Source organism: Balaenoptera ricei, chromosome 3 (genome assembly GCF_028023285.1).
Source record: "Balaenoptera ricei isolate mBalRic1 chromosome 3, mBalRic1.hap2, whole genome shotgun sequence".
NCBI lineage: Eukaryota > Metazoa > Chordata > Mammalia > Artiodactyla > Balaenopteridae > Balaenoptera > Balaenoptera ricei.
Window position 1 is genome coordinate 168,052,642 of NC_082641.1, and position 131,350 is coordinate 168,183,991.

General features: G+C 47.3%; 5 protein-coding genes, 12 non-coding genes and 1 pseudogene across 21 annotated transcripts; 13 read left to right on the forward strand and 5 right to left on the reverse strand.

The window, feature by feature from the left end:
• Positions 1-22,475: 22,475 nt before the first annotated feature.
• LOC132363458 (H-2 class I histocompatibility antigen, Q10 alpha chain-like) lies at positions 22,476-43,369 on the forward strand. The gene is made up of 10 exons (XM_059919147.1): positions 22,476-22,500; positions 24,450-24,540; positions 26,918-27,186; positions 31,047-31,154; positions 36,605-36,865; positions 38,095-38,370; positions 40,909-41,178; positions 41,300-41,395; positions 41,721-41,753; positions 41,993-43,369. The coding sequence occupies exons 1-10, from the start codon at positions 22,476-22,478 to the stop codon at positions 42,055-42,057; spliced, it is 1,494 nt and encodes a 497-aa protein (XP_059775130.1). The 3' UTR covers positions 42,058-43,369.
• A 6,247-nt stretch (positions 43,370-49,616) lies between these two features.
• On the forward strand, positions 49,617-49,689 carry TRNAR-UCU (transfer RNA arginine (anticodon UCU)). Its single transcript has one exon. It is a non-coding gene; the product is annotated as a tRNA-Arg (tRNA).
• A 2,533-nt stretch (positions 49,690-52,222) lies between these two features.
• On the forward strand, positions 52,223-53,113 carry TRIM52 (tripartite motif containing 52). Its single transcript, XM_059919148.1, has one exon. The coding sequence runs from the start codon at positions 52,223-52,225 to the stop codon at positions 53,111-53,113; it is 891 nt and encodes a 296-aa protein (XP_059775131.1).
• A 12,741-nt stretch (positions 53,114-65,854) lies between these two features.
• RACK1 (receptor for activated C kinase 1) lies at positions 65,855-70,639 on the forward strand. Its single transcript, XM_059918010.1, has 9 exons — positions 65,855-65,934; positions 66,171-66,371; positions 67,385-67,556; positions 68,092-68,239; positions 68,488-68,583; positions 69,000-69,110; positions 69,547-69,687; positions 70,057-70,167; positions 70,529-70,639. Exons 2-9 carry the CDS (start codon positions 66,263-66,265, stop codon positions 70,592-70,594), a joined length of 954 nt encoding a protein of 317 aa, XP_059773993.1. The 5' UTR covers positions 65,855-65,934; positions 66,171-66,262; the 3' UTR covers positions 70,595-70,639.
• LOC132364204 (small nucleolar RNA SNORD95) lies at positions 66,635-66,702 on the forward strand. Its single transcript, XR_009502751.1, has one exon. It is a non-coding gene; the product is annotated as a small nucleolar RNA SNORD95 (small nucleolar RNA).
• Positions 67,849-67,927, forward strand: LOC132364192 (small nucleolar RNA SNORD96 family). The gene has a single exon (XR_009502742.1). It is a non-coding gene; the product is annotated as a small nucleolar RNA SNORD96 family (small nucleolar RNA).
• Positions 70,640-71,475: 836 nt separating the features above from the next.
• Positions 71,476-81,370, reverse strand: TRIM41 (tripartite motif containing 41). Of its 5 annotated transcripts, none has more exons than XM_059917984.1 (6): positions 80,244-81,369; positions 76,396-76,491; positions 74,425-74,655; positions 73,849-73,871; positions 73,524-73,753; positions 71,476-73,096 (listed from the first exon to the last, which is right to left on the reverse strand). In XM_059917984.1, exons 1-6 carry the CDS (start codon positions 81,051-81,053, stop codon positions 72,492-72,494), a joined length of 1,995 nt encoding a protein of 664 aa, XP_059773967.1. In that variant the 5' UTR covers positions 81,054-81,369; the 3' UTR covers positions 71,476-72,491. The 5 variants fall into 5 exon arrangements, with proteins under 5 accessions (XP_059773967.1, XP_059773968.1, XP_059773965.1 ...); XM_059917985.1 differs by having other exon boundaries at positions 73,524-73,651; positions 74,425-74,688; XM_059917982.1 differs by having other exon boundaries at positions 74,425-74,688.
• A 1,841-nt stretch (positions 81,371-83,211) lies between these two features.
• Positions 83,212-83,284, forward strand: TRNAV-CAC (transfer RNA valine (anticodon CAC)). The gene has a single exon. It is a non-coding gene; the product is annotated as a tRNA-Val (tRNA).
• A 391-nt stretch (positions 83,285-83,675) lies between these two features.
• On the forward strand, positions 83,676-83,748 carry TRNAK-CUU (transfer RNA lysine (anticodon CUU)). The gene has a single exon. It is a non-coding gene; the product is annotated as a tRNA-Lys (tRNA).
• A 3,262-nt stretch (positions 83,749-87,010) lies between these two features.
• TRNAV-AAC (transfer RNA valine (anticodon AAC)) lies at positions 87,011-87,083 on the forward strand. Its single transcript has one exon. It is a non-coding gene; the product is annotated as a tRNA-Val (tRNA).
• A 6,575-nt stretch (positions 87,084-93,658) lies between these two features.
• On the reverse strand, positions 93,659-93,731 carry TRNAK-CUU (transfer RNA lysine (anticodon CUU)). Its single transcript has one exon. It is a non-coding gene; the product is annotated as a tRNA-Lys (tRNA).
• A 467-nt stretch (positions 93,732-94,198) lies between these two features.
• On the reverse strand, positions 94,199-94,270 carry TRNAA-UGC (transfer RNA alanine (anticodon UGC)). The gene has a single exon. It is a non-coding gene; the product is annotated as a tRNA-Ala (tRNA).
• Positions 94,271-96,437: 2,167 nt separating this feature from the next.
• Positions 96,438-107,885, forward strand: TRIM7 (tripartite motif containing 7). The gene is made up of 7 exons (XM_059917996.1): positions 96,438-97,350; positions 98,239-98,334; positions 102,335-102,565; positions 103,377-103,399; positions 103,686-103,801; positions 104,321-104,356; positions 106,258-107,885. Exons 1-7 carry the CDS (start codon positions 96,844-96,846, stop codon positions 106,767-106,769), a joined length of 1,521 nt encoding a protein of 506 aa, XP_059773979.1. The 5' UTR covers positions 96,438-96,843; the 3' UTR covers positions 106,770-107,885.
• A 2,174-nt stretch (positions 107,886-110,059) lies between these two features.
• TRNAT-UGU (transfer RNA threonine (anticodon UGU)) lies at positions 110,060-110,132 on the forward strand. The gene has a single exon. It is a non-coding gene; the product is annotated as a tRNA-Thr (tRNA).
• Positions 110,133-112,612: 2,480 nt separating this feature from the next.
• Positions 112,613-112,684, forward strand: TRNAP-UGG (transfer RNA proline (anticodon UGG)). Its single transcript has one exon. It is a non-coding gene; the product is annotated as a tRNA-Pro (tRNA).
• A 305-nt stretch (positions 112,685-112,989) lies between these two features.
• TRNAV-AAC (transfer RNA valine (anticodon AAC)) lies at positions 112,990-113,062 on the forward strand. The gene has a single exon. It is a non-coding gene; the product is annotated as a tRNA-Val (tRNA).
• Positions 113,063-113,416: 354 nt separating this feature from the next.
• TRNAL-AAG (transfer RNA leucine (anticodon AAG)) lies at positions 113,417-113,498 on the reverse strand. The gene has a single exon. It is a non-coding gene; the product is annotated as a tRNA-Leu (tRNA).
• A 2,009-nt stretch (positions 113,499-115,507) lies between these two features.
• Positions 115,508-116,111, reverse strand: LOC132363460 (EP300-interacting inhibitor of differentiation 1-like; annotated as a pseudogene).
• Between the last annotated feature and the right edge of the window lie 15,239 nt (positions 116,112-131,350).

Here is a 131,350-nt window from a genome sequence, read left to right on the forward strand (position 1 = left end):
TATCACATTTTTTTTCTACGTATGGTAATGCCAAAATATGTAATACATTTTCTCACATATTATTTTTTTTAATTTTTAAAAATTTTTATTGGAGTATAGTTGATTTACAATGTTGTGCTAGTTTCAGGTATACAGCAAAATGATATCATGATATTTGTCTGTCTCTGACTTACATCACTTAGTATGAAAATCTCTAGGTCCATCCATGTTGCTGCAAATGGCATTATTTCTTTTTTTTCTGGCTGACTAATATTCCATTGTATACATGCGTATATTCTTTATCCATTCCTATGTTGATGGACATTTAGACTGCTTCCATGTCTTGACTATTGTAAATAGTGCTGTAATGAATATTGGGGTGTATATATCTTTTCGAATTTTGGTTTTCTCCAGATATATGCCCAGGAGTCAGATTGCTGGATCATATGGTACTTCTATTTTTAGTTTTTTAAGGAACCTCCATACTGTTCTCCATAATGGGTGTACCAACTTACATTCCCACCAACAGTGTAGGAGGGTTCCCTTTTCTCCTCACCCACTCCAGCATTTAATGTTTGTAGATTTTTTTATGATGGCCATTCTGACGAGTGTGAGGTGTTACCTCATTGTAGTCTGGATTTGCATTTCTCTAATGATTAGTGATGTTGAGCATCTTTTCATGAGCTTTTGCCCATCTATATGTCTTCTTTGAAGAAATGTCTACTTAGATCTCAGACCATTTTTTGATTGTGTTGTTTGTTTTTTTTATATTGAGCTGCATGACCTGTTTGTATATTTTGGAGATTAATCCCTTGCTGGTCACTTCATTTGCAAATATTTTCCCCCTTTTTGTGGGCTGTCTTTTTGTTTTGTTTGTGGTTTCCTTTGCTGTGCCAAAGCTCTTAAGTTTCATTAGGTTACATTTTTTATTTTTGATTTTACTTTCATTACTCTAGAAGGGGGTCAAATAAGATCTTGCTGCAATTTATGTCAAAGAGTGTCCTGCCTATGTTTTCCTCTAAGTGTTTATAGTATCTGGTCTTACATTTAGGTCTTTAATCCATTTGAGTTTATTTTTGTGTATGGTGATAGAGAATTTTCTAATTGCATTCATTTACATGTAGCTGTCCAGTTTTCCCAGCACCACTTATTGAAGAGACTGTCTTTTCTCCATTGTATATTCTTGCTTCCTTTGTTATAGATTAGTTGACCATAGGTGAGTGGGTTTATCTCTGGACTTTCTAGCATGTTTCATTGATCTATATTAATGTTTTCGTGCCAGTACCATACTGTTTTTGATTACTGTAGCTGTGTTGTATAGTCTGAAGTCAGGGAGCCTGATTCCTCCGGCTCCATTCTTCTTTCTCAAGATTGCTTTGATATTCGGGGTCTTTTATGTCTCCATACAAATTTTAATATTTTTGTTCTAGTTCTGTAAAAAATTCCCTTGGTAATTTGATAGGGATTGCATTGAATCCATAGATTGCTTTGGGTAGTATAATCATTTTGACAATATTGATTCTTCCAATCCAGGAACATGGTATATCTCTCAATCTGTTTGTGTCAACTTTGATTACTTTCATCAGCATTTTGTAGTTTTCTGAGTACAGGTCTTTTGCCTCCTTAAGTAGGTTTATTCCTAGGTATTTTTTTTTCTTTTTGATGTGATGGTAAATGGGATTGTTTCCTTAGTTTCTCTTTCTGATCTTTCATTTTTACTGTATAGGAATGCAAGAGATTTCTGTGTATTAATTTTGTATTCTGCAACTTTACCAAATTCATTGATGAGCTCTAACAGTTTTCTGGTAGCATCTTTAGGATTTTCTGCATATCCTGTCATGTCATCTGCAAACAGTGACAGTTTTACTTCTTCTTTTCCAATTCATATTCTTTTATTTCTTTTTCTTTTCTGATTACTGTGGCTAGAACTTCCAAACTATGTTGAATAAAAGTGGCGAGAATGGACATCATTCTCTCGTTCCTGATCTTAGAGGAAATGCTTTCAGTTCTTCACCATTGTGAATGTTTGCTGTGGGTTTGTCATATATGGCCTTTATTACGGTGGAGGTAGGTTCCCTCTATGTCCACTTACTGGAGAGTTTTTATCATAAATGGGTGTTGGATTTTGTCAAAATCTTTTTCTGCATCTACTGAGATGATCATATGGTTTTTATATTGCAATTTGTTAATGTGATGTATCACATTCATTGATTTGCCTATATTGAAGAATCCTTGCATCCCTGAGATAAAATTCCACTTGATCATGGTGCATGATGCTTTTAATGTGTTGCTGGATTCAGTTTGCTAGCATTTTGTTGAGGATTTTTGCATCTATGTTTATCAGGGGTATTGGCCTGTACTTTTCTTTTTTTGTGATATCTTTGACTGGTTTTGGTATCAGGGTGATTATGGCCTCGTAGAATGCACTTAGGAGTGTTCCTTCCTCTGCAATTTTTTGGAAATTTTCAGAAAGATAAGTTTTAACTCTTCTCTAAATGTTTGATGGAATTCATCTGTGAAGCCATCTGGTCCTGGACTTTTCTTTGTTGGATGTTTTCTAATCACAGTTTCTATTTCAGTACTTTTGATTGGTCTGTTCACATTTTGTATTTCTTCCTGGTTCAGTCTTGGAAGGTTGTACCGTTCTAAGAACTTGATTTCTTCTAGGTTGTCCATTTTATTGGCATATACTTGCTGTAGTTGTCTCTTCTGCTCCTTTGTATTTCTGTGGTGTTTGTTGTAACTTCTCCTGTTTCATTTCTAATTTTATTGTTAGTCTATTTCATTTATTTCTGTTGTGATCTTTATGATTTGTTTCCTTTTACTAACTTTGGGTTTTGTTTGTTCTTCTTTCTCTAGTTGCTTTAGGTGTAAGGTTAGGTTGTTTGAGACTTCTCTTGTTTCCTGAGGTAAGATTGTATCACTATATATTACCCTCTTAGAATAGCTTTTGCTCTGTCCCATAGGTTTTGGATCATCGTGTTTTCATTGTCTTTTGTCTCTAGGTATTTTTTTATTTCCTCTTTGATTTCTTCACTTATCCATTGGTTGTTTATTAGCATATTGTTTAGCCTCCATATGATTGTGTTTTTGTAGTTTTTTTCTTACAGTAGGTTTCTAATTTCACAGTGTTGTGGTCAGAAAAGATGCTTGATATGATTTCAGTTTTCTTAAATTTACTGAGGTTTGCTTTTTGGCCCAGCATGTGACCTATCCTGGAGAAAGTACCACATGTACTTGAAAAGAATGTATATTCCGATGTTTTTGGATGGAATGCTCTATAACTATCAAGTAAAATTCCAACTGGTTTAATGTGTCATTTAAGACCTGTGTTTCCTTATTGATTTTCCATGTGGATGATCTGTCCATTGATGTAAGTTGGGTGTTAAAGTTTCCCAGTATTATTGTCTTACTCTCAGTTTCTCCTTTTATGTCTGTTAGTATTTGCCTTATATATTGAGGTGCTCTGATGTTGGGTGTATATATATTACAATTGTAAGATCTTCTCCTGGATTGATCATTTTGTTGTGTCCTTCTTTGTCTCTTGTAACAGTCTTTATTTTAACATCTATTTTTTCTGATATGAGTACTGCTACTTCAGCTTTCTTTTGATTTCCATTTGCATGGAATAACATTTTCCACCCGCTCATTTTCAATCTGTATGTTTCTCTAGATCTGAATTGGGTCTCTTTAGACAACATATATGTTTTTGTTTGTTTGTTTGTTTTTTGTTTTTGTATCCATTCAGCCAGTCTGTGTCTTTTTGTTGGAGCATTTCATCTGTTTATATTATGGGCAGAGTTGTGTGGGCCCTGTTGGTTGTTTGGCCTGAGGTGACCAGGCACTGGAGCCTACTGGCTTTTGGGGGAGCTCAAGCCGATGACTACTCCCTGATACCTCCACCACCAGTGTCCTCGTCCTTAGAGTGAGCTGCAGCCGCCTCCCACCTCCCCAGTAAACCCTGCAAGAATAGCAGGTAGATTTGGTCCAGGCTCCTGTGAAGTTACTGGTGTTTCCCTGGGTCCCAGTATGCATGAGACCTTGTGTCTACCCTCCAAGAGCAGAGTCTCTGTTTTCCGCAGTTCTATGGAGCTGCTGCAATCAAGCCCCGCTGACCTTTTAAGCCAAATGCTCTGGTGGCTCCTCTTCACCATGTCAGACCCCCAGCTTGGGAGCCTGACATAGGGCTCAGAACTCTCACACTTGTGGGAGAACTTCTGCAATGTAATTATTCTCCAGTTTGTGGGTCACCCACCCAGGGGTATAGGATTTCATTATATCGTGAGTGCTCCCTTCCTACCATCTCATTGTTGTGTCTTCTTTATGTCTTTGGATGTAAAATATATTTTTGGTAGGTTATGGTCTTTTTCATCAATGGTTGTTCAGCAGTTATTTGTGATTTTGGTGTTCTCATGAGAGGAGGTGAGCTCAAGCTGCCTCTACTCTGCCATCTTGTCCCTTCTCTCCACATGGGCTTTCTTTGATCTTTTAAAATTATATTTCTTTCTTCTCTTCTAACTGTGTATTTCAAAATTCCCATCCTCCAAGTTACTTACTCTTTCTTTTTTTTTTTTTAATTAATTAATTTATTTATTTATTTATGGCTGTGTTGGGTCTTCGTTTCTGTGCGAAGGCTTTCTCTCGTTGCGGCAAGCGGGGGCCACTCTTCATTGTGGTGCGCGGGCCTTTCACTGTCGCAGCCTCTCTTGTTGCGTGGCACAGGCTCCAGATGCGCAGGCTCAGTAGTTGTGGCTCACGGGCCTAGTTGCTCCACGGCATGTGGGATCTTCCCAGACCAGGGCTCGAACCCGTGTCCCCTGCATTGGCAGGCAGATTCTCAACCACTGCGCCACCAGGGAAGCCCTACTTACTCTTTCTTCCACCTTGTCTGCCCTGCTTCAGATACTCCCTATTGCATTCTTCTTATCATTCATCGAATTTTTCAGCTGCAGGCTATCTGTTTGGTTCTTTTTTTTAATTTCCATCTCTTTGGCAAATAACCCACTTAGTTCATATATTTTATTCCTGAATTCATTGAGTTGTCTTTCTGAGTTTTCATGTGACTCACTGAGTTTCTCACAACTGCTATTTTGAATTCTTTATCACTTAGATCACAACATTCTATGCCTTTGAGTTTGTACGCTTGAGAATTATCAGTTTCTTTTTTGATGTTATTATTTCCCTGCGTGGTTATTTTCATTTTAGTTATGCAATGCTGCTTTCACATTTGAAGTAGCAGACATCACCTTCACTCTTTGCTCTTTGCCTTCAGCAGATGTGGTGTTGTTATGTTCTATGGTGTTGACATTATCTCAGTTTTTCTTCTGTGTTTGTGAAGGATTATTTGCTCCTCTCTTCTTGCTTCCCTTTGTAGACAAAATTTTAAGCTTTTATATTTTCTCTGGTCCTTACAATATACCATGCTGGCTTTTGAAACCCCTCTTTTGTTTTCCACTAGGTGGCACTATAGACAAGTTTGTGATGTCCCTCTTGCCAACCATCATATCCTGTCTTCAGACTCCACTCCCTGTCTACCAGAACTTGTTCTCCCAGATGCACTTGGGAGCACACAGGAGCCAGTAGCAGAGTGCAGACATGTGGGTTTGGCATTCGTGCCCATCCGGGTTGCCAGTGGACCTGGTAGGGAGATCCCTGGGGATGGTACTTCCAGAGGCTCATGGGATGACTTCTTGCTCAGCACAATCCCTTTAACATCCCTTAAATTCTGATCTGCCTCTTTCCCAATATCCTCCCTCCCACCAGTTGTAGAACTCCCACCTTAGTACTAGAGGTGCTGGTGCAAAGAAATGGATTTCTCCGACCCTGACTGACCAGATGAAGTAGATGGGTACTCACTCACTGCTTTTCTTTTCCCCTACAGGAGTGGTCACCTCCACCAGATAAATCATTCCCATTCAGTGTTTTCTTGGGGGAGGTCAGCACAGGAAAACTTCCTCTTACCATCTCTGCTGCAACCAGACTTGTATTTTTCTTTTACTTTTCCTTCCAGTGATGTACTGGATTCTCCCCTCAGGAATGCCAGACTTCTGCAAGTTCTTCCATGGGTGAGTGCCTGCCCAGCTCATCATCACCTCATTTTTTGCTTGCTAGCAAACTGAGGAGTCTAAGCAGTTTCTCTGGCTCTGCTAATTCTGCAGCCATATAGAGGTTTTTCTGTTGCTACCAGCTTTGCTCATGAGTGAATTTCCTCCCAAGTCCTTGGGAGTAAGGTGCTAGGTCCCAAGGTCCTGGATCCCAGGAACCTGGAGCCCAGAATGGAGTAGGGGAGGCAGTACTCTGGTCCATACAAGACCCCTTATTTCCACTGGGACTTCCTGGACCCTCTGTCGTGTCTTCCAGGTGGTGGTGTAAATGAGGCAAAGCAGGAAAAGCAGCATCCTCCTTGCTTGTGTTAAGAGTCTGCAGCCTGCTGGTTTCTGCTTTGATTTGTAGGTGCAATAGAGGTAGCAGCTGTTGTAGGGATTGCAGCAAGTGTGTAAGCAAGTGCTTTCTAAGAGTTAGAGCAGGCAGATAGCTAGATATGAGCAGAGAAAACGGGGGTCATGGACAGAGTGGCAGGAAACCATACATCTTGTGAATGATGGGTGTTCTTGGGCAGACAAAGAAAAGCAGAAACCTCCGGACTGACAGGAAACCATACATCTGTCGTGACAGGGGTCCTAGAGGCAGACAAAGAATGGTGACAAAAGGTGAGACTCTCTGGTGTTGGAATGTAACTTTTTGCTCATTACAATAAAATTAACCTTGCAGATAAGAAGTTCCCATCATGCACCAAGGCCGTGACACTTCTAATCAAGACCAAATAAGAACAAAAATCCCTCCTCCACTCAGGAAGGTGTAGCTGGGATAAATAATCAGGAAATACTCACCTCCCCCCGCAGTGAATATTCCACCCAAACATTTTTAACCAGTTTGCTAAAGGAACTCAGGGCAGCTACTCACATGAGCCTGCTTGCTCTCCTTTCTGAGAGTGTATTATCGCTTAATAAATCCTCACTTTGCTTTCTTGGCCTCCGTGTCCTGTCTCTGAATTCTTTCTTCGACTAGACAAGAACCTACTTTCTGGTAATATAAGTGGCACAATGTTACATACACAAACACAAGGTTGGTTTTACCATCCTCTAGTTCAGAAGTCGTTCTTTACTGATAGCAGGGATGCTGTGGAATGTGGGTGACGTGCAGACCTGATCCTACTACACCACTATCGCTCACCCACAGGTTCTGCTGTGGTTATGGACAAGATGATAGGTCATCTCAGAGGAAACCAGGCCACCACAGTTCTCAACCTTGTGCCGAGGCCAGGCCCAGAGCCTGCTCTATTGGCTGCAGGACCCCTGGGGACTGAGGGTTAAATATAAGACTGGTGGGGGAGGGAATGCGGACCACACCTCCTGAAGAGGGTTAAGTGCATCCTTTGTGCAGCTGGAAGCACTGGAGGCAGAAAAATAACAACCTATTACCACTTGAAATAAAAGTCACTTGTGTATTTGCCCTAGGCCTGCCTTCCTAAAAGCTACATTTGCTTGTCAAAAGCATTTGTATTTAGAAACATTTCAAACAAACATTAATGTAGAAAGAAAAATATATGGACCTCTCCTTATATCCACTGCCCAGTTGCATAACTACCACATTTGCTTCATCTCTGTCCATTTCTTTGCTGAACTCAATCCCAAAGCAAATCCTATATAACTTGTCATTCCACACCTACATAACTCAGGAAGGAGTTTCTAAAAAACATGGGCATTTTCTTACAGAATTTCAGGACCTTGTCATATCCAACAATATTAACAGTAATCCTTGGTAGTGCTTAATGCCCGGTGCATAATTAAATTTCCATGATGGACGTAAATATATCTTTTTAGTGCTAGTTTTTGGATTTGGAATCTAAATAAGGCCCACTCAGTCCCCTTTCTGTCTGTACTTCTCCCCATGCCAGGGATGCATTCTCGTGGTATTTCCTTCTTGTAGAAATGAGCTCTAGAGTCCACTTTTGCTTTCTGTTTTCTAATAATCATTGTAGTTGAAGGATACTGCATTTGCTTGTTATTTACTCAGATGCTGTTTATAACTTACAGGACAACATTCTTGTCCCTGGAAATGCCACACATAGAATTTGGGATGTTTCCCTTGTTGACTGAACAAAAATTGCACAACCTAAAAGTAAAGAATTATGTTTTATTTGGTGGTCTTACTGAGGACTAATAGCCAAGAAACAGCCTCTCTGATTGCTCTGAGGAACAGTTCTAAAGGGGTAAGGGAGGAGCCAGGATATATAGGAGATTTTGTGGAAAAAAAACAACATGTAGTCAAACATCAAAAGATTACCGCTAATCACACAAAAAAATGCAGACAACTCAAGTTAATAATTTTAGTGCTTTTCTATGTAAGGTCACATGCAAGAGTCTGGGCTTATTGAAATCATTCTTTTGATATGCATCTTAACTATCTAGGGACATTATCCCATTTTTCCCATTTTTCTCCATCCTGAATTCCCCTTAAGGTGCAGCTGCAGTGGCTGATGGCTTTAAGGCCCCAACATCCTTTGTTTACTGAAATCGCAGGTGACATTCTTTGTCTACACCCTCATGTGAGAAAAACAGAAAATGGATTCAGACCAGGTCTCCTGGGTTCTGTGGCTTCAGCAGATTTAGGAACCCTCTATGACTGTGTGTGAAATACTGAGTGTGGCCTTTTTTTGGGTGGTGGTGGGGGTGGGTGGGGGATGTTGCTTAAAGATTTAATAAAATTCTCAAAGTCCCGGGACTTCCCTGGTGGCTCAGTGGTTAAGAATCCGCCTGCCAATGCAGGGGACACGGGTTCGAGCCCTGGGCGGGGAAGATCCCACATGCCGCGGAGTAACTAAGTCTGTGTGCCACAACTACTGAGCCTGTGCTCTAGAGCCTGTGAGCCACAACTACTGAGCCCAAGCACCTAGAACCTGTGCTCCACAACAAGAGAAGCCACTGCAATGAGAAGCCCGCGCACCGCAACGAAGAGGAGCCCCTGCTCGCCGCAACTAGAGAAAGCCCACGCGCAGCAATTAAGACCCAATGTAGCCATAAATAAATAAATAAAAATTTAAAAAAAAAATTCTCAAAGTCCCTTTGTTCAAGGAAAGGTAAGTGACAACTGGCTTAGAAGGGCACTCCCCTAAATCTTTTGAATGAAACAATTCTGGGATCTTACTGCCAAAGCAGAGAAGAAAAATGAGAAGACAGAAGTGGGAGAAGAAGGCAGGTAAGGACAGAGACAAAGACTGAGCAGAGAGAGAGAGTTATGGGAAAGGCAGGTTCTGTGACAGAGCCCCTCAAAATGGGTAGAGGTACAAACCTGCTCTTAATATCAAGCCCCTTGCACCTGGCCTATATTTTCAGTCCAAACTCAAAAGGAGACTTCAGTGGGTAAAAACAAGCCCCAGGACCAAGGTCTGGGCAGGATCATTCAGGATTGGCCCATTTGGAACCACAGTGTCCAATGAAAGTCAAGGCCAAACTGATCATGCATCATCAGTTATCAGGCAGATTACTCCTATTCACTTTGCATTAGTGAGGTGTAAACACCTCACCAGTTTTCATGTCGGATTGGTCTTAACAGTTTAGAAAAAAAGAGAGTGTCATTCAAGTTTGTTAGTTTACTCATTTACGTGAATACTCGTTAGGTCAGCTGGCCACTTAGTCTGCCAAGTAAGAGAGCAAGAAATGAACCATTACACATTTTGAGTCATTATACATTTTGGCTCTGATACAGCAGTCTGACACTTCAACTCTCATAGAATTCAACTTTTTCTCCTGACATACACTTGGCTCTGGAGTATTTGTTTTTATCCTTTATGTGACAAAAAATATCTATAATACTGGAAACGGAATGGGAATGGAGAAGTGGGGGCAGGTATCGAGCCATACAGGGAAGCATGGGGAAGCATGAGCACCTCCTTCCCAATCCATCTTCAACTCGTCACTCCTTCTTTCATTTCTTCCTCCACCCACAGCTCTGATCACTTCTGGGTTGAGAAGGACAGCAGTGCATTGCCAGGAACAGCCTAGACAGAAGGGTGGGTGGCAGTTCTGGAGAGGGGAGAGACAGTGAGCCTGGTCTTCCCAGGTACTTACCTGCCCTGTGCTGCAATCCCAGATACCTCTCTCTTCTCCTTTCTTCTCTTGCCCTTCCTCTCACTCTCCACCTCAGGTTTCAGAGACGTTCCCACAGGCCTGTTGTGTCACCATGCAGGTATATCTCTGCTCCTCCCCAAGGATGGTCTCTACTGACGTTCACTTCTGTGAGTCTCATGTCTGGAAGTTCCTCCCAGGCCATGTCATCAGTGTGCTTTGTGTCTTAGGTCAGCTCTTCCCTGTCCAGTAGCCATCTAAGCATTGATTTCTTGAGGGAAATCTAGACAAAATGTCACCTGCCATTTCAGTAATCAGTGAATGTTGCAGCTACCAAGTCATCAGCCTCCACAGCCAATCAGGATGGTGCAACCTGAGAGGAACTAAGGATGGAGATAAACAGGATACTGGTCCTAGATGGTTAAGGTGCATATCAAAGGAATAATTCAATAAGCCCAGATTCTTGCATCTTCCCATTCAGAGAAAAGCACTAAATTCATTAACTAGAGATGTCAGACTGTCTTTAACAGTAATCTTTTCATGTTCAGACTACCTGTTTTTTGGGGTTTTTTTGTTTTGTTTCGTTTTGTTTGCAAAAACTCTTATATATCCTGGCTCCGCCCTCACCTCTTCAGAACAGTCCCTCAGAGCTATCTGAGAGGCTGTATCCCAGGCTAAAATCCTCAGTAATGCCCTAAATAAAATATAATTCTCAGCTTTTACATTGTACATTCTTTTTTTAGTTGACAGAAATAGCTAAGAGCTCAGCACTTGAAAATGGTTTCTTTTGCACCTCAGTGAGTGTGTGAGTGTGTGTGTGTGTCTGTGTGTGTGTGCATGTGGTCACCTGTGCTGATGGGGACCTGGAACTGGGCCAGTGGAAACGGGGTTAGGGTGAGACAGAGACTGAAGGGGATATACCCTGGAGCCCTCTCCCCACTCCCATGAGCTGGAAAATGGGGGGTTTGTTTGGGAGAAAACTCTTCCAGAGACAGACTCTGTTTTGAGTTTCTGGGCTATATTAAGTTGGGGCCATACACCCCAGGTTAAAGGAAGAGTGGGGAGTCAGAGCTGGCTGCTCAAATATACCCGTGAATTTGCTAAGTGGTGTACATCCAACATCATTCATTACAGCTTCACCGTAGATGGAGTTCCATCTGCTAGTTATGTGATGATACAACCATATACGTAGAATATTATGCAGCATGAAAGAGTGAGAATGATCTCTATGTACTGACATGGAAAGATCTCTACAAGAGATTGCTTAGTGAAAATTGCTGTCTATTATGCTACTTTTCCAGAGAAAAATAAGAATCCATATTATTTCCTTATATATGCATAAGGAAACTATAGAAAATATATCTACAAGAAATTAAGCTGTCATATAAAGAAGACTTATGTAAAATATAAATAAATAAATATAAAAATTTTTAAAAGAAAACATGTAAAAGACTTATGTAAAGAAGACTTATTCACAGGTCAGAACTTCACTATAGTAGTGGTCGGTTCTTCTCAATTATCCTATGGATTCAATTCAATCTCAGTCTAAACCCCAGAAGGATGGATGGATAGATGGATGAATGGATGGATGGATGGATTTATTTACTTATTTATTTATTATTTAAAATTTTAAAATAGAGGTAAATTCACATAGCATAAAAATTGCCATTTTAAATGACCATTTTAGTGGCATTCAGTACATTCACAATGTTGTGCACTCTCTGTGTACTTCCAAATATTTTTATTGGCAATGAAAATTTGGAAAAATTTCCAAACATTTTCAGCACCTGAAAAGGAAACCCTGTACCCATCAAGCAGTTGCTCCTAATATCCCCCTCCCCATAATGCTGGTAACCACCACTATTAGTTTCCTATGACTGCTATAACAGAGTACCGCAACCTAGTCAGCATATAAAAAAGAAAAGCAGAAATTGATCCTCTCATGGTCCTGAAGGCCCAGAGTCTGAATTCAGTGTGTTGGCAGGGCCATGATCCTTCCAAGGCTCTAGGGGAGACTCTTTTGTTGACTGAAAAAAGATGGTCAACCTAAAAATTGACAGTTATGTTTTACTCAGCAGACAAAACTGAGGACTTAAGCCTGGGACGCAGCCTGTCAAATATCTCTAAGGGACTCCTCCGAAGAGGTAAGGGAGGACACAGGATATATAGCAGTTTTTGCAACAAAGAGCAGGTAGTCGGAACATCAAGAGATTACTGTTAATTAAAGAAAACCATACATCTCAAGTTAATGAATTTAGCACATATCTATGTATGAGAAGATGCAAGAGTCTGCTCATTGAAATCATTCTTTTGATATGTACCTCAGCTACCTGAGGCCAGTATCCTGTGTTTTCTCATCCTGAGTCTCCTCAGGGTGCATCACTGGGGGTAGCTGCAGTGTGACGGCTTGATGGTTCAGTATCCTTTGTTTATTGATATGGCAGGCAGCATTCTTTCACTGACATTTTCTTGCCTCTTTGAGCTCCTGTTAGCCACAGGCATTGCTTGATTTGCGACAGCCTCACTCCCATGTCTGCATACATCCTTCCTCACATGGCTGCCTTCCATTTGTGTCTCTTCTTTTCTTCTTAGGGACACATGGTTGGATTATGGCCTACCCAAATTCAGTGCATCTGCAAAGACCGTATCTCCAAATAAAGTCACATTCATGGCCACTGGAGGTTAGAACTTCAGTATATCTTTTGGGGGATGCAATTCAACCCATAATGCCACCAATCTGCATTCTGTCTCTATGGATTTACCTTTTCTGGACATGGAATTTGGATTTTTATTGTAGATTGCCATGCTGATTCTAAAGTTCGCATGGATGAGCAAGGGGCCCAGAATAGATGGGACAATTCTTGGGTTCTCAAGCCTGGGTTCTCTGTCTTCCTCCTAGGAACCAAGAACCCACTCCCTTTTGCCAGCTCCATGTGGGTGAGGAAGAGGGCCTGGGAGAGGAGAAGTGCAAGGAAGTCAGAGCCTGGGAACCTCTCGAGGGCCAGGGAGGGTGACACTGCCTGCCTTCTTGTGAAGGTGAGCTGCAGACCTGGAGGACAGCATGGGAACTGAGATTACGGGAAGAGCTGCAGAGGTGTGGCTGGAAGCAGATTCCAGGGCTATGGAATGAGAGGAGACACAGCCAGTTTTGTTGTTATTCACTGTGCTGTTTGTCATCCTGGGGTGCCTGTTTCCAGAGCTGGGAGGCCCTTACTATTTGGCAGAATGATTCTGCCAGGTCTGCCTCTTCCCTCTCCCTCCTGCCTCTCCTCCTTCTACAAAGGGATTACAGGGGATTGGAGGTCGGCCGGGGGAGGCTGGTACAGAGAGATTTGGAGCAATCGCTTGTTGACTTCCTTACTGAACAAATTCACAGTCGGGGTGCCAGCACCCCACTCTGGAGGAGCCCAACTCTTGCTCCTCATGATGCAGTTTTCGGCAGAGCTGAGAGACTGTCCAAAGTCCTGTGAATTGGGTACCTACATCATATCAGACCAAATCGTTGGGCAGGCCTGTAGTAACCATGTTTCCTTTTTATTGTTCACATACTTATAATCCATGTTACCTCATGTTTTGCCTTAAATAAGTTTTCAAAGTAGAAGCGTAAATATATGATAAACACTAAGTGCTTTTAAAAAATTCAGCTGTGTTTACGGGATTTTCCACCCTGAGGGTAGACATGGGCAAACACCTGTCATAGACAGTTCCTTCACTTTCACCTGGCATCGGCATGTTGGAGTTGTGTCTTAGTCCAGTTTCCAAAGAAAACAGAACCTGAGGCAAACATGTGCTGACACTTTAGCATATCCCTTCAGTGAGGGCTTCTACATTTTTGTCTTCTATCAAAAGATGATTAGAAACACCCCTCAAGTGTACCACCACTACAAGGGTGGTCTCAAACTTGGGCTTATATGTGAATTCCACAGAGGACGAGAGCTCCTAAAAACTGGTTGTTGGGCCCACCCCTGCATCTCTGATTCAGTGGGGCCTAGAATTTGCATTTCTAACACATCCTCAGGGCATGCTGATACTGAAAGTATGGGACCATGCTCTGAGAACCACAAACCATCCTCCTGCCAATCCTAAATTCGACCTCAGCAAGTGTCACCTCCTCTGCAAAGCTTCTGGGCCCTTCAGCTTCAAGGTCCTAGCACCCTAAAAGAGCCTTATCTGTGGGTCCCTCCTTCCAGCATTGTGGGTAAATGCAGTGTTTCCTTTCTGTTTTTGATAGTTTTACTTTAAAAACTAAGGTGTGGAGAGTCAAAGTTGAACCATTATTTACTGATTGGGCCTGTGGGCAGCTGGTCATCACAGCACAGAGCTGATTATGAGGAAGTTCAAAGGTTTCTTCTGTGTTTCTTTCAGAAGCCAGTGGAAAACTGTGAGCAGTCGGTCTGAAATTTCCTGGGACGGGGAGAGGGGATGGAGAGGTTGGTGGTGGAGCGGGAAATAATCCACACCTCTCACAGCCCCTGTCTCCTCCTGTCCTGCTAACTCCCAGCACTCAGGGGACCCGGGTGAGTTGGTGATTATGGAGGAAGGAGAACTGACCCTGCCCGAAACCTCTTCTTCTGGGTCCTGGGCCACAGGCGCCAAGCCAGCCACAGCTGGTCTCCTGTGTGATCCTCCTTCCCTTCCTCTTCCCCTTGGTCCCATGGGCCCCATGGTCTCCACGTTCCCAACCTCCCAGGTAGCCAGATCACAGACTTTTGCAGGGGGTTCTCATTGCTCCAAAAAGGACATTTATGCTCCAAGGCTGTAAAGGCCACAAGCATTAGTGTCTGGGTGGGGACCAGAACTGGAGTTCCTGTCTCTTTGTCACATTCCTGACCCTTTGGTTCCCTCCACAGGGCCTCCTCCCTCAACACCCACTAGCCGCATGTATGTAGGACTAACATTTCAGAAGATCCCGTGTTAACCCTGGGGAAGTTCCAGGGGGGAAGCTGTGAGTAAGAGATAAAGGAGGAATCTGGGAGAGGAAGACCTGAGGACGTAGGACACCAGATGTGAGATCAGAGGAGCGTTTTATAGCCCAAACCCACCCTTGCCTTGGAAGGGGCCTGGGGTAACAGAGGGGTGGTCAGTGGGAATGGCCCCTCTGAGAATGCTGAAGGAAAGCCCATGTGCCCAGGCTCTTGGTTTCATGTCTGGTTGGCGTGGCAGTTGACAATCCCACTGGCCACCTCACAGAGAAATCCTCCCAGCTCATAACAAGGGTTTGGATGCGGCCACCACTGGGCTTCACAGCCCCAGATAATCCTCTCCCTCCTTAACTTTTAAGCTTATTTTTTTTCTTTCTTTTAAAACTGTTACCAAATTAGGACATATGGACCCCCCACTCAGGCCATAGACTGGCCAAGGCCCCCTGTCTCTCAGTGGAGAACGTACTTTTTCCATGTGAGTTTGCACAGCCAAAAACGAAACCAAAGCTTAGATTGGAGTGGCGCAAGCTTTATTCAATGGCCAGAGAATGGAGAATTGGGAACTTAGTTCACAAATCGACTTCTCACCTTAGTGGCAAAGAGGATTTGCTCTTAAGGGGTGAGAACAATGAGGGGTGAGACTAACGTTGGGAAGGCATAGGCAGTAGTTTTCTGAGAAAGAGGCAGGACTTTCCTGGAACTGGGATGCCACTCCTTTTCTGTCCTTTTTTGGTCTGTGACTTCCGTTCATGGCCGCCTGTAGGTGTGTCACTTAGTGGCTAATGCAGTAAAATCAGCGTATAATGAGACTCAGGGTCTGTTGGAGGTCAGATTTGGCACCATCTTGGTTTCAGCTGGTTCTATCTGGTTTTTGTCTTTCTCTCGCTATGGCTTCCTTTCTCTGCGTTCTGACCTTATGACTTAAAGATATGTTAGTTCTTGTTCAACGGAGGTGTTGGTGGGTTTTTAGCAAGGGTCTGTGGCGACTCTGATAACAAAATCAATCAACTTTTTTGGGCCTGCTGTCCAGATTAAATTGGCCCTGCTGTCCAGATCATGGCAAAGCACTGTCTTTGTTTTGTGCACAGCACACCTGTTGTTTTTAATATTAGCTCATTAGTGAATCAGGTCCCTTTCCTGCCCCATGCCCTCATTCTGCTCCTCTCCCACACAATGGCAATCGTTTCCTTTGATAAAAATTGTTGAATTCAATTTCATCTTTAAAAATTCTGTGCTGTATTTTTATTTTAAATTTACACAACTAGTGCTATCCTCTGGAACAGATTCTTTCTTACTTTTTCCTCACAGCATTGTGTCCACCTTGCCGTGTGGACAGACAACTACATGATAATCTGCAGCGAGTCCTTGCTGCATCCTACTCATATCACATCCCTCTCCCGTCCCCCAGGCTGGCTCCCAATCTCTGCTACCAACTCTGCTGCAATGCACATTTGGGCCATGTTCCCGCCTATGCCTGTGTGAGAAATTCTGGCACTGACGACTTTGCCTGACTGCTCTCCAGAAAGACTGCGCTACCTGCCCTGGGGCCAGCAGAACAAAGATCTTGCTTCCCTCCATCTCCCCCCACCAGTGACCCTCCTCTGATTTCTCATATTTGATAGGCATGGAGGGGTGTCCCTCTTTTGTCTTCATTTCCATTTTTACTCATGACACTTGATTTTGAGCAACCTTTCACCTATCTGTTGGCCGTTCTTTTTTCAATTTCTATAAATTGCCTCTTCACAATTTTATTTTTCCATAGTGATTCCTGTCCATTTCTTCTCAGGTTGTAGAAGTTGCTGGTATATTCTGGCCATTGACAGCTGCTGTAAATGTATTTTTTCATCGGTTCTCTTCTGTGGTGTATGTGGTGACCACCTTTGAAGAGGTATCTTCCTTTTTGCTGTCATCAAAGCTAACAATTTTCTTCCTAGGTTTTTGCTTTAGAGATTTTTTAAAAAATAATATCACCTATTCTTTTCATAAGACTTTTTTATTGGTAACATCTTACGGAAAAATGCGAATGAACTTTTTGGCCAGCCTAATATTTTGAGATAATTGTATATTCACATACAGGGTTTTTTATTTGTCATTTTTTTAAATGTAGCAGTGTGTACATGTCAATCCCAAATACCAATCTATCCATCCCCCACACCCTTCCTCCCCGGTAAGTTCGATCTTTAAGTCTGTGAGTCTGTTTCTGTTTTCTAAGTAAGTTCATTTGTATCATTTTTTTTTAGATTCTACATATAAGTGATATCATATAATATTTGTCTGACTTACTTCACTTAGTATGATAATCTGCAGGTGCATCCATATTGCTGCAAATGGCATTATTTCATTCTTTTTTATGGCTGAGTAATATTCCATTGTATATATATGCCACGTCTTCTTTATCCATTCCTCTGTCGATGGACATTTAGATTGTTTCCATGTCTTGGCTATTGTAAACAGCACTACAACGAACACTGGGGTGCATGTATCTTTTCGAACCATGTTTTTCTCTGGATATATGCCCAGGAGTGGGGTTGCTGGATCATATGGTAGCTCTATTTTTCATTTTTTAAGGAACCTCCATACTGTTCTCTATAGTGACTGCACCAATTTACATTCCTATCAACAGTGTAGGAGGGTTTCCTTTTCTCCACACCCTCTCCAGCATGCATTTATTTGTTTGTTTGTTTGTTTGTTTGTTTTTGGCTGTGTTGTGCCTTTGTTGCTGCACGCGGGCTTTCTCTCTATTTGCAGCAAGCGGGGGCTACTCTTTGTTGGGCTGCACAGGCATCTCATTGTGGTGGCTTCTCTTGTTGCAGAGCATGGGCTCTAGGCATGCAGGTTTCAGTAGCTGTGGCACGTGGGCTCAGTAGTTGTGGCTCGCAGGCTCTAGAGCACAGGATCAGTAGTTGTGGCTCGCAGGCTCTAGAGCACAGGATCAGTAGTTGTGGCACATGGGCTTTGTTGCTCCATGGCATGTGGGATCTTCCCGGACCAGGGCTCGAACCCTTGTCCTCTGCATTGGCAGGTGGATTCTTAACCACTGTGCCACCAGGGAAGTCCCCTCTCCAGCATTTACTGTTTGTAGATTTTTTGATGATGGCCATTCTGACTGGTGTGAGGTGATACCTCATTGTAGTCTTGATTTGCATTTCTCTAGTAATTAGTGATGTTGAGCATCTTTTCATGTGCCACTTGGTCATCTGTATGTCTGCTTTGGAAAATGTCTATTTAGATCTTCTGCCCATTTTTTGTTTGGATTTTCTGGTTTTTGGATATTGAGCCACATGAGCTGTTTGTAAATTTTCGAGACTAATCCTCTGTGGGCCACATTTTTCGCAAATATTTTCTCCCATTCTGTAGGTTGTCTTTTCACTTTCTTTGTGGTTTCCTTTGCTGTGCAAAAGCTTTTGCGTTTAATTAGGTCCCATATGTTTATTTTTTTTCCATTACACTGGGAGACAGATTTAAAAAGATATTGCTGCAATTTATCTCAGGGAGTTTTCTCCCTATGTTTTCCTCTAAGAGTTTTGTAGTATCTGGTCTTACATTTAGGTCTTTAATCCATTTTGTGTTTATTTTTGTATGGTGTTAAAGAATGTTCTAGTTTCTTTTTTTTTACATGTAGCTGTCCAGTTTTCCCAGCATCATTTATTGAAGACACTGTCTTTTCTCCATTGTATAGTCTTGCCTCCTTTGTTGTAGATTAATTGACCATAGGTGCATGGGTTTATTTCTGGGTCTTTTATCCAGTTCCTTTGATCAATATTTCTGTTTTTGTGTCAGTACCATACTGTTTTGATTATGGTAGCTTTGTAGTATACTCTGAAGTCATGGAATCTGATTCCTCCAGCTCTGTTTTTCTTTCTGAAGATTGCTTTGGCTATTCGGGGTCTTTTTTGTCTCCATACAAATTATATTTATTGTGGTAAAATATGTGTAACAACAAACTTACCATCTTCTAAAAAAACTGAGGTATAATTGACTGACAATAGTATATTACTTTCAGGTGTACAACAAAATGATTCAGTATTTTTATACATTACACAATAATCATCATGATAAGTCTAGGTAACTTCTATCACCATACAAAGTTATTACAACATTATTGACTATATTCCCTATGCTTTCCATTACATCCCTGTGACTTCTTTATTTTATCAGCCAAAGTTTGTATCTTAGTCTCACTCACCTATTTCATTCATTCCCCTACCCCCTCCTTCTGGCAGCCATGAGTCTATTCTCTGTAGTATCTATGAGTCTCTTTCTGTTTTGTCATGTTTCTTCATTCATTTTGTTTTCTAGATTCCACATATAAGTAAAATCATACGGTGTTTGTGTTTCTCTATCTGACTTTCACTTAGGACAATACCCTCTAGGTCCATCCACATTGTCACAGATGGTAAGATTTCATTATTTCTTATGGCTAATATTCCATTGTGTGTGTTTGTATATATATATATATATATGCCACATTTTCTTTCCCCATTCACCTATCAATGGAGACTTAGGTTGCTTCCATATTTTGGCTATTGTAAATAATGCAACAATGAATTTTGGGGGGCATATATCTTTTCAAATTAGTGTTTTTATTTTCTTTGGAAAAATACCCAAAAGTAGAATTGCTGGATCGTATTTTAGTTCTATTTTTAATATTTTGAGGAACTTCCATACTCTTTTCCATAGTGGCTGCATCAATTTACATTTCCCTTTAATTCAGTAAGAATCGTACACTCTCAGAAGGGAGAACGGGCAGGCTCATGTGAGTAGCTGCCCTGAATTCCTTTGGCAAACTGGGTCTATGGTGTGTAAAAATGTTTGGGCAGAATATTCATTGAGGAGGGGAGGGGGTTTATTGTATTGATACTTCCTGATTTTCATCCCAGCTCCACCTTCCCAAGTGGAGGAGGGATTTTAGTTCTTATTTGGTCTTTTTTTTTTTTTTTTTTTTTGGCTGTGTTTGGTCTTTGTTGCTGCATGTGGGCTTTCTCTAGTTGTGGCGAGCAGGGGCTACTCTTCGTTGCGGTACACGGGCTTCTCATTGTGGTGGATTCTCTTGTTGTGGAGCACGGGCTCTAGGCGCGTGGGCTTCAGTAGTTGTGGCGCACGGGTTTAGTTGCTCCGCGGCATGTGGGATCTTCCCAGACCAGGGCTCGAACCTGTGTCCCCTGCATTGGCAGGCGGATTCTCAACCACTGCACCACCAGGGAAGCCCCTTATTTGGTCTTGATCAGAAGTGTCATGGCTTCAGTGCATGAAGGGAACTTCTTATCTGCAAGGCTAATTTTACTGTAATGAGGGCATAATGAGCAAAAGGTTACATTCTGACCCCCAGAGATTCCCACCTTTTGCCACCTTTCTTTTCTGCCTCTAGGACCCCCGTCACCACAAGATGTATGGTTTCCTGCCACCTGGCCCATGACCCCCCTTTTCTCTGCTCATATCTAGCAATCTGCCTGCTCTAACTCTTAGAAAGCACTTGCTTACACACTTGCTGCATTCCCTACACCAGCTGCTACCCCTGTTGCATCTACAGCTCAAAGCAGAGACCAGCCAGAAACAACATCTTAACAACACAAGCAAGGAGAGTGATGCTTTTCCTGCTTTTGCCTCATTTACACCACCACCTGGAAGACATGACAGAGGATCCAGGAAGGCCCAGTGGTGAAAAGAGGTCTTTTGTAAACCAGAGTAGTGCCTCCCTTACTCCATCCTGGGCTCCAGGCTCCCCTGGCCAGCAGCTAGTCTCCGGGGCTCTCTCCAAAATCCCACCACTCTGTCAACACCTGTTCCTAGGTCTCCAGGACACCCTCTGTGGGGAAAAGACCAGTGTTGATGGATCTGTTACAGAACCGTTGACTGAAACCTCCCTTCTTGGCCAGGCACAGTGATAACCACTTGCATGAGTTGTCTCGCAACAAGAGGTCCCGATAATGAATGCCGTGCTACCACTGAAAACTAACCGGAAGAATCTGGGAAGATCCAAAAGGAGGGAGGAGACACCAGTCCCTGTGTCCTAACAACCTCCCAGAATCCTCCTCACTGGAATCCATCTTGGCTGAGAGATGTGTGCCACCAGGAAGGACCCTGAGTCAAACCAAATATTTGCCAAGAAAGATGATTGTCCAGAGACAATCCAAAAACTAACCCCATTACCATACAACCCAGGACTGTGAGCCACGTGGCAGAGCAGTTCTCCTGGGTTCCCTTACCCTGCTGCTCTCAACCCAGGTGCCACTTCCCAATAAAGCCTTTTGCTTTGTCAGTACGTGTGTCTCCTCAGGCAATTCATTTCCGAGTGTTAGACAAGAGCCCACTCTTGGGCCCTGGAAGGGGGTCCCCCTTCCTGCAACAGATCTGTCCTTAGAATGCATTTCTAAAGGAGCCTGGCTATTCCCTGACCCTCCTTCTCGTCCCAAGTATAACTCACCTCAGTTAGGTTTCCCGGGCTACCTCTATTTCATCACCTCCTGAGGGTTGACACCACTGCCCACACTGGGAGGTGGAGGATTGAGCAGCTGAAATCAGTTCAAGACTGGATGGTGGCCTCCGAGAAGGGGCCATCTCTAGAGGGAGGAACCAGGATAGGCCCCTGTCCTCTGCTTCCCCTTGTCCAAACCCTCCCAGTGTGGCTTTTGTTCCCATCCCTGTCTCCTTTCCTTCTAACCTGATTTTAGGTGCAGCAAGATGTAGAGGGATATGGAGTCCCGTGTGATTCCCCAGGACTCCTAGTTCCTGGGGAAGCCCCAGAGCCCAGCTCTACCGCTAGTGACACAACTCCCATTGTGCAGCTCTGTGTATACCCACCTCTCCCAGTCCCCAGCCAGCCCTTCACCCAAGTCACTGCCCACCCACCTGCCTCAAAAAGAAAAGAGATTTAGTATTTCAGAGACTGTTGTCCAAGTTACACAGTTAGCAAGGACCAACCCAGGGCTGGACCCCAGGGCTTCTGAGTCCTTGAGGGGTGGGAGTGTGGTGGCAAAATCACTGCGGTTTCCCTCCAGACTTGTAGGGATCCTCTGTGTGCTCTGAAACCTCATGGCCTGGCTTCTAACCCAGCACTACTGCTTCCCAGCTCTGTGATCATGAGCAGGGGCCTAACCTCTCTGTGCCTGTGTCCTCATCTCTAAAGTGGGGATCATGCAAAGGGCTTGAACCAGTGATGTCAGAACAACTCAGGTCACTTGTGACCTAGAGATGGGACCCTCTGCCCTTCCCAGTGTTCCACTCTCTGCTGTTCTTGCACATGTGGCATCAGAGGCTCAGCCCAACATACCTGGGTACATTGCCTTCATGTGCCTGGAGGACCAGATGGTCACCTAGTCTGACAGTGAGCATCGGAACGTGGAGTCCTTGATGCCAGGGGTCCGAGACAGGAGGGAACCTCCTGGGAGTAGAAGTGACCTGGGTGCTGGGCTGGCAGTGCTTGTTCCAGGACTACCTCTATGCCATGATGGGCGACTTCAGTGACAGCCAAGGTGAGTGATTCAGGAGGCAGCACAGCTTCCTGCTGCAGAGACCCCAGGCCTGAGGTCCAGGGCCTCTCTCCTCACCCAGAAGGTCAGGGGGCAGCAATGCAGCCCCTGCTTGGCTGGCCAGTGCCAGTACCCTGGGGAGGGATAGGCTGTCAAGGTTGTGGTGGGGGAAGCAACCCTGAAAAATGGGCAATGCACCTAAAAGCACTGTGTAGAGGGGAGGATCATAAAACAGACTCAGAGGGCATCCAGTCATCCACGTTCAATGTCACCGAAAAGCACAAATACCAACTGCGCGTTTTGAAAGGGTCCTCAGACATTTTTTAATTTATTTTGCATGTTAAATATACATAAAACCTTTTCAAATAGTAAATATTCTCAATAAAAAAATTTTAATAGTGACAATGTGTTTGAATATGCATCATTATTTTTGTTTTTTTAATATTTATTGGAGTATAGTTGATTTACAATGTTGTGTTAGTTTCAGGTGTACAGCAAAGTGAATCAGTTATACATATACATATATCCACTCTTTTTTTTTTTTTTCAGATTCTTTTCCCATATAGGCCATTACAGAGTATTGAGTGGAATTCCCTGTGCTATACAGCAGGGTTTTATTAGTTATCTATTTTATATATAGTAGTGTATATATGTCAGTCCCAGTCTCCCAATTTATCCCTCCCCCACCCCTTATCCCCTGGTAACCATAAGTTTGTTTTCTACATCAGGCCTCTACTTCTGAGTTGTAAATAAGTTCGTTGGTACCTGAAAGGGTCCTCAGGCTTTGAGCAGAAAACCAGTGTGTGAGGCAGTCTGCGTGACCCCTGAGTTCTCACCCCCCCACCACCTCCCACCCTAGAGCACCCTTGATGAGGCTGGGGCCTTCCATGGTTCACGTTCTCCAGCTCATGGCCAGATTCAAGGTCCCGGCTGATGGCAGAGTCCAAGGGTTTTGTCAGTTTGCTCTGATGTGGAGGACTACATCACTTAGAGACTGATGGCTGCCATCATGTCACCCTCAACACCAAGTGCAACTGGGAGGCAACGTGGCCATTGAAAAGCAAAGGAAGTCTGGTCTGGGGCATGAGTGTGTCTACCTCCTGAAGAGGTTCCTAAAGGACCAGAGCAAGCCCGGGGGTCAGACAGGTACCCGTCCCTCCAACCTCTCATCCCAGCAACTCACCATGTCCAAGGTCCCACCAGGTATAACAGCAGGGTTTGGGACCATCAGTGTTGAAGCGGTGCCCAGTAGAGCTGATGGCCAAGCTGCACTGCCCACTGCTTCTCCCGTGATTAGAGACTATGCATCCACAATATCAACACCTCATTCAGCAAAGGCGGAAGCACTACCCCTGTGCCTGTCTTCTGGGGATACTAGGCTGAGAACATCCCAGTGCCCACCCTGGGGCTTTACCATCTCCTGGACAGAGGCTGTCCTCCTACAGGAAGGGCTGAAAATTAATTAATTTTGAAATTAACGTTGAGCCAGAGCACATGGCACATGAGTCTTGATTCCACATCTAGCAGCACCTGTCTACGTCTCTAGCTCTTCATTTGGAAAACGGGGGTAAATTGCATGCACCTCCACACTGGTACAAGGACCACATGAAATTTTGAAAGTGTTCAGTAAGGTGCGAAACACCGTTCACAGGTAAAGTGACGTCATTATTGTCAATGGATGTAGCAGGACACAGGGGCTCTCTGGGGGCATCTCTCTCCCCCTCGAGTGTACAGGCACTCACCTGAGTTTACCTGAGTGCCAGTGTGAGTGTACAAGAGAGGCTGTGAGGGACTGTCTTTCTCTTGTGCCTCCTTTCAAAATGAGGCTGTGGCTCTGGGTGACCAGAACTCAGTGGATTGGAGAGCAAGCTGAGAGGTGCTGCTAGGACCTGGCCCGGAGGTTCAAACGCACCCTCTTGTCTCACTTATGGACTAGATGTTTCTGTTTACAGAATGTCTCCTTGACTGGAAGAACAGAAACATGGTGCATTTTGCTAACCCAGCTGGGCTCCATGCTGCCTCTCTCAACCTGCCTCCTCCAATGTGAGTCCCAGACCCTCCTCCATTTCCCATCCTGTTGCTGGAGGCAGGTGGCATAGAGCAGCCTTAACTCAGGTCTTGTCCCGGGACTTGTAAGGGGGGGTGGGAGGGAGGTCCAACAGGGAGGGGATATATGTATACATATAGCTGATTCACTTTGTTGTACAACAGAAACTAACACAACATTGTAAAGCAACTATACCCCAATTAAAAACAAACAGACAAAACAAAACAAAAAACAGCTCCAAACATGATGGAACACCTGCTGTGCACCCTGCACCCTCAGATGTGTGTCATCTCAGCTAATCAGCCTTCCTTCATTTCCTTGTCTTTTTTTAACATCTTCTAAGCAAAACTCTTTGCTAAACTCTTGGTAGATTACGGTTTACCCCTGTGGTTAGTGAATTTCCAGAACTTCAAAGATCAGATGTACAGAAGAGTCATTTTACCAGCAGTAGAGGGTACCCGGGTGAGGCATTTCAAGCAGGTGTAAAGGGAGTCCTCAACTCACAGAAGTCTGGGGCTCCAAGGGGAGGGTGCTGGTGAGTGTGAAAACCCAGGTGCTCTGGGTTCCCAGAGCAGAAGTTCTGGGGTGCAAGTATTCACTGCTTGGGGTTTACCCCCAGAAACCAGGAGGGGGACAGGGGCAGGGAATGCACCCTCTCATCCTGGAAGGGATCAAAGGCTGGGTACCTTTGATCAAAGCTGGGTACCCCGTGTGGCTCCTCCTGGTCCAAGGTGTGGATGGAAAGACTCTCTGGCAGGAAGCTCCAGCACCCCGCATCCCCCCTGTAGCTCTCTCTTCCCCTCCATTAACACCCTCTTCATGGGTGTGCTGCCATAAGGCAGGTTTCTCAGGATAAGGTTGCCAGGACCATGGTCACTTTAGCTTCACATCCTCACTGGCCAGGGGCCCTCATCCACTTCAACTCCTCTCTCTCCTTCTACAGCACACACGCCCCAGTGTCCCTCCTGACTGTGGACCTGGACAACTTTTAGTATTTCTTCTCTTGCCTTGTCTTTCTCTGAAGGTGAGCTAAGCAGACCTTGGAAGGTGGGGGAAGTGTGAGTGAGGGCAAGGGCTCCAGCTCAGAGAACTTTGTGGTTCCTTCCTGCTCTTAGGTGATGGTAGCCAGCACTCCCCCACAGAAGGAGGCCTGTGTACCATCTTGCTTCCTCCTTCCTCCCCTCAAAGCTCTCAAGCCAGAGCAGTGAAGACCTTGGCCAGGGAGCCTCTTATTGGTAGATGAAGCTTACCCAAAGGTTGTGAAGGGTGAGAATTTTTTTTTTATAAATTTATTTAATTTTATTTATTTATTTTTGGCTGCACTGGGTCTTCGTTGCTGTGTGCGGGCCTTCTCTAGTTGTGGCAAGCAGGGGCTACTCTTCGTTGCAGTGCGTGGGCTTATTGTGGTGTCTTGTTGCAGAGCATGGGCTCTAGGTGCCCGGGTTTCAGTAGTTGTGGCATGTGGGCTCAGTAGTTGTGGCTCGCAGGCTCAGTAGTTGTGGCGCATGGGCTTAGTTACTCCGTGGCATGTGGGATCTTCCTGGACCAGGGCTCGAACCCGTGTTCCCTGCATTGGCACGTGGATTCCTCACCATTGTGCCACCAGGGAAGTCCCTCGATTAACTAGATTTTTCTGATGCCCAACTTCCTCTATTCTTTCCCCTCCTTGTGTTCTTTTGACAGTATTAAAACTCAACAAACGTTGTGTTCTAGACTCAGATCATTACAATCCGGCTTCTCCTCTCCTGTTGTCCTGGCAGGACACCATGTATGTGGTGGCCCCGAGACAGCGCAAAGCTGTACTTCTGGCCTTTCCCTCTGTTGTGTAAATTGCTCCCCTCACTCGCCCCAATCAGGATCACGAAAGCTCTTCCTATGAATTTTCAAATATCAGAAAAGGCCCAGCTGAAAACTATTATCCTGAACATGGGAATCCCTGGTCAGAATTCAGGGGGTCTGTGAACCCAGATGGGGAAAATAACCTTTATTTTCACTAACTTCTAGCTGAAATTTAGCCATTCATCCTGTGATGAGTAGAGGTAGCAAAGCTCAGTGGTGGTAGCAGGACGGTTGCCTCGGTCCCCAACAGAAACCACAGGTGTTTTCGAATCACATGACAGTTGTCTCAGACACGGCCCGACTTTCCAAATGCTTGTAACTTGAGCTTCACTGCCTGGTCTCGTGGTCTCGTTTCGTGAGGCAGTAAAGAAGCATATGTGCTGTATTTCACAATTATCACAAACGATTGGGGGTTTTTTCATGGTTTTTTTCCCGAGACCACCAGAGGGCGCCATCAAGGACCTGCGGGCGGGCCCCAGGGTGAGTGCGGTGGAGCCGCAGCCAGAGACCGGCCGGAGCCTGAACCTGAGCCAGGGCGGGGTCGCAGCTGCCGGGGTCGCAGCTCTCCCGCCCGGACCCCGGCGAGGGACGCGTCCTACGGTCGGACGGCGGCCGGCGTTGGCACGAGGCCCCTGCCCCACAGCTGAAGACGGACTCCACCGGGACCGGCACCCTGGGGCAGCGCGTGAGGCTGCCGATCAGGCGGCCGCAGAGTCCCGGGAGTGTGCGGGACCGGCGGTCGCCGCCGCCACCGCTGCTGCTGCTGCTGCTGCTGTTGGGACTGGTGCGGGAGGGCGCAGCAGGTAACCGGGCGGAGAGGTGTGGGAGTAGGGGCGGACCCCCAATCGTCCCGCAGCCTCGCGCCTGTGGCGGTGCTAGGGAGAGATCCGCCAAGAACGCGGAAGCTATTCCGGGTTTGGGGGAGGGGGCGGGATGGTGAATTGGAGAGCTGATCCAAGATCGCAGGGGTCGCTGAGCCCCGGGCTAGGCAGGGCCCCTGTTTTGCCGCCTCCCATTTCAGACCCCTGATCGGACTGAGCGGCCAAGAGGGTGGGGACCCCGCGGGGCTGGCGGGGCGCGGGGGCTGGTAGTAACCAGCCGACGCCACAGCTTCCTGGGGGTCCCTTGGCCTCTCTGGAGGACGCCGCTCGCGCTCGGCTCCCAGGGCTGGGTCCTCCAGGAAGGCCCTGGGGAAGCTCCGTGGAGGCAGGAACCTGAGCGCCGCCTGCACAGCCTCTGCCTGCTAGCTCGGCGAGGCACCTGCCCATCGCTATAGGTCTCCCTGGCTCCTTGGCGAGGTTCTCTCGGGTTGCCCGGGCAGCCCCTTGTTGAGGTGGCGGGTGATGCGGAGCAAGAAGGATTTTTCTGACCTAGCGGGGAATTTCCATCCTTTAGCCATTTCCGTTCTGCACGCAGAACTGCAGGGCCGGACCTCCCCCGGGATTCCCGACCGCTCCCACCGAGCACCGCCCACTCTGACCGCACAGATGCCTGAAAGTTTATTAGCACAGGCGGGGAGTGTCCACCATCATGGCAGTAATAATAGCTGATGTCCTTTATTCCAGGCTGTGTTCTAAGGGCTTCACGTCCAAGAAGCCATTTCGGCTCTCAGAACATACAAAATTTACAATTTACAGATTTAAAATAGGGCCCAGAGCGGGCGCTAGGTGGCAGCACTGGGATCCAGAGTCGGAGTTCTTAACTTTTTTGTGCTTGGACCCTGTCTCAGAATGTTTCTAATACATAAAATGAAATACATAGGATTCCAAAGGAACCCAATTATGTTTTTATAAAGCTATTAAAAAATTTAACTAGAAATATAAGTTTGTGATATATAATATATGTGCTTCTAAGTTAGCACGTTAAAGAATGCATTAAATAAAGCAGAAGCTAACACACTATTGTAAGGCAATTATACTTCAATAAAGATGTTTAAAACAACAATTCCCAGAATTTGGAAGTAGTGAGGGTAAAGCATATTTCCAGGTGTCTGCAACAACTGTCATGTGATTCGAAAACATCTGTGGCTTCTATCAGAGACCAAAGCACAGGTTCTGCTAATCCTGCTGAGCTTTGTTGCCTCCATTCAGCATGGAAGAAAGGCCAAACTTCAGCTAGAGGTTAGTGAAAATAAAGAGGTTATCTTTTCTCTCCAAGTTGAGGCTCCTGAATGCAATAGGATGCACCTTCAGGAGGATTCAGCCCTCAGCTCCCCATGGGAAACACTTGAAGGAGAATCACCCTGGATGTCTGGGCAGGAGATCAGTGGAGAGAATGGAGCCAGGGATGGGGAAGAGTTTGGCCAGTGTCCCTGGAACAGGGACCCCAGGGAAGTGGGGCTGTGAACCTGAAAACCAGGACTGGTCACACTGTGTCTCTGGGCCAAGACTGTAACCAGTCCTGGTTCTCAGGTTCACACATCCCCTGAGGATCCTTCTTACAGCTCCCCCCCAGGGGTGATATAGGGGCGCATAGGCGATTCCAGTTGTGCATGGCAGGGATGGTCATGGGTGTGTGTGCATAGACCCTGTAGCCTTGTGAGGGGAATGGTCAAGGCTGGCCCAGGGGGACAGGTCCCCAAGCCAAGGAGGGAAGGAATGGAGGGTGACCCTGGTGTGTGCCAAACTGTAGGAAAGAGATGGCACATGGCAGGGGGGTAGCTAGGCATCTCCAGCAAGCCCCCTCACAAACGCTCCTGGACGCCAGGCTTTGCCGGCAGGAGGTGGGGAATGAAGAAGTGGATTTCGAGGGGCAGATGTCATGAGTCACGCAGCAGGGAGTTCTAAGCCTCATAGCAGCACCCTATGACAAGGATTCAATTATTATCCCCATGGTAAATATAGGGAAACTGAGGCTCAGAGAGGTTAACTGGCTACCCAGGGTCTCACAGAGTCTCACGGCTGGTTAGGATTTGGATTCCAGGCTGGCTCTGGAGCCCACGCTGCCTCAGGCAAAAGCTGAGGCAGCGAGTCCTGGCCGGGTGAGAGGAGATGGCAGAACTAATCAGTGGCCCTTGGGATCAAAACTGTGAGAGGCAGATTAAGTAGAGATAAATGATTACAAAGCTGGTTACTACAGCAAAGCTGGAATTAGGGCCTGGGGAGTTGGGGTGAGAGCAGGGTAAGGGCCGTACTCTTGGGTATCTGGCCTGGGCAACCAGCGGGCACCGAGATAGGAGCAGCATCAAGGGCAGGCTAGGGGAGGGACTGCAGAGGCCAGTCCTATAGAACTTCAAGGGCCATGACCACTGAGACTGCTTCTGGTCTCCCTCTTCCCCTTTCCACCCTCCTCCTCACGTGACTCTGCGGGCCCTTGTTACTCTGCCTCCCCCTTCCTGCACTCCATCTCAGGTTCATCTAAGCCAGGGATTCAGGGTCCCCTCCATGCTGTCCACAGCCACACCCTTTCTCTGGCCCAGACCTTGCCCTTGAACTCCAGTCCGTAGGACCTGACCCAATTTGGCCTCAAGGAGAAACTGAGGCACGAAGAGGCAATCTAGCCCTTATTTTCCTCCCCAGACTCATCTCTTGCATTTGCAGTCGTCCCTTGACCTTGGTTTTCCTGAACACACCACACTCTTTTTCATTCCAGCCATTCCCATGTGCTAGTGCTTGTCCCTAGAGCAGTCCTCAAACCTTAGAATCACCCAGAGGGCTTGCTGAACTACAGAAAGCTAGGACCCACCCCCAGAGCTTCTGATTCAGTAGGGCTGGGGCCCAAGAATTTGTATTTCCCCAGGTGAGGCTGATGCAGCAAATTCTGAAACTACACTAGACTCACGAGCCCAAAATTTTCTTCCCTCCTCACCCACCCTACTGCCTGGTAACTCACACTGGGGAGGTTTCCTCCAGGTTTCAGCCTACAAGACCTCTGACCTCAGCACCCTCCTGCCCCAGGATGCTGGGCACCTGGTACCTCCTGCTCCCCAACACTTGTCAGCCCCCACTGGCCTTACTGGATCTGCTTGTTTAATTGCTCAATTGTCCCCTTCCCTGCCAGACCTGAGCTCCCTGGGGGCTATGCCTGTCTCTCTGTCCCCACACACACTCCCACCTGGCTCAGTTGCTGGCTTGTAGTAGGTGCTCAGTAGATGTTTGTCAAATGAGTAATATTGCAAGGGAAGAGGTCAGGGCCGGCACAGCTGAGCAGGTGGGCAGGGCAGAGCCAGGTAGAGCCAGGAGTGTACCTGGGCTCTCCTCCTGGCAGCACATGAGAATCACCTGGGAGTTTTCAACGCCCGCCAGTGTCCAGCCCTCCCTTACCCCCAAATCCACTAAATCCATATCAATGGCAGGACTGTCAAAGCAGTGTTGGGCAGCCGGATGGAGAACCTCTAGCAAAGCCTAGTCCTGGTTTCCCTCCTCTCCAAGTGGGAACAATCAAGACCTGCCTCACAGGAATGCAGGGAAAACACCACGAATCAATACTTGTAAAGCTCAGGAACCACACCTGGCACCAAGGCCCAGAACTCAGCCCTGCTGGCTTTGCGCCTGGATGCTGGGGGGAGTTTCCTGCCACTCTTGTGGCAAAGGCGCCACGTCCCTCTTCCCTTTCAACGTGCCTCTCATCGTCATTCCATACTATCTCTCCCAGCGAACACAAGGATGCGTAGGATGTTTATAGCTTGAGATTCATACTTCCCTTTTCCATTTCTCCCTTGCAGAGAGTCCCTGGGGGCTGCCCTTGGTGGCCGATAGCCCAGCGGCCAGGGCAAAGGTGGTGATGGCAGAACTGGCACACCTGAAGTTGGAAAAGAAGCCGTGGCCTGCAAGTAAGATCGTGCCTGCCTGCTGAACAAGGGGTAGGATGGTGGAGGCCAGGAGCCCCCAGTCTGCAGGAGGCCGTGTGCACAGCCTGGGAATCTGGTGGACTGTCTTGGGGTGGGGGAACTCTACCAGAGTAGAGGACACAGAGGCCAGAGCCTTTGGAGGGTGTCCCAGGGGATGAGACCTGACCTCCAGCAAGCTGGCCCCGCACTCAGGCATCTTTCCCCACCCCCGACTCCAGCTCTCTCCTTCCCACGGCCACCTCTCCCTTCAGAATAGGGAAGGACTGAGACTAAGAAGATGAGGTCTCCATGCCTGTCCTTCTTCCTTATTTTCATTATCTCACTGAATGCTCTAGCACTCTGGAGCAGGTCCGTTAATTGCACCCACTTACAGATGAGGACACCAAGGCTTGGAGCTGTGAAATAACTTCCTCAAGGCCACTGGCAGTGCTACATGATTGTGGGGGAAGTGATGCAGATGCAAAACAGTCTCCTGGGCAGAGTGGGAAAGGGGCTGGCCTCCTCCCTCCTCCACCACAGTCAGAGGAGGTAAAAGGCTGGGCCAAAGCGGGTGCAGGACTGCTCCTTGTCAGGGGACTGGCCACATGGCCCAGTGACCAGGAAGTGGCAGTGGAGGGGGTCGGGGGTGGGAAGCTGATGGTACAAACAGGCCCTGAAGCAACGATGGGCATGTAGCCACTTCCTTAGGCCATGTCACAGCAGGAGCAGATCCCCCTGGACGCCTGCTGTGTGTCCCCCACTTCCTCCTGCCATGGTCCCACAGTGCCTGGCACTGACCCCTCCCAGCCTGGCAGGTGGTATCACCTCCAAAGCCAGGAGATGGATGGCCTCCTTCGGCTTCTTTTGCCACACTCTGGGCTGCAGCCCAAGGCATGATGATCCCTCCTGGGCCCAGTTAGCAAGTGGGAGTCTAGTCCCAGCTGAGACTGTCCTCCTGGGGAAAAGATGGGAATGGGCAGGGTGTGAGCCCCTGCAGAGAGCCGGCTGGGCTCTCAAGACCATCTGGCAGGCAGAGCAGAGAGCAGTGGGATTTTCAGAGAGGAAGGGATGGCAGGCCCCTCCCTGGATACAGGGGAGGCAGTACCTGAGTCAGCTGAGGGGGTCACAATCATGAACTTGCCCTAAAAGCAGGTCCTTGACTCTCAGGATGGGTACCAGATGCCAGGATGTAGGCCATGGTGAAGCAGTCCAGGGCAGAGCAGATGCCAGGAACCAGAGCCCTCGTGGCAGGGATGGCTAGGCCAGAGGGCTATATCCAGGCCATTCCAGACACCATCTGGACAAGCCTGGAAAGGATTCAGAATTCAGCCCCTTCTTTCACCCCTACACCTACTGCACTGAATCACACCACCATTTTGTTTTTCCCCTGCATTCTTGCAGCAGCCTCAGAACACCCCAAGCATGCTCCTGCCTCAGGACCTTTGCACTGACTTTCCCCTCTGCAGACCTGGAATTCTGTCTCCCAGATCTTTACATGCTGGTTCCTTGAGTTGTTTAAGAGTTTCCTTTCTGGGAAGGCCTTCCCTGCCCATTCGATCTAAAATTTTCAACTCCTCCCCTAACATTTTGTATATCTCTGCTTTATTTTTTTCCCTCAGCACTTATCACTATCCAGCCTACCATACATTTTACTCATTTATCTTGCTTATCCTACATTCATGTAAGCTTCCTGAGAGCAGGCACTTGGGGCTCTTTGGGTTATCCCAGCATCCCCAAGGCCTCGGAGATAGCCAAACAGTAGGTGCTCAGAAAGTACTTGCTGAGTGGGGCGGCAGGGTGGGCCCTGCTGGGCCATATGATCTAGGCTGCCAGGATGAGCAGAGCTGAGCCATCTTAAATTGCAGCCAGGATGGTGTCTTGGGAGGGCAGAGAGTGGAGAGATGCCATGGGGAGGGGCCTTCTCATGTGTCCCCAGCCGCTCAGTGTCACCCAGAAGTGTGTTCACTAAAGGGCGGGTGCAAGCCAAGGATCACCTCGAGAATCTGGGTGTGCAATCTGTTCCTGCCTTTCACTACTGGTGTGAGCTTTGCAGGTGGCTTTGCCTCCCTGTGGCTCAGTTTCCCCATATGTCATAGATAGGTACAATAGTACCCGCCTGATAAAGTTGTTATGAGGGTGACCTGGCCAACATCTTATAAAGTGCTCAGGACAGGGCCAGCCCCTAAGTGCTTTAAAAGTGTTTTGTAAATTTTAAAATATATATATATGGATCGACTTCCCTTCATTTTAACCAAAAGTAACGGGCCACTAAAGCAGCTAACATTAATAAATAGTAACATCACATAGTAAGCAAGGTCGTGCACCTGCCCTAACAGAACAACCAGGTGTGTGTTGCTCCCTTTCCCACTGGGCCTGACCTCAGGATCACTTGCTCTTTCCTGCATTTTCCACACCTGGGGAAGAGCACATCAGCCCCTTCACGGCCTCTTTGCTTAGGTGACGGGAGCACCAGGGTTCCTGGGCCTCTACTTCTGTGTCCCTCAGTCTTTTTTTTTTTTTTTTTTTTTTTAATTAATTTATTTATTTATTTATTTTTGGTTGTGTTGGGTCTTCGTTTCTGTGCGAGGGCTTTCTCTAGTTGCGGCAAGCGGGGGCCACTCTTCATCGCGGTGCACGGGCCTCTCACTATCGCGGCCTCTCTTGTTGCGGAGCACAGGCTCCAGACGCGCAGCCTCAGTAGTTGTGGCTCACGGGCCCAGTTGGTCCGCAGCATGTGAGATCTTCCCAGACCAGGGCTCGAACCCGTGTCCCCTGCATCGGCAGGCGGATTCTCAACCACTGCGCCACCAGGGAAGCCCTGTCCCTCAGTCTTTGGCACAGCTTTCAGAGGATGTCCTTGCTCCCAGATGGTGCATTCTCCTCTCTCTCTCTCTCTCTCTCCCTCCCCCCTCCACTACCCTCCCCCGGCCCCAGGACTCACTGGCCACCAAACTCTCAGGACCTAATGGGCTTCAGTTGAATACTATTTGTTTCCTGTAGCTGCTGTAACAGATGACCACAACTTGGTGGCTTAAAGCTACACATTTATTCTCTTACAGTTCTGGAGGTCAGAAGTCCAAAATGGGTTTCACTGGGCTGAAATCAAGGTGTTGGCAGGGCCAGCTCCCTAAAGAGGCTGTAACGGAGAATCTGCTTCCTTGCCTTTTCCAGCTTCTAGAGCTGCATTTCTTGGCACATGGTGCCTTCCTGCATCTTTCTCTGCTTTCACATCACTTTCTCCTCTGACATCATGGACTCTCCTTCTGCCTCCCTCTTCTAAGGACACATTTAGGGCCTGCCTAGACAACCCAGGATAATCTCTCCATCTCAAGATCCTTAATTTCATCTGCAAAACTCCTGTTACCATATAAGGTAACATTCAAAGGTTCCAGGGGTATCTTGGGGGGCCATTATTCAGCCTACCACACTATGCTTCCTGAGCTGGGGAGACAGAGGCAGGACAGGAAGCCCAGCTTGCATGGCTTCCTCACCACCCAGGAGGCCAGCAGCTACCCAAAGACACAGGATCTTTGCCCTCCCTCACTTCCAGGGCAGGTAGAGCTGCTGCAGATCAGAGCTAAGGAGTGGGTGGGTCACCTTGACACAGAGAAACCGTAGCCTCTGTTCTCCCCAACGCCTTTGTGCCCGTTCACATCTGCCAGCACAGGAGCACGCCACACTGATCTTAACTCAATGGTGTGCAAGCAAACAGCACCGTGAGAGAGACTCCAGGCGTTTCCCAGGAGGCCCACACCAGCCCAGGCCCGATGTTAACCCTTCACTCAAACACTCTTAACATTGACCCCTCTTGCCTCCCATGAGGAGGTTTCTCCAGCCGTGAGAAGAGAACACCTCTTTCCTCAGCTTAGAAAAAGGCAGCAAACCCTGGGGAGAGAATCTGGGCTGCCCTCTTTCTAGTGCATGCCTTTGAGTGCTATACGTGGCCTCCCCTGGACCTCGGTTCCTTTATCTGTAAAATGGGGCCAACCACACTGACCTCTTAGGTTTATTGTAAAGATCAGCTGAGAGAGTGAGTGAGGAGCAGTTAAACCAGTGCAGGCACACAGTGGTCATTCCAAAAATGGCAGCTGTGATTATTGTCACTGCCATTCATGTTCTTATTTTTTGTCCAGTTCAACAAAGGCCGGAAGTAAGTGCTCACTGTGTGCCAGCTGTGCTGCTAGGCCCTGGGGAAACAGCGATGACAGAGTCGGATGTATTGCCCACCCTCATGGAGTCCACAGTTTCACAGGGAGCACAGGAAACTATTGAGACCCCTCTGAGGGACATCAGGCTGAAATCAGGAGGACTTCCTGGAGGAGGGGACACCTCACTGCAACCTGAGGGATGAGGAGACTGGCTGAGAGAAAACAGAGAGGGGAGTGCCCAGGGCAGAAGAAACAGCAGGTTCAGAGGGCCTGGGAGGAGTTTGGTGTGGCCTGAAGTAACAGGAAAGCAGTAAAAAAAGAGCTGTGAGTGTGGAGATGTGTTTGACTTCTTTCTCACTTGAATGTTCAACCATCGAGCACCTACTGTGTGCCAGAAGCTAATCTAGGTGCTGGGGAAACAGAACAATCCATACAGGAATCGCTGCCCTTAGGGAGCTGACACTGCAGAGGAGAGGCAGACCATTAACAAGACAAACAAAGTGCATATTCTCTAGGAAGTGTAGTGCTATGGCGAAAAATAACACAGACAGGAGTGTTGAGGGATAAAAACTTCTGAGCAAAAAGTTTTTTTTTAAATTAGGTAAGAGAGTAAGCCAGGGATATCTCTGAGAAATGTGGCCTGAGTTTCTTAAGATACAGCATTTGTTTTAATAGCTTGAGTCAGGACTGGCTGCTAAGTAGATTTCATCTCCAGCACCAAGTTTAACTGATGAGTTGGTGCTTTTGGAGACATAGTAGAGAGGCAGCATTTGGACTCAAAGAGAAAAGAGATTGGCTAGTAACGTCTGCTGTGGGAGCAGGAGGGAGTGGGGAATGGAGTCAAGATGCCACCAGCTTGGCAGCAGTGATTCAAGCTAAGAATGATGGCCAACCTTTCCCAGGCATGTCTGGGCAATGAATAGTTCCACATAAATTAAGCTTCTTAACAACCAACTCTTAAAAAGAAATCTTTTTAATTGTGAAATGGGAAACCAGACAATCATACTTATTAGAGATGAGTATAAAGTATGAGTAAGGAGGCCCTGAGTGAAGAAGAGCTGAGAAACTTCCTTAATGCATGAACTTCGTTCTCAGTGTTTGACTGATTCTGTCCATATTTAAACTTTTTGGATGCCCTTATTTTTTCCACTGAAATTCCCAGTTCTTGCTCTTGCTGATAACGAATTCTCTGGATAAGTCTCCACTGCCAACCCTACCCAGCACACTGACCACCACCCCCCGACCCCCACCCAGTGCAGACCCTGGCAGTCCACGTGAGCCTGAGACCAGTGTGTGTTTCCACAGGGACACACTCGCTCCACTACTACTACCTGGCCCTATCAGAGCCAGGCCCGAGCCTCCCGAAGTTTCTGGCTGTGGGCTATGTGGACGACCAGCCCTTCATCCGGTTTGACAGTCGTGTGGGCAAGGCTGAGCCCCAGGCCCCATGGATGACACCAATGGATGCCCAGTACTGGGAGACGGAGACCAAGAAGCAGGAGAAATGGGCGGAGGTGCAGCAGGTGGAGATGTGGACGGTGATGGGCTACCACAACCACAGCAGCGGTGCGTTGGGCGGACTCGCCATGCTCCTTCCTTCACGCTCTGCACACTGACCCTCGAGGCAACCATGCCTGTCATATGGTGTGGGGCAAGCTTCTGATACTTGGCTCTTCTCAGTCTCCTTCCCCCGACAGCCAAGCAGGGGCCTCAGGGCCTCAGAATCAGTCGGGGCTTCAGCAGCCAGCCCACAGGCCAGTGCAGCCAGCATCCACAGGAGCAGAGGGCCCATGATACCTCCCCCTCTCCCCTTGGCTACCCAGGGTTCTGCACCTCAGCAGACTGGGAGAGGCGTTTCCCTGCCTCACGCACCACCCTCAAATCACACCTGCCCACCCCAGGTCCTCAGGATGCCATCTCAGCTTCCCCATCTCAGCAACAGCGAGCTTACACCTACCACCAAGGCTGCTGCTAATTCTCAATGAAGTGCTTATGGAGCACAGCTTGTTCACACAGCACCCTCCTGCTCTGTGCCCAGACACACCCAAATGACCAGACTAAAAGCCTCGGGTCCCCAGAGGCCTCAGAAAGAGTAGATAGAAAGGACTGAGCCTGGGAAGGGCTGTGCATCAGCCCAGGGCCCCCAGGATAAGCATGGCATGACATAGTCTTAGCACTGAGGACATTATACACCCATAAGTAGTGTGGGATATGAAATAAGGATGTGTCTAATTATGAACTTGAGTGTTCGTCCCACATGAGAGGCCCAGCAGGTTTCTCAGCCCAGGCTGCTTATCAAAATTACTTGGGAGAGTTTTTTTAATAAACTTATTTATTTTATTTATTTATTTTTGGCTGCATTGGGTCTTCAGTTCTGCGTGCGGGCTTTCTCTCTAGTTGCAGTAAGCGGGGGCTACTCTTCACTGCGGTGCGCGGGCTTCTCATTGCATTGGCTTCTCTTGTTGTGGAGCACGGGCTCTAGGCGTGCGGGCTTCAGTAGTTGTGGCTCACGGGCTCTGGAGTGCAGGCTCAGTAGTTGTGGCGCACGGGCTTAGTTGCTCCATGGCATGTGGGATCTTCCCAGACCAGGGATCGAACCCATGTCCCCTTCATTGGCAGATGGATTTTTAACCACTGCGTCACCAGGGAAGCCCCAGTTTTTGTTTTTTTTAAATGCTGACACCCTGTCCCTCCGCCCTTTGGAGGCCCCTCTGGGTGGTGGGCTTCTCCGCGGCTCTCAGGGACTTGACGCCCCCGGCCACCACTAACCAAAGCCTTCTTATCTGAACACACAGGCATGCACAGCACTCAGCGCATGTTTGGCTGTGAGATCCAGGAAGACGGCCGCTACAGGGGCTTCTGGCAGTTTGGCTACGATGGGCAGGACCACCTGTCGCTGGACCTGGAAACCCTGAGCTGGGTGTCAGCTGAGCCCGTGGCCACGCGGACCAAGCACTGGTGGGAGACAGAGCGCTGCTACGCAGAGTACGACAAGGCCTACCTGGAAGGCCCCTGCCTTGCCTCCCTGCACAGATACCTGGAGCTGGGAGGCCAGAGATTCAGCCGGAGAGGTAAGGCCCACCCTGTGGCAATGCAGAATGGCCCCATGCTCCCATTCTCGAGAGCCATCCCATTTGACAGAGAAGCCTTTGGTGGGGGGGGGGGGGGGGGTGAGGAAGTAGGCAGTGTCCCCCTGGCTCAGACAAGCCCACTGGGACCCAGAAAGATGGCCAGCTAGCCAACAGCTTTTTCCTGCAGAGGAGTAAGAAAGCCCAGACCACAGACCTTCACTCCAAGTGAGGTGGAGTGGGGAGTTCTGGAGTCTCCCCTGTCCCAGTGTGGTCTTGGAGAATAAACCCCCGTATTCTGGGCCTCATTTTGTTCATCTACAGAGCGAGTGGGTTCAACTAGGTGCTCATAAAGTCCTTTTGGGGTTTAACATCCTTTGGCTCTGCTCCTTGGGAAACAGACCCCAGGCCCCAGGGGATAGCATCCCTCACCACTCCCTGGACCACTGGGGACTGGCCAGGGAAACTGAAGCCCTTTGCCCCTCTCCTCCCTCATACCCCTCATGCTAAACATGCTCCCCAGACTCCAGGTGCATCGCAAACTTCTCCTGAACCCAGTCAGCAGGGCTGGAGACGCAAGGGCTGGGATGGACACTAGGGAAGGTGGGTGCTTTGGGGTGCCGAGGGTGAAAGCCTCATGGCTGTGGTGGTCAGGGAGGCTGCTAGGGGTTGGGCTGATCAGAGCACCCAGCACACCGTGATGTCTGGTGATTGAGTAGTGGGATGTGAATCAGTTGAGGTAATGGGGAGGATATTCCTCAAAGGGAGGACAGGACAGATAACATCAGGAGCAGAAGATGTGATTATGAGAGCAGAGCGTGGTGGTTCAGGGCTCAGGCACTGGAGCCTAGCCTCTAGATACACATCCCAGCTCTAGGATTTGCTGGCTGTGTGACCTTGGGCACGTTACTTGCCCTCTCTGTGCCTCAGTGTCCTCATCAGTATAATGAGGATGGTAATAATACCTGCTGCCTCCCCAAAGCAAACATATTGGTGTGCGTTAAATAAGTAGTGTGGAACTCTCATTCAGCACCAGGTGTTGTCCTATGTCCTTCACCTGGTAGATTATTCAGGATTCTCCACAGAAACAGAACCCACAGGATGCATAGAGAAAGAAAAAAAGAGATGTGTTCTAAGGAGTTGGGTCACATGACTATGGAGGTAGAGAAGTTCCAAGATCTGCAGTCAGCAAGCTGGAGACCCAGGAAGAGCTGATGTTGCAGTTCTGGTCTGAGACCAAAGGCCTGAGAACCGGGAGAACCAGTGGTGTAGTTCCACTCCGAATGCTGGAAAGTTCAAGACCCAAGAAGAGTCAGTGTTTCATTTTGAGTCTCAAGGCAGGAAAGACCAGTGTTCCAGCTCAGTAGTCAGGCTAGAGGAGCTCCCTATTACCCAGCCTCCTTGTCCCGCTCAGATCTTCAGCTCAGTGAACTGGCTCACCCACATTGCAGAAGGCAATCTGCTTTACTTAGTCCACTGATTCAAATGTTAATACCACCCAGAAACACCATCACACACCCAGAAAGATGTTTGACCAAATGCTTGGGCATCCCGTGGCCCAGGGAAGTTGATACAGAAAATGAACTATCACCCCTGAATTACGTCATTTGGAACTCGAACTCTGAGCAGAAGGAATGATGAAGGAAGGCCCTGAGCGCTGGCAGAGGGTTGTGGACAAGAGTCAGACTGGGCTTCATATCCAGGATGTCCAGCTCCGGAGCCCACAGTCATAACCATTCTCATTATAGGGTCAGAGAAGTATCATCCTTCTTGCCCTCATTTAACAAACTCTTTTTTTTTTTAATAAATTTATTTATTTATTCATTTATTTAATTTTTGGCTGCATTGGGTCTTCACTGCTGCACGCGGGCTTTCTCTAGTTGCAGTGAGCGGGGGCTACTCTTTGTTGCAGGGCGCAGGCTTCTCATTGTGGTGGCTTCTCTTGTTGCAGAGCTCTAGGCGCACGGACTTCAGTAGTTGTGGCATACGGGCTTCAGTAGTTGTGGCTCGCGGGCTCTAGAGCACAGGCTCAGTAGTTGTGGCGCACGGTCTTAGTTGCTCCGCGGCATGTGGGATCTTCCCGGACCAGGGCTCAAACCCGTGTCCCCTGCATTGGCAGGCAGATTCTTAACCACTGCGCCACCAGGGAAGCCCCAGCAAACTCTTATTAGGCACCTCCTGTATGCAGGAAGTCACAGGGGCAAGTATGTCAAGTCTCTGAGAAAACCCTAGGGTCTCTGTAGGGAGAAGGGGGAGGGTCAGTCTAGGGCCCAACAGCCCCACCCAGGACCCTCCTTGGAGGTTGAGGACAGAAAGTCATATCCCCCTCATGGAAGTTCCCGGGACAGTGCCCCTCTGGAATGGTGGGCAATGGGTTGTCCCTGCTTGCAGCAGTAATTGGGTGCCTCCCCTGGAGAGAGACCCTGTCCCTATTTCCTTGCCCTCCACCCTGGAGGCTGCGGGAGGAGCCCAGGATTAAGCATGAGGGATGGGCAGAGAGCAGGCACTCACCAGCCTTCCTCGCTCCACCTCTCCCCGCAGAGCCACCCACAGTGCGGATAACAAAGCACTCGGCCAAGGATGGGGGCACCACCCTGAGGTGCTGGGCCCTGGGCTTCTATCCACACGACATCTTGCTGAGCTGGTGGCTGGGGGAGAAGGAGCTGGATTCTGAGTATGTGGAGACACGCCCCAGTGGGGACGGCACCTATCAGACGTGGGCGGCTGTGTGGGTGCCGGCGGGGGAGAAGGCCCAGTACACCTGCCACGTGCAGCACTCCAGCCTGAACCGCACGCTCACTGTGTCCTGGGGTGAGGAGCTGGGGCTTGGCCCGGAGCGGGTGAGGAGGGGCAGGGGAGGGCCCAGGGCACCTGGAGACAGTCCCATGGACTGGGATGGGGGGGGTGTCCCCTCTTCTCTGTCTTTTCTTAGAGTCCTCTCATCCTGGACTTATTGCCATGGTTATCTCCCTCATCCTGGTCTTGCTGGTGGTTGTTGGTGGTGTGATCTTGACCAAGTGCATTCAAGGTAGGTGGGGAAGAAACAAAGGAGTGGGAGGCCCTCTGGCTGGTCCAGCCTTATAGGGAAGAATGCTGTGCTCCCATCCCTGCAGCTAGAACTGTTCCCTCCTGGGGAGCAGCAACTACTGCTGAGGTCCTGCCCCCTGTCCCCCACCTGTGGAAAAGCCCAAACGTCCCCACCCCACGGCTGCACACCACCCCGAGGACCCTGCAGATCCCACAGTCAGGGGAGACCACTGGGCCTGACTTTGGAAAGGGCCCAGAGCGGGAGCGGGAGGGGGAAGGTGGGGACACACCACCCACCTCCTCTCTTGTGTTCTCTTTCCCCACAGCCAGGAATAAGGAATCTTACGAGCAAGCCCCAGGTGATTGTGGGATGGAGCGGTTGGGGAGAGGAAGTCCCAGGTGTTCTCAAGCACGGCCGGGATGCCTTGGAACTCAGGATGGGGGCGGGGCATGGGGTGGGTGCCTTCCCTGGCCTCAGCCTCCCGCCCCATCCCACCATCCTGGAGCCAGGCAGAGGGGGCAGGGAGCACTCCAGGGAGTTACCACCTGGGTTTGGGGTGGGGGGGGCTGGGGTCACCTCCCTCCTTTCTCCCTGCAGGTGGAGAGGACCCCCATAATTCCCAAAGCCCAGCAAGAGCAGGGGCTACTCAACTCATCTGCTGACAGAAGGTCACCGTCACAGATCAAGGAGGTGTTTTGTGGGGTGTTTGGGGACCTGAAGGCCCCCTGTGCGCGCTGGCTGGCTGGTGTGAAATCTGGCTGTGAAGGGCCCACCCCACCCCAGCACTGAGGCGTCCTCCCCTCATCAGCCTTGTTACAAGCGGCCTGTGCCACTAAGACGGCTCTGCCATCTTCCTGAAGTCCTTTTAAAAGTCTAATTATTTCCTGTTTCGGGGATGGGGAGGAGGGCAGTAGTAATTCCTCAGATTGTTTTACACTTGACAAGTTGCAAAATGATTTCATGTTAAGTGTAAATCCCACTTGAGCCTCTCAGGCCCCCTGTGAGTTTGGCTACGTTATTCTCATTCCCACTTCCCCAACGTGAAAACCAAGGGTCTGGGCAGTCAGGGAAGAACCAGAACAATAGTCAGAGAGCTACAGGGGCAGCACCCTTCATGCACCTGCCAGCATCAGGAAGAAATGGCTGAATGCCTGCCTCATTTATAAGTGTGTTCTTTTATGTATGTCTGATCCCCTTTTGTAAAGATTAGAGTGTTGGGGCTGTGAGGGTGTAGGGGAGGTGGCAAGGGTGGGAACATGTGTATGTGAGGGTGTGTGGGTGTGTATGTGTGAGGGTGAGAGGATATAGGGTGTATTTGAGGGTGAGTGTAGGTGTGGTGAGTGGGTGTCCTTGCATATACGAGGAGAAGCTCAGAGAGACAGGTGCCTGGGGGCCTGTTCGTTGGTCCCAGGCAGCTGGAGGATGAGAAACAACACAGGCCATATTTTCCATTATTTCCTGTCCTTTTGAATGATTTGAATTTTTGCAATAAGCACGTGTTACTTTTACAATAAGGGAAAGACCCCTTTTCGCTGTGTCCTGTGGAAATGCTTGTGAAGGATATGTCTGGAGAAGGCCCAGCCTCATCTCTGCATTTTCAGTGGAGCAGAAACCCCATGTCTCCTCTATGAACAAGAATCCAGTCTCACGGCCATTTGATGTGCTAAGGGGCTGGGACTCCAGAGCCCTGGCAGAGAGAGGGAGTGCTCCACTGTCATAAAGGACACAAGGCCAGACCCCTCCCAGGGCACCCTCTGCCTCCCCTTCAGCTGACCCCAAGGTGTGACAGAGACTCCTGTGGGGACTTTTGAAACCTCCGTGTCTGCAGCCCTGGGAGGTTCCGAGCCTGAGGATGTGAACGACTGTAATACTAGAAAAAGATTCAGCCTGCCCTGGTGGCTTGCAGGACCTCAGCAGTGAGCTTGTAATTATCAGATTGTCCTGAAGACGTGTCTTAAATGTCTGTCTTTCTCAGTGATGTTGTCATGTTCCATATATGCTGAGCAAACCACATACTAAGCAGGGTTCTAAGCACGTTACTGTATACCAAGCTGTTTAATCCTCAAAGCACATCTGTGCGGGAGAATTAATACTCCTGTGCTATAGGTGAGGAAACTGAGGCCCAGGGTCCCACAGCTGGTTCATGCCAGAGCTGGGGTGTGAGGCCAGGTAGTCTGGCCACTGCACCAAAAGTCTCAATGACAACTGTGCTGTTCTGTAAATAGGCAAGCAAGTACAGGTCTGCAATCCCTTATCTGCAATTCTGAAATCCAAAAAAACCTCCAAAGGCCAGAAGTTCCTTCCTAACTTTGTCATCATAACCTGACCTGCAGGACTTCCCTGGTGGTCCAGTGGTTAAGAATCCACCTTCCAATGCAGGGGACATAGGCTCGATCCCTGGTCGGGGGAACTAAGATCCCACATGCCGCGGGGCAACTAAGCCCATGAGCTGCAACTACTGAGACCGTGTGCCACAACTAGAGAGCCTGTGCACCACAACTACTGAGTCTGCTTGCTCTGGAACCTGTGCACCACAACTAGAGAGAAGCCTGTGTGCCATGAGGAAAGATCCCATGTGCCGCAACTAAGACCCAACACAGCCAAAAATAAATAAATAAATATTAAACTAAAACTAAAAAAAACAAAAAACAAAAAAACTGACCTGGGAGAGAGGTGGGAGGAAAAACAAACAAACAAAAAACCCTAAAGTGAGGGGCTTCCCTGGTGGCGCGGTGGTTGAGAATCTGCCTGCCAATGCAGGGGACACGGGTTCGAGCCCTGGTCTGGGAAGATCCCACATGCCGCGGAGCAACTAGGCCCGTGAGCCACAACTGCTGAGCCTGCGTGTCTGGAGCCTGTGCTCCTCAACAAGAGGGGCAGCGATAGTGAGAGGCCCGTGCACCGCGATGAAGAGTGGCCCCCGCTTGCCACAAATAAAGCCCTCGCACAGAAACGAAGACCCAACACAGCCAAAAAAATAAATAAATAAATAAATAAATAAAAATTAAAAAAAAAAAACCCTAAAGTGAAGTGAGGTTCTGTGCTTCCACTGCAGGGGGCGTGGGTTGGATCCCTGGTCGGGGAACTAAGATCCCACATGTTGTGTGGTGTGGCCAAAAAAAAAAAAGTGTTATTCATGCTCTTCATTTATTCCTCTAGTGCGCCTTTTCACAATTTTCCACAGAAATGTTGATCTGGGGGATTATGGGGTGTCACCCCAGACCCCTCTGGTAGTATTATGTAATATTCAGCATCCATACCTGGGTAGCTTTCTAAAGCCCAAAGAATTCTAAATTCTGAGATACATCTGGCCCTAAGGGTTTCGGGTAAGAGATTATGGACCTGTATTAATAAGGTTTTACGGCAATAAACATGTTTTATTTTTACAGTTGTCTGACTGTATGGCGAGACAAGTTAGGAAACAGGGCAGGTCTGGCCCCCACCGATAGGAGGCACAAGTGCCCAGGTGGACCCGCAAGGCTCCCTCAGCCCTGGACGCACTTAGGTCCTCCTGAGCAGAAGTGAAACATTCTTCCCTGGGGAAGGGGTAGAGGCAGAGTGTGTTTGGGGAGAAGCAGATTGGAGGAGGCTTCTGGTCAGTCATTCTCTCTTTGAATTGGTACAGCTGTGTCACCTTTCTGTACCCCACACATACCGCCAAGGTTTCAGGCTCCTCTACACACCTCCCAGACCCACCTCCTCAGCTTTGGTCCTGCCCAGCCAAGTGTAGACCTTAGACTGGCAATTTGCATGGCTTCTTTGATGCAAGGGCATTGAATATTCAGGGAGCCTTAGATAGAGGGTCCGGCTTCTATAAGTGCAAGCCCTGGGCAGAATGGGCCGGAAGTTCCTGTCCAGTTCTGTGCTTCTCTGTGTCTAGGACCCTGAATACCTCTGGGGCCGCGGGATTATAGGACCGTCCCTCCAGATGAGGAAAAGGGGCAGAGAGGCCATGGACTGGAACAGTCCCATAACAGCCCCTACAGGACAGTAGCAGGGCCCCAGGCACCTGCCACCCAAAGGCTACAGTCATTTCGCTCTTCCATTAGCCTCATTGGCTACTTGGTTTAGAAACTGCCAGAGGGCAAAGGCCGAGCAGTCAATATCTGTCCTGGATATCCATCAGCAAACCCCAGTTTTTGCACCTCACAGCCTTTTCCTGCTGGCTTTCCTCACCCTCCGTCCACTCGGCCTCCCGCCTTCTCACCAGAACACGACATCTGCAAGAAAACCTGGAGCTCTGGGACCAGGGCACTGGTAGACGGAAGTGCCTGAGGTGAAGAGACAGCCGCTACGCCTACCCTGGCCTGGGGGCCCTTCCTCCCTCTTCCTGAGTCCTAGTAACCCTTCCCTGCTGAAGCCGCCCTCACCCCAACTTCGCACCCCAGGCAGAACCCACCAGCCTTTATGCTGCCAATGGCACCACCGTCCTGACGTTCAGGAAGTGTCTGCTCCGTAACTGGATGATGAGATCCTTGGCAACTGGGCAACTTCAACTTTATTTTGTTTTAATCATATTTCCCTTAGAGGCTAGTTCAGTGTTTTGCCCATGGAACCAAAAAATACATTTTAGGGGAAAAAAAAAACAAAAAAATAGATAAAAATAAAAAATAAAATAATACATTTCAGACCTAAAGGGATCTTAAAGCATCTCTAGGAGCCCCTGATAATTTGACACTCTCACTAACCACCCCACCCCATCCTGCGACTTCCCCCTGCTGAGGTCTTGAGGCCTCTCACATTAGAGTCCTTCCTACCCAGGCTGTGAGCTCTCTCAAGTGTGTCTCTCTCTTACCTCCCACCCCCCCCCCCGCCCCAACACAGATTGGTCTAAGTCTGGTGCACCTGCAAAAACTGAAGCAAAGGAAGATGATTCAACTAGCACCTGCCAACCAGGTAGGAGGTGAACCTAGGGGTCCTGAGTCTGATTCTACAGAGGGATGAACAGGTCCAGAAAGCATGGCGGTTTCCCCTAACCCAGGCTTTACTCCACCCTCATTTTTGTTTCCCTGCTTAGTAGCAGCTTGTCGGTGGTTTCAACCAAAGTCCGGGGCTATGGGCCCAACTGGACCAGCCCAGATGCCTGCCTCTCTCCTGGGTTCCTTCCTCAGCCACCCCTACCAGGTGAGAAGCTTGTGAGGGGACAGAAGGCAACCGCAGAGGGAGTTCATCTTAGCCCTGAGTGTTCCCCTCAGCGGCCCCAACAGCTACCACAGTCTCAGGAGTAGACAGAGAGAGTGAAGGCAAGTAAGGAGGGCTCTGAGTGCCCTTGGAAGCAGAGAAGGGGCATGCGAATCTGGCAGGGGTGGGATGGCAGCTTTGCAAGGGCTCTTCCCTCAGAGCCCTGAGGCAACAGCCTTCCTACCCAGCAGGGCACTGACTTTGTGTCCTGAGGGCACTGCCACAGACCTCTCCTGGGAACTGCTTCCCTCTGTCAGCCAGACCGGGCTGGCTGTGGCTCAGAATTGTGGGATCTCCACCAGAAGACCCACCCCTCGCTCACCCTGTGGGTAGAGTCCAGACTTCAAGGCCTCAGGCCACCCTGATATCCTCCACACCCCCCTTAGCACAAATCTCACATGCTGACCACTCACTCAGGAGTCCTGTCCCAAACCACAACTTTTCAGGGGCCACTACATTCAGAGCAGAATCTCTGGCTGCTCAATGTGGCCTGGTGCTTTGTGATTATGTGTCAAATGAATGCAGGAATTCATTAATGAATAATAATGAATCATGGGTATTCAGTGAATAACATTAGAATCCAAACTCACCGAATGGCAAGCCTTTCTTACAAGCCGTCTTCGACGCAGCCTCACTCCCCCAGTTACCCCCACTGTTCCAGCCATGCCTGCCCTCCCCCAAGGCCTTCCAGAATCCTGGAGACCTGGCCATCCCTGCCCTGAGTACCATGATGAATTATGCAGGACATAGCCAGGCAGCCAGGGCCTGGCCAGATGGGAACATACGACAAAGGCCAACTGAAAGGCCCAGCCCTGGGCTAGTCTTTTTTTTCTCCTCTAACTTCCTAGCCCCTCCAGGCACCTTTGCTCCACAGTGACAGAGCCAGGACAGGGAAGAGACCCAGGAAGCCAGAGCTATCTGCACTGCAGCAGGGGCAGAGGGGAAGCTGGGCCTGAGTTAAGGAAAAGCAAGGCTGACCCACTGGTCATACTCACTCTGTCCAGCCAGGACCTCTGGAATCTGACGGGAAGGAGAGAGTGCTAGGGTGTTGGGGACGAGCCTGAGTCTTGAACCCAGAGGGGAGAAACAAGCCAGAATTGTAACATCAGAACGCATTCTGGAGGTCCTCCATTCCAGCCTCCTAGCACAGGCGTCAGTAAACTTTTCCTGTAAGGTGTCAGATAGTAGATATTTTGGACTTTTGTGACCACATACAGTCTCTGTCCTAATATTCACCTTTGTTTTCTTTTTTTACAACCCCTTTAAACTTTAAAAGTTGTTCCTTGCTCTTGGGCCTTACAAAAAGAAACTGAGGGGGCTTCCCTGGTGGCGCAGTGGTTGAGAGTCTGCCTGCCAGTGCAGGGGACACGGGTTCGAGCCCTGGTCTGGGAGGATCCCACATGCCGCGGAGCAGCTGGGCCTGTGAGCCACAACTACTGAGCCTGCGCGTATGGAGCCTGTGCTCCGCAACAAGAGAGGCCGCGATAGTGAGAGGCCCGTGCACCGCGATGAAGAGTGGCCCCCGCTTGCTGCAACTAGAGAAAGCCCTCGCACAGAGATGAAGACCCAACACAGCCATAAATAAATAAATAAATAAATATAAATTTAAAAAAAATAAAAAAAAAAAAGAAACTGAGGGCCAGATTTGCCAACCCCTGTGTGACCAAGACCGTGCTAGACTGCCTCTCTGGTACCTCTGATAAGTGGTCCCCAGTGTCTGTGTGACAAGTACCTGCCTCCTCAGCATAAACTGGAATTTAATCATCTGCAGTTGTGTGGGGTTCTTCAGCCTAGAAAGGCTGATGTAAGTTTCCATGGATAAATTTTCTGAAATCAGAGTCCTGAGAAAAATGCACTGGCAGCCACCACCATTGCTGAGCCCTTGTTCCTGAGTGCCCTCCGCTGCAGCTGTTTTCCCAGTGCCCCTGGGACAATGGCACCTGAGGCCCTGTGTGTGCCAAATGGTCTACTCCAACAACCCCCAGCTCCCAGCTGAGTTCAGGAGAAGGCTAGCAGTCTTCCTATGAATAGAAGAGTGTGCCTGGTTGCTGGGGATGTGGAATTTGCCAGAGGGCTTAAAACCAAGCCTCCCGTATACCCTGATAAATAACAGCTAAGCCTCACAACCTGAGGGAATCTAAACAAAGCCCCTTTCCCAGCTGCCACTTGGATTTGAGGAGATGTAATTCAGAGGAAAAAGAAGATAAAATAGGTATTGAACTTTACAGGTCTTTATTCACCTAGGTATTCTTTTTTTTTTTTTTTTTTTGGCTGTGTTGGGTCTTCATTTCTGTGCGAGGGCTCTCTCTAGTTGCGGCGAGCGGGGGCCACTCTTCATCACGGTGTGTGGGCCTCTCACTGTCGCGGCCTCTCCTGCTGCGGAGCACAAGCTCCAGACGCGCAGCCTCAGTGGTTGTGGCTCATGGGCTTAGTTGCTCCGCGGCATGTGGGATCCCCCCAGACCAGGGCCCGAACCCGTGTCCCCTGCATTGGCAGGCAGACTCTCAACCACTGCGTCACCAGGGAAGCCCCCACCTAGGTGTTCTTGATAATGGGTGTCCACTGTATGTTCCTTTTAAGTCTCAACAGTTCCTTCAGGATGATCCCACAAGCCTTCTCCCACCATCTTCTTCCCCTCATTCCCCCTTGCTCTTTCTCCAGCTCTCCTTCCCACCTGGGCTCTGCTCCCTGGGGCACGCAGGAACTTGCTTTTATAAGCAGCCCCCTCTTCCCTTGGTCTGCTCCCCAGCTCTTTGCCCACCCGCTTCCACGTGCAGGGGAGAACCTGCATTCAGAGATGGGGAAGTATTCCAGCCTTGAAACTCAGTTCCAGTTCTCATTGCTCATATTTTCCCCGTGGCTTCTCAGGGTCAGTCATGACCTCCAGGATGGTTCCCAGATTGTATACGGGAGTTTACTTGCTAGTTTTCTAACAAAAACTCCACCAATAGGTGTCCCACCTTAGGCAGGTCAGACCTGGGTTTCAACTCCCTCCCTCTCCAGACAAAAGGCTCTCAGAACCACTCGCATGACAGGGACTTCCCTGGTGGTCCAATGGTTAGGACTCTGAGCTTCTACTACAGGGGGCACGGGTTCGATCCCTGTCCAGGGAACTAAGATCCCGAGCACTATGGCCAGAAAAAAAAAAAAAAAAAAAAACCTAGGATGACACATGGCATATTATTTTTCCCCTCAGCGTTCAAATCACTTGACCCTACTCAAAGTGGGAGAGAATAGGAGATAAGGGAGAGTTTCTTCTAAGGCTTATCTACTACAGGAAAGGAATATAGTGGCAGGTGATGAGGATAAAAAGATAACTCCAGTGGGCACTGTTCAAACCATTCTACAATTAATCCAACTTCACAACAACCCAGGACGTGTGTGCTACTATATCATCTTTATGTTGCAGATGGGGAAACTGCAGCACAGGGATGTTAAGAAACTAATCCAAGGTCATACAGAGAGTGACAGAGTTGGGGTCTGAACACAGCCTGGTGCCAGCCTCAGGGAAGAGTCTCCTTCAGGAGATTATGCCTGAGCAGAGACCTGAAGGTTAATTAGGGATTATATCCAAGTGAAGCAGTGAGGTGAGAGCCTTCTAGGTGAGTGAACAACATGCCCAAAGACATAGAGGCAACAGCTTGGCTTGAGTGTGTCAGACTTTCATTTCAGGTGAATGGTACTGGTGGCTGAAAGATGGACTTAAATGAGGCCAAGTGACCCTTCAGGAAACTTCTTGTCCATTTGGAAGCTGATGGGGTCAGATGTAGGCCGGAAGGAACAGAGATAGAGAAGACCTAGATTTGAGGAGATAAAAACCAGCAGGACTTGATGGTAGCAATTTGTTGGGTTTCATTTATTTACTCAGCAGATATGTAGGGAGTACTTGCTATATGTTCAGCACTATGACAGAGGAGCTATGTGTACAATGTTGAATAGCACGTTTACCATTCTTGCTCTGTGGGACTTAGAGTCCAAGTTTGGGCCCAGAGAGGGAAAGTTTGAAGGCTCGTTGAAGTTTCCATTAGGGCAGGTGGAGTTCCTCAAACCAAAGTGACCAATTATTGAGGGGTGCAATCACTCCAATGGGTGTTGAACAGCATCTTATTGAAGTAAAACAGAACATACCAGAGTGACTTGAACGCCCTAAGGAAACGAACAATTTCCCCCAGTTTTGTTTCTGTCATATATGTGCAAGTCTGCATTGGATAAATATGTGCAATGTACTTCTTACTGAGGGTCAAGTTAAAAAAAGAAAAAAATAAACCTTGTGAACCTTCAGTGAAGGACGACCGCTCGCCTATAACTCTATACTCCTTGAAGGAACAATCATGCCTTACTCATTTTTTTGTTCCTATAACGTGGATAGATGAAAGTGGATGGATAAATGGATGGATGGGTTATGCATGCATATGATGGATGGATGGAGAGAGAGGGATGGATGAAAAATGAATGGTTATTTGGGCGGGTGGATGCATGCATGGATGGTGAATGGAAGGATTATAGATGGAGGTAAAAAGATCCACAGGCGAAGTTGGTGCCTGCTGAGGGCAGGCAGCAAGAAAGGGGTGAATTGGTCTGAGGAAAGTTGGAAGCACCCAAGTCTTCACGCGAGATTCTTTGATCTCACCGCCACCCAACTGCGCAGCGAGCTCGATCCCACCAGGTTGCTACAGACCACGCCCTCGAGCGCTGCAGCAGTGAAGATAGAATCCTCCCTACCACAAAGGCCTCTGGGTAGAGGGGCCGGAAGTGCACGAGAGCACCAGGGGTCGGCCACCGCAGTCCCCACCCTTTTGGGTCCATCTGGGGACGGGGTTTCCTGAGCGGCTGTTGGACCCTCTGCGTCTGGCTGATTAGGGCGCTCAGTGGCTTAAACTGATTCTCTCGCAGCCTCCACCCATTCTGACCAGGCCGTCTTTCCTGTCTGAGGCGGCTGGATGGGCTGCAGGGGTTTCCGGGGGGCGCGTCGCCGGGGGAAACCATAGAGAGGTGGCCCTCCGTCCGCCCAGTCCGCCCCCTCTCGAGTGTGGGTTAACGCGCCTACGTCATTTTCGGTCACCTCTGGCGGGGTGAGGAGCGCCGGCTTCTGAGGTGGACGCCTGAGGTGGACGCCGCCGGGTCAGGCAAAGCGGGAGGGCGGGGTGAGGAGCGCCGGCTTCTGAGGTGGACGCCTGAGGTGGACGCCGCCGGTTCAGGCAAAGCGGGAGGGCGGGGTGAGGAGCGCCGGCTTCTGAGGTGGACGCCTGAGGTGGACGCCGCCGGTTCAGGCAAAGCGGGAGGGCGGGGTGAGGAGCGCTGGCTTCTGAGGTGGACGCCGCCGGGTCAGGCAAACCGGGAGGGAGGCGAGAAACGTGGAGAGAGCTGAGTTTGCACGCTGAGTTTCGAAGGGAAGTGGGGGCCGCAGCCTGGTTCCACCCCCACTGCCTTCCGAGGGCAGCTGTGAGTTCGGGCCTGGGGCTTTCGCACTTAAAGCTGGGGAGAGTCTGAGAGAGTGGAGCAAGGCTTCTCTGAGGGCCCGAGTAGGCAGAGCAGGGTTGGGGACAGCTTTGGATCACCAGCGTAGCTTGGAGGCAGGCCTGCAGGTGTGTCCCCTGCTTCTCAGCTGTGAGCTGACGCATCCATACCAACCGGCAGCGCGTTAAGATGGCTGGCTATGCCGCTGCTCCCAACGCCTTGCAGACACTTCAGGAGGAAGCGGTGTGCGCCATCTGCCTGGATTACTTCAAGGATCCCGTGTCCATTGGCTGCGGGCATAACTTCTGCCGAGGGTGTGTGACGCAGCTGTGGGGCAAGGAAGATGATGAGGAAGTCAGGGACGAAGAGGAAGATGAATGGGAGGAGGACGAGGAGGCGGTGGGGGCCATCGGTGGATGGGGCAACTCCATTCGAGAGGTTTTATACCAGGGGAATGCTGACAAGGAGTTGCTCCAGGACCAAGAGGATGATGAACTCTGGGACGGTGACGGTGGCGTAAGGGATTGGGACAACGTGGATTATGTGTGGGACCACGAGGAAGAAGAGGAGGATACGGACTATTACCTGGGAGGCGTGAGACATGACCTGAGAGCTGACGTCTACCCAGAAGAAGAGGAGGAGATATTGGAAGAACACGATGAGGACGCCCAAGAGCTGTATCCTGACACTCACCGGCCTCCTCCCCCGGCCCCTCCACAGCAGTTCACCTGCCCCCAATGCCAAGAGAGCTTTACGAGTCGCAGCTTTCGTCTCAACTTGCAGCTGGCCAACAGGGTCCAGATAATTCGCCAGATGTGCCCCACTCCTAATCGAGGGAGCCAGGGGAATGATCAGGGGAATGATCAGGGCATCTGCTCCAAACACCAAGAAGCTCTGAAACTCTTCTGTGAGGTGGACAACGAGGCCATCTGTGTGGTGTGCCGAGAATCCAGGAGCCACAAACAGCACAGCGTGGTGCCAATGGAGGAGGTGGTGCAGGAGTACAAGGTGAGCGGCATGAGGGAATGTGGGGATTTGAAGGGAGTGGAGGAGAAACCAGGGGAGCTGGGGACTTGGTAGTTGAGCCTCTTCTTCTGTGAGGGATGGGGCACAGGGTGGAGAGAGATGGGCATATGTGGAGGAAGGAGACATTGGCTGAGGCTGACTGGCTTCCCCAGAGGAAACTGAGTAAAGACAAAAGACAGTAACTGGGAGCTGACCACTGTTGTTACTCCCTTTCAATCTACCGAAGTATAAGGGGGTATAAGTGACAGACCCCCCCCCCACCCCCAGTACTTAATTTCCCTCTGATGTGAGTCCTGAGTCTATACCTGACCAAGACTCGGGGATCCCTAATACATAGGAATGGAAAGCCACAGTACTTGTAGATAACAGACATTCAGGACGTTAGCACAAGCAGTGTCAAAACAGAGGACTAATACTGGTTAGACCAAAAAGCCAGGTGTGATTCCTGGACTAAGAAGAGCAACTGGACACACCCACCCTCCCAAAGTCTGGGGTCACTTCCCCACCTTCAGTAGGGCCCATTTTCCCTGTAGAGAAAGGCAGAGGGCATAAACATCTTTGACAGATCAGAATAAACCTCTTGGCCTGATCACTTTCCTTACCTGGTATTTTATCAGAGTGGAAGAAGTTAAGGATTTAGGATCAGATGACCTGGCTCTGCAATTTACTGTCTCATCTTGGCCAAGTCTCAACCTCTTAGCTTTACTTTTCCCCTAGGCTTGTTAAGATTAAAAGAGATCATATATGTGAAAGTATTTTATAAACCATAAAGCGCTAAACAGATGTTTCTTTAGTTTGACTTTCCTCTAGTTTCCTTTCATTTCTTTGGGTTCTGATTTGGTTAATACCTTGCTTTCTAGGCCTGATCTGAGTATTAGAAAATTGTCTCAATGACAGCATGAATACTGTCAAAAAGCCTAGATGGATGTGACTCCTAGCAGTACCCAAGGAGGGAGAGGTTGTCTTCAAGTCCATAAAAGTCTTATAATCAATAGCAGCTGCTCACGTCTTAGTAGTGCTTTACAGTTTATAAAATGTATTTCCTCATGTTCTTCTACAGCAGTGGTTTTCAAACCATAGGTTTTGACCAATTAGTGGGTCTTAAAATAAATGGATTATGCCCAGCATTATTTTTAAATGAAACAGAAAATATCAGAGTGCATGGGAGCACAGTAAGGGTAAGTAAGTATTGTTTTATGAAACTTTTAAATTATATGTACACAGGTGTATACTTGGTTTCAAAACACAAACAGAACACTGCCCTACAGGCATTATATATTAGATAATATCATCACCCCCCACCCCTGCCGTTTCACAGTAACTATTGGCAAGTGCACAGTTAAGACACACATCTTCACTACAAACCACTGCTAATTCCATCATATTAATATGATTTAAGGATAAACCCTACTACCATGCTTTCCCCCCAGGGTAATAATTAAGTTTGCTTATAGAAGAAACTATGTCCTATATTTCTGGGTTTTGGTACATTGAAGCTGAGGAGAGGAGGTAACCTTTCATTCCTCTGCTAGGATTTTCTAGAAAGGATTTTGAAACCAAAATTTTAATTGAAAGCCAATTTAGACAAGAGAAAAGAGGTGGTCTTTTCATCTGGGGAGGCCAGCTGACTCTCATTTGAAACCTCAGAAGTTATTTATAAAGCACCTTAGTAAGTATAAACAGCAAAACCAAGTTAAACAAATTGGAGATAATCCCTTTCAAAATATGTAATATTTAAAAAATAAATAAAACTTTTATTTTCAAACATATGCCAGAACTTAGGTTGATGGTGTTACCAAACATAGGAGTTACACTGAAGGCATAAAAATTATGTAGGCTATGTGTAAACTGTTATTAACTGACATATTCTTTCATTCTTTATACAGTTTATAGTTTTGTCACTTCCTTTCATTGGTAAACATGCACCTTACAGTAGCATGATTTAGAATCGTAGTATACAAAACTCTCACAATAATAGTTAACATTATATGGAACTATTTTTATATAATGGTTTATTTAATATGCTATACATTAGCCACCACACAGTTCTGGTTACGTTAAATTCTCTCTTGTCAGCTACTAATTCAACAAAATTTTAATCTTACTTTGGAGGTGATCAAGCTTTTTTAGCTTTAGGGGCTATAAGTCGGGAGTTGTTACTCATAGACTCAAGGAATAGGTCAGTGATTTTCAGGAATAGAAAAGAAAGGCATTCTCTCCCCCTCCCTTCACACATTGTATCAGCATTGCAGGGTATGGGGAGAGTTATCATTTATAAAATCATATTTAGTATTATAATGTTAAAAAGAAAAAAAGATTTAATTTTTCATAATATAAGAAATAAATTGGAAAGAACTCCTTGGTTGGTGGGAATACAAAGATGGAGCAAGAATCATTCAGAGTAAGGCCTATTGTCAATGAGGTGTATAATTAGTTGGATACCCAGAGATGTTTGTTGTGGATATGGTGCCATTTATACTGCTATTCCTTAAAGTTTAATTTTGTATAAGAAGAGGCTTTTTAGCTCTGAAAAGTTTACTTATTTACATCTTCCATTTTGTCCATCCCATTAGTTAGAGTTCGTCTAGACTCTTCAAGCTAGAATCAGAGGATTATGAAAATAAGATCATTTAGATTGACCAAGGGCACCATTAAACGATGTCAGGTTTTAGGCGGCAGACAGGTGTATAAAAAGCAAATGGGGACTTCCCTGGTGGCGCAGTGGTTAAGAATCTGCCTGCCAATGCAGGGGACACAGGTTCGATCCCTGGTCTGGGAAGATCCCACATGCTGTGGAGTGGCTAGGCCCGTGTGCCACAACTACTGAGCCCACGTGCCACAACTACTGAAGCCCACACGCCTAGAGCCCGTGCTCCCCAACAAGGGGGGCCACTGCAATAAGAGGCCCACGCACTGCATCTAAGAGTAGCCTTCGCTCTCTGTAACTAGAGAGAGCCTGCGTGCAGCAAGGAAGACCCAATGCAGCCAAAAAATTAAAAACAAAAAACAAAACAAAAAAAAGCAAATGAACAAAGATTTCACTTGTTGAGGCTCAGGCATAACTGGATGCCTGTATTGCCCTGCCACCCAGCTGCCGCTGATAAAATCATTCATCGCTCTGCAAGGGGGACCAGATGCTTCCATCATCAGTACTCCTTGTTTTTCTGTTTTCTCCTTTGAGGTAGCTAAAGATGGCAGCCAAAAATTTTTTGAGGCTTTTATCAAGTATGGATTCATGTATGATGCAGAAGATAGGGTCAACTTCTTCAGCTGAGTTATCTGAAAGTGTTGGGCAGTGACACATGCCAAACACTGTTAAAGTTATACCACTAAAAACAGTATTCTGCAAAGCACAATTCTCTGCAGTTTTAAGATTGGACAGTATTGGAATATTAACAGGAATCTTCAAAGGCAATGAAAGCTTACTATTAAATAGCCCTTTTAATTGCAAAGGAGAAAAAAATGGAGAAACTTGTGAAACCTTGCATTCCGAATGCTGCCACAAATTTGAGAGGAAATTGAGGAATTCCAGAATTTCTTCATCGACTTCTGCGTCTGAACTCTGAATTAATTGACTGAGCATATCAAACGTCAGGTTTTAAAAAAAACAGTTTATCCTTCTTTGCTATTAGTTGAGATTAATCTACTGATGAAGAAAATTGTGCTTTGCTTATGTTCAGAATAAGGCTTTAAAAACTGTGGATGTGCTTTTTTCACTAAGCGAGCACTAAAGACAATATTTTTGAAGTTGTATGAAATGAACTTAGTTGGAAGAAAAAAAGTATAGGAGTATATGTTGGTGGTGCTACAGCAATGGCATGTTTTAGATATGGGTCTTTGTCAAAAATTCAAGAAAACTGGCATTCAAGATGTACTGCAGGGCTTCCCTGGTGGCGCAGTGGTTAAGAATCCGCCTGCCAATGCAGGGGACACGGGTTCGAGCCCTGGTCTGGGAAGATCCCACGTGCCGCGGAGCAACTAAGCCCATGCGACACAACTACTGACCCTGTGCTCTAGAGCCCGTGAGCCACAACTACTGAGCCCATGTGCCACAACTACTGAAGCCTGCGTGCCTAGAGCCTGTGCTCCGCAACAAGAGAAGCCACCGCAGTGGGAAGCCTGCACACCGCAATGAAGAAGAGTAGCCCCTGCTCACCGCCAACTAGAGAAGGCCTGGGCACAGCAACAAAGACCCAACACAGCCAAAAATAAATAAATAAATTTATTTTAAAAAAGAAAGATGTACTGCAGCAGTCACCACCAAGCATTGACTTCCATCAGTCTGCCCATTATCTACTGGAAATCTTAAGCCTTGCTGTCAGCATAACTTGTGAAAAATAGTACATTTGATCCCAGTTTGCCTTGGTTTTCGAAGATCTGAATGCTGTTGAGAGTGTTTTCTGTCATATACTGAGGTTCCTTGGTTGTCAGAGAACTTAGTTCAGCTGAATTTATGGACAGAACTGATTTTGGGACACCAGTGATAAAGAATCTGTACTTTAAAACTTCAAAAATTAAAACTTCAAGCATAATTTAACACATTGAAGCTTAAAATACATTGATCCTGAAATGTCAAGGGGCAAACACCAACATCACTGCTCATTATGAAATACTTTAAGTACTTGCCAAAAATCTAGCTACAGATAGCAAACTCATGCTAAAAATGTCTTAATTTTCTTGGCCAATCTTTAGAGAATAAGTTACATGAATGTTATTTCCAGGAAAGGAAGAAAGAGAGAAGGAAGGAAGGAAAAGGAAGGAAGGAAGGAAGGGAATCTAAAACTATTTTGGGTGATGTGTTCTTGACCTTGCTCTTGAAACCTACCTGCGGTAGCTTTGGGAAAGAATGTTTCACACTGATGTTCAGTCCTCACTGGTAAAACTTAAGGAGGAGTTTGTGGAACTCAAAGTCTGATTGTTTTGACTAGAAACTTTCAGACTTTAATCCATTTGTTATTCCATTTTCTCCTTATATCTTAAAAGCTTTTTTTTTTTGGTATAACTAACTGTGGGAGAAAACACTGCAAGAGCGCTGTCAAAGCAGCTTGTGTTTTGTTGCATCTTCTACACCATCCAGGAAAGAAAAGTTAAGGCTTAATAGTGACATGGTTATTACATCACCTGAATAAATTTTTGCCTTCCAGAATTACCATTGCTTTGATTAATTTTTTTTTTTTTTTTTTTTTTATTTATGCTTCGTTTCTGTGTGAGGGCTTTCTCTAGTTGCGGCAAGTGGGGGCCACTCTTCATCGCGGTGCGCGGGCCTCTCACTATCGTGGCCTCTCCCGTTGCGGAGCACAGGCTCCAGACGCGCAGGCTCAGCAATTGTGGCTCACGGGCTTAGTCGCTCCGTGGCATGTGGGATCCTCCCAGACCAGGGCTCGAACCCGCGTCCCCTGCATCGCAGGCAGACTCTCAACCACTGCGCCACCAGGGAAGCCCGCTTTGATTAATTTTAATCATGAAACTTAATTTTGAAATTTTAAATAACACTGAAGGAGACAGAATGTGAGATGTTAAGGTATATGGAAGGTAAAGGTGTGGGTTACAAAACCATTGAGAAAAACTGATATCTATATGCACCAGACGCTCATGTGTTTGAATGTCTTCCCTACTAGGTTCAGCTGTTGACTGCTGTATCACAAGTCAGACTGTTTAAACTTGCTCCTCTCTACTCCTGTGGCTGTACCCTGGACCTCATCTTCACAGACTTGCTACACATCTGAAATCCTGAACTCCAATTGCACCATGACCGTAGCTCTTAGCATTCTAGTGCAGTTAAACACACTCCAGTTATACCTGCCCTTCAGCTTTATGGAGGTCACTCTTGCACTGACTCCTAATTTTTTTCTTTCCCAATTTATCAGACACTTGTTAGCCTTACTTACTATCCTTCTGACCCTGGACCGCATGATTAGTCTTGTTAGCCTTACTTACTATCCTTCTGACCCTGGACCGCATGATTAGTCTTGGCACGAAGAACTGATCCATGTTGTGGTCTAGACCAGGGTTTCTCAGCCTCAGCACTCTTGACATTTTGAGTGAGGTAGTTCTTTGCTTTGGGGCGCGGGGGATGTCCTGTGCATTCCAGGATGCTTAGTAGCATCCATGGACTCTACCCACTAGGTGTATGTAGCACTCCTCCACCATTGTGACAGCCACAAATGTCTCCAGACCTTGCCAGATGTCTTGGGGAGGGGTGGTGCAAAAGCATCCCTGGTTGAGAACCACTTGTCTAGTCTCAGGGAAAAGTGGTCGTATCTACAGACATGCCATTACTAGCCTCACTTAGGCCCTATAGCCAGTGCCTAGCACAGGTGTTCAAAAGTGTTCAGTGGAAGAACAGCCTCACCTATCTGGAATTTTATTAAATGTAGCCTTAGCATCAGTGGATTAATTGATATGACCCCCACTTCTCCCAGCTCTTGGCATACAGGTGGCAGGGTCAACAGGCCTTCTGTAAACATTAGAGCTGCCTACATCACTGCCATCAAGGACTAAAACAGATAAAGCAGTATATGAAATTAAAATCTAGAAACAATTAGTAAGAAAAGGCAATCACTTCAGCTATTCCTTAGTTTCAGCAGGGCCATAGGGCAATTGTTTATTTTGTTTTTTTAAGTATTATTCAGAACTTATAGGTAAGACCAGAGCCTCTCTGTTCCTGTCAGAGTGGGAGAAGCCCTGGGCTGATACATGTTATATAACATCAGCCCTTAAAGCACTTCCTTAAAATCTAAGGCTCCTCCTTAGATTGGCCATCAACCTCTGGCCCCTATGCCATGCCTTCTGAAACCTTTATAGGACCAAGAGATTCTATGCTGTTTCCCACCCCTGATCCCTGACCACCTTTGAAAGCTATCCTGTAACAGTGAAGTTATCACAAATATTTATTGACTGATAAAATAGGATTACAAAAAGGGGGAGACAGGGACACTAGCCCTCTATACCAGCTCTAAAAGGACTTTCTGCAATGATGGAAGTGTTGTAAATCTGTGCTATGCAATATAGTAGAGGTACCACTGGCTACATATGACTTGAGCTCTTGAAACGTGGCTAGTACAACTCAGGAACTGAATTTTTCATTGTATTTAATTTTAATTAATTTTAAATAGTCATATATGGCTAGTGGCTGTCAAATCATGTTGAACTGTACAGTTCTACACAAAAAAGGCAGGTTGAATTCTGGTCCTTCCTAGGACCTTCAGGAGTAGTAAAGTCCAAAGGGAAGAAGAAAAAGGAGAAGTAAGACAACTTTCTTTTCTCAATCAGGAGAGAGACGGCTGTAAGGTGATATTTTTAGGTATAAAAGAAGAAAAGGCAGCTTTTTTTTTTTTATAAATCTGACCAAAATGGCCTTGAGCCGGTTACAGTTGCAATCCATGTGGATCACATGCAAGAGACGTGACAGGGGAGAACTCTAGTGAAAAGCAGCTAAAAAAAACCCATTACCCCCGTCCCAAAAAGAGCTGGGGCTAGAACCTCAAAACAGGAGTGTAAGTATAAACAAGGTTTTATTTGGTGCCTGACTTTTTGAAAATGGGATGAGGAGCAGAACCTAGTATTAAAGCAGGTAAGTAGGTTCTTCCCTTTCTCCTTTCACACTAGATCCTGACAGAAGGTGGTGAGGAGGTCTTGGAGTCCTGGAAGGGAAAGCAGTGTGTGCTGGCAGTGTTAAAGAGAGAAGATGAAGTGAGAGATCCTAAGAATAACAGGGCTGAAGAGGAGACTGTGAGAGCTAAAGGTAATGATAAATTTAACTTTTAATGATAGTGTTTGCCCACAAACCAGAGTCCTCAGAGGTATAGTATGAGAATCTGGGGCTTGGGGAAACAGCCCATCTGTGCATGTGGGAAGTACAGGAGGAGATGCCACAAGGCTCCTGTTACTAGGAGACCTGCTACTCTTCTCCCCAACTATCCTCCTTCCAAAAAGGGGGGAAAATGGATACCTCAGGGATTTGAATTAGATATAGCCTTAAAGAACAGGGAGGTTCATTCCTCCATATCTGTCTCACTAACTGAGGTTCATGCTTAGGCCTTCCTTGCCTTTTCCCCCATCCTAAAGGATTCAGATCCAGAGTTGGTCAGAGCCTTCTGGTTGACAATTCCACTTGGCATCTAGCAGGGCCCCTGCAAAGATAAATGGGGATCCAGGTGGCCTGCAAGAGGATCCCTGGAGGTCACACCCCCTTTTTTGTCTACCATTTCCTAGGCATATAAAATCCCTTCTCTCCCTCTGTAGCAAAGCATGGAATTTCTTAGCAGGCTCTTGGCTGTTTAACCCAGGTGTGAGCAGGGAAGGGTTATGAGAGCTGAGGGCTGTCTCCTCAGCTCTCATATCCTGTAGTGAGCTAGCTAGCCTCAACGTTCCATTTCAACATAATCTCCTGACCCTGGTTCATATGATATCCTCTTCCTGGTAAAAAGCTGAGAACAGGCACCTTGGGTCACCTTTTGTTTCTCCCTACCACCTAATGCTGCTTTAAATCCTTTAACAAGGCAAGAAGCTTGCCTTCTGCTGGCATTTCTTATAGTCCTGCCTGGAATATAGCCACCTGACCAGATCATGCCCACTTTCATAGCCTCTGACTCTGCACATCTGGTAAAGCACCCAGGCCCTGGGGAATCCCACAGTCCCTCTCACAGGGAAGACCCAACAGAATGCCTTAGCAGCTTTCTGGGCGACTGTTAGACCTCAGATTACTGACTAAGATGGACAAGGAATCTTTTTCAAGAGACATTAAAAAATGGCATGTAATTTCTTTGTAAGATCTGTTCCCAGCGTTGATTTAATGCTACATCCCCACCTCTCACTAGGAAGAATGGAACAGAACCTATAATTACAGTCTCACATTTCCTTGTCTCCAGCCTTTTTGAACTTAATTCTTTAGGCCTCAATCATTAAATAGCTTCTGTATACAGAACCCAACTCTAGACCCTGGAGTAAAGGAAGCAGGGTCGAGATGGATTGGAAGAGATGGTCAACCCCTCACTCGTAAGGCCTTTGGTTAAGTCCTCTGTCCTTTCCTTTGTAAGACTCTCATGATCCTCTAGGAGACCCTCCTGTCCAACTTCTGAACTCTACTTGTTTCTAGTCTTACTCCTCCAACCTAGCCTTCACTCTGACTACAGATGCCTTTCAGTAAAATCAAGGCTAGGCAGGAGGGATGAGATAATCCTAAAGAGACTGTCCTGGGTTTCAGGACAAAAGCACTAGGGTTCCCTGCCCACCTTGGGTTTCACTCTACTTTCCTTGAAACCATCACTCCCAAACTTGTGCATGCAAACCACTTGCACACCTCGTCCCCCAAGCTGATCCCTCTGCCCGGAGCGCCCTCCCTTTAACTACTTGCCCCTAACTACTCAGCCTGTGAGGCTGGTCACCAAGATTAGAATCTTCCTCATACCAAACCCTCTACCAGGTGCTGGGAATGCAACATGTGAGCAGAAACAGCCTAGTCCCTGTCCTTAGGGCACTCAGAGGAGACGAGACCCAACAAACACTGCACCACCACTATGACAGCATGAAATAAAAGGAGCCTGACCTACATCTGAGGGTCACAGAGGGCTTCCCAGATGTGGCAACCGGAGCTGAGACCTGAAGGAAGCTTAGATTTAACTAAGAAAAGGGGGGTTAGACATGGTGGGCCTTCCAGGCAGAAGAACAATGTGTGTTCTGTGTGGGAGAGAACTGATGAGTTGGAGGAGCAAGCGAGGGCCAATGTAATCACAGCAACAGAGTATGAGGCATGCCAGAGCCAACCACACTGAATCAGCAGAAGGACAGTAAAATGAAGGGAAACCGCCTGCCCAGGGCTGGCAGTCAGCAGGCCCTCTGGTCCTGGCCACACACCTTTCCCTCAGTCCCTTACCCAGCACCTACAGAAGCCCTCACCTCAGCATTCAAGGGAAGACCTCTCTCACCTCTTGAATGCTGGCAGGAGGGGATGGAGGCCTCTGCTCCTGGAGATCACAGGCCTCTGGCAAGAAGCCTAAGGGGCTCTTTCCAGCTGTGTGGGTCCTGGGGGCTCCCTTCAGAAAAGAAATAGTGAGACAGACTTCCTTAGAAGAGCCTCTCCAATTTCTTCCGTGGGATTCTTACCTTGTGTGGAATGGAGGTGGTTGCCCGTCGGGACGGGAAAGATGGGGCAGCCCAGGGGCTCAGATGATAAGTGGGTGAGACAACACTAAACTCGGGGCCAGGACCAGTTCTGCCTATAGGGTGTGGGCAGCCTGGAGAAGTGGGAAGGTGGCTTGGAGGAGAGCTGAATCTTCCCCAAAGGGCAGGTGAGAGCAGGCTTCCACCTCCCTGAGGTTGGAGAAAAGATGCCCTGGGTGAGAAGGAAGAGGCCTGGAGGCCCGGCCCAACCTGGCTGGGGTAGTTAGTAGACTTTGTTGTGAAAGGCACAGCTGATTCTCAAACTGTCCAGCAGCGGAGGGACATCACTCTGCTGGAAGGGGCCAGGCTCCCTTTGCTAACCGAGAGTGAACCCACAGATTCCTACTTGAGAGGAGTGAGGAGACCAGGTGGACCCTAACCGGGCCAAGAGAGGACCTGGATGCCCAGCAGGGAGCCACAGATGCCCCTGAGGGAAGCGGGCGTGGATGGGGCTCACCTGCAGCTGGGGCTGGGCAGGAAAGGCTGCTCCACACCCCCCGCCCCTGCCAGAGCTACTGCCAGAGGCCCCCAGCGTCCCCAGGGTTGGGGCAAGGCCTCCTTCGGCTAAAGATTGTCTTTCAGTGGCATTGTGGCCTGTTAGCCTACCCTCCAAGAAAGGATAGGCCAGGTGGTGGTTGGAGGAAAACTCTGAAGTGGAAAGCCTGAATCCTGCAGGGTCTCTGGTCGACAGGAAATTCCACTACATCCCATTTCTCTCTCTCCTGCGCTGGCATCACTGGCTTAGTCCTGGTGGGCTCCGGGGCAAAACCTTGAATTCCCTCCTTGGCCCCATAGGAGGCGGCACTGCGAGAATCATCTCAAGAGTAGAGACAAGTGTGGGGAGAGGCCTGCGGGTTGGGAAAGGTACCTTCAAGGGTCTCGGCCCAGAGGCAGGGCAAGGAGGACTTGGGAGGGACTGGGCAGAGGTGGGCTGGGGAACCCGGGAGGGCAGGGATTGTCTGGGAGGCTTCTGGAAAAGAGCCTAGTGTTACAGAAAGGTCCCATCTTTGAGCTGGCGTGAAGGGCCTGGCTGGCCCCTTTTAAACCTAGTCTCCTGGTGTCCTACCTCAGGGATGCAGATTCCACAGGGGCACCCCGGGCAAGTTCAAGAAACAGAGAGCCGAATGAGGTTTCTCGAGGGGAAAAAATGTAATAATGTGATTGAGTGATGGCGTCTTTGGAGAGTGAAGGTAGGAGTTGTAGGAGCCAGTGTTCCTGAGGGCAACACATCTCACATTCCACACTGAGATGACCAAGAATCGCTCACCTCTCCGCTGTGCTGAGTGCCTAGTGGGGCGCAGGCATGGCGAGAGTCGTGCGCAGCGAGCTGGATACTGGGGTGAGTAAACGCAAGGGTCTACCAGGACCACAGGAAAAACAAAACACGTGGGTGGGGGTAGAGTTCAGTGTTGGAAAAGCGACAGGATAGCCAGTTGGGGGCGCCATGGAGTCAGGTGATGTACAAGCCTGGAAGCCTTAAAGGATAGTTGTTAGGCTATGGAGGACCCCAGCATGGCTGCGGAGAAAGGCAGAGGTCTGCAAGGGACCAGGAGAGTAGCTGCTCTCAGGGACGGATTCTGGCCTTCTTCGCCCACTTGAGTGGCCATAACCCACAGCAGCTTTGCCATTGCCCCTCGCCTTTTTAACCAAAGGCAGGCGTTCTAGCACGGCTTTCCAAGGTCCTTCCCCCAGACTGCGAGGCCCTCTGTCGACCGCCCCCCACCTCCATCTCATTGTTTTGGTCCCCACGGCCTCCAACGCTCCAGCTCTGTACTTTCGCACTGACTCTTCCCTCCAATTGGAACATTATCGCCCCCATAAATTCTCAGGGCTTTCTCCCACATCTTCCTGTCGTTGTTAAAATCTCCCCCTCGAGCTCTCTTCTCCCCATCCCATCGGATGTAAACTCAAAAAACAACAAAGAAACAGGTACGTTTTATCTTGTTCACAGCTGTATTCCCAAGACCTAAAATAGGGTCTGGTACCCAAGAGGTGCTCACTAAGTTGCGTGCATTTACTCTGCCAGGCATTTTTCTGGGCGTTTTACCTATCTTAACCCATTTACTCTCCACACCATGTGAGGTAGGTACTATTATTCCCAATCTCATCTCACAGATGAGAAAATAAAGTTAATACATGTTACAAACAGGAATGAAATACTTGAGCACGCCTGGACACGCAAACCCCTCACCTTGCTGTGAGTGGTTTGGCCTGAGTACCGAGAAGTCAGAACCCGGAGGTCCTTCCTCTTGGGGCCTGTCAGTTTCTGCCTAGGCGGGAGCAGGCTACTGTCCAGAAGCCCACAGACTGATTTTTCCTTCATCCCCGGTTTTCCGCTCCGTGACCCATTCCTGCCTTAGTCCTGGGTGGACTAAGTCTTTCCGGGCATGGAGTTCCTTAACCAAAACCATCAGAGCATCAATCTCTTGAGGGACGAGTTGCCCCCCTCCCCGCGCGCAAGGAAATCTGTTAGGGTTTAATAGTTCACCTGAGCACAGTTTATTTTTAAAATTTAATACCGTATTTTTCACATTGCCCACCGTTACTCACAGTTGCGCCCACGAAATTACGCTCCCTCTCCGTTGCCCTCCAAGCCACCAAGCGGAAAGGGCGGGGTTCACGCTGAGCCACGTAGGGACAGTGAAGACGCTAGGCGATCCTTCCGGGAATGGGGCGTGCACTTTCTTCCGCTTCTTAGACCTCATGCCCCAACCGTGAGGAGCCTTTTTTAATTATTCGGGCGGGTTGGTTTCGGAATGTATTTGTAAGGTGTTGCCAAATTATGTTGCGCGGCGGAGGAGACCATGAGGTCTTATTATTTAACATCCCACCGCGCACTACACGGCGCCACCATCCTGAGCAGAAGTGAATTATAGGAGGGCGCCATTTTGCTCGAGAGGGCGGATATTTCCGGTTCCGGCTCGGAGCTGCTCGCTCTTTTTCTCCGCAGGGCCGCGGCGGGAACGTGTGTGTGTGGGTCGTCTCTCCGAGCCATCTAGTTCCATCCTTGTCGCTGCGGCGACACCCGCACCCGCCGCCGTCATGACTGAACAGATGACCCTTCGTGGCACCCTCAAGGGCCACAACGGCTGGGTGACCCAGATCGCTACCACTCCCCAGTTCCCGGACATGATACTGTCCGCCTCTCGAGGTACGGCTGAGGTGCCAGGTAGAGGATTGAGGGGTAGGGGGCGTTGCGCGCGTCGCATGACTGGGCCCGTGGGCCGCGAGGTGGGGTGTGAGTTGACCCGTGCCTAGGTGTCAGCACGGCCAAACCCGTGAGGCGTCCCCACTTTGCAGACTCCGAAACACGGATGGCTGCCGGGAGGGTTGCACGGTTTGGGGGCTTTTTTTAAATCTCTGGCCCACTAACCCGCGTGTGTGGCTGTGTGCCCAGGAGCCTACGGGTCGGGCGGCGCGGTGATGATCCCAACATGCCATCTGAGTGCCCATGCTGAAACCCAGAGGCTGTTTCTGAGCTGCCGCCCGGCCGTCTACTCGGTGGGAAGTGGGGGGGACTCCACGGAGAACCTCGTGACACCAGTCTCAACGGCTAACCCGCGTCTGCCCATTCTGCTCTGGGTTTTTCTTATTCGCTGTGTACCTGGTTGCGTTTGGAGACTTCTTGTGCCTTGCGTTTGCGCCCACGCTATTTAAAAATGGATCATCTAAGGCTAGGACCTTGTCTGGCACTTACTAGGAAAGCTTGTTGAGTGGAACACGTTGCAGGGAAAGCATGCAGTCCTGTAGCGCCTAAAGCGACTCCTAATTCCAGCACTTCTTGCAGCCCTCAGCAGTAGTCTCTGGAGGCCCACAGCTAGTCTTCCCACACCCAGGCTGCTGTGTTCATGCATTAGACCTCAGAAAATACTTAAAATAGATGTTGTATTGGTCTGAATCTCCAAAAGGGGCATCCATAACCTGGTAAAGTTTCACACACCTGAGTTAAATTCTCAGGGTACCACTTAGCTCTACTTGACTCTTGAATAGAGTCACTTGGATTTGGCTAGTAACTGCACTCACAGCCTGTAGTTCCCCTACCCCCTAAATGCCCTTAATTTATCTTGTGAGCCCACCAGTCACCTTGAGGCATTATCCAGTAGGTTAGAGGGTGGGCTGTGGGGTTTCTCACTGGGTTTTCTTTTCTGTTTTACCTGCCCTTAGACAAGACCATCATCATGTGGAAGCTGACCAGAGATGAGACCAACTATGGTATCCCACAGCGTGCTCTTCGGGGTCACTCCCACTTTGTTAGTGACGTGGTCATCTCCTCAGATGGCCAGTTTGCCCTCTCAGGCTCCTGGGATGGAACCCTTCGCCTCTGGGATCTCACAACGCAAGTAGCTGCTCTGGGGCACTGGGGGAAAGCTGGGTAGAAAGGAGGTAGATAATATCTGGAAGTGGTTTCCCAGGGGTGATTGGGTTCATTGTGGGAACTGTAAGGCAGAGAATACCTGGAGAAGATGGTTGTGGTTGCTTGGCCACCCTCCTTGTTTTTAATGTTATACAGAATTGCTGGGGAGTGGTCTGGTTGAGCAGTTTTATCAGATATTGCACTTGGGAGTAGGCAAAGTTTGACCGTGTTGTGTGCTGGTAGCTCAGTCTTTGGATGGTCAGGCATAACGGAGGATCCTGGTGATGAGAGGTGACATTGTCAGCCAATCCCCACATGGGAGTGAGGACATGTCCTGCAATTCTGAAGGGATTCTCTGGCATATTCTCGGCCAAGGGCCTGCTGTTATCAAAGCCATGTCCAGGGTTGTGTGAGTGATGCCACTCCACTGGGAGAGGAACCAGGCCAGGGAAACAGTCTAACTGTGTAAGAATGTTTGCAAAGTCGGTCTAGAGGGTAACCACGTCCTTCCTCTCAGGGGCACTACCACGCGCCGATTTGTAGGCCATACCAAGGATGTGCTGAGTGTGGCCTTCTCTTCTGACAACCGACAGATTGTCTCTGGCTCCCGAGATAAAACCATCAAGCTATGGAATACTCTGGGTGTATGCAAATATACTGTCCAGGTAAAGTGAAGGCACGTGTAGGGAGCACATGTTGAACACTTTTCTCCCACCCTTCTTCATGGTGCCTTTATACGGTGATTTCAAGCCTCATCTGGAACCTAAAGGGGTTCTGTCAATCTTAAAGGTTTGGGTTCTGAAGGTATGAATACAAGACTGTCAACATACATCCCATGTAACTGAGGGGAGGGGTGGGGGTCTAGAGTTTCATGGGACAAGACAGTTTCTCGTTTCCTTTCCATCCTTTGCAGGATGAGAGCCACTCAGAGTGGGTGTCTTGCGTCCGCTTCTCGCCCAACAGCAGCAATCCCATTATTGTCTCCTGTGGCTGGGACAAGCTGGTCAAGGTGAGCTTGGACCCAGGGTGTAAGGCCTTTACCAACCAGAATGTGTTCCCACTGCCTCCCAGTTGGTCACTCTGAAAGCTTTGTTCCTCAACTGACCATTTCCTTCTTGATATTTTCTCATTACAGGCCATTAAATTTTGACATTTGGTCTGAAGTAGCTAATTGGGAACCCAGAGTCCCTTGTAAGATGGCAACACAGAAAGCTTTTTTTTTTTTTTTCCCAGTTTCAATCCTCATTGTCCTTACGTGGCCAAGACAGAGTCTTTGACCTTTTTTTTGTTACTGATAGACTGGAAATTGGCTGTCCTATCTAGGAATACTTTTAAGCACAGTGCCATGCCTTTTATTTGAGCTAAGCCCTCTTGACCCTGATGGATCTCCAGGCCAGGTTCTTCACCTATGACCCACAATTTCAGGTATGGAACTTGGCAAACTGTAAGCTGAAGACCAATCACATTGGCCACACAGGCTACCTGAACACTGTGACCGTCTCTCCAGATGGATCCCTCTGTGCTTCTGGAGGCAAGGTATTCAGAGGCCTGGAGTCTCCTACTCAGTGGGGGACAGTGACTTAGAATACCTAAGATAATGCAATAGCAATTTAAGAGTAAATGTTTCTGAAGAACATTCTGAAAATGACGTAGATATGGTATACCCTTTAAAAGAGATCGTTTTCTGTGAAGCTGGTTTCTTAAAGCTGCTGATGAGATTAGGATCCTGTGTTTTGGGAGCTTATAGTGATGCATTTTGAAGTTGTCAGAGACTCTTGATAGGGTTAGTGAGGTGTCATGTATTAAAGGAAAAGCATACAGAGATAAATGTTGATACTTGAGAAATTGGCTTTTGGGAGGTCAGGGTACTGTGATAAGCAGTTAAGAATTAAGGCAGAATCTTGAGACAAGGTGGGTGGGATTAACACCCGGAAGAAGTCACATTGCCCTGACTCGTTCCTTGTCCACCCAGGATGGCCAGGCCATGCTGTGGGACCTCAATGAAGGCAAGCACCTTTACACGCTAGATGGTGGGGACATCATCAATGCCCTGTGCTTCAGTCCCAACCGCTACTGGCTCTGTGCTGCTACGGGCCCTAGCATCAAGATCTGGGTGAGTGTGGGCTGCAGTTGAGGCCAGATACCTGGCTCTGCAAGCCCCGGCAATGTTATTTCCCAGTGTGTCATCTGGCTCACTGGTGGGATTTGAACTTCCTGAACAACTGAACCATCACACTGCCAGTGGATACCTGAGAAGAATGAGTAAAGCTTCTTGGGATTGGGATTTGCAGTGGTGGGAGATCTTTGCCTACTAAAAAAGGAGGATGACCAAGTGTAGCAATTTACTCAGCCTCAGCAACTGTCCCCAAGGGGGCAAAAAAATCATTCTCTTTTGAGAATTACTGAATTACAGATGAAAGAGGCTTTTGAGAGTGGCACTGAAGTGTTGAGTGTCCTCACCCTGGTTTTACCCCTTCCCCAGGACTTGGAGGGCAAAATCATTGTAGATGAATTGAAGCAAGAAGTTATCAGTACCAGCAGCAAGGCAGAGCCGCCTCAGTGTACCTCTCTGGCCTGGTCTGCTGATGGCCAGGTAAGTGGGTCTGTCCTCAGGTGATTCAGCTTTTTAACCTTTCTCACTTTCTGCTCGTCAGCCATTTACAAAACCAGTGTCTTTGACATAAGTAAAATGATTGCTTATTGTCATTTTACTGACACAGCGTCAGTAGGAAGATTGTGGTCCGTGGGGCAGTGGTTACCTGTCTTCAATTAAGACCTTGATTAACCTGGCCATTTTACAAACCTGTGAGTGCTTACTGCCAGCTGTTGCTTCCTCTAGGAATACATAATCATCCGTGAATAGTGGGTGATTAAAAAGAAGGGCCATCTTTGTTGCACTAGCAGGACTGTAGAATTCCATGGCTCTGACTTAACCTGTCATTTCTCCCTTGCAGACTCTGTTTGCTGGCTACACAGACAACCTGGTGCGAGTGTGGCAGGTGACCATTGGCACCCGCTAAAAACATGGGAGAGCTTTAAAAATTAAAAAAACTGGTTTTCTTTTATAGTGAGTGTCTTCTCTGAAAACTTCCTGAAACTCATCAGGTTTGTGCAGTCTGCATCAGATTGGGGCTCTGGTTAAAAAGGTTTCGCTTTTCTTGTTTTAATCCTGTAAGGCAGCGCTCCCCAACCTTTTTGACAGCAGGGACTTGTTTCATGGAAGACACTTTTTCCACGGACCAGGGTTTGGGGAGAGGTTGGTGATTTGGGCGGTAATGTGAGCAATGGGGAGCAGCAGACCAAAGCTTCCTTACTTGCCCGCCACTCACCAGAGGTTGGGGACCCCTGCTTTAAGGCAAGGCAACTCACCAGAAGAGCTGCTGCGTAATGACTCCTTTTCACTCCTTCCATAATTGAAGATTTAAAATAGTGTGGGATGGTCTGGAGGTATTAATACAATCACAGAGATGGCTTTTCCTCAAGTGGCAGCTAAATGACAAATGTGCAGCATATTGAGGTCTCTTACATATATCCTCCAACTCATAATGGCAATGAGTCTTTTCTTTGACTTCAATTTAGTGGGACTTCAACTAGATATAATGACATATAAAAGGACTTTGGAAATGTAATGTGCCTGAGTCTTGGGCTTGAGGGCCATGGTATGGTATAAAGTCTCATAGCAGTGGTAGAAAAGAAGTGGCAAATGATCTGCAAGTAGGTATTCTGAGGGGCCTGCCAGTAACAGGCTAGGCAGGGCATTCAAATGGAGGGGGGTAAGATTTATACCTCAGACTGTTGAAACAGAATCACGCCTGATAGGGAAGGTACAATTAATCTGTCCTCCATTAGGTGGCATCTCCTTACTTTATACTTTTCTAAAGGAGTGGACTCCACAAAAGCAGCAAATAAACTTTTTATTTCCGCAACACAACCCATCTTCCCTTTCCCCCAGGAGCATAAATTGACCTCAGCCATCAAAGCAGAGGACAAAAGCTGATAAGTGACAGAAGGCAAAGGGTTACTAGAAAAATAGATTCTGCCCAAGGCTCTCCTCCCAGGGATTCAAATCCCTGTCCCCAGGCTCCCCTCCAGGGCTCACCAAACGGAGGGACCTAAGCACAAGAAGAGAGGCTGGAAACCTGACAAAAGGAACTCCACTGAACAAAAGGGAAAGGAGCCTGGCAGTGAAAAGACCTGAGGGTTTGGGGAGGGGAGGAGCTTTGCTCCTAGATTAAGTGCTGGAAAAAAGGAAGTGGGGGAGGAATAATTTATTGGGTGATGTGATTTACGTAGTTTCGATCATGTCGACTATTCCAGATCTCTCACTGAAGCTAAATTCTGGCCAGTCCATGGAGGTAGAAATTGGGGATGGAAGGAAAATTCGAATCCTTCCTACTTCCCCCAGAGAGTAGACTGTTTATTATCCAGGTCTACCCTTTTCCCAGCCTGCCTCCCCCAAAAAAGATTCCAAATCCCTTAGCTAAAATTTGCATCAGAAAATGGAATTGGAATGAGGGCTGTCATGAGTCTTGCCCAAATCCTCCAGTCTCAGAACTGACATGAAAGTTGAACAGGGATGGGGAAAGGGAAGTTTATAATGAGATTACAATCTCCCCTCATCCCCTACTCAAAAACTCAGATCCCTGGGCAGAGGGAGGGAAGGAAGACCAGGCAGCTGTTCTCATCAGGGACCCATGCAGACCTGCTGGACAGACAGAGTAGGTGAGAAGACTGAGCTGGAGGCTAGGGGAGTTCATTAGGCTCCTAGAGGGAGAAGCAGGGGCCTGGGGTCAAGGAGGAGCACGAAGCAACGCAGTTAACAGAGGAGCCTTTGAGCTCCCAAACTTATGGGCTGCTTTCCACCACCACCCGCCCCCCCAGTGCTAACCAGAGGGGCCCCTGCGGGTGGCAGGTTGATCAAGGGCAGAGCTTGATACGGGTACCCTTGGAGAGCACCCGGAAGAAAGGGAAGACACGCTCGCCCAGGAAGGCAGCCGAAAAGGTGTGCACATGAGCCAGAGTCTCTGCATTGTAGAAGCCCAGGCGCCCGGCCTCATAGTCCAGGTACACACCAAAGCGCCTTGGTTTCTCACTTGGGCTCAGCAGTGTCTGCTCCGTTGAGCTCTGTGCCTGGTAGCGTTTGCCATTGGTGCCCACACACCACACTTCCCGCTGGAGCAGGGGCTGCTGGGGCAGGTGGAGCCGGCGGCGGCGGTGGTGATGGCGAGAGGAGGAGCTGGCATCACCGCTGCCCACAGAGGACCCCCCAGAGCCCACCTTCTCCTTATGATGGGTTGATTCACGGGCAGCACCCACTGCCCAGCCCCGCCGCCCGCCCACCTCTACCTCCCAGTAGTGCCGGCCAGAGCGGAAGCCCTGGGCCCCCAGCACGCAGCAGTCTGCAGAGAAGCGCTTGGAATGGTCAGCAACCTCCTGCCGCCGCTCTGCCAGGCGGACCCCCCGGCGGTCAGGGGACAGCATCAGGGCCGGGTGAGCCGTGTCAGGGTCCAGCGTCAGGTCCACTTGGGAGGAGGGAGGACAAATACGCCAAGGCTGGAACGACTGTTCCCCATTAGCAGCTAACTCCAAGGTTTGGCCTTTTCTTGCTGCCCTTCCCTTCACCTCTCTCCCTCCCCACCATCCAGCTGTCCTCAGCTCCCCACCCCAACCTAGAGTCCAGGCTCAAGTTCCTAGTGGCTCCCCTTATTTCCCCACTCTGTTTTCAGGACACCAGACAGGTTTTCCCTCTGGCCCCAGCTCTTATTCCCCAACACCTACCTGAGCTAGGACAAAAGCTACTCTTGGCTTGAAGCCCCCCGCCATTTGGCCTGCCTGTATCCTGCTCCATCTCAGCACCCACTATTCCCCCAGGGCCCAACTTCCCTCAGAACCCAATCTCAGGTATGTGAAGAAAAAGGCAAAGGAAGGTCAAACACATGACCTCCCTACCTCGGGCAGCCTGACAGAACATCCGGCTCATTTTCCTCACGATGGCATCTGTCAGGAAGTCATGGCTATGGGGTTGACACGGGTCAGGGGACCAGACCTCCGGGGGCTGCAGCTGTACCTCTTCACACCTGGAGGAAGGGGACCGGGCAGGGGGTGGGACCATGGTATTCCCAGAGGGAAGAGCAGAAGCTGAGGGGAAGGAGAGGGTCCAGGAGGCAGAAACTCGGGTCCTGGGGAAGGAAGGAGAGGAGCAGGATATCCAAGAGAGGCAGGGATGGGGAACCAGATGCCACTGGGTCACAAAGGATAAAGGGTGGGAACACACCTATTGAAAGTCTCCTTGATGTCCTGGGAATAACAAACAAAAAGGGGGAGAGGGAGAAAGAGACAAAGAGAGAGTCAGCTGCACAGGGATGGCTCCCTTCTCCCCATCTGATTCCAGCCAGAGAAAGAACTGAACTTGAACAAGGGAGTGAGAAAAAGGACACAAGGCCCTCAATAAACATGCATCCATCTCAACCACCCCTATGCCTCCGTATGCCTAATTTAACTCATCCTGCTGTGAGCCCAATAGAATTTTCAACCCCAGTAAAAGAATTTTCACAATACGACTTGGTCATGTTTTTCAGGATGTCGCTGTCAAAAATTCTTTCCTCAACTCGTTAAAACCCTCCTTCTACGAACTGAATCTTCGTTCTTTTCATTGCGTATAATCAACACACACACCACATTTGGCATCAACTACTCTGCAGCCTCAAAAACCTTTTGGTCTTCAGGTTAAATCATTGTGGGTTCCTCCCAATGAGAGGAGAGGCAGCTCTGGACAGGTGTTTGGTAAGCACCGCCTGACAGAGCAGACACAGGGTTCTGGAGGGTGGACAGGGAAGGGGCCATTGCTCACCTGGAGCAGCCGCAGGCCCCCCTGCTGGCTCCGCTCCTGGGCCTCAGCCAGCAGGCGGCTCAGCTGGGCAGCCTGCTCGGAGAGGCGGCTGGCCGCTGCTCCCGCGCGCCCCAGCTGAGCTTCGTGCATCTCTCGGAGGCGCCGCTCTAGCCCTGCCTGCTCTTCGGCCAGAAACCGTGTCAGCCGCCCAAATTCTGAGGCCACAGCTGCCAGCTCTGACTTCATCTGGCTCTGGGATGATGCAAAGGGGATGGTGGATACCACCTCAACACACAGAAACATAAACCTCCAATTGTGCAACTGTTGCCCCTCAATCCAAGGCAAAGGAGCCCTACATTCTGAATGGAAAAAGGGCCCTGTCCCCTTCCCCATCTCCTGGCTTTAGCAGGCACCACTTCCATGCTCCTGGCACACTGGTCCCAAACTCACCAACCACTGCCTGCAACACTTATCTCCACCCTAGCTACCTAACTTGACTCGTTCTTCAGGTCTAAGCTTACACGTTCCTAAGAGAAGTATCTCTCTTCCAGATCTAAATCAGGACCACCCTCATAAATATCATTGTATCTCCTCATGGCATATATCTCAATTTGAAATGTTGTATTTACAGTGGAGTATCTTTTAACATTGTCTTCACCCACTTCTCTGTAAGCGCTGTTGCCACAGGGTCCTCGGACCCTGGCAAAGTGCCGACCACAGAGTAGGTGCTGGTAAGAAGTTTTTGAAATGAATAAAAAATTCAGGAATCAAGATATGAAATTAGGGTCCTGGCTATACCACTAATGACCTTGGGAAAGTCACCCAATCCTTCTAGATCAGGAGTCAGCAAACTTTTTCTGTAAAGGGTCAGATAATATTTTACACTTTATGGGCCAAGAGGCAAAATCAAGGATATTATTATGTAGGTAACTTCGATATGTAATGAGAGAAAACCTCTGCCCATTCCCACCCCTTCTGCCTGAGGTGGACAATCCCAGATGATGGGCACACTTTTCGCCCAGATATAAGCTGGAGACATTCTTAGGAAAAAGAGTAACAGGCCAGAGTGGGGAGGAAAGTCCTGGCTGGCCAAGTGGGTGAAGGAAATAGTCAGTTTTACTCTCTGTCCCAGTGAAACTCAGATCCTGACACCTCTGCACTCCAGGAGCCCAAAAGTCTCAACTTGGGAAGCTGGCTAGAAGCAAGATAACTCCCCAACTCCCAGACTCAGATTCCACCACTCAGTGCCTAGCAATTGCCAGCAAAAGAGTCCCTAATGTGTAGGTGGCAATGAATGAGCACGGGCCCTGGGAAGTGGCAAGGCTCAGCCACCCTGTCAGGGTGGCAGGCATTGGGGGATGGGGGAAGAGGACAGACAGAAAGGATGCCCTGGCTTGGTCTCCAAAGCTCAGTGCCGGGCCATTCCAGTGCCTCCCGGCCTTACAAAAAGAGGCAGAGGTAAGGGGTGGGAATTAGGGGGAAAATATCTAAAAATACTCCTTAGGGAGGGGTGAGCAATAATAAAAAAAAAGGCTGAGAAACACCGGACTAGAAGATATTAGGTCTCTGCAGTGCTAACATTCCTCCCCTCATGCTCAGGGCTGCTTTGCCCACCATTTGCCATCTATCCTGGAACCTGGAGCTTCTCTGATAGCTGGTATCTGAATTTTGCCTTGCCCTCTTCTGCCCTGTGTGGTGGGCACAGCAGTATGGGGCAGCAGCTCTTGGGTTAGGTGTCAGGTGGTAAACCTGCTCTGCAGCCTTGGGCCAGGCACCAACCCTCTTCCAGCTAAACCTGTTCCACTCCATTTTGGAACCTAGGAACAAACATGCCTCTTGATCCACTAAGGCCCCTCTCTCCTCACAACCCTGGGAAGGTGTCTACCTCTCTCCCAGGCCTCGGCTGTCCCTCTTCAGCGGATCTGGTCACCCCTTGTGAGAGCCCATCTTTCCTGCTCTGACCACAGAGCCCTGTCAGGGACATTCACTCACCTTCAACTCTGTCACCCGCCTCTCCTCCTTGGCCTTCATCTTCTGCACAGCCTCCAAGTGCTTCCTCAGTGGTTCCACATGCCCCTGCAGTTTGGCCTAAGGAAACGGGGAAAGGAAGATTAGAGGCCTGGGATGCGAGAGGCACCTGCTCTCAGAGCCCACATACCCCATTCTCCCATTTTGGGTTGGGGCTCAAAGCCTGATCACCATCACAGGTATCAAAGGAGCAGCACACTCCCTTCCTCCCCTTTCTTCTCTTCAGATGATGACAAAGGCCTCCAACCCTCCACCTGCTCTCATGTACAAAGCCCTGGGTGTGCTGCTCTGAAAGTAGGATCCTGGGACTTCCCAGGCAGTCCAGCAGTTAAGACTCCACACTTCCACTGCAGGGAGCGAGGGTTCAATCCCTGGTCAGGGAACTAAGATCCCACATACCATGCAGCGCAGCCAAAAAGTAAAAAAATTAAAATTAAAATTAAAAACAAAGGTAGGATCCTGATGACTACATAGCCCCACACTCAGAGTTGGAGTAAACCTGGCTTGAGCCCCTCACCACACAAAGTCCTTCCATATGAATGTTCCTACCTATAGTCCCTTCTCCCTCATAAGCAATCTTCCTCGTAATTTTCGTCTCTAAATACTTTTCTGATGATTTTACGCCTGTGCTAAAAATCTTTCAACGGTTCTCCATGACTTGCAAAATATGAGGCTCTCATTGCTCCTTCATTTCTAGCCTCCCCTCCTACACCTCCCCTCCTGCACCCCCTCAACACAGACTCTTAGTTTTAGTCACATAAAACTTGTTTTTTCCTGAGCATAATTCCATACCTTTATCCATGCTGTTCCCTCTGCCTGGGACTGCCCTTCTACACTTAGCCCAAGGCATTCTTCCTTTAAAACCCAGCTACCTGACCATGCCCCTGATGGTCCCCAACTTCCTCTGTGATCCCAAGGAACATGAATACACCTTTACAATACTCCCCTGCACTGCAATCATTTACAAGTGTGCTGCCCCCAGGACACACAGGCTCATGGCAGCAGGAACCCTGCTTTACTTACTGTAATTTCTATGCTTCTCTCCGTCCACTGGCTTTCTCTCCTACTCAGTTACTTGCTAAATGGAAAACAAATACCCTCTCCTCCTAAAGTTTTAACTCTCTCAGCAAATATGCTCTTGAGCTCTGTGTTCTAATCATCTGTAGCAGAATCTTTTGCTTTAACGGGCTGTTAGACTGGAATGGATGAGGTAAGCCCGACTTTTGTGCTCTTTCCTTTTTTATGCCATCTACTTCTTCTGCCTTTCTCCCTCCTTTTTCCTTGAGGGGTAATACAGCATAGAAGAGCTCAAGCCTAGACTCTGATCTGAACCTGAATGCAGCCCGAGGCAAGGCATGCTTCCGGTTTCCTCATCTCAAAAAGGGAACTGGGAATAACAGAATCTACCTCACAGACACTATGCTTAGCACAGTGTCTGGCATGGCGCAAAAGATCAGTACTAAATGTTATCTAGAATTCCCTACCCAAGCCTAAGCTGCCAACGACAGCCTGATAATGACCCTTGATCTAAAGAGGTGAGTGTCCCAGAGCACAAAAGGTAGTTGTTGCACAGGTTAACTGGTCGAAGAAAAAAATCATAATAAAATTACAATCAATCCATAACATAAAAATAACATAAACTACACAAAATTTTGCCTTTTGCTATTACTGTCTACTTTTCTCCACAATAATTTCAACTCTATTAAGTCAGAATTCATGATGCATAAACTTCTCATTTAATATTTTTCCTAAATTGTTGACAAAAAATTCATACACACAAATCCAAATAGAGTGCCATTTAAGAGAAAGTTTCAAGAACGTTTAACTTTTTTGAAGCTTTATTTATACATCATTTGTGCATTATTACCTATTCAATAAGGAAATATCTCTACAAAACAACACTGTGCCAAGCTAATGCTAGTTAGTGTACATATCTGAAAAGAAACTACCTGCCTGTAAAATATCCTGTAAGTTAGAAAGGGAGTCACTCAAATTAGTTTGATATAATAAAACTTATGTATTTGCATTTGCTGATCAGATTATTTGTGTCTATGTGGCCTCTCCAAATTGCACAGCTCTACTGGCCTGGCATTCAACAGCTATGGCTAACACAAATTAAAATCCAGTTTCAGAAGCTCTTCAGAAGAGTTCTGCAAGGGGAAGGTGGAGAAGGGGTGGAATGCCCATGGATATTCCGCCCTGGGATCCAGTTAACAAAGTGACCGCACATTGTGTGACGAGTACAATTAACTAGAAACTGAGGGGATACAAAATGGAAGGACAGAAGGAGCTCACAATCTCCCCTAATAATGTAGGGCCTAAAAGGCAGGCGGTATTACCAGTTCAGTGATTCCCATACTAGCTTGGGCTTTCTAAAGATATTCTCCCTGTCACTGATTCAGAATCTCTAACGGTAGGGCGCACTGTACTTCTGAAAACCTCCACTAATAATTGGGACAATCAGCCACGTTTGACAATCACTGTGTGCAAGGAATAGTTACTTGTCATGAGGGGTGTAGGTCTGTGTTAGCTGTATGTATCACTCACAGCTGAGAAGCTCTAGACAGCTCACTCTAAAACTGGGGTAATGATAATAATACCTAAATAACGTTACTGTAGGAATCAGGGGAAGGTGTGAAAACACAAGTCATAAAACAAAAAGCTCTGTGCAGACTACACAGAAGAAGCTACCCTCTCCTCCTGGTTCCACTGCTACAAACCCATCTGGGCCTTTGCTAAATAATGTTATTTCTACTGGTTGTCTCACACACAAATCTCCTTTATCTGTGTCCAAAGAACCAGGATCAGAAGTAGGAGGCAAGATCTTAACTAAACTAGAATCAGACTCCAAGAAGAAAAGTCACATGTCAGAAAAGTCAAACAAACAACAGACATCCAAACGGCGGTGATGCTGTTAACAGTATAGGCCAGGACGGGGGGTGGTCATAACCAAGTCCATCAGTCACTAGTAGCTGTGTGGCCCTGTGTATATTACTTAAATCTCTCTGTTTCCCAATCTGTAAAACAGAAATACAAACCATATCAAACTCACAGGGTTGTTCTGAGTTTTAAATGAGACAGTCCATGAAAAGTGCTTAGTACAGTGCTGGGGTACATACTAAGAAATTAAAGTTCAAAGACATTCAGAGACTAAAAGCCAGGTCTTCTGACTTAAAAACCTCTCCCTTTTTTCTGAATTCCCAGGAAAGGTAAGAAGCCCTGGCCACTACACCAGAATGATGCAGATGCAAGGAGAGAACCAAGCTGTATCTTGGAGTGGGTGGGGAACCCCTGAGAAAGCAAGTGAGCAGCATATGGGTGTGATACGAGTAGTCAATACTACATTCCTGCTCCTCAAAGCCCCTTCTTATTTGAGCCCCAAGTTCTTTCCATTTCTAGGGGTTTTAGTCAAGGATACATTTAAGAGTCACCCAGAGTTAAATGAGACTGGTAGTAAAGCCCTAGGGGCTTGTCACTTGCATTCCTATTACTTAGGGACAGTGGGAGTGTAAAAGAGCAGTGGCTTTTCCCCAGAAGACAAAGCCCAGAGCTATGGCATCACCAATTTTGCCAGATCTCCTTTGAGGAAGCCAGTCTTCCCTGGTCTCCTTCACTGTGTCTACTTTGTCTGTGTCCAGGATCCTTCTCACTCTGACCCATCCTGGTGCCAGTAAGTGCTTAGGTAAGGAGAATCAGCTCAACAGTACATGAGGTTCTTCGAGTGGGGCGGGGGGGGAAGACATGTTTCCTTTTCCCAGCTCCTCTTACTTCTTCTCCACCCCCACTAAACTCCCATCTTCTACTTCTCTCACCTTGTACTCCTGCACCACCTCCTCCAATGGCACCACGCTGTGCTGTTTGTGGCTCCTGGATTCTCGGCACACCACACAGATGGCTTCTTCATCCACCTCGCAAAAGAGCTTCAGGGCTTCTTGGTGTTTGGGACAAATGCCCTGCTCGTTCCCACGGCTCCCTCGACCAGGGGTTGGGTGCATCTGCCGAATCACCTGGACCATGTTGGCCAGCTGCAGGTTGGGGCGGAAGCTCCGCCTGGGAAAGCTCTTGCGGCACTGGGGGCAGGTGAAGCACCTCCGAGGGGCTGGAGGCGGGGGCAGTGGGGTGATGGGATCTAGCTCCTCTTCCTCGTCCTCCTCCAGCACTTCCTCATCATCCTCCTCATCCTCCCCCCTCAGGTCCCCCTCCACGTTCCCCAAGTAGTAGTCCAGGTCTTCCTCCTCGTCCTCCTCCTCCCACACGTAGTCCATGTTTTCCCAGTTGGACCCGCCCATGCCACTGGTCCAGAACACACCCTCCTCTTCCTCCTCAACTTCCTCCTCCATGTCGCCCTCATAGTCTTCATCCCGCATTGGGGTGTCCCACCCCCCACTGGCCCCCACAGCGTCCACTTCCTCCTCCTCTCCGTCCTCCTCCTCTTCCTCCCGGTCTAACTCATCCCTGTCCTCTTCATCCTCCCCTCCCCACAGTTGGGTTACACACACTCGGCAGAAGTTGTGCCCGCAGCCGATGGACACAGGGTCCGTGAAGTAATCGAGGCAGATGGCGCACACCGCCTCCTCCTGAAGGGTCTGCACAGGGTTGGGTGCCATGGCAACGGCAGCCATCTTAGTGTCCAGTCAGCCAGTGTAGACGGGCGTTGGGGGGGGTGGGGGGCGGGGGGGGTCTTCACTCTCAGACGCCCTGACGACCCAGCCCCACCCCCAGCCCTGCCTCTCCACACCTTGCCTCAAGCGCAGCGAGAGAAATGTCCTCCCGACAACCCACCCCTCCGCACAGAGTTCCCTACTCCCAGACGACAACCGTGTCCCTGAGAGGGGAGGGGACACAACTGAGCGCTACCGCCAAGTCCCTCAGGTGGCCCTGAGTGCAAATCTACCCCAAAGCTACCTTGGCCTCCTCATAAACCCCCGCCCCTCCTCACTTCCTGGCTCCGCCCCCTCATTTCCGTCCCCCCAACACTTCCGGTGCTGCGAGCCACCCAAGCTCGCGAGTTCCATCCGCGCTCACGCTACATCCCTTTCTACCCCTCTCCCGACCCTTACCCGCCCCGGGCCCCTGGTGACAGGAAACGGTGAGAAGACGCTCTAACAGGCACTCGGGAACAGGGCGGGAGACCTAGAAAGACGGAGGCGCAAGCCTCTGTGATGCGAGGGAGCAGGGAACGCAGACGAAACAGAAAGCCCGGCCTCCCCCATCGCCCGCCACTGGGGATAAACTTCGGGGTACGGTGGAAGGGCTTGGCGCCCGTCTGCTCTCGGTGCTATGACCGTATCGGCCCGGCGCCATCCTACCGACCGGACACGGAGAACTGCAGCAGGGACTCCGCACCGCCGATTCCGGAAGCGGAGGGGCGGCGGTTGGTGAGCGCCCTGAAGTACTTCCGGCCCTTCTAGGCGAAGGACTTTGTTGTTTGAGGGCTCTGAGCGTCCCTCCGAGACTGGGGGGCGGGGCTTGTAGAAGTGCGGTGGAGGTGGGACCGGAGACCCTCCCCCTCCTCCTCCCCTCTGTAGTTGGCATTTCCACACCCATTTTAGAAACTGCCGTCGGTCACTATCGCATCGTTTAGATGAACTTTCCTAATTGCCATCATCAGTAAAGGAACGGTTGCAAATCATGACATGCGCATTCACACAGTGGAACGCTTTAGATATAAAAAGGGAATCCTCTTCAAAATGTACAGTATTCTGAAGTGAAAAAAGCAAGGTGCTGAATAGTGTGTAGAGTATATCTGTAAAAAATGGGGGGGGGGAATAGGATGTTAAATATATGTAATAGCTTTATAGTCTTGTGTTTACTCATAAAGTAAGGGCAGTTGTTCCTACCTCAGAGGGTTTAGTGAAATTAATGTAATGCAAAGCTATTAGAATGTTGCTTAGCACATGGTAAGTGAGATACAAGGTTTAGCTACCCATTATTATCATCGTCGTCGTCTATCTGGAAGAATACTAGTTTCTCTGGGAAGTCTGAGGATCCAGGATAGGAAGGACACTTTTCCGTACGTGTCGTTGTGTGTCTTTTGAATTTTGAACCATGTCAATGTATTGCCTTAAAGAAAAAAAAAAAGTGTTTTTTCCCCCAAGTGCTGTCGATTCATTTAACACTTTATGAGCTGTGCACCACGCGTGCTCCACGCCCAGAATACCTCGAGGTCTGTCTTCGTGGAGTCGCAGTCTAAGAGCAGGGACTCAGACTGGGTTTTCGGAATTGATTTTACTTGAGAGAATCCTAGGGGGCATGTAGAACGGTATCAGTAAAGATACTGCTGTGGTACTCAGAGCAACTCTGCCAAATAGATTATTTGTGCAATAGAAATAATACTTGATGCTTTAAAAAAATATATATCTCGCTTAATTAAAAATTAAAAAAAAAAAAAAACTGCGGGGAAAGTTACAGGACCTATATCCGTGTACAGAATCCCCAGCGAGTGTCGGACGCTGCGCGATGCCAGGGCTGGGCACGCAGAATTGACCCTGATCTCGAGGCCCTTCCCGCCTCTTGGGGAAGCTCCAAATGGACGTGCTTTCTAAAGTGGTGGTCCGAACGCGCCAAAACCACGAATCCTCGTGTGTGAACTGTACTAGGCCGTGCCGGGAGCTGCGAGCGCTACTGTGGCAGAGAAATGGGGCCACAAGACCTGAACACGGTTCAGCCGGCCCCTGATGGGAGCCCCTTGTTCCTCTGGATTTGTGGCGTTTCTCAACCCCGCCAGTTCCGGCCACGTGTAGATTTCAAGGTGTAATCAGTCACAGTTTCGCTGTGGGTGTTTCCGTGGTGTAGTGGTTATCACGTTCGCCTCACACGCGAAAGGTCCCCGGTTCGAAACCGGGCGGGAACAACTTTTGGTCCTAGTCACCGTCTCTCCCGCATCCCGGACAATGAAGGCTGTCACATGAAGGACAAGTGTGTGTGTTTATCTCTATTTCTGTTTCTCGGAGACTGGCCGTGAGGCGGTACCGTAGCGGTCTATATTCTCCATAAGTGCTCCAACGTAAATTCGGGTCTCGTTACCTCAGCTAATCTCTTTGCTCTTCCCCCTGGAAGCCTGCACGGCCACCTCTTCCGTGTCGAGGGGGCGTAGACTTCGGACCCCTCGGCCCTAGTCATTAGGGCAGAGCCAGGCGCACAGTTGGCGCTCCATAATACTTCTGCGGTTGTTTAGCAGTGTGTCTGCATCCTTGCTTGTGGATCTTGGTCCCTAGGGACAGAAAAAGTACCTTTTCGTAGTCGCCCGGCTAGCTCAGTCGGTAGAGCATGAGACTCTTAATCTCAGGGTCGTGGGTTCGAGCCCCACGTTGGGCGCTATATCGTTTTGGAAATTAGGATAATAAAAGAGCTTTTGATGCAAGGGCAGCAAGGTATTCTCCAGAACACGACCCGCACTCGAGATGGAGTGCACCCAGCTCTAAGGCCTATCGCTTCCCTAAAAGGGAGAGTGAAGGGTGACTGCCGGCGGACAAATTCCTAGGGGCCTGTTCCTCAGACCACATTCCGCTTACTGAAATCCGCCTATCAGCGCTCAACATGTATTAGGCGCCCTCTGTTTACGAGACGACCCGCCCGCGTGTGCCGGGCAAGCTGCCCTGGGAGGGAGGGCACTGAGTGGCCCCTGGAAGCTGCGGTAGGACCCCAGGGCCCCCTGATTAGCGACCACCTTACCAGGTGATTTAGAGGTTAGTATTCTGCGCTCTCACCGCCGCCGCCCTGTTTCGATGTCCGAGACCCTCATGTTCAGTATACTCTCTTTATGCTCAATATTGAGTCGATCTTTTGTGAAATGTTGCCCCACACATCCCAGCCTCCACATTCCCCACACACACAAAGGAACGTTAAAATGTCCTTTCTTGGAACACCCTAACATGAACATCTTCAGTTTACCGGTCTTGTCACGAAATTCTTCCTTAACTTCACTTGAATTCATTCTTTTCCATTTATTGTTCCTTAGTCCTGCAAATTCAGCCCATTTTCTATTTTCCGTCTGTAGAAGTCTCCCCACATACATACCAGACCACGAGAGAAGTCCGTCGATTATATAAAGCTGGTTTATTAAACTTGCTAAGCGAAGGATAGTACCACCTTCAGTCTCAGAAGTGTATCAAAAGGGAGCGTTAGGGAGGATTTAGCATGACACCCTCTGAGAGCAGTGTGGACAGGAATTGGGCAGAGTTGGTAAAATAGGCAGAGTTGCTAGTACAGGCCTACCTCACGCGTCCCTGGGGAGTTAGTGTTATTATGGTCTTTTCTTGGAACGTTTGGGTCTAAACAAGACGGTGTTAGAAGAGTTCGAACTTTGGCATTTCGTCTTGCACAAATGCTTGTGGATTCGTTTGCAAAGTGGTTTCAGGGTTATTTTTTACCACCCTTAGTGGGACTGGAAAACATTCCTAAAAGATTCTGGCTTTTTCATTAAGAGAAAGCCGAAGTGCGCGACAGGAATAAAGATGCAGACGTAGAGAATGGACATGAGGACACGCGGAGGAGGAAGGGTAAGCTGGAACAAAGTGAGAGAGTGGCATGGACATATATACACTACCAAATGTAAAATAGCTAGTAGGAAGCAGCCGCATAGCACAGGGAGATCAGCTCGGTGCTTTGTGTCCATCTACAGGGGTGGGTTAGGGAGGTTGGGAGGGAGATGCAAGAGGAAGGAGATATGGGGATATATGTATATGTATAGCTGATTCACTTTGTTATAAAGCAGAAACTAACACACCATTGTAAAGCAATTATACTCCCATAAAGATGTTTAAAAAAAAAAAAGAGAGAGAGAAAGCCTAAGTGGACAAGCTTCTCTTCCCTGTCTCCCAACAAGCCCAGGGCACGCCCGCCCGAGATTTTTGCTACAATTCCTGCTGTTCTCTCCTCTCCACCCCTTCCACTGCCGCCCCTCGGGCCAGGTCTGGTTTAGAATCCCTGTGATAGTAAGTGACCCACGTTGCTCTTGGCGTTCATAGATTCAGACGTTAGGCAAACGCATGGTAGGATCTTTGGTCTTTTTCTCGAGCGGTAGTAAAAGCTGCAGAGGCAGAAGGACTCGCACCAATTTACGTCTTGGATTCTTTCAGGAATGATGAGGAGGAGGTGTGAGGGGACTGAGACCGCGTCAGGGAGAGGGGCTGGAAGGACACAGTCACGGTCCAGACAGGAGGCGGCTGGCGCCAGGGGCAAGGCAGCAGCCAACCGGAGAAGCGGTGAAGGAGCTGGATGTATGGTTTGTACTCAGGGCAAGAGAGGGGTCTCCTGGATTTCTGCTTTAGATGATTTAACAACCGAGATCGGATACTGAAGATTGGAAGTGGTGGGGGAGAGAGGAGAGAGGAGTAATGAGTTCAGTCTTGAGCAAGTTGGGAGACGTCTAAAGGGACATGTGCAAGACAGGGGAGAGCAGTCTTAGCTGGAGTCTCAGTTGCAGGGATAGAGTGTGGGTCAAGCTGTGAGCTGGGATCTGACCCTCAGGGAGATGGCCTCAGGTACAAGAAGGAGTCGAAATAGGAGGAAAGCCAGCAGCGAAGCTTCTATTGAAGCCAAAGGAGTCGAGATGTGCAAAAGGGGACGACAAGTGGGTAGAGTCAAATTATAGTCTAGGAAGGGAAAATGGTAAAGCGTCCATGGATTGGGCCACTTGCAGGCCCATTGGTAACCTTGAACTAGACTTGGACAAGAGGGCCTCCTGCCCTGTGCTCTGGGGAGAGGGCCTTCCGTGTCACAGACACTTTAAGGATCCCTACTCAGTAGGACTCAGCCTCTGTTCCAATTCCTGGTTACCTAGGTCTTTGGGAACAAGCATCGGCAACAGAAAAACATTTTTCAATATTATACCATCGATACTACTCTTAAATTTGCATACATGTAGATCTACATATAGCGTATGTTAAACCTCATCCCAATTCTGGACATTGAATGAGTTTTATTTTTATAAAATACTTAAAAGATTTCACTACGTTTTCAAAATTTCATAAATTTTTTTCAGCTTTATTTAAATAACATCGACTTAAAATTTGATATTCACTAATTTCAATCTCCCCTTTATTCTTAATAATTTTGTATAATTTCTAAGAAATATATAATTATTTTGAAAGCATATGTGAAATTAATTTCATTGTTGCTTGTTCGTATCTAATTTACATTTTGACGAAAATATATTCAAATCTCATATATTTTGAATGTATTTGAACCCTTTAGATCTAACTGTCAATAGAGCACAAATTATCTGAAAATTTAAACCCGGCAGCTGTCTCCCTAGAAGACAGAGAGATAATGCAGAGGGTTATCCAGCCTCAAGCCACATGTTACCTTCCCTCCCACGAGGGCCGCTGCTTTCATTCACACTTTTTTTTTTTAATTGCTACACTTGATTGATTTCACTACCCACTAACGGATCGCGCTCCACAGTTTGACAAACACTGTTACCCGAGCCCACCAAGGGACCGGTATTCCGGGGCAGAATGGTTCCGGGGGCTCTGAGCCAGCGGGTGGGCGGGGCGGGGGTGGGGGATGGAGAGGGTCCTGGACATTGACATGATCATAAGTCCTATAAAAGGTATGGAAAGTAAAGTTACAGTGTGTTTCCGTAGTGTAGTGGTTATCACGTTCGCCTAACACGCGAAAGGTCCCCGGTTCGAAACCGGGCGGAAACAGTGGTGTTCCATCTCATTTTTTTCCCCCTGCTTAAAAACAGTGTCTTCCAGTTAACTTGCCTACTTCTGTCATTTGTTGCCGGAATGCATATGCATAAAAGTACGCATAACTTTTACAGTTTTATCCATACTCCTGTCTTTTCCAGTCTATTACCAGTTCCCTTCAAGCTAATATGTTCCAGATCTCTAGGTCTGTAGTGCAGAAGCAGGTGGTCTATGTCATTAGAGCCAGACTTCACAGAACTTAAAATCCTAGAAGATTTAGAGGCAGCAAAAGGCGGGAATGCCACTCAACGACAAATGAAATATTAAAAAAAGTGCAAGAAGGAGTGCGTTGGAAACGTAGAGTGGAAGTCAGGCCGGGGAATTGTTCACAGGAAAGATAGTAGTAATAACCACACTATCTATCACAGCATGTTGACTGTGTCTGGTCTTGTTGTAGGTGTCTCCCTCTACTGTAGGTGAGGCCACTGAGGCACAGACACGTCACATAAGGTGAGCAAATGTGGGGTAGAGGAAATAGTAGACGGTGCTGAAGGACGGAGAATAGGGGAAGAAACAGGGCACCGAGAGAAGTTCAAGTCAGCACAGCCGGAAAAGCACCTGGTTCTGCCAGTGCTCTGCTGGTGCCTGGCTCCCGCTCGGCGCTGCTGGCTATCGCGACAACCTCCACCTTACGGACACCACCGTGAGCGAGTCTGAGTTTTTCTACCCTGACTGGTTTCACTCCCATCCCGCGCCTCCTCATCAACCTGTCCTCAGCGGCAGTGCAGAACAGTTGTAAAAAGAACCATCAGTCTCTCCAGAGGTGTCTCGGTCAGCCGCCTTCTTCACCGATCCTCACTTCCTGCGCATCTGTTTCAGGCCTGTGCCAAGTGACAGGTGTGTTGAGAAACGGGCTCCAGAGATCAAGGGAAAAAGGCAGCGAAGACTTCACAGAAGCAGACCAGCGGTGCTTGGAGTCCCCCAAACAGAGTTCCCGGCCGGAGAGATGTCAGTAGAGAAACACACGGTGTGGACTTTTGCAGTGCAGCCTGGAAAATGGGGTTCACACTTGCATACACCTGACGGTACACCAACTTACACGTGAGAGAAGCAACTTCTTTCCCAGGACTTCTGTCAAACTTGAAAGTCAAGTAGAGAAAACATCAAAGTGGTAAATCAAATTCTCTTTCAAGTTTCACGCTTTTTTTTTTTTTTTTTTTTTCTTTTTTGGCTTCGCCTCGCAGCTTGCGGGATCTCATTTCCCAGACTAGGGATCGAATCCTGGCCCTGGCAGTGAAAGCGCCGAGTCCTAACCATTGGACCTCCAGGGAATTCCCTAAAGTTTCACACATCTTAAATGCAGACAGAGCATAACCAAAAATAGCCCAGTGATGGCAAAACTTGTTAGGCCACCTGCATTCACATAACTTACACACACACAGAATCAGTATCGGGCCCATCTCTTTATCATTGCTCTTTTATACTTATTTGTATGCCTTACCTGGGTTTACAGATGTAAACCCAACCAAGAATGACAGGGCCCTGTCATGCAACTTAGAGCCCTAGAAGAGTGAAGAATTTTGGACCCCACTTGGAAGAATTCTCCCAGGCTTTCCCCTGCTGACCCAATTTCTTTTTTTTTCCTCATGTTTTTCAGACTAATGTGAGATGAGTCAGTACAGTCCCTGCATCTGAGGCTCTGGACTGCCAGAGGTTCTCTTGCACCCCCTCCAAGCCGACCCAGGACTCTGGGAGGCCAGGACCGTCACTCAGTCCTGTCACTCTTCTCCAGGTGGATTTTGGTCTGTGCCTCAGCTAACATAAGAGTTGTCATCTGACTTCCTTGGGGAGACAGTAAACAAATTCAGTGCAACACAATTAACACCAAAGAACCAGCTGGACTGAGCAATAAGCTCCACAGAAAGCTGTCTCACGTGAGTCATATTTCTTTTGGGTTACATTTAATGCTAACTTGTCAATAGGACTTGACAGCTTTCCTAGATTCATCTTGTTTCAGTTAATGCTAAAATTATTCTCTTTTTGTTGCTTAAATTGTAGCTGCTTGTCAGGGGAAGCCCCTTTAAATTGGCCCCTTGGTCCTTTCAGCATTGCCCTGGCAATTTGAGAGCATCCTTGTTTCCTGGTAGAAACTCACACTTCGGGCCTATCTATAATTTTTCCTGGATGGATGCAGGAGAATGTTCAGTGAGCTTGACTGATTGATTGATTGATTGATTGATTGATTTTCAGTGAAGAGTAAAAGAAAAGAGCCAAATCTGGGTGTCAGGACAGTGCATGGGGCCAAAAGTCCCTGGCTCCCCCACTTCTGAGGTACCCTAGGGAAATCCTTTAAAGGATGTAAGCTTACACTGAGAGCTCTATTTAATTGTAGCTTTGCTAGATCTTTACTTTTTTTTTTTTTTTTTTTGCTGGTTTCCAGAGTTTGGCTTTATTTTGCAGTACAGAAATCATTTGGAGCCATTGTGAGACAGACATCACTGAAGCAGAGGCTCTGTCAAATTACTTTTTTTTTTTTTCAAATAAACCTCAACATCATTACTCTACAAAATTATTTACCTAAATCTCTCACTCAGAAGTAATTGTATTCCTTTTTGCTTTCATTTTTTAAACTTTTATTAGAAAATTTAAAGTAGACAGAATGGTATTAGGAAACCCCAAGTACTCATCACTCAGCTTCAACACTTTTCTCTCTTCCACCATTTCTGTTTTATCTCTACATCTACCACTTCCCATCCCACTGGCTCTTTTCTTCATAATCCTCATAGATCTCATGGAATAGCCTTCTATAGTCACTCTATTGATAATCTCCCTTTCCCTCTGGTTCTTTTATGTGTAAAACTTCAAGGTTAGGAAATAATGTTAATAGCTACAAATCTCATGAATTGGGTCCTTACCGTGGACTAGAAACTGTTCTAGATGCTGGGCATCATTGACTCCTTTGCACCGTTGCAACCAACCTGTGGTGTGCCACTATTAAAAGGAAACTTCATTCACTCATTCATTTACATTGCAGTGAAAAAGACAGACCAGGTCCCTGCCCTCCTGATGTTTACCTTCTGATGGGCAATTAAAATAACAAACAAACAGATAGAAAAATAATCTCAGAGAGCGATAAGGACTGTGAGAAAATTAATGAGGGTGATCTGATAGAGTGTCAGGCAGAGCACAGTATTAGAGAGATATGCCAGAAAAGATGCATCAGAAGAGGTGACAAAGAGCTGAGTCAGGAAGATAAGAAAGAGCCAGCCTTCCAAATATCTCGGGGAAGAGGCCTTCGGGAGAGGGAGCAGAGAGTTCAAAGGCCCTGAAGTAGGAGTAAACTTGGTGGGTTCAAGGACGGAAGACCAGGGGCTTGGAGGCTAAGGAGCCACACCTATACCTCCTTGGCTCTGCATTCGGATGACTGCCTCCGCACCATTTGCTGGTTTTGTTTGCAGGTGGATAGAAAAATTAGTGGAGGACACGGGATCTTACGTCTTTGAGGACTCCCAGGCAAATGAAGAATACAGTAAAGTTTTTAACACAATGTGGAGTTTTTAAGGACAAATGAATTAACACATAGGTTCATTCAGAAAATTTCAAATAAACAATAAACACCAGCTCTAGATTCCAGCTGTGACCTAATCAGTGCCTCCCCAGTGCCTCCCTCACCTCACCACAAATTGAAGTTTCAGATAAATTCTGTAATTGTCATTTAAAATGTCTAAGAGAATATCACCAGTGGCTTAGATGTTCAGGAAGATGTCTTTTGGTAACCTTAATTCATGAAAGAACCAGTGAAAGGGATTGTTCCAGTTGTTTCAAAAATTTCTAGCTTTATAAGAAGAACAACAATATTTGTAAATTAAATTTAAAACCTTGAGGAAAACTAGACTTTAACATTTGCAACTGTAATACATTGAATATTAATCACAAAAGAAGTATGTATTGAAAAGAATACATACTTTTCCCTATTCAAAAGCCTCCGCCTTGCCCTTAAGACACTAAACATCTCAAATGATAGCAGAGAGGGTTTCCCAAAATAGCCAGTGATTTTAGTTCAGTTGGTCCTGACACAGACTAGAGGAGCAGGTCGTTCTGGGTCATCTTTTTGGCCACTCTTCCTTTTGCAGGCAGTCCTCCAGAATTAGCTTGCTCTGGTTGACATTTTGTCTTCCTCCTTACCCACAATTCACATTCCCCATGACACCAGCATGTGACTGAGACCTGCCTTTTTCCTGGGGGGACTTGCACCCTTAAACCAATGTGATATGACATAAACAGCAATGAAATAACGGGTGAGCATTTGATAATGATTGAACCTTCTCTCCTGATGCTACACAGACCATAGAAGAATGATTTTCTCAAGTTTAGTAAAGGGAAACCAGTGGCTGTTAAAGAAAAAGATGATACTGGAGTATTTTTAGACTAATTAGAATATAGCCATGAATATATTAAACCTGGAAGTAATCATCTGTTTCAAATGAGGTTTTTAAATAAGAATATTCGTGTGGGTGGTTGATTAATAATTTACACATAATTTATGTATAATCATTGTTTTAGACCACTTCACAAACTACATGCATGATCTAATAATTTATATATCCCCCATATGACACCAAGGCCTTTATAACATCACATACAAATTTAATGTCTTATATCTGGTTGGAGTCTTCTTGTCCAAGGAGAAAATTTGCCGAGTAAAAAATAACTGAGCAGGCCTTTCCAATGATATCATGGCTTTGCAAGTGAAGAAAACATGATGGCCTCCCACAGAAACAGGACTGAAAAGAGAAAAAAATAATGTTGTCCTGTAGAATTAGATTAGAAACCATAAATTAGAGTGACAATGTGATCTTCAAAAATCTTTTGTCCAAGTATGTGCCTGTGAGAGGCAAAAGGAAGGTCCCTCTCCCCGTTGGCCCTGCAATGGTTATTATCCTATAGGACAGACAGTGAGGGACCCTGTTAATTTTAAGGGGGTAGGGACAGTCACATGTTAGGTTTGTTGTTAAAGCATCCCGATGCCACCAAGGCAGTGAAGAAACAGTCAATCTCATTCATGACTGGTGGGAGGTAAGATCACCCTATAGGACCCATAGCCTGGTGATTTGTCTATTTTACATTACAACTTCATATATACCTTGACCCAGGAATCATACTTCTTGGGAATTTGCCTTACAGATATAAGTTCAAAAGCACAAAATGACAACACTACATGCTTATTAACTGCAGCATTGATTGTAATAGCAAGAGATTGGAAACTATGAATATCCATCAGTAGGTGATCTGTTAAACTAGGATTCATCTACAATGGAATATTATGCAGCTGCAAAAAAAGACTGAGGAAAATTTCTATGTCTTGAGATGGAAAGATCATCAAAATATAACAGAGCTGTAATTATATTTTTGTGTAAAATAGGGGAAAACAAAAATATATTTGCATTAAAAAACTCTGGAAGAATATGTACATAGATCCAAAACTTGTTACCTAAGAAGGGAGGATGGAAGTTAGATTCTTTTCACTGAATATTTTTATAGATGGTTCAATTTTTGAACAGTACAGCTTATTACCTACTCAAAAGATGTTTTAAAAACTCATTTTGTGGTGCAGCCTCTGTGGAAAATGGTATGGCAATTCCACAAAAAATTAAACAGAGAAATACCATATATCAGCAAATCCACTTCTAGATATATACCCAAAAGAGGTGAAAGCAGGAACTCAAACATGTGTACTGGTAGTACACCCATGTTCATAGCAGCATTATCCACAATCGCCAAAAGATGGAAGGGACCCAAGTGTCTATCGAGAGACAAATGGATAAACAAAATGTGGTATATACATACAATGGAATATTATGTAGCCTTAAAAGGAAGGAATTCGGACACATGCTACAACATGGAAGAACCCTGAAGACATTATGCTAAGTGAAATAAGCCAATCACAAAAGGACAAATATTGTATGATTCATCTTATATGAGGTCCCTAGAGTAGTCAAATTCATAGAGACAGAGAGTAGAATGGTGGTTGCCAGGGGCTGGGAGAAAGATAGTTAGGGAGTTAACGTTCACTGGGTACAGAGTTGCAGCTGGGGAATATGAAAAAGTTCTGGAGATGGATGGTGGTGATGGTTGCCCAACAATGTGAATGTGTTTAAAGCCACAGAGCTGTGAACTTTAAAATGGTGAAAATGAATAACAAGGTCCTACTGTATAGCACAGGGAACTATATTCAATATCTTGTAATAAACCATAATGGAAAAGAATATGAAAAACAATCTATATCTATATATCTATATCTATCTATATTATCTTTGCTGTACACCAGAAGCTAACACAACATTGTATATCAACTATACTTCAATTTTTTTAAATGGTGAAAGTGGTAAATTTTATTATGTATGTCTTAAACAAGTTTTTAAAACCCAGTTTGATAGTAGGTAAAGGATAGATTTATCAATGAACGGGAGAGTGACAACAAAATGCCCTAGTGAATATCACACACACGGAATTTCCCGCACAGGATTTCTTTATTTCTTTCGAAAGCGGGTCAGGCAAAGAAGTGCTTCGTGTGACCAAAACAGACACCTCGCCCAACGTGGGGCTCGAACCTACGACCCTGAGATTAAGAGTCTCATGCTCTACCGACTGAGCTAGCCGGGCCTGTGTGCCGTTTGTTTTCAATAATTCTTACTTCAAGGTAGGATTTGGGCTGTATCTAGCTCCACGTTTGAAGTTAGTTGGGACAAGATCTGGCGGCCACTAAAGACAAGATTCTTAGCAGCCCAAGAAACTCAGACTCTACCGATCGTGCTTGACTGACCGTCCCTCCTACTTCCGTCCGTTTTCTGCTTGCCCTTTTCTGCCAGCGACCTCGCCCTTTTCCATCCCTGGAAAACGTACGGCTCAGTGCAGGGAAAAACTGCGCACGCTGATGCCATCGAAGAGCTCACCCTGTGATTTTTCAGTCCGAAGTTTAAAGGCAGAGCCGCGGGCTTGGGCTTGTAGTGGGTGAGGGCCGCCGACTCCTCCAACCTGCGCACACTCCACTCTTTAGGGTTTTTCCTAATGATCTGCAAACACCCTGCGTTTCGAAGGAGAGGAAGCAAAACATTCACGCACACCTGCGCTGGAGATGCCGGGGATCGAACCCGGGGCCTCATACATGCAAAGCATGCGCTCTACCACTGAGCTACATCCCCACCCCTCCAGCGTGTGTTTTCCATGTTCCCTTAGTCCTTTATTGGCAAGGGTGAACGGGTGGCATCGCTAGTCGCGACAACCCAAACGCAGCAAAGCTCGGCGGCCAGCGTCGGGAGCTGTTCCAGGGTCCTCTACTGATTCTAGGCGAGCGGACCTCTACCGAGGGTCGCCCGGGGGGAGCACAGGACCGGGATAAACCCTTGGAGGCAGCGGGGGAAAAAGAAGGGAAAGTCATCCGGTACGATGCCCAAAATGAACTGTGAGCCGAAAAAAGGAAAGTTAAGACGGGTGCAGGATGTTACTTTTGTTAAACAAAAAGAGGGGGGAGTGTAGCAAAATATGTAATATTTGTATAAAGTAATTCAGAATTGCAAAGTTGATTGCTTGGGATTGTAAGGGGACTGGGGCGTAGGCGATGGGCAGATTTTTCACTGTTAACTGCTCTGTATATCTGAATTTTGAGCCACATTTAAATCAGTTCAATCCAAGAAAAGTTTACCGAGCTCTACTATGTACCAAGAACTGCTCTAGAAAACTGGAGGTTCAACCGTGAACAAAACTGACATAGTCCATTACATCTATCAGCTCGTATTCCAGAGGAGGTAGAGTGCTAGAGAGTAAACAGAGCAAGCGTTGAGGGAGAGAATGTAGTAATGTGTGATTTTGAGAAGATGACTTTTGAAAAAAGGCTTGAAGGAGATGGGACCTGAGCCATGCAGGTATCTGAGGAAAGAGAGGTCCAAGTAAAGGTAACAGCCAGTTTAAAGGCCCTGAGGTAGGATCTTTCTGACATGTTATTGCAGGAATAGTAAGGAGGTCCATGTGGCAGGGGAGAGTGATAGGAGATGAGGGTGGAGAGGTTGTGTGCAGGGGATGGAGAGGAAGAATGGGTAGGGCCTTTAGACGATTGTGAAGCCTTCGACTTTTACTCTGAGAGAGATGGGAACCACAGGAGGATTTGAGCAAAGGAGATCCCCTATCTGATTTAACATTTTAACAGGATTGTTCTCACAGCTGGCTGGAGAAGATAGGGCAGGAGTGGGACAGAAGGGGAGAAAACTGTCGTGATCATCAAATTATAGGAGATGATGCGGTGGAGGGGGTGAGAGAGTGAGGAGATGCTGAGGACTGTGAGTGGGGCCTTCGCATTTCCCCTGTCTGGGGGAGCCCCAGAGGACTCACCCCTTTGGGCCTGAGCACCTGGAGGGGTGGAGGTGTTAACTGGGATGGGGTGGGGAAGGCTGTGGGAGGAGCAGGTGGAGGGGCAGAGCAGAAGTGCATTGTGGAAACGGTGAGTGTGTGCCTCCCCCTTAGAATGCTGCATGTGGAGATGCTGCCCAGTGAGTTGGATGTAGGAGCCAGGCATCCTAGGAAGAGTTGGGCTGGGGATTTGTACTGTGGAGCAGGGAGAAGTTCTTTTAAGCAAGAAAGTGGAAGAGATCACAAGGAAGTGAGTATAGACAGAAGTCCAAGGGTTGAGCAAGGGCTGGGAGAGGAGGAGGGAACCACCGCGGTGGCCAAGAAGTGGGTAGGAGGCCATGGAGGTGGGAGGAGAGTCAGGGAGTACAGCATCCCGGAAGGCGCTGAGAAAGGGTGTCCGGAAGGAGGAAACATCAGAGGAGAGGGGAGGTAAGGCCTGAGAAGGGGCCTGCTTTCACCTTTGGGTTAGGATCGCTGTGGTCACTGGTGACCTTGACAAGAGCAGTTTCTGAGGAGGTTGGGGAAGAAAATCTGCCCCGAGTGCCCTCCAGAGGGAGTGAGGTGAGAGACGGTGTGAGCAAATAACACTGGCAGTTCTGGGCGGGGGTTAGGGGGACTGTAGAAACGAGCTAGAGAAACAAAGGATTGGGTTTTGGAGGGGTATAACACCGAATAAAGTGGGGGAATTGACTGTAACTGTATCTTGCTTAAAAAAAATAAAAATAAAGAATAAACGGGGAGGCGGGGGGCACAATCGCGGGAGAGGTAGCTACAAAAGTGGATACAAGGCCACGCTTGGGGGTCGGGGGCAAGAGTCAGGTTCCAGACTCTAAATTTAGCTCAGCACAGGGCCGGACAAACCTGAGCTCCGGGAACCTGACACTGGTCCGGCGCCAGGCCCTCGGGCTGTGCTGGGTCGGCCTCGGGCGGCAACTGGGAGTGGCGCCCAGATGGGCGTGTGCTTCCACCTGTCCCGGCCCGTTTCCCAAGGCTGACTGGGTCAGGCTGGGGCGGCCCAGACAGGCTCGCGTCAGGGCTGAGAGAAGGGAGAGACGGAGAGAGGGCGCCGCGGGACCCAGGAGGCCGCGGGCCAAGGCGGGATATTGAGGGGCCCAGAACGGGAGCGCAGAGCACTGGCCTGCACTGAGATCCCCTCGCCCCGTGCTGCCCGGTCAGCTATCAAAGCGCACCCTCCCCTCACGTTTCCCATCCTGGCGCACCCTCAGCTCAAGTCTCTGCCAGCAGGCGTCAGCCCCGCCCTTCTTCCCGTGGGCGCTCGGAGGCCCGCCCCGGCCGCTGCGCCGGGAGCGGCGTACCGTAGGGTAGGGTAGCCTCTCCCACGCCGCCCGACTTGGGTGAGCCGAGGGCGCGCATGGCGGCGGTGGGGCCGCGGACTGGCCCGGGCGCCGGGGCCGAGGCGCTGGCGCTGGCGGTAGAGCTGCAGGGCGAGGCGACCTGCTCCATCTGCCTGGAGCTCTTCCGGGAGCCGGTGTCCGTCGAGTGCGGCCACAGCTTCTGCCGCGCCTGCATCGCGCGCTGCTGGGAGCGCCCGGGCCCCGGGGCCACCGCCGCGTCCCACAAGTTGTCCTGCTCGCTGCCCTGCCCGCAGTGTCGCGAGCCCGCGCGCCCGGGCCAGCTGCGGCCCAACCGGCAGCTGGCCGCGGTGGCCACGCTGCTGCGGCGCTTCAGCCTGCCAGCGGGCGCGCAAGGGGAACGCGGGCCTCCGGAGGCGGTGGCGGCCGGGTGCGCGCAGCACCGCGAACCGCTCAAGCTCTACTGCCAGGACGATGGACGTGCCATTTGCGTGGTGTGCGACCGCGCCCGCGAGCACCGCGCTCACGCCGTGTTACCCCTGGACGAGGCGGTGCAGGAGGCCAAGGTGAGCGCCGTCCCCACCCCTGCGCGTCCCCGGGACCCCCAGTCCCCGTTCCGCGTTCCCGCGCAGGCAGGAAGGCCCAGGTGAGCCCCTGCTTCTCTTCCCTTATCCCATGCTGCGCAGCATTGGCTTCGGGGCTGAGCGCAGCTCTCCCGCTGTCACCCCCGACACCACCAATACCACCTTCCCAACCCCCTCGCGTTTCCCTTTGGGTCCCTACTGGACCGCCTGCACGATGCCCCACAGATTTGGAGATTTTCTTTCTGTCGGTACCTGGCTTTGAGCGGTTTCTCCGTCACACCCACACATTCGCTACCCCCAGTCTCAGCCCTTTCCCTGGGCATAGCTCTGTTCGATGTTCTCACCTCCTGTGGCCGAGTGGGACGACCTTCCCAAGAGGTCGGGGTAAGGGGGTGGGTGGCTCCAGGGCTGAGTAGAGAGCCAAGAGCCATCTGGGATTCTGGCACCTCCCTTTCCTGCCAACTTGCTAGGGTGTGCGCGGAGGCCTGTGGCACAGTACCCAGTCTTTCTTTGCTCTTACCCGGCTCCGGCTCTCCCACCCAGGGGGCTTTCTGATGGTGGTGAGGAGAGCAGAAGAGAGGACTAGGCAGGTTGGGCTGCTGGGGAGCTTGATTTCAGCCTGGATTGTGCACCGATGGTCTTGAGGACGGGAGACCCTGAGGCCTTTGGAGTCGCCCAGCAGTTGTCCTGTACCCTTACGAGCCACCTGTGCAGGCTGTAGCCATCCCGACGTCCAGAGGTGGCTTCAACCCTGCCTCCTCCTCCTCAATGAACAGGGCCTTCCCTTTCTCCTGGGTAGCTTCAGGAAGGCACACGTGGGAGTTGCCAGAATCCTCTCCCCACAGTGTCCTCCTTCTCACTCTTCCGCAGGAGCTCCTGGAGTCCAGGCTGAAGGTCTTGAAGAAGGATCTGGAGGACTATGAGGAGTTTCGTTCCACCGAAGAGAAGGAGAGCAAGGACCTCCTGGTGAGCATGGCAACCCCCAGGTTGGCTCCCCTGGGTGACAACAGAGGGCCACCCGCCACTCTGGCTAGGTGTGTGCGGCTTTGGAGTGTGTGCCTGTGGAACAGCAGAGGTGGATTTTAGAAATATAATGAGATGCATATGATATAGGGTGACCGTGTCATTTATTATATAACCAGAGCTTTTGAGAGTGAAAGGGAGGGCTGAAATAATTATTTTAGAACAGCTGGCTTGAAGTGGAACTGTCCAGGTGAATCAGGATGTATAGTCCCCCTAATGATACATAACACCCCAGTTAGGGTCTGTGGAGCATCTTGTAATTGAACACATTAATATTTCTATAGAGCAACATATGAATATTCATACTAAGTGGGAGCCTTCTGTCAGTCTGTGGCATATTTTACCACCAAAGGAGTTATGAAAAAAACTTTTTTTCATTTTTAGAGTTTTTTAGATTTTGACATCGAGGCTAGGGGAGAGGGGTTGGGGGGATGGGGGAGGGGGATGGCAGAGCTGCTCCCCACCCAGCAGAGGGCGGGAGGTTCCGGGACTTGGGTTTTCAGCAGCCGATTGTGCTAGCAACCCCCCTGCCCAGCGCTTGGGGTGATATTTTGTCTTCCTTGAAGTGGAACAGGAAAGTGAAATGGGGTTCATTTTGGTTAAGGTGGGCAAATGTGGGTCACTGTCATTTTCTATCTCGAAAATTCAGTGCCTAGCTCAAAAAATAGGGCTTATGAGAATGAAAGGATCCACTAGGGCCTGTTAGGGCAGGGCTCTTAAGTTCTGGAGTTGGAAAATGGAGGGAGAGGAACCTGAGGGCCGCCCCCCCCCCTTAAGGGAAGGAGGTGTGGGGTGAAGGGGAGGACCCTGTGTACAGGTGCCCCAGGGTCCTTCCCTGACCCTGAACTGCATCTGGTACACCTGCATCCCATGCACATCTCAGGCATTCTCTTCTGAACATTCACTTCCCTCCACAAGGAAGGGCTCACCCCTCACCCCTCCAGATCTCCACCCTGCTCTGCTGGAAAAAAGAGTAAGCATGTGGCTCTTTGGCCATTGCTGTACATCCATGACCCAGAGGGCCTTCTCCAACTTGGGCAGCTTCATGGTCTCTGACCCCACACCCCATGACATTGCTTAGCACTTTCTACTCTGTCCTATACCCACCCAGCCAACCCCCGCTCTGGCCCACACATCCTTTATGATTACAAAATACCTGCTTAATGAGACAACCGTTGCTGCTATGAGAACAAGGAGAATGAATATTTTTATTTGAAAACGCTGTTACCATTTAGAGGAGTGGTTCTCAACTGGTGGCAATTTGGGGCCCCAGGGGACATTTGGCAATGGCTGGAGATATTTTTGGTTGTCAACACTGGGGCAGGCGTGCTACTGGTGTCTACCGGTAGAGGCCAGGGTACTGCTTAAACATCCTGCAATGCATAGGACAGCCCTCCACCACAAATAATTATCTTGCCCCAAATGTCAATAGCGCCAAGGTTGGAAACCCCGATTTAGAGTATTTTGGTAAATATTGTCCCACTTGTGTTATTTCCTTGGGAGACCACATGCTATAATTGCAAGAAACTTGGACTCTGGGGTCAGACTGCCTGGATTAGAATCCTGACTTCCCGCTTCCTGGTAACGCACCTCTCTGTGTTGGTCTTCTCATTTTTAAATCAGGATGAGAGTGCACCCGCGTCACTGGGTGGTTGTCAGCATTGAGGGAGTTAACGCCCGTAAAGTTCCCTGTGCTGCTGCTGGCTGCTCGCCCAACATCCTGAAGACTGGGGAGCAGTGAACTGAACCCAGGTCTCCTGACTTCAGAACCCACTTATAGTCTCCTCTTCCAGCCACCCCCTCCTCCCCTAGAGTTTTCAGGGAAGAGGGACTTTGACATTTGAGCTTGTCCTGGAGGGATGGAATCCTTCTCACTGGCCACGAGAGGCCTCACTGGTTATATCATGCAGAGTCCCTCCCAGGTGTTCATGTAAAGAATCAAGAGGATCAGGAGCGAGAGTCTGTGTCTGAAAACACAGGGGTGAAAATCCCGTGGATAGTGGTAATGCAAAGAATAGAATAGAAAGCTTGCACACAGCATACTCTTACTTAGGTCGCTGTGGGTGTGCTGTTACCTCTGATCACTGGCATTGATTTCCCTTCCTTCTTTCTACTTTTCTGCATTTCCAGGTTTTGTATGATGAACATGTGTTGCCTTTGCAATTGCTAGACAGAAAAGGTGCTCTTTAAAATGAAGTAAAGTGAAGAGTGAAAGTTGGAGGGGTGACAAATGTTAAAGTACAAAATTCAAATGAGTAAAATTTAAAGATCTTATTGGCTTTATTCAGTGATTCATAAATCAGCCAACATCCCATCTTGCGGAAAGAAGGAAGTTCTGAAGAGCTGTACAAGGCAAGAGACTTTACAGGCAGAGGAAGCAGGAACAAGGAAGTTGTACTAGGCAAAAAAGTGGGTTGGCCACAGAGGCTCATGAGTAGAATAGTTGTTTTGACGGTTAAGAAGGCTTTTCATTGGCCCAACAGCATGGGCTCCCACTCACCAAGAATGATCTAGCAACTGCTGCTGCCCAATGTTCAGCCTGGCAGCAACAGAACCACTGCAGAGGCCTGATATAACATCATCCTTGAAGGAAACCAGTTACTTGGTAGCAGATGGATTGCACTGGACCTCTTCCACCCTGGAAGTGACAGCATTTTATCTTGGCTGGAACTGACACATTTTTGAATAAGAGTTGTCTTTTCTGCCTGCAGAGCCCAAGCCAGCACTACTAAGGACTTATAGACTGTTTGATTCATCAATATGATTTATGATCCCAAAGTAGTTTGGTTGTCTGATTAGGGAGGGCATTTAAACATAAGAAGTGCTGTGAAGGTAGAAGTATTTTAAATTTATTTCCAATCTTGCAGTTTTGATATCCTATTAGTACATGTTTTTAATACTGTGAATATGCTTCTTTAAATGTGAGACCTGCCATCATCTCTCCATGTAGATACTTCCCTCACCCTTGCAGCCTAACAGTGAATTAGGGCACTTTGTTGGCCTGCTTGTCTGACAGCCAGTGACATCATTGATTTACTTTAAGTTCCTATGTCTTAGAATGAGTTTACATCAGCAGCCCTCACTCCACAAAGGTTTTGCTTCAAAGCCACACCTTAAAGTTGCCTTATAAATCATATATTATATCATTGCTGAAAACGTTGAACTAAACCGAAGTGAGAAGAGTTACATACAGCATTACGTTTGAGATCTCACTGTGTGCTATCAAAGATGTTTTCCAACTCTGCAATAACTTGAAACCATCATGTGTTTGGATGCTCTAATTTCAGCAGAATAAAGATCGTAAATTTGGTCACACACACAAAAAAGTGGGCTGGCTATTGCAAAGTTGCTTTCCCTGTAGGGGACGGCAGGGGTTTATCAGGCAGATTACTGAACAAATACTGATCAGGCCATTCCTTATAGGCTGGTTTAAGGTAACATTTGTGGGAGAGCTGAAACTGTCATTAGGTCTCCGTTCGGTGTTGTGGGGCTTAACATAAGCGACTCCATTTGGGGCCTGTTGTCTTGTTTTTAACACAAAATAAATGTGTTTGGGGACCTCAGTTTAATCCTTAACAGTGACTGCAGGAGGCACTATTTTATCCCTCCCACTTTTCAAATAAGGAAACTGCAGCCCTGGGGGGTTCTGGGGTGGGTTTGAAGTTGCCCTAGGTTGGTGGGAGAGCCCAGGTCTAAAGAGACACATGGGCGCCACTGTGACAGGGAAAGGGAAAGCACGTGTCGAGGCTGCTGCGTGCTCGGAATTGGGACATTTAAACCAGAGCGTGTGCACGGTGGGCATGCGTGCGTGTGTCTCTGACCCCTGAGCAGTGAGGGGGATGGACCCCTGCCCTGTGGGATGGCTCAGAGGCTTCTATCCGAATGCTGTGTCTCAGATGCCCACATCCCTTTGCCCTCTTCAACTTCACCTCTCCTGGGACAGAAGCAGATGGCGGCCGAGCGAGAGAAGGTTGGGGCGGAGTTCCAGGCTCTGCGGGCCTTCCTGGTGGAGCAGGAGGGCCGGCTCCTGGGCCGCCTGGAGGAGCTGTCCCGGGAGGTGACACAGAAACAGAATGAGAACCTGGCCCAGCTTGGGGGTGAGATTGCCCAGCTCTCCAAGCTCAGCAGCCAGATCCAGGAGACAACTTGCAAGCCTGATCTTGACTTTCTCCAGGTGAGCCTGGCTTGGCCTTGGTATGAGTCATTTATCCTAAGGCAGGAGGCATGAATTTATCCCTCCCACTTTTCAAATGAGGAAACAAGAATGGCAGCGAGAACAGAATCAGATCCTATGAGTTTAGCAGAATCACACATCTGGAGCCAAAGTGGACTAGAGAGAAGAGCGCTGATTTTCCTGGGGTTAGAGGTCTAAAGGGATGTGATAAAAACTTTCTTGACCATGATCCACAATAATATATCTTACAATGTATTCTATTATATACATTGTGACAAAAGTCTCAGAAAATGACACTTACCTGTATTACATGTGATGCACTTTGATGTTTTTTATTCTGTCTTATTTCCTTCTAAAATAAATAGTCACAATCCACTAAATAAACTTCACTAGTCACAAATGGATCAAGAATGGTCATTTAAGGGAATTCCCTGGACTCTGTACTTCCACTGCCGGGGGCCTGGGTTCAGTCCATGGTCAGGTAACTAAGATACCACAAAGCCATGAGGCCAAAAAAAAAAAGGTCATTTAAAAGGCACTAATCTGAGTGATGACCGGTTGTTGCATAAGAGCTGTCACTTGTCTTGGATGATGTTGAAAGCAGAGGCAACACTGGGTCCTAGCACTTGGCTCCAGTGATGATTCTGTAATAAATGGCAGCATCGGGAAGCAGTTGCCACCTGGGGCCCATGCAGGAGGTAGGGGGTGATACACCTGCTTATTGCTTATTCCTCTGGAAGGAGGGCAAGGGGCCAGTTTTATTTTCTCAAAGGTGAATGCTGATTTGGTTTTCTCTCATTGTTCTTTCCAGGAATTCAAAAACACACTAAGCAGGTGAGTGGACCTAACGATACCTTGGGCCTCTCTAAGCTGGCTCTTCTTTTCCACTTAGCTTCCTCTCTTCATTCCCCACCCCTGACCTCTCACCTCCCGATCCCCCCACTGCCTTACCTGGGTACCTTCTGAGGCAAACATCTGCTGCCTGGCCATGGGTATTCGGCATGGGGTCAGGCTCTCCTTTTCACCTCTCCCCACCCAGAGGACCTCACCATCCTAATTGTCAAGCCCAGTGGGAGTGGGACAGTGTTAGTGGGCCTTCCTCAGGGTCCTTGTCCTGCAGGTGCAGCAATGTGCCTGCCCCCAAGCCAACCACAGTCTCTTCTGAGATGAAGAATAAAGTCTGGAATGTTTCTCTCAAGACCTTTGTCTTAAAGGGGCTGCTCAAGAAGTTCAGAGGTAGGGGCTTGTGTGTGGGGCTGGGCCCTGCTGTCCTGGTGGTGGTGGTGTGTTTCTGGTGGTTTGGGGTCCTGAAGATGTGCCTTTCCAAAAGCTGTATGATAAAACAGGAACTAGGGTGTGTCAAGGCCAGACTGGTGCGGGGAGGCGGTGGTGGCTAATTTATTTAGAACCCCCGCCCCTACCCCAGGGCATGAAGCTTCCCCTGGGGACAGATGGAGTAGAGGGGCACTGGGGGCAGAAAGAAGGATGAGGAGGGAGAGCTCAGCTCAGAATGGCTCCAGACAAAAGAGGGGGAAGTGGGAGAGGTAGAGCTAGAATACAGCCCCCTCCCCACCCCCATGATTGGCCCAGCACTTGCCCATCAACTAACTCTAGGGTATCTGGGGAGTGAGTGAACCCCCAGATATTTGACATTTACAGTGGGGCTGTAAATGTCAAGAGGTGGTGTCACCGTTGTTGCCAAATAGAAATTTCCCATGTCATTCACACACAACCTGCTTTGTTTCTCCTCTTCAGAGGATCTTCGGGGAGAACTGGAGAAAGAGGAAAAAGGTATGATGGCTGTTTTAACAGTGAGTGCCCGTCATTTGGCCATGTAGAGATCCAGTGACTGTCTCTCGGGGCTCTATGCATGGTTGGTTCCTTCCACTCATCCACCTCAGCAACTTTGCCATCGACTGCCCTTTCTTCCTCATCCTCACAATTCTGATTCCTTCGGGCCACAGTGGGGCCCATAGGCCTATAATTTGTTCCAGAGCAGGAGTGCCCTGCATCTTGAGATACTTAGATCAGGGAGTGCTTGTCGGTCACCTGGACAAGCCTCTCTTCCCTGTTCCTGCTCCCAGAGAGATGGAGACCTCTCCTGGGGACAGGGATTGTGTGTAGGGGTCAGGGGAAGCAGGAGGAGACTGAAGACAGGAAGGGAGGTGGTTATCACTCCTGCAGGGCTCTGCGGTGAGTGGGATCTAACCCCAAGGGGAAGGGAAGTGGGGAGGAGAGGGCACATATTCCTGATGCTGACGACTGCGCTAAATCAGATCTTAGTCGGGAAGAATCTATACCAACTGAGTCAGACTATGTCCTCCTCTGCTCAGAACCCTGTGACAGCCCTGCCCCTCTCACTCAGTAAGGGCTGGAGTCCTTGCAGTGGTCTTCAAGGCCCTACGGGGTCTGGCCTCACTGCACACTCTTCCCCTGGTTCACTCGTGCAGCCACACACAGTCCTTGCTGCTCCTGGAAGGCACCAAGCACACAGCTACTTCAGGGCCTTTGCACTGCACTGGCTATGCCAGGGCCTGGAACACCCTTCCCCCAGACAGCTGCATGCATATCTGACTTCCTCATCTCCTTGATGTCTGTGCTCAAATGCACCTTTTCAGTAAGGCCTTCCCTGGCCCCTCTAGTTGAAATTACAGCCTGCTCTCCTGATCCCTCTATCATTTATTGTCTCTCCTCCTTCTCCCCATAGAAAGGAAGCTGCAGGAGGGCAGGGATACTCCACGTGGGATTCTCAGGGCCTAGAACAGACCTGGAACATAGTAGCACTTACAACAAGTGTGCATATTTTAACTTCTTATTATGGAAAATTTCAAACATACGCTAAAGTAAAGAGAAGAGCATAACGAGTATTATGTACTCATCATACACCTTCATCAATTATTGACTTGTGGCTAGTATTTTTCATAAACACCCCTACCCACGTCTTCCTACTGGATTATTTTGCAGCAAACCACAGATTACTCTCATTTCCGTAAATATCTCAGTATGTTGTCTTTAACGAGATAGACTTTAAAAAAAACATAAACACAAAACCATTAAAAAAGCATAAACACAAAACCAACATCATAACTAAAAAATTAATGATTCTTTCCAGTATCTAGTGTCCAAAATCCCCCACTTGTCTTTTTTTTTAATTTTATTTTTTCAATTGAAGTATCATTAATTTACAATGTTTTGCCAATCTCTGCTGTACAGCCCCAATTGTCTTTTTTTTCCTCTTTTGGGCTGCGTTGGGTCTTCATTGCTGCATGGGGGCTTTCCTCTAGTTGTGCGAGCGGGGTCTACCCTTCAACGGGGTGCACGGGCTTCTCATTGTGGGGGCTTCAGTAGTTGTGGCTCACGGGCTCTAGAGCGCAGGCTCAGTCGTTGTGGCGCAGGGTCTTATTTGCTCCACTGCATGTGGGATCTTCCGGGACCAGGGCTCGAACCTGTGGAGCCTGCATTGGCAGGCAGAGTCTTAACCACTGCGCCAATGGGGAAGGCTGCGCCTGACTCTTTTAAATTGGATTTGTCAATCTGTTTGAATTGAGATCCAAATCAGGTCCATAAATTGCCTTTCTGTGATTTCAACACCTACTTAATGAGGGGGCGGTGGGAGTGGGGGGAGGGGAGCCGTGCAAGGACGCTGCATGGGACGTCTCCTCCCTGTCTTCCCTCCTCCCCAAACCCCGCAGTGGAGCTGACCTTGGACCCCGACACGGCCAACCCCCGCCTCATCCTCTCTCTGGACCTTAAGAGCGTGCGCCTTGGACAGCGGGCCCAGGACCTGCCCAGCCACCCGCGCCGCTTCGACACCAACACGCGAGTTCTGGCATCCTGCGGTTTCTCCTCCGGGAGGCACCACTGGGAGGTGGAAGTGGGCTCCAAGGACGGCTGGGCCTTCGGCGTGGCACGCGAGAGCGTGCGCCGCAAGGGCCTCACGCCCTTCACCCCGGAGGAGGGCGTCTGGGCGCTGCAGCTCAACAGCGGGCAGTACTGGGCGGTGACCAGCCCTGAAAGGACGCCCCTTAGCTGTGGGTACCTGTCCCGCGTGCGGGTCGCCCTGGACCTGGAGGTGGGGGCCGTGTCCTTCTATGCTGCGGAGGACATGCACCACATCTACACCTTCCGTGTCAACTTCCAAGAGCGCGTGTTCCCCCTTTTCTCTGTCTGCTCCACTGGCACCTACTTGCGAATCTGGCCTTGAGGGGCATTGCCCGGCCTCCCCGAGGGGGTCAGTCAGTCACGGGGGAACTCCTCCTAGTCCTGGCTGCCCATGGGAAGGCATGTTGCCCTCGGATGGAGCCTCCTGGTCACTCTGGGTATGCCCTCCAGACTCTTGCCCCAGGCTGCCTTAGAGGGGCTTCCGCAGACTACAACATCAAAGACATGAGAATGGGCTGTTGGGGAAAAGGGCTCTGAGGTCAGTTGAGCAGGGGAAGAGATGCTTTGGACCCTCCTGGCATGTCTCCTGCCTGTTGTCCGCGTGTGGATTTGGCCTGAGCTGTGAGGAGGTGCAGGTGGATGAGGACAGGAGCCCAGCTCCACCAGAGGTGCTTCCTATCACTACCCCAACTCAGCAGGGCTTCTGGTTCTGTGGAACAAAACCAAGCTCTGGTCCCGTGCCATCCTCAGTTGCAAGCGGGCAGGTTCCTGCCAGGCCAATCAGGTTCATGATCCCTTCTGCTTTGCCTTCCCGTCAGCTGCCAGCTCTGCCTTCAGAGACCTGAATCTAGCTGGCCTGACGAAGTTGTCTACTCAGGGAGGATCACTGTACTTCCAGCTCAGTGGAGAGTTTGGGCCGGAACTGGTAGAAGACCCTTGATCTGTACATGAGGGAAAAGCCCAAGGTAACAGCATATAGGCATTGCTGCCGTCCCATGTGGCTTAGCCTGATGACAGAGTGTATGTACAATACATCCTTGGCCACAGTGACTGCTCCGTGTTCTCAAGTTTGCCTAAACCCTTTTCAAGTGCCAAAGTACAGTCTCCCTTGGGTAAGGAGACCAAAGATTCTGGAATTTTGAAACTCAAGGCGGCACTTATAATTCTACAGAAGAAACTAACACCAGCATGGAAATGCACAGAGCACAGGCATGCCCCTGACAGACACTTCCTGGAGCTTCCCAAATGTATGCGAACAGCAGAAGACCCTGGTGCCAAGGCCTGCTCAGCCTGTACCCTGGAGGGTGTTATTCTCTTGGCTAATTGTTCCCCAGCTTCTGCATGGCTGGGCTTCTGGGAGAGTGGAGGTGGGCTGTTCCCTGCTTAGTATGCTCCAGGAAAGGGGGATGGGGAGATGGAAATACAGACTGTGAGCTCATTCCTAGGGTGCCTTGGCTCATTCTTAACGCCCCCAGTCTGAATGCAAGAGCACAATTATGAGCAAAGGTTTCTGCCAGACTGAGCATGTGTGTTTATCTGTGTGAGGAACATCTGCATGTGTGTTTATATCTCAGATCTCAGGAACGGAGGGCAGGGCCATGTGGATTTTGGAGAGGGCGTTTATGAGCATGCATATAGGGTTTAGGTGCAAACAGACATAGGTCAGTATGGTCACACCCTATTTTTGATTTGTAGTTGTAAAATATTAGCCACCCCATATTTAGGTGAAAGTCAAAGGTTTCCTTCCCCCACGACCTAGCTACCCAGCTAGATGAAATCCAGTCTCAGACCTAATTCTGTCCTGCACACATTGTTTAGATAGACGTGTTGGCATGCAGGGGCAGTGACCATCGAACAGTCTGATCTGCAAGCATCTTGGAGTTTCCATGCTCTGTCCCTGAGATACTTCAAGCACACTTTGCATACAAGGGACAGTAAGAGAGATGTTCTTGTCGGGGCAGGCATGCCACTTTTCTAGAAGCAATCTAGAGATATAGCACTAGGCAGTCAGAATCCAGTGTCCTATGGGCTGGGGACAGGACCATTGAAGAGTCCAGCCTACAGCAGCATCCCAGGGGGTGAACCCTATGTTGTGTTCATACATGGAGAGTAGCTCTAGAACACTGTAGCCAATCCATGTATTTGAATACCACTGATTTCCACAAGGAAAATCCATTTCTAACATTCACTTATTAATTAAATTGCCTAATGCTATCATCAAGCCTTAATGTTATCCGGGCTTGTATGGCTTTTGGATTGAGTAGCACAATTACCCTTTATATCATCTAACAACTGTGCTGAAGTATTGCAGCACATTACAGGTCACAGAAGGTAGGGTGACTGTAGGTTCAGGTCTGGGCACTGCAGGGGTGGCTGTGTTTATATTTTCAGCTTTTGTGTTTGTGAATGTGATTGTGTGTCTATCAGAGTTTGCAGAATAACTATGTAGATATATACATATTCGAAGAGATGTAACAACAGTTACATAACAATTACACGTGGACAGTAAGACAGATGTTCTCTCTCGGTCACCAGGGTGGTGCAGTGACTTAGGATGTCACAAGGCTGGTGTGAGAGTATGTCTGTGTGTGTGCATTCTCCGCTCCCATCCTTTGACCATCATAAGATCTCTGAGATGTCTGGGCCTCTGAGAGTAATGACTGGCCTAACTTGGGTTCCTTCTGACTCCATCCATTCATTGGTCCTAGATCCTTGTGAGCTGCTGAGACATGAAAACCCACATCCTTGAAACCAGACCCTCACACCACTCCTCAGCATCCAGACAAGAGGGCACCCAGTGACCTAAGTCATCTGGCCTTGCAGGGACCAAAGGGCGGGTTGGGCCATCAGACCAAGTCCCACCAACTACAGCCGCAGTATCTGACCATTTCCGGGCTAGGGCTCCTGTCCCTCACCTGGGCTCTCAATCTCTTCCCTTTGCCCCGTGGGCCCTTTTGGGGGCCTCGATGGAACCAGCTCCCCCAAAATTCAAGACGGGCCCCTAAGGATTTCCTTTTCCTAATTTGCCTTAAGTTGCGGTAGGGGCTGGGGACCTCCTGTCCCGTTCCAGTCCTTCACACACCGACCTTTTGATTTTCCCACCTTTCTCTACCAATCTTTCCCTCCTGATCACCCACCCAGCCCAGACCTGGATTCCTCTCAGGACAGGCATACTGACACCCTTCCTCTAGCCCTCCTCTTAGAGCCCCGACCTCGGACCCCTACTGTCATAGGACCTCTATCCTCAACAAGTCTTCGCCCCATACCCCCAAGCCGGGCGGAAAACCCCAGGCCCTCCTCGTATTCAGCCCACTGGTGGCCCCGCCCCCTCCCGCAGCGCGCCCCGCCCTCACCAGATCTCTCACAGCTTCCGCTCCCCAGTGGGCGCAACGCCGCCCTCTCTCCTCTGGGCTCTCTCCCAGGGTTTGCAGCTCGGCCCGCGACACTGACACTGACGCCGCAGCTGAGGTGGCGGCAGCCGGACGGGGCGCTCACTGGCCGAGGGACGTGGGCCCCGCCTGTCGTCGCTTAACTCCTGCATGTTGGTATCTGCGTCTGCGCGGTGACCAGAGCGGTGTCAAGTACTCGTGCGCAGGAAGGCGATTCGCAGTTGGCTCCATAGCTCAGGGGTTAGAGCACTGGTCTTGTAAACCAGGGGTCGCGAGTTCAAATCTCGCTGGGGCCTACTTTGATTTTTTTCCATCCCTCTCCTCTAAGAGCTGAAAATGCACACCCCAACACGAAATTCCGCCATTACGTGTTTTTGCCCCTCAAGTGCCCCTTAGATGCTTGCCACCCTTCGGTCCCTCCCTCCCGTCTACTCTCGCGAAGATCCAGACCCACTGCGTCCCTGGCTTTGAGATCACAGGTTCTTCTGGCCCCGCACGCCTTCTCCCCCGCGACCCCTCTCTCGCTTCCTTATGCGCGCCCTCTCCGCGAGTTCACGGCGGGTCTTTCCGTTCCCCTCCTGTCGCTCCACTCGGCCAGGGGCTTGCCCTGGTCTCTAATTCTTTCTGCGTTGCTTGGGGGATCACCTGTGAAAGCCCTCCCGCCCCCGCCCCCTGGGAATCTATTTTAGTCGAGAGTGGAGCGATGTTTAAGACCCCGCGTAGCTTGCCATTGGTCCCCGCAGGGGCTTCTTTAATGAGGTGGCCTTCCAGTAGGGCAGTCACATAGGGGTTGAAGGATCCCGGGAGTCCGGGACGCGCAAGTGCCTCAGCGTGCCCGTGTGGGGCGAGTCCCTTCGCGTCTTGATGGAAAGCCTGGCTCTTTGGACGGGAGCTGGCTTGTGTGAAGGAGGGAAGTGGGTCCCTCCTCTGCCACGCACCCCACCCACCTCATTCACCCCTCCTGGGCGTCTACCCAAGTTCCCGCGAGCGGTTTTCTCTCCTCTGGTGAGACGGAGGCCCGGGTTCTGTTATCGAACGCTGATCCAAGCTAGACCTCACGTGGGATGGCGACTCGCTCAGGGCTTTTCTGAGGGTCCTCATCCGCTGTAGAGAGGGCTCCAGCGGTCTCGGATGGCGCGGCGGGGCCTAGTCAGGTCTCTGCTTCTGCCAAGGCCCCCCGGATGGGTGATGCCCGCGAAGGCCACGGTGGGCGGGCGCCCGAGACCTCCAGCGGGCCTGGTTCTGCCCATTGGGCAGGGCCCCCATGTTCACTGAGGATTTAGGGTCATTTTGTACACTTGACTTCCGTTAACAGAATAAGTCAGAAGGTCAGCATGTATTACTGTTTATTGTTTGTTAAAAGGAAAACTAAATAGTTGTTTTAAAAAAAGACTGGAAGCGCATGTGACAAAGTTACACTTTTTAGGTCCAGGTGTCACGAGTGTGGGCATTTGTTTGCATTTATCTTTATATAATTCCACAGAGAAGAGAAGCGAATGCTTACAACACGGAGGCGGTAGTGACTGGAAGGCCGAGGACGTACAGCCGCCGGAAGCAGAGGAGAGCCCACCTAACGCTGAGTGCGCACGGGAGGAGGGGAAGACCGCAGCAGGTCGGGGTGGAGTGCGTTAGTCTCGCGGTCTCCCAGGAAGAGGCCGAGAGGAGGAGAGGCAGCGAGTAGAGAGGTCAGGTCGGAGGGCTGAGCAAGATCTCGGCGAGTGGCAATGGAAAAAATAGCACTTTTTTCCCCTCGGAGTAGCTTAACCACCATTCGTCTCTCTCTTTTGTAACAGCCATCTGTGTAGGGAATTTCTCTGCTGGTGGCACAAAAACAAACTTTTGGGTTCACTCTGAGTGGATTTTCGTGAACTTTGAAAGCAGGGATCCCGAATCACTGCTTTTTACTACTAAATAACCCAGTGGAATTGGAGGAGGAAAGCGCCCGCACAGCCCGGGCCTCTGGTTCACTGGGCGGGTGACTGTTCTGGGGCGATCCCGGGAGAACGCAGCTAGGGCGGGGAGCCAAGACACGCGGCCTGGGCGCCGCGTGTGTGTGTGTGTGCGTGCGCGCACCGATGCTAACCTCGGGGGGCTGCGCACCAACTACCGTGGTCGGTCACCCTTTGAGGGAGCGGGGTTCCTGGCCATCTCATTTATGATTCTCATTTCTCACTTCCCTACACTTTCTGAATATTTTGCAAATAAGTATATGTTGTTTTCAACATTTTCATAAAACAATAAAGAAAAGCCGCCCCCCCCGCCCCCCCTCCCGCCCTTACCAGGCGCTTCATAGGAAGGAACTACCCAGGTTTCATTTCGTCTGTCGCGGCTCGGGACCTAGTCCATCCCGCGTCCCCTACAAGCCCGGCTCCCGGTTCTCTCCAGGAGCCCCCCGGCTCTCCCGGCTTCTGTACCCTGCCCTTGGGCCTCCAGACTTGCGCCTTATTTGGGCTCGCCTGGGAGAGGAGGAGTCCCCAAAGTGGAAGGATGCCCCTGCCTGCTGCGCGAGTAGCCTTAGCAATGAGGCGCTCATTTGGATTCCAGGAGATCTCAGAGGGGCCAAGGGATACCGAGCTTTTATGCTGAGCGAATTATCTACCGCTGAGAGTTAACAGCTGACGCGAAGACGGTCGAACAGGGATAGGTTGGGCGTGAGAGACTCGGAGACCCAGAGAACGCTTTCATTATACCAGAAAAAAATGTTCACTCTCTCAGCGATTAAACGACTCCACATAGCAGCATATCAAGGACTGAACCAAAAGCTATTATAGCAGGTGGCTCGTTGGTCTAGGGGTATGATTCTCGCTTTGGGTGCGAGAGGTCCCGGGTTCAAATCCCGGACGAGCCCCCTTTTTTTTTTTTTTTCTTTCGTCATTTACCTTCTGAAAATTTCTTGTTATGTGGACAGTTTTCGTCCTGGACGGGCAGTGGGCATCACCAAGAGTTCCGGGATGGGAAAGAAGTATAGGTAGAAGAGTGGGTGAGCAGCTTGCCGGTGAGAGATTGGGTGCAGAGCCTTCTGTGGGCGTTTCCAATGATCTGGATCGTGGGACCATTGTTTCACCACCATAGAGCTGTGTATACACCGTACTCACAAGAAGTTTTCCTAACCAGAGATTTTCAATAGTATTATGAAAAAGTCTCAACAGGCCTGTTTCCGTAGTGTAGTGGTTATCACGTTCGCCTAACACGCGAAAGGTCCCCGGTTCGAAACCGGGCGGAAACAACGTTAACTACATGCTGGCTCTTCGTTTTGCTTCTTGAAATTTATTACTTTGGAGTAAGTTTGGTTCCAGTTCAGGACATCCCATCATCACCTCTCCCGGTTTTCCAGGGAGGGGAGAACAAGCATCTACAGCGCTGGGTTCCCCGACTCATCCTCGGGCCCCCGTAGAGACCTTAACCCACTCAACTTGCGGTCTGGGACTTCGGCGCGCCCTGAGCTGAGATATATCTCAGCAGGCTGGTAAACGCAGTCCCATGCTCCGAGTGAAGGCGGGGCCCGCGGTTGAGCGTCCAATTTGTATAATCCTTTTTGTGATGAATGGGGGGGGGGAGAAAAAAAAGGGGATAAACAAGCTGGCAGCGGTGGGATTCGAACCCACGCCCCCGAAGAGACTGGAGCCTTAATCCAGCGCCTTAGACCGCTCGGCCACGCTACCCTGCTTTTGGCCACCTTTTGGGTGTTATTTTTCAATTTAGATAACATCCGCAGGGTCCTGTGGGAAATCAATTGTTGGGGTGGGTCTACAGGTCAGGAGAACCACACTCCAACTAGCAGAATTAGATTGCCCAGAGCCACCGAAGCACAGACGCACACAATGCTTTCGGGAAGGATACTCAAGAAGTCACTGGCAGTTCACTTTGGGGGAGTGGGCGTGGACGCAGGGGAAGCCTTCTACACTATCACTTGTTTTGTTTTGTTTTGTTTTACCCGTGAGCTTGTGTTGTTTTTACGAATTAAAAAAAGGAAGGGGAAACACTGCACTACTTCCTCCCAATTCTTTTTTGTTTAACCCAAAACATTTTTTGGCAATAACACCGACACATTCAGAAGTGGTTCATTAGTGACCGCCTTGGCGGTCTCAGAAACCTCCATCCATGCAGTTCTGTTGCCTGATGATGTTTCCACCCTTGAAACAAATGTTCCAGTTGGAGGTATGGAGGTACAGGGTCTTGACAAAACATGCTTGACTGCACACTGTACGGAGACAACCCCTACCCCCGCCCCGCATTATAAAAACCCACTTCTTAAAAAATAGCAAATCCAAGAAAAGTATAAAGAAAAAAATTCATCTGCAAGCCCCAAACTCAGAGACAACCATCACTATTTGGTGAACTAATCTCCAGTTTGGTTTTCTGTTGATTTTTACCTGCATCAGTGAGTGATTTTGCTTCAGATACAGACTTGAATTGTGCTTTAAAAAAAAAAAAAATTACCTCGAATGCCAGTGCATAACCAATAACAAGCTTAACTAGAGAAGGAGACTGAGGAAACTTCAGATACTGAGGGGGATTTCTGGGCAAGTTAAAAACCTTTAAGGGTTGACGGACATGAGTGTTCATAAAGTCTCTTTTAGATGTAGGGCTTTCTTTTTACTTGACAATTTTCACTTAACAGTTCTTACATTATGAAGTTGAAACAGTCTTTTACCTGTAAAGTTAAATGAAAAACAGAGAGCAAGTAAAACAGACACTTTCTCTAGAGTGTAAGGATGTTAGAAATAGTTTGTTTTCTTGTACTTTCACATACATTTTAATGTCTCAAATTTGAAACTTTATTAAGGAAGTCTTAAGTTTGACTTATAAAAATAGTCAAGACAAGGTATTTTCTTGAATTATAGATCACAGTAGCTATCTAAATGATTAAGATACAAGTACAAGCAAAATTTCAGATGATCTTGGAAACACATTTTAAGACATAGCACACACAATACATATTTCTTTGGGGGCTTGATTATCCTTTAGGGGTACTGAAGAATACTCAATTTATCTTACACTAAAAATTTAGCCTTTGATAACCACAGCTTGGATAGATCACAGAGTGGAATCTTCAAAGTTTTCTCCGTATACTTGCAGACAAGGGAATTCCCTGGCAGTCCAGTGGTTAGGACTCGGCGATATTACTGCTGAGGGTGAGGGTTCAATCCCTGGTCGGCGAATTAAGATCCCGCAAGCCTCGCGGTGTGGCAGATAGATAGATAAATAAATAAATAAATAAATAAATAAATAAAATGCTTTCAGTCCAAATAACTCAAAGAGATCTTGTGTCTTTAATTGGACAAATTAGTTACTCTTTGTCATGCAACTAATACAGTGGGCTCTTGTGCTGGTAGTTTGTCTTGGTCATGACTTATTCTTGCAAAACCATCCCTTACATATGAAAGATATTTTCCCCAATGCAAGGAAAATAATCTGGATCAATAACAAAGTCAAAGCCATAGGTGTTTTAGGACATTCTTGAAAACAGGAGTCAACAGTACTAACAGCCTTTTTCTTTACCAATTATCTTCCTTTTTCATAACTGTGCTGTCCCTGCCCTATTCTACTCTGCAAAAATTAATTAATTAAATTAGAAAAAAAATTTTTTTAAGATCAAGTTTTCCACTGGCACGGACCTATTTGGAATGAACCCGAGAGACAGTGGAACACTGGGTCTCTCCCAAATCACTTAACTACTCTGTATCACATCAATAATCTAATCACAGCCGAGTTCTTCGGTCAAACGATTGACAACCATAAGTGAAAAAAGCTTTTCCATAAAAGCCAACTGATCAGAAGAGGTCTTTTCATAACGCATTTGAAACCCGCCATCCAGAGCTGCTTCTCTTACTCTGGAGGTTCTCAGAAACACCTTGGCTTCTTCAAGGGCTGCTGAAACTCTGTAGCCTGCACCACTCAGCTGCTCCTCTTCCGGATAGGCGTAGTCATCCTCTCAGTCATCAAATTCCCAGTCTTTCTCGTCGTACCCCCCTCCCCCCTCCCTCCACCTTCTCGAAGCCAGGGCTGGCGAGCCGGCCTGGCTACTCCCCAGAGCTGGGCCGGTTAGCAAGGCCTCCGTCCCCCTGTGGCTCCGCCGTTGGCTGGGCCGCCTCCTCCGCCCTTGGGCCGTCCTGGTCGAGCTGTGGCAGGGCTCCGGTGCGGGGGTTCGGGGATGGCTCCCGGCTCCCGCTGCCTACCTCTCTCTGTGGAAGGTCCCTCTTGCCAGGCATCAGGTCCATGTGCACGTCATTGCTCTATTCATAGAGCTGGGACGGCTCGTTCATTCCCAACATTGTGCAAGCGGCTCAACCTCCCAAAAGGCGTTTTTAGCAAGATCGGAGCTACGCCTTGAATCACGTTTTTTAAACTTAGATTTTTATGTTATTAAATTTTCCAAAACCTCATTTGCATGGTTGGCTCAAATTCTAGAAGACAAAAGTAGCCTGATTTCTGTCCCTAGGGCTCTGAGTTTGGACGGGAGATTCGAAGAGAAGAGGGTAACCAATACTAGAGTAGAATACACTGGGATTACTGCTGCATTCAGTGCCTTTATTCCTGGTGCTTATGTTAAATCTTACTGAAAAGATTGTGGTGTGATTTTTATAACTTTGTATAGCTGTCTGCTTTTCAACCAATGTGTGTGTCTTTCAGGCCTCATGGGCCTGCAGAGATTGGCCTTAGCTGAGTATTTCGTGTTTTAATAACACGACCTTCCACTCAGTCATTTTATTAACAGGCCCTTCCACTGCTCCACAGTGAGGTCCTCAGTGTGGATTAGAAAATGTGTCTGTAAAACCACACGGAATCATGAACTAACCACAGCCCCTGACATTAGCAGGGCTCTTACTATCTGCACATCAGAGCATTAACTTCTTAGAATGTTAATTTGGAATCTGGGCTCAAAGAAAGAGAGAAAGAAAGGAAGGAAGAAAGAAAATATTTTGAAATAATTATAGATTCACATAAAGTTGCAAAGACATGTACAGGGAGGTCTCATGTACCTTTCGCCTGCTCTCCCCAATGATGACATCTTGTATAAGTATAGTACAGTAACAAAACTGGAAATTGATGTTGGTACAACCCATAGAGTTTATTCAGATTTCTCCATATCTCTATATAGCAATATTTTTTTTCCCAGCACATTCATTTTCTCATTCTTTATTTACACTGGAATCAGCTCACTATTTAAACTTATATAATTTGCATTAATTTAATATGTACATCATTATTCTTTTTTTTTCAATAACAGAAGTAAAACTTTAATTCACTAATTTGTGGAAATTAAACAATACAATCTTAAACAACCAATGGATCAATGAAGAAATCACAAGGGAAACTGCAGAACACTTAGAGACAAATAAAAATGAAAACACAGCACACCAAAACTGCATGTTTTTTCAATGTCATGATTGAACATTGTCTATTAGGCTACCCAAGATTTAAATTTACCTAGTTCTCAAGAGGCATGATTCTTTGTTTGACTCACTACTTCTTATCTTTTTTTAAGGGGACGGGGGAGGATCTAAGAGGTGGCACCGGGCCACAGTCGACCCCCAGTGACAGGTAACAGCTGCACTGCTGCCCCTTCCTGCCCCAGGACCTGATATATAGCAATTTTATCACATGTGTAGCTTCATGTAAGTGTCACAATCAAGACACAGAACTGTTCCATCACCACAAGACTCCCTTGTGCTACTCTTTTATAGCCACATACAACCCCTCTAATTTCTCCTGTCTCCCATCCCTAACCCCTGACAACCACTAATCTATTCTCTGTCTCTAATTGTGTTGCTTCAAGAATGCTACATAAAAGGAATAAGACAATATGTAGCCTCTAGAGACTGGCTTTTTTTTTTTTTTTTTTAGAGACTGGCTTTTTTACTCTGCATAATTGCCTTGGGATCCATTCCAGTTATATCAATAGTATTTCTTTTTTTTTAATTGCTGAGTAATATTCCATGGTATAAATGTACCACAGTTTGTTTAACCATTCACCTGTCTACTTTTATTCCTAGTCTGTTGAATGCTTTTATCATGAAAGGGTACTAAATTTTGTCAAATACTGTTTCTGCATCAATTGAGATGATCATGTGATTTCCCCCCTTAATTCTGTTAATGTGGACAACTTTTTAAAATATTAAGTTTTGATAAGTTCTTTATTTAGTCCAGCTACAAGTCCTTTGTCAAATATGTGGCTTGCAAATATTTTCTCCCCAACTAATTTTTTTGTCATTGTTGTTGCTATCCTTTTGGCTGCTTGCTTTTATTTATTTATTTATTTTGAGGTAACATTGGTTTATAGCATTATATGTTTCATGTGCAACATTATATTTCTACTTCTGTATACTACACTGACAAAGGGGCAAAAGCAATTCAATTTCTCAGAGAAAGGATAGCCTTTTCAACAGATGTTGCTGGAGCATCCATAGGCAAAAGGATGTATGTTCTGCTCTCCCTGGAATTTCCTCCACTCAAGTCTCACTGGCCTCCCTTGCGTTCCTCCAACAGAGCAGGCGGAGGCAAGGCTTGCTCTTACCTACTCATATAAGGCTCTCCCCAGGCATATTCCACCTTGTTCCCATACCTGCTCCTCACCTTGTTAGCCAGGCCTTCCATCACATCTATTTAGAATTGAAATCCTTTTTTCCTTCTCATTCCTAACCTGCCTTATGTTTCTCATTGCACTAAACACCCTTGGGCATGCTACATTTAATTCACATGAATTTTGTTATACTCCTAATTTCTCAACTAAAACCTATATTCACTGATGCCACTTTTGCACGTGGTGGGATCTCAGGCTCTTAGGACAGTGCCTGGCATATATTTTGTTCTCAGCACATATTTGTTGAATGATTAATTGTATTATGCAAAACAATTCAAGAAATTATTCTGGCATCTCACATGCTCATTTCTTGCACTGTAATGTCATTCCTTTCTCTGGGTGTTTAGTTAGCGAGTTCATTTTTCTTCCTAGAAATGACACCATAAAACAAGTCACCTTTTGGGGAAAAAGCGACTTTACATCCCCTCTCCTCCCTGCCTCTTTACCTGCATCTCTCTCCACTTATCCTTTTTCTTCCTGCTTTAGAAAACTCTTCAACCCATCACTGTGGCCCCCCCAATCCAGACAGAGGGAAAGAGAAAAGAAAAAGGTCAATGAGACACTAAGTTAAGAAAAAGGGAGAAGTAAATCAAAGGAAGAAGACTGGAAGAAAGAGTGAGAAGAGGCATAACACTAGAAGATATATGCCCACCCCCTCATCCCCCCAAAAGAAAATAAAAACTAACCTAGACAGAAAATAACAGGAAGAGAAAATGCTGATAAACAGAAATGCGAAATGACCAGCAATCAGTAATAGGAACTGCAAAAAGGAGAGAGGTGGGTAACAGGTAAAGACCCTCACCTAAAGGTGGGTTCCCTGGAAGAAAACAAACTCAGCAAATACCCTGTGAAGGAGATTCCAGCCTCAAAATCATTTCATCCTCCTTTCTTTGTTTGCACTTACTGGATCAGCGGGGTCAGGGAGGAGCCCCCCGGCTCTGACCTCCTTCCTCAGCTCCCACCGACCTCTCAGTCCAGCTGTGGGTGTCCACGTCACCCTCAGCCTCCCTGTGACTCTCTAGCTCAGACAATGGGCCTCAGACAGACAACAACCTCCTCTCAGCAAAAGGGGTGTGGAGAAAGTGAACCTAGTCAAGGAGACGGTGGTGGGCAGATGGGGACAGAGCCGGGATCCGTGTATCTGAGCCCACCCCCTGATGCCCGTCCCCCTTCCATGGGCTGCCTCCCAGCCTGGGTTGCAGAACTGTCTCCCGCTGCCCATGCAGGTGCTTAACACTGAAACTGAGTGAGGAAGGTAAAGCTGTGAAGTCCCAGGGGAGCCCACAAACTCCAGCCCTGGAGCAGAAGCTCCCAAGTTTATAATTAAAGAAATCCAAACAGGGAGCTTGGGGACAGGACCAGAAGAAGGGCCAGTGGGACAGTGTGGGGAAACCTGGTCATGGGAGGGGCACAGGGCAGCCAGGGCACAGGAATGGGGGCAAGTTTCTTGGTGCTCTATCCCCCACCACAGACACATTTCAATGGTTCCCCAGTGATCTCCCAGGCCCACATGGGGTCTTTACCTGTGACTGCCCCAACTGGCTCTCCCTGCACTACGCCATCCACACCTGTCCTTTTCCTGCCCTGTGAAGTCAGCCTGCATCTACCGGAGGCCTATGGTATGCAGAGCACTGGGTGAGATGTTGCACTTGAATCAAAGGTGGGAACTGAACACAAATCCGTCCCTCCTAGTGGGAGGGAAAGAAAAGCACCCATCTTTGAGAGAGTCAGATGGTGGCATGGGAGCTGGGTGTCTTCCCAAACCCTGTTAGATGGTTATCTAAGCTCAGTGCCCTTCACAGTTTGCTGTGGACAATCCTGTGGTCTTGTTATTATGCCTGTTGTCCCAGCGTAATCGTGGATAGCACTCCCTTTCACTCTGAAGAGTGTCTCATGTTGAATGATAAATTTTATGGTTTCTCTCTTTTTGGCTTTATGTCCTATAGAATTAATTAATTTTCTCACTGACCAATATGGTGGCATTTTACCTGCCAAATGGCTAAGTCACCAGACTCGTTTCTTCTAAATCCTTGTATTTTTAGGTGTCTGTAGTATAAGCTCTGACAGTGGCTTTTTTGTTTGTATGTTTGTTTGTTTGTTTGTGTTTTGGGTTTTTTTTATAATGCAAGTACCTGACTTAAGCTTTGATTGCCACTTCTTTGAAGGCATCCACTTCAAAGAAGACTATGTGGAATGAACACATTGCCAGCCATGTTGCCAGACAAAGAGCCAGAGCCTAGCTGCCTCTCCCCACTGAGGCTCCTTTGTTTTAGACATCCTGGTTGATTTCAATAATTGGCCATTTGGGCTGCTTGTTTTTTTTCTCTTCCTGTGATTTAAATTCACGGCCTTATGTTTAAATTAACTAATAAAGAGTGATCCCCTAAAGTCCTAGGCCCCCACCCTTGACCCCTGTAAAAGCAGGACCCCAGGCCCACTCTTTCTTTCTCTTTCTCTACTTGCTGCCTCTCTGTGTGGTCCCAGGTGTGTTGTGTATGTAATCAACCTCTATTTTTTCAAAGTTTCCTGATGGCTATTGCTGAAGGGTATGTTGCAATCATAATAGGAACCACAAGGGCTGGTCCAGCCACAGCATTGGTTATTGATAAGATGAGATCATCATAAAACAGTGTCTTTGTTATAGGTTTTTTTTTTATGTACCCCTTTGTCTGCTCTTGCTTCCAACTCTTTCAGCTGGAGGCAAGGAACACACTAAGGGGGATGCTTAGAGGGAGAGGCAGGAAGACCAGAGAACAGAGAATGGAATTGGGTTCTGGCAAATTGGTTTTCAGCACATTGGCTGCTGAGGACATGACTTGGAGCATTTACCACTCTTCTCCCTTTTCAGCCTTTTCCTCTTATCCTCCTTATACATCTGATGTTTTTCAATGTCCACACTTTTGCTGAAACCATTTTTCCCCATTGGAGATTACAGTCAGCCCTCTATCTCTGGGTTCTGAATCTACAGAGTCAACCAACCATAGACTGAAAGTATTCAGGAAAAAAAAACTCCAGAAAGTTCCAAAAAGCAAAACTTGAATTTGCCATGCACGGGCAACTATTCATATACCATCTACATTGTATTAAGTTAAGTAATATTATGATGATGATTTACAGTATATGGGAGGATGAGCACAGGTTATATGCAATTTAACCATTTATAAAAAGGACTTGAGCATGCAGAGGTTTTGGTATCCACTGGGGAGGGGGGATCCTGGAGTAAATCTCCCATGTATACCTGGGGATGACTGTACTATGTCTGTTTCCTCTAGTCTTCCTTGGTCATTACTAATTCTCCAAAATCAAGCTTGAGCACATCTTCTCCTTTCAAACTACCCCCAAACTCAATCCACCATGATTTCAGCCTCCCACGAATCACTGCAAGCCTACTGTCTACATACTGGGAAACATATACTGTATTGCCATGTGACATCTCCTATATTACCATTCATTATACTGAACAGGCTCCAGTTGATCTTGTACAAACAAGGAAATGCCTTTATTTTTGTACAACCACTGCTTTTAAATAGGACATCTCAATTCTTTCATCCCCATTTTCTCATGATATCTCATGCATATTCAAGAGTTGGGTGGTTAGACTAAAGCTCATTTAAGTATTCTAAATCCAGTCCATTAAAAATCAGACTTGAATCTCATATCCAAATTCAGTGTTTTTCTCCTTGATCCATCCTAAATCAAGATAGCTTGAGGCTTGAAGACCCACAGTAGGGAAGCAAGAAAAGTCTATTAATAGCAATTATTCCTTATCTTTAAAGATTCTAAAGGCTATAGACGTAGTCTTTGAAATGCCCATTTTTCTCAAATAAATAGTCTTTGAAATGCCCATTTTTCTCAAATAAATTACTAGGAAGTCTGAACTGATACCTTCTTTTTTATTTTGAAAACTACCTTGAATAAATAGAAGTATTCTGTTTTACTTTAATGTGTAAGTGTAATTTTCTAAAATAATTTTTCAAGTGTCTGAGGGTATTCAAAGTACTCCCCCAAACTTTAAACACTATGAAGAAAGCAGTAACTGTGACATAAATGCCCATGAGATGTCAATATCAATATTTCTCTGTTAGAAATTCTTTTAAAATATTCATTCTATTATTTTTTTTTATTTCCTTATCTTTTAGAGAAACACACTAATGTATTTACATATAACGAAGTTATATGATTCCTGAATTTTTGTTTCCAAATAATCCACAGGTGAGGGAGGCAGGGAGAAGTGGGTGGGAGAGCAGATGAAACAATATTGGCCATTAGTTGATAATTGTCAAAGCTAGGTGATAGGTACATGGACATTTATTAAACTATTCTCTCTAACTTCATACATGTCCAAATTTTTTTCATAATAACAAAAATTGAAAGCTCACTAAAGGTGGTCTGATCAAGTTATAATATAGCCACATGATGGAGTACTATACACTGTAAAAAGCAACACAAAGTATTTCTATCTGCTATGCTGATCTTCAGGATATAATGTTGAGTGCAAAACAGTGTACATAGTATGCTATCTCTTGTGTAAGAAAGGAGGATAATTATATATATATGTATATATATACATTTGTTTATATTTTCAAAATTCAAAAATGAATGGATAACCAAAAACTAATAAAAATATGTTTCATGTAGGAGGAAGGAAGAAATTTTGGAGAAGACAGAGATAGAAACTAGGCATCTTTGAATGTACTTCTGTTTATAGTTTGGGTTTTGGCAAATGTTTCACACAATTAAAAATAGAAATTAAATAAAGAAAAAAAAATTTCGAGCTATAGTGGAGTGATTTGTATTAGAGCAACTTTCACAATGAGAACAATTATAGAAGTTGGATAAAATACAAGAAAGCAAAATTTTTTGAAGGCATCATAACAATAGCAAAGCAACCATGACTTGAGAGGCTGAGGTCCCAGCTAGAAGGGAAGAATTTTGAGATGAGTTGGATGTTCTGTGGTGCTTTTTCTTTCAAGAAATTTGTTGATTTAAACAGCAAAGGGTCTAATGGCTGGAAAGCTGAGCAGAACTTTCAGTAATCTCATAGATCTGGGAGACAAAAATTGGAGTTCACAGCCCTCAAAAACATCCCAGGTTTCCAGCTAAGACCACAGAAAGACTATATCCTAGGAATAATAATTAATCGGAAATAGACAAATTCTCATAAATACTGACCCAGCTTCCTACAGATCAGTCATAGGCTAGATTAAAATCTGCTGAAAATTTAGCTGCATGACAGAAGGAAAAGATTATCATCCAGAGCTTCAGACTATCTCTATAATTTGTAATTCACAATGTTATCCATTCAAGAAAAATACGAGGTATTCCAGGGCAAGGATAAAATGACCAAAAATCAAGAGAGAAGAAAAAGAAACAAACTCAAAGGAGATCTATATATTGACATTACCTTTTAGAGACTTTAAAATAACTATTATTATTATATTCAAGAGAAAAGAAAAGAAGATGGATAATTTCACCAGACAGCTGCAATCTATGAAAACATTCAAATAAAACTCTAGAATGAAAAAAAATCAAAAACTAAACTAAGGGGCTTCCCTGGTGGCGCAGTGGTTGAGAATCTGCCTGCCAATGCAGGGGACACGCGTTTGAGCCCTGGTCTGGGGAAATCCCACATGCCACGGAGCAACTAGGCCCGTGAGCCACAATTACTGAGCCTGCGCGTCTGGAGCTTGTGCTCCGCAACAAGAGAGGCCGCGACAGTGAGAGGCCCGCACACTGCAATGAGGAGTGGCCCCCGCTTGCCACAACTAGACAAAGCCCTTGCACAGAAACAAAGACCCAACACAGCCATAAAAATAAATAAATTAAAAAAAAAACACTAAACTAAGAACTTAATAAATGGATTTAGGAGCAGGTTAGACACAAGTAAGGAGAGCAGTAGGTCAATAGAAAAATCAAGGCTGAAACACAGAAAAAGAACATAAAATATGGGAAAGAGCATGAGAAATATATGAACTCAGTGAGGTCTAACTTAAATGTAACTGGAGTCTCAAAAGCGGAGGGGAAAAAGAGAATAGGGCAGAAGCAATATTTGAAAAAAATAGTGGTAAAGAAATTTCCAAAAGTTATGGAAAACATCAAGTCATAGAAGCTCTATTAGTCAAAAGCAAGGTGAATAAAAAGAAATTCATAGTGTAAACTGTGGATAATCAAAACAAAAAGAAAAAATTTAACAGCATCCATCAAAAAAGACAGATTACATTAAGAAGTGCAGTAAGAAGAGTAAGAGTTGCCTTTTACAAAAAATAATGGGTAAAGTGTTCTGAGGTCCTCATGTTAAGCAGGAAGTAGCAAAAATACTTATTTATTTGGATTAGACACTAGTAATCAAGTATGCCAGCTGTAATTTCTAGGTAACTACTAAAAGAAGAATAAAAATAAGGATAACTAACAAGTTATTAGAGAAAAAGAAAAGATTGAAAAATATTACCTAATTAATAATAATAATAACAATAATAATAAGGCAAGGAGAAATTAGTACAAGTGGGACAAGTGAAAAACCAAATAGTAAGATTATGAGTTTAAACTGAAATATATCAGATATTGTTAGGGGCTGAATTGTATCCCCCCTATATTCATACATTGAAGCTCTAACGCCCAAGTACCTCAAAATGTGACTATATTTGGAGATAGAGCCTAATAAATGTGATTAAGTTAAAATGATGCTATTAGGGCAAGTCCTAATCCAATCTGAGTGGTGTCCTTATTAAAAAGAGGAAATTTAGACACACAAAAGAGACATAAGGGGCAAAAACACACAGAGGGAAAAACATAGTGAGAAGGCAGCCATCTGCAAGCCAAGGAGAGAGGCCTCAGAAGAAACCAAACCTGCTCACATTTTGATCTTGGACTTCTAGTCTTCAGAACTGTGAGAAAATAAATTTCTGTTGTTTAAGCCACCCACTCTGTGGTACTCTGTTATGGCAGCCCTAGAAAACTATCACAGACATCATACTAAATGTAAGTGGACTAAATATGTCAAAAAATGATGAAAATTGTCAGGCTCAATTTTTTAAAAAGCATAAACTGTACACAAAATATTCTCTTAAAATTAAGGGTATTAACAGTATAAAACAAAAGAATGGACAAATACATACTATGCCAACAATGTAAAAAAATGTTGATGAAACTATGTTAATATCAGGCAAAACAGACATTAAAGTAAAAAGCAAAACTAGAGATATAGTGGGATATTTCATAAAAGGGTCATTCAACCAGAAAGGTAAAATAATTTAAAATTTATATGTACCCCAAGCAACTATATGCCAATAAAATAGACAAACTGGAAGAAATGGACACATTCTTAGAAAGGTACAATCTCCCAAGTCTGAACCAGGAAGAAATAGAAAATATGAATAGACCAATCATAAGTACTGAAATTGAAACTGTGATTTAAAATCTCCCAAAAAACAAAAGTCCAGGATCAGATGGCTTCACAGGCAAAGTCTCTCAAACATTTAGAGAAAAGGTAATACCTATACTTCTGAAACTATTCCAAAAAATTGCAGAGGAGGGAACACTCCCAAACTCATTTTATGAGGCCACATCACCCTGATATCAAAACCAGACAAAGATATCACAAAAAAAGAAAATTATAGGCCAATGTCACTGGTGAACATAGTTGCAGAAAGCCTCAACAAAACACTAGCAATCCGAATCCAATAATACATTAAAAGGATCATACACCATGATCAAGTGGGATTTATCCCTGGGATGCAAGGATTCTTCAATATCTGCAAATCAGTCAGTGTGATACACCACATCAACAAATTGAAGAATAAAAACCATATGATCATCTCAATGGATGCAGAAAAATCTTTTGACAAAATTCAACACCTGTTTACAATAAAACTCTCCAGAAAGTGGGCGTAGAGGGAACCTACCTCAATATAATAAAGCCATATATGACAAACCTACATCTAACCTCATACTCAATGGTAAAAAGCTGAAGGCATTCCCTCTAAGATCAGGAATAAGACAAGAATGTCCACTCTCACCACTTATACTCAACATAGTTTTGGAAGTCCTAGCCCAGCCAATTAGAGAAAAAAAAGAAATAAAAGGAATCCAAATTGGAAAAGAAGAAGTAAAACTGTCACTGTTTGCAGATGACATGGTACTATACATAGAGAATCCTAAAGATGCTACCAGAAAACTACGAGAGCTCATCAATAAATTTGGTAAAGTTGCAGGAAACAAAATTAATACACAGAAATCTGTTGCACTTCCATACACTAACAATAAAAGATCAGAAACAGAAATGAAAGAAACAATCCCATTTACCATTGCATCAAAGAATAAAATACCTAGGGATAAACGTACCTAAGGAGACAAAAGACCTGTACTCTGAAAACTATATGATGCTGATGAAAGAAATCAAAGACGACACAGATGGAAAGATATACCATGTTCTTGGATTGGAAGAATCAATATTGTTAAAATGACTATACTACCCAAGGCAATCTACAGATTCAATGCAATCCCTATCAAGTTACCAATGGCATTTTTCACAGATCAAAAAATCTTAAAATTTGTATGGAGACACAAAAGACACTGAATAGCCAAAACAATCTTGAGAAAGAAAAACGGAGCTGGAAGAATCAGACTCCCTGACTTCAGACTACACTACAAAGCTGTAGTCATCAAAAAAGTATGGTACTGGCAGAAAAACAGTAATATAGATCAATGGAACAGGATAGAAAGTCCAAAAATAAACCCACGCACCTATGGTCAATTAATCTATGACAAGAGAGGCAAGACTACACAATGGAGAAAAGACAGTCTCTTCAATAAATGGTGAGGGAAAACTGGACAGGTATATGTAAGAAAATGAAACGAGCTTTTTTTAACACCATACGTAAAAATAAACTCAAAACGGATTAAGGACCTAAATGTAAGACTGGATACTATAAAACTCAGAAGAAAACATAGGCAGAACACTCTTTGACATAAATCACAGCAACATCTTTTTCGTTCTGTCTCCCAGAGTAATGGAAATAAAAACAAAAATAAACAAATGGGACAGAATTTAATTCAAAAGCTTTTGCAAGCAAAGGAAGCCACAACAAAATGAGAAAACAGCCCACAGAATGGGAGAAAATATTGGCAAATGATGCTATGGACAAGAGATTAGTCTCCAAAATTTACAAACCGCTCATGCAGCTCAATATCCAAAAAACAAATAACCCGATCAAAAAATGGGCAGAAGACCTAAATCAACATTTCTCCAAAGAAGACATGCAGATGGCCAAGAGGCACAAGAAAAGATGCTCAACATTGCTAATTATTAGAGAAATGCAAATCAAAACTACAATGAGGTATCACTTCACAACAGTCAGAATGGCCATCATCAGAAAATCTACAAATGATAAATGCTGGAGAGGCTGTAGAGAAAAGAGAACCCTCCTTCACTGTTGGTGGGAATGTAAATTGGTACAGTCACTATGGAGAACAGGATGGTGGTTCCTTAAAAATCTAAAAATAGAGCTACGGTATGATCCAGCAATCCCATTCCAGGACATATATCTGGAAAAAAAAACATGGTTCGAAATGATACATGCACCCTAATGTTTATTGCACCTCTGTTTACAATAACCAAGACATGGAAGCAACCTAAATGTCCATCAACAGATGAGTGTATAAAGAAGATGTGGTACATATATACAATGGAATACTACTCAACCAAAAAAAGAATGAAATACTGCCATTTGCAGCAACATGGATGGACCTGGAGATTATCATATCAAGTGAAGTATGTCAGACAGAGAAAAATAAATATCATATGATATTGCTTGTATGCGGAATCTAAAAAAATGATCCAAATGAACTTATTTACAAAACAGAAACAGACTCACAGACTTAGAAAATGAACTTATGGTTATGGGGGGAAGAGTGGGGGGGTGGGATAGATTGGGAGTTTGTGATTGACATGTACACACTGCTATATTTAAAATAAACAATAAGGACATACTGTAAAAAAATAAAAAATTTTTAAAAATTAAAAAAATTATATGTATCTAACAATGTGGCCTTATATAAAGGAAAACTTGAAAGAACTAAATGTGGAAATAGACAAATTCACAACATAATGTGACATTTTTGCACACATGTCTTAGTAACTTTAGAATACAGTAACAAAAATACCAGTAAGGATATGGAGGATTTGAATAACTAGCGTAGCAACTTGACCTAGTGGACATAAGTAGAAAATTGTAACCAACTACCACAAAATACACATTCTCTTCAAGTGCCCACCCAACAGTTGCCAAAATTGATCACATGCTGTTCCATAAAGCAAGTCTTGACATATTTCAGAGCCTTGAAATCAGACAGATTTCAATATTCTTCTAGTATTACACTAGAAATTAATTGACAAATAAACAAAACTAGAAAATCCATTTATATGTATTATGAAAAATTAGTAAACAGAAAACTCAATTAAATAGAACTGTGAGACAAAAAGGGGGAGCTCTCATGCCCTTCCATGATAGCAGAGCCCAACAGGAAGAAGAAAACTTCTTTCCTGACTAGGACTCAGCAGATGAAAAGCTGTGGATTCTGTTTGCTCTACCCCTCCCAACTTGTGACCACCTGGAGAGGTGGGATAGGGAGGGTGGGAGGGAGAGCCAAGAGGGAAGGGATATGGGGATATATTTATATGTATAGCTGATTCACTTTGTTATACAGCAGAAACTAACACAACATTGTAAAGCAATTATACTCCAATAAAGTTGTTAAAACAAAAAAAGGTTCTCCTTCCCTTGCTGTTAGGGCACTTGCATATGGCTCGCCATGGTAGCAGACCTTGAATTGCAATTTTCTGCTGATCCTGAATAAATCCATCTTTGCTGGAGAAATATCTGGAGTCTATTTGTTTCAGGTCAACAGTATATTTGTATATATGGAAATTAAGGGATAAGCTTCTAAGTAACCCACGAGTTAAATAAGAAATTACAATGGAAATTTTAAAATATTTTGAAAAGAGAGATAACAAGATATGACATAGATATGACATGTCCAAACTTGTGGAATATAGGTAAAGCCATGCTTAGTGGGAAATTCATAACTTTAAATGGATATATTTAAAAATGAAAAAGGCAGAAAGCCAACTGTCTAATTTCCATCTCAGGAAGTTAGCAAAGAAACACTACATATATAAATCTCTTGTATACATTACATATATTTTAAAATAAAAAACTAAAAATTAGAAAATCAAGGTGTAGAACAGTGTTTATAGTGTTCTAAATTTTGTGTAAACATGGGTAAGGAATTCATGTAGGTACTGGTTTTTAAATGCACAAAATATCCCCAGAAAGATACATTTGATACTTGGGAGAGAATTTCACTCTACACCACCCCCGCTTTGTTTTTATTGGGGTATAGTTGTTTTACAATGTTGTATTAGTTTCTACTGTACAGCAAAGTGTAGTTCCCTGTGCTATACAGCAGGTTCTCATTAGTTACCTATTTTATACATATTAGTTAGTGTATATATGTCAATCCCAATCTCCCAGTTCATCCTACCCCCCATCCCCCTTTCCCCCCTTGCTGTCCATATGTTGTTCTCTATGTCTGTGTCTCTATTTCTGCCTTGCAAACCGGTTCATCTGTACCATTTTTCTAGATTCCACATGTATGCATTAATATACAATATTCATTTTTCTCTTTCTGATTTACTTCACTCTGTATGACAGTCTCTAGGTCCATCCATGTCCCTACAAATGACCCAGTTTTGTTCCTTTTTATGACTGAGTAATATTCCATTGTATATATGTACCAAAACTTCTTTATCCATTTGTCTGTCGACAGGCATTTAGGTTGTTTCCATGAGCTGGCTATTGTAAATAGTGCTGCAATGAACATTGGGGTGCATGTGTCTTTTTGAGTTATGATTTTCTCTGGGAATATGCCCCATAGTGGGATTGCTGGGTCATATGGTAGTTCTATTTTCAGTTTTTTAAAGGACATCCATACTGTTCTCCATAGTGGCTGTATCAATTTACATTCCCACCAACAGTGCAAGAGGGTTCCCTTTCTTCACACCCTCTCCAGCATTTATTGTTTGTAGATTTTTTTTCAACATCTTTACTGGAGTATAATTGCTTTACAATGGTGTGTTAGTTTCTGCTGCATAACAAAGTGAATCAGCTATATATATACATATATCTCCATATCCCCTCCCTCTTGCATCTCCCTCCCACCATCCCTATCCCACCCCTCTATGTGGTCACAAAGCACCAAGTTGATCTCCCTGTGCTATGCAGCTGCTTCCCACTAAGCTATCTATTTTACATTTGGTAGTGTAAATATGTCCATGCCACTCTCTCACTTTGTCCCAGCTTACCCTTCACCCTCCCCGTGTCCTCAAGTCCATTCTCTACGTCTGTATCTTTATTCCTGTCCTGCCCCTAGGTTCTTCAGAACCATTTTTTTTTTAAGATTCCATATATATGTGTTAGCATACAGTATTTGTTTTTCTCTTTCTGACTTACTTCACTCTGTATGACAGTCTCTAGGTCCATCCACCTCACTACAAATAACTCAATTTCATTTCTTTTTATGGCTGAGTAATATTCCATTGTATCTATGTGCCACATCTTCTTTATCCATTCATCTGTCGATGGACACTTAGGTTGTTTCATGTCCTGGCTATTGTAAATAGTGCTGCAGTGAGCATTGTGGTACATGACTCTTTTTGAATTATGGTTTTCTCAGGGTATATGCCCAGTAGTGGGATTCCTGGGTTGTATGGTAGTTCTATTTTTAGTTTTTTAAGGGATCTCCATACTGTTCTCCATAGTGGCTGTATCAATTTACATTCCCACCAACAGTGAATGAGGGTTCCCTTTTCTCCACGCCCTTTGCAGCAGTTATTGTTTGTAGATTTTTTGATGATGACCATTCTGATCAGTG

Excerpts from the sequence above, each read along its gene's own strand:
- LOC132363458 (XM_059919147.1), top strand. The coding sequence starts at position 22,476 with ATGGGCGACTTCAGTGACAGCCAAG. Across the intron at positions 36,866-38,094 it reads CTACCACAACCACAGCAGCG|GCATGCACAGCACTCAGCGC; the intron begins GTGCGTTGGGCG and ends CTGAACACACAG. Across the intron at positions 41,754-41,992 it reads ATCTTACGAGCAAGCCCCAG|GTGGAGAGGACCCCCATAAT; the intron begins GTGATTGTGGGA and ends TTCTCCCTGCAG.
- TRIM52 (XM_059919148.1), top strand. The coding sequence starts at position 52,223 with ATGGCTGGCTATGCCGCTGCTCCCAACGCCTTGCAGACACTTCAGGAG.
- RACK1 (XM_059918010.1), top strand. The coding sequence starts at position 66,263 with ATGACTGAACAGATGACCCTTCGTGGCACCCTCAAGGGCCACAACGGC. Across the intron at positions 66,372-67,384 it reads GATACTGTCCGCCTCTCGAG|ACAAGACCATCATCATGTGG; the intron begins GTACGGCTGAGG and ends ACCTGCCCTTAG. Across the intron at positions 70,168-70,528 it reads CCTGGTCTGCTGATGGCCAG|ACTCTGTTTGCTGGCTACAC; the intron begins GTAAGTGGGTCT and ends TCTCCCTTGCAG.
- TRIM41 (XM_059917982.1), bottom strand. The coding sequence starts at position 81,053 with ATGGCTGCCGTTGCCATGGCACCCAACCCTGTGCAGACCCTTCAGGAG. Across the intron at positions 76,492-80,243 it reads AGGTGGTGCAGGAGTACAAG|GCCAAACTGCAGGGGCATGT; the intron begins GTGAGAGAAGTA and ends CCGTTTCCTTAG. Across the intron at positions 73,872-74,424 it reads GGGGCCTGCGGCTGCTCCAG|GACATCAAGGAGACTTTCAA; the intron begins GTGAGCAATGGC and ends TGTTATTCCCAG.
- TRIM7 (XM_059917996.1), top strand. The coding sequence starts at position 96,844 with ATGGCGGCGGTGGGGCCGCGGACTGGCCCGGGCGCCGGGGCCGAGGCG. Across the intron at positions 98,335-102,334 it reads AGGAGAGCAAGGACCTCCTG|AAGCAGATGGCGGCCGAGCG; the intron begins GTGAGCATGGCA and ends CTCCTGGGACAG. Across the intron at positions 103,802-104,320 it reads GCTGCTCAAGAAGTTCAGAG|AGGATCTTCGGGGAGAACTG; the intron begins GTAGGGGCTTGT and ends TCTCCTCTTCAG.